Below are 144,179 nucleotides of genomic sequence, written 5' to 3'. Positions count from 1 at the left end.
TTTTCATCAAATGGATAAATGGTACTGGTTAACCCTTTACATTTTGTTTTATGATATTCATATCAAAATAACAACTGCATTAGTCTATTATTTGCTACCTATTCCTCTGCTTAAACACTGATAAACCCAGAACACTATATGAATTCAAGGTGCTTCAGAATGAGGGAAAAAAAAACATTTGTTCGCAGTTTCACCAGTCCATATGTCATTCAGAAAAAAAATCACATTTAAATAAACTGGGTTAGCCCTGTACTTGAAAACTGAAGTCTGGTTTTCTACACCATTCCCAAGACCTACCTGTCAAGATGCCCTGCCCCAATGAGTCTTTTCTCTAATGGTAGTACTGCCAGCACAGTGTTTTGAGTTAAAGGAGTAAGAAAGGATTTTATAGGATATTTATAAGAAAGAGTCTTTGATTATGAACATAGGAAAAGCTTTAAATTAAATACCATGGATCAACACTTAATGAATATGTATACTACATTTAAAAACAGATTCAGTGATAGCTTTTGGAGCCCCTCCTCTATAGACTACTGCTGTGGTTGTTACTCATCTTGTTTCTGACAGATGAGGCCTATCAGAAACCTCTTGTGTTGTTAGAAATCATTTTGATGATGGCAATGAAGATAAATAACTTAGTGGAGGTCACTCTGGTTGGCTGTTATGGTTCCAAATGAGAGGAAAAAAAAGGTGGAAGCTGAACCTTTGAGCAATGACACTTGCGATTTGAAAAAATACAGAACATGAGACAAAGTGCTGAAATCACTGTTAGAGAAAGAAGAAATTATCTAGAAATGTTCTTCCACAATCTCAAGTTTGTAGATCTCTTTGAAATAAAGAGAAATTTTACCAAAACATTTCAGAAGCATCTTCAATAAAAGACCAGGCTTCTAGCAGTTAAATATTTGCAGATCACCTGGGAGATTAATGAACTTCAGGAAAAATGCATACATCCTGCTGAGTTTTCCTGTTTGGCATATACAAGATGTGAGAAAATGCTGCATTTCAGGAATCTATACTTAAAATTCTATCTTGCAAAGAAATACATAGCTCACAATATAAAAAACTCTGACATGTCATGAATTACTATTTATTAACGAATGGATGGGATCTGATCAATGGATTATGAACATCTGGCTGAGTTAACCAGAGGGCTTAGACTTACCTTCACACAGCAATAGACAACGATTTAAGATGTTATCACTCCTCTCTGCCGCATGCTTTATTCCAGCAGAACAGTAGGCAGTAGAAAAGATATATGATAATTCCTTTAGCAAAGTCAAACACCTCAGAGGACAGCTTAGGCCACCAGACTTTGGACTGAAATAATTGGCAAGTGTTTGCATGGCCACAGACTGCACTGCAGGCACACTAAGTGCCATTAGATGGACAGGAACAAGCAGCTTCAGGGTGCAAGTGTCAGAAGGCACCTCTTTCCTTTGCTGTGTTGATGCTGTCATAAGCCCAAAGAGAATCATGAAAGCATGCACAGAAATAAAAGCAGGATACCTGAATTTGCATGAGGCTTGCTTATCCTCTTGTTGACCTGCTCATCACTAGTTTAAGGGTACAGAAAACAACATTCAAAAGACAGCGCATTTTTGAGAATAGTGTGGTTATATATACTTCTCCAGCTAATGGGATTCCTATTCAGTGTTATATACTGTATCATCACATCTACATGGTGGTAAATAAGTCTGTAGCTCTGAATAATGGTAAAGGAAGCAGTGGAAATTCTAGCATCTGAACCTATGCTGAGCATTTCACTGCTTCAAGCTGCACTTCAGTGTTGGACAACAAAACTGCTCCTGCCACCACAAAAGCATCTTTCTCTTCATGTTTCAAACAATCATTGACAGTAAGATTTGGAAAAAATTATTAGAATACATTTAATACCTCATTAGGTATCTATATTTCATTTCCAGTCAGCTTGATAAGACTGATGTCCCAGTGCAGCAGGACAAGAGATATTTTGCTCCAGTAAGATCTCTGCAGGAGCTGAAAATAAGACACCAAAAAGTGTGAAGAGCTCATCAATACAGATAGATTGACACCCATGATAGGATTAAACAGTCACATACAGTGGGCATGAGAAACTCTTTGCCAATATCTGCACGTCTTTACTGCCATAAACAGTCAGTGGCTGACTGTTTTGAACTGTTTCCCATGAATGTAATTGACTGTAATGATGGCTGATAAGGTTGGACATGTAACTGTCACTATCTAAAAGTCAAGCATGTGGTCTAAGGTATGCATTTCTGCTCTCTAAATTCAACAAAGTGACATCTGAAATGAGGTCATCCCATTTACCTTAGACTATCTTAGGGATGCCATAAATTGCTCACAGGAGCTGCATATCTCTCTCCACTCCTTCTAAGGAAAGTCCTGGTAAGTGTGCTAGACATTATATTTTCCCCTTTATTCTTCTAGTATTATTTAAGTGATAATTATAGATGTTTTACTTGCTCATTTTTGACTGTTCAAGCTTGGCAATTTTCTTTGGGGTTATCTGGTTTTGAAAGGAACATATTTATGAAGGCCTTTATTTTGGAAATTTACAGTTAAATTCTGGTGAAATTGAATATAATTGTGTCCTTCAATAATGGGAAACAAATTCTCTAACAGATAGCAATGAATTGTAACCTAAGAGGCTGCTGAAAATACAAGGACTGAAAAATGGCTGTAATTAGTTGAACTTCATTGCTGTGTGAACACTATTATTACCTATGTACTACTATTATTTTGATTTTAGAATAAGGCTAAATAATAAGATGAGGCAACAGGTGAAAGGAATGCTTGGCTATAACAGCTCAACAGTGAGATGAAAAGTAATACAAGAATTAGGGGTAGAAAGTTCAAAACAAAAATCACAAACTCTCTCATATTCTGTCATACAGAAGAACAGTTATGCAACACTCATGTTTCAAGAACCGTAACTCAGCCATGAGAAACCTGCCCAAGTCTGACAGAGGTTTAAAATCATAGAATCGTAGAATTATTAGGGTTGGAAAGGACCTTAAGATCATCTAGTTCCAACCCCCCTAACATTGGCAGGAACACCTCACTCTAAAACATGTCACTCAAGGCTCTGTCCAACCTGGCCTTGAACACTGTCAGGGATGGAGCATTCACAACCTCCCTGGGTAACCCATTCCAGTGCCTCACCACCCTAACAGGAAAGAATTTCCTCCTTATATCCAATCTAAACTTCCCCTGTTTAAGTTTTAGTCCATTATCCCTTGTCCTATCACTACAGTCCCCACCGAAGAGTCCCTCCCCAGCATCCCTATAGGCCCCCTTCAGATACTGGAAGGCTGCTATGAGGTCTCCGCTCAGCCTTCTCTTCCCCAGGCTGAACAGCCCCAACTTCTTCAGCCTGTCTTCATATGGGAGGTGCTCCAGTCCCCTGATCATCCTCGTGGCCCTCCTCTGGACTTGTTCCAACAGTTCCATGTCCTTTTTATGTTGAGGAGACCAGAACTGCACACAATACTCCAGGTGAGGTCTCACAAGAGCAGAGTAGAGGGGCAGGATCACCCCTTTTGTCCTGCTGGTCACGCTCCTTTTGATGCAGCCCAGGATACGGTTGGCTTTCTGGGCTGCAAGCGCACACTGAAGCCGGCCCATGTTCATTTTCTCATAGACCAACACCCCCAAGTCCTTCTCCGCAGGGCTGCTCTGAATCTCTTCTCTGCCCAACCTGTAGCTGTGCCTGGGATTGTTCCGACCCAGGTGTAGGACCTTGCACTTGGCATGGTTAAACTTCATGAGGTTGGCATCAGCCCACCTCACAAGCATGTCGAGGTCCCTCTGGATGGCATTCCTTCCCTCCAGCGTATCAACCGAACCACACAGCTTGGTGTCATCGGCAAATTTGCTGAGGGCACACTCAATCCCACTGTCCGTGTCAGCGACGAAGATGTTGAACAAGACCGGTCCCAACACTGATCCCTGAGGGACACCACTCGTTACTGGTCTCCAGCTGGACATTGAGCCATTGACCACAACTCTTTGTGCGCGGCCATCCAGCCAGTTCTTTATCCACCGAGTGGTCCATCCATCAAATTGATGTCTCTCCAATTTAGAGACAAGGATGTCATGTGGGACCGTGTCGAACGCTTTACACAAGTCCAGGTAGATGACATCAACTGCTCTACCCCTGTCCCTCAGTTCTGTAGCCCCATCATAGAAGGCCACCAAATTGGTCAGGCAGGATTTCCCCTTAGTGAAGCCATGCTGGCTGTCACCAAGCACCTTGTTGATTTTCATGTGCCTTAGCATGCCTTCCAGGAGAATCTGCTCCAAGATTTTGCCAGGCACAGAGGTGAGACTGACTGGTCTGTAGTTCCCCAGGTCATCCATTTTCCCCTTCTTGAAAATGGGGGTTATATTTCCCTTTTTCCAGTCATCGGGAACTTCACCTGACTGCCACAATTTCTCAAATATGATGGCCAGCGGCTTCGCAACTTCATTCACCAACTCCTTCAGGACCCGTGGATGGATTTCATCAGGACCCATGGGCTTGTGCACCTGCAGATTTTTAAGATGGTCTCAAACCAGATCCTCTCCTACAGTGGGCACAAGGTCTTCATTCTCATGGTCCCTGCATCTGCCTTCCAAGACTTGGGTGGTTTGGTCAGAGCCTTTGCCAGTGAAGAGTGAGGCAAAGAAGTCTTTAAGAACCCCAGCCTTCTCCAAATCCTGTGTAGCCAGCTCTCCCGAGAGCTTCCTGAGGGGGCCTACATTCTCCCTAGTCTGATTTTTATTTGCTATGTACCTGTAGAATCCCTTCCTGTTATCTTTAATACCTCTAGCTAAGTTTAATTCTAACTGGGCCTTAGCTTTCCTAACCTGGTCCCTAGCTTCCCGGACAACATCCCTCTATTCTTCCCAGGCCACCTGTCCTTGCTTCCACTTATTATAAGCCTCTTTTTTCAATTGAATTTTCTTCAGCAGTTCCTTATCCATCCAGGCAGATCTCCTGCCCCCCCTGCTGCACTTCCTTCTAGTTGGGATGCAACTCTCCTGAGCTTGTAGCAGGTGATCCTTGAATATCAACCAAGAGTCTTGGGCCCCCCTGCCCTCTAGGGCTGTATCACATGGAACCTTACTAAGCAGGTCCCTGAAGAGACCAAAGTCTGCTCTTTTGAAGTCCAGGGCAGTGAGCTTGCTGCACGCTCTTCTCACTGTCCTGAGAACCTCAAATTCAACCATCTCATGATCGCTGCAACCAACGCTGCCCTGGAGCATCACATTTCCAACGAGCCCTTCCCTGTTGGTGAGCACGAGGTCAAGCACAGCACCTCTCCTTGTCAGCTCCGCTATTACGTGCAGAAGAAAGTTGTCTTCTACACAATAGAGGGACCTCCTGGATTGCTTGTGCCGGGCCGCACCGTCCTTCCAACAGATGTCAGGGTGGTTGAAGTCACTTATGAGAACAAGGGCCTGCGAGTGTGAGGCTTTTCCTATCTGTCTATGGAGTGCTTCATCTGCAAAAATGCAGCAGCATCATTCACAGCATGATTTGAAATTTGGTAAACCGCAGCAGCAACCTGTCGTATTCCTTCTTGTGACAGATATTTTTGCTGGGAATTCATAAGCATGGTGAATGCTTGAAGAGTAACAAAGGGGAAGATTTACTTTGTACCCACACCAATGTAGACTCAGTACATTCTCAAAACCAGTGTACTTTCCCTGGTTTTCAAGTATAAATTATACAAGAAACACCCCCAACTCCTTTCTATGGTCTGAGACGTCTCCAACAGCACTTTCTATGTGTGCCAAGAAACCAGTAGTTTCTGCCAGCTACAAAATATAACTTGCTGAGTTTTTTAGAAGTTAAAAGTAATTCATTTTACAAAGTCTAGTTTTGTCTTTTTTGGTTTATAGTTATGATTCCATACTGAAAAATACACCTTTGAAAAGCTCAGCTAATTTGTTTTCAGCCAGATACCATAATTCTTCTTTTGAAACCTGCTGACTTGTTGGGAGTTTCCAATGAAATAAATAATGTGTGATACTCCTTCATAACATAAAATTTTAACTTGGACTGTTTATCATTACAGTCTGTCTTCTGCCTAATGGCACCCAGATGAGTGAGGGCTCCCCATCTAGACACGAAAAAAATGAGTTTTTCCCGTGACTTTACTTTGTTAAGTGGTCCCAATAGTCTTGCTGTGAAATTAGGAACTATAGATCTAGTAAGAAGCTCAATTTTATGCCCAAATTCTTCCACTTGTAAAAAAATTCTAATAACATCAGTTTATGGTTTCCTAAATCAAATGGCTACAGAAGTTATGCTATTATCTAAGGTGTCCCTATGCTGACAACTGGAAGATAGTGAAGCTGAGGACTCCTGGCAGTGCTCTCACAATGTAGCAGCTCACCAATGTTTTGCAGGTTTTTTGTAATTTTGCATTTGACCCAGCAATAACTATATGGTATTAGCTCATTTCAACCCCTCCCTCCCCCCCTTCCCCCAGAATTTTACATAAGTTTTTCTCATGACACCTTAAAGCAATTTACAAAGGAGACCAGAATCAATACCTCTATTTTTACATATATAGCAAATCAAGGCATAAGTTAGCTGGGCTTTGCAACTGAGCAGCCTAGGGTTGACCCAGCATTCCAAAGCATTCAAATCTGGTTAGCCAAACCCAAAAAACAGAGTTAGCAATGTTACAAATTACCTCCCCTTGGCTAGAAGGCTACACCTCTCACCTGAGACACCATATCTGCCTACAGCCCATTGTCATGCCTGATAAAACAGCTTAACTAGCTGGTACTGAGGATGGCTGGGGCTGGGAGAGTCATAACTTCCAGCTGAGGAGGCAGAAGCTTGATTAAAAGAAGTAACTCCATGACTTGGGGCATCTTGGTCTTCCTATGCCCCAGATGTCCGTGGTTTCAGCATGCACCCAGAGTACTGTCTGCCCCACACGCTCTGCCCTGGCATGGATAACACAGTGCACTTCCAGCTCCCTGGCTTTTAAGGGTTTTGTTGGGGTATTTTTTTGTATTAATACTGCAAGTCTGATGCATATTTTAGGTTATGGGCAGCCTCCTGGGTAAAGACAAATCCCTTCCCTTTCCTAGCCAGGTTTTTCTGGAAATATCCAGAAAAATATAGGCATATACATGCAGGTGTCTACATGTAAGTTGGGTGCCTTAGCTCCCAATACAACCGGTAAGAAAAGTCAGTGGAGCCCAGGCTGCCAACTACCTTTTCACAAGGATTTCTCTCTTTCAACTTAGCTTCCTGGTGCCATCTGAGATGCCCTTGGCTATCTTCCTTGCCTCCAGCAGACATTGCAGGCAACCTGAGGTCCTGTGACATATCTGACAGCCCCATGGAAAATAACATCTAAATTATGCCCTTTGTTTCCTTTGGAGAGAACTGAATCGTTCTCTAGGCTCCACTAACTGCTGACTCCCTCAATCAACTAGCACGGGAGTTCTTGCAGCCCGGTTATATGGAAATGTCACGTGAAGCCCAGCTTTATTCTGCCTTGTCTGACTCTCACTGCTGTTATCTTTACTGAGCTGCTTACTTGGACTTTGTTTAATTTATTCTGCTGCTCTGCCGCTTAATGGTCAACTATAGCTGCTTTATTTTGAAAGAAATTTCAAGCCCCTTAGAAATATTTCTTCCAAAGATTAGTAGGACTTTTAGAACCTATTAGAGGCTGTGCCAGTAGCTTGCTAAGACTTCACTTACAAAGTCCCTACGGTTTCTTCTCAGATAAAGGCTCTCTCTCCTGGTCTCTTGGTTCAAGAGGTCGACATCTTCTGCTGAGCTATAAACATCTGCTTTCCAAGCCTAATGCTTTTAACTCCCACCTTTCTTTTTCAAATGAAATGATAAAAATCTTCATAGTGTCTGTAGGAAGTTGGTTTTTTTTCTGTTTCATATTCAGAAAGTTAATGTGGCTCCCTTCCATCCCCTGCTTCTGGGTCTGAATGCTGTTGCCTACACCATTGCCTAGGTCTTTCTTAGAAACACTGAAGGAAATGCAGCACGGGACCCATATCACCACTTTTGCTCATCCTGACATGCAGGCTTAGCACCATGGCAGAGTACTGAACACAGGAGTTGGAACTGTTTAAGGGACTGTCTGGGTGATGGTGGAGTTCCCATTTCCCTTGAGTTTTGCTCCTCTCTGCTCTAAATTTAGGAAAGTAGAAAGGCACTGAACTCTGGGCAAGCAACCCAGTCATTTCTGAGAGTCCAAATTCACTAACATGGTCCAGGCAGGAGGCATGAAGGAAATGTACTGCCAGCATGAAGGCAGAAGGGATACTCAAGGCTAAACACAATTCCTTGGCTGGGGGAACCCAGGTACTCTTTCATCAGAAACGTCTGTGTGTGGAAAGAAAACAGCCAGAGTTTGGTTTCAGCACTAAAATGCCCCGCAAAGGTTCTCTTGTCTCTCTGTAGAGAGAAAGAACCTCTACTATACCTTCCATGGGGAAAACATACACCTTTACCTCTGGAAGAGGCAACACTGCTGCCCAGAGCCCCTAAGGCCACTTAAATTGCTCCTGAGCTGAAGTACAGGTTCTGGGAAGAAGCAAAGAGATTTTGTACTCAGGAGATTTTAAAGTTAGCTAAGAAGCTAGCAGCCCTTGCCCTCCAGCATAAGCAACTCTCCCTTTCCCTCTTAAGTACCAGATGTCCCCTGCTACAAATCCTGCTATTTCCAGGGGACAGAACATATCACATTAAAATTGCCTCTGTCATTCTGTAACAGGAAAGGAGTTGTATAGAGAGTTTTGGACAGAGGGAGATCTGAAGGGTCAGAAGGGATCAGGGCACATGCTGTTGTGACTACAACTCTGGTTTACCTCTCCCTGCCTTCTCATGGAGGAGGAAAGGATTTTCATAGAATCATGGAACCATAGAACGGTTAGAGCTGGAAAGGACCTTAAGATCATTAAGTTCCAACCCCCCTAACATGGGCAGGGATGCTTCACACTAAACCATGTCCCTCAAAGCTCCGTCCAACCTAACCTTGAACACCGCCAAGGATGGAGCATTCACAACCTCTCTGGGCAACCCATTCCAGTGCCTCACCACCCTAACAAGAAAGAATTTCCTCCTTATATCCAATCTAAACTTCCCCTGTTTAAGTTTCAGTCCATTATCCCTTGTCCTATCACTACAGTCCCTGATGAAGAGTCTCTCCTCAGCATCCTTATAAGCCCCCTTCAGATACTGGAAGGCTGCTATGAGGTCTCCACGCAGCCTTCTCTTCTCCAGGCTGAACAGCCCCAAATTTCTCAGCCTATCTTCATATGTGAGGTGCTCCAGTCCTCTGTTCATCCTCGTGGCCCTTCTCTGGACTTGTTCCAACAGTTCCATGTCCTTTTTATGTTGATGACACCAGCACTGCACACAATACTCCAGGTGAGGTCTCACAAGAGCAGAGTAGAGGGGCAGGGTCACCTCCTTCGACCTGCTGGTCACGCTCCTTTTGATGCAGCCCAGGATATGGTTGGCTTTCTGGGCTGAGTGCACACTGAAGCTGGCCCATTTATTTTCTCACTGACCAACACCCCCAAGTCCTTCTCCGCAGGGCTGCTCTGAATCTCTGCCCAACCTGTAGCTGTGCCTGGGATTGCTCCAACCCAGGTGCAGGACCTTGCACTTCACATTGTTGAACTTCATGAGGCTGACACTGGTCCACCTCTCAAGTGTGTCAGAAATCCCTCTGGTTACAACTTGCACTCTCATTCTTAAGCTCATAAATGAGTATTCAGAAAGCTTCCACTATTTCATGTATTTTTTATAGGATTAGTATGTTAGGTTTCTGGGAACAATGTCACTTCAGTTTAAGTCTTTCATTTCAGCATCAATAGATTTTCCTTTAAAGCTTTCGGACATATGCCCTGTGATTTTTGGACCTGTAGCCCGCAGCATATTTTTTATTCTTACCTCACCCAACATATGGGTAAGATCTGATTCTGCGGCTGAAGTTGGGAATGCAGAGTTTAACAGGAGGTTGAGTTTCCTGTGATATACCCTGTGTTATCCCTGTCATTGTTCATAATTATTGCTCAACACAATTTATGAGAGAAATGACAGTAATATACATTTTCTCTTAAACTATTATCATTCAGCTATGGCACTAAAATTCAGCTGCCCTCAAGAAATATCTCAATAGGAGCCTCCATATATAATACATGTGTTCTATTTATTATTAAAGCGCTTCAATCTGAATCGCAAATTCAACATGATGTCTGAATTTTTTCATATTCATTCTATTCTGTGTCAGCTTTTATAACATGTTCATCACCACAGCATCTGAGCAAAAGAACCATAGTGCATTAAGTAACAGACTTAAAGATCAGTCATACACTGTTTAGCTTCTCAGCTTTGCCCTAGGGGTGGACGTCTGGACCATGTGGAACATTCAGTTTTGGTAGGGATTTTAATTAGTTTGGTCTGATGCAGGTTTTCTTTTAACATATTTGCATTTGAGCCAGCCTAAGCAATGATTCTTACCATCATGTTAGTGATCATCTTCAGTTCCTGCACAACTAGGTTCATGGTCTCAGCTCAGTTATGAAGAAAGGCCCACAAGAGACAAGCCTTACCTCTGTGATAGAGAAAGCACCAGTGGTCACTTGGCAGTTATCATAAGCTTTGGCCTTGATGCCAGCATGTCAAGGTGTTTTGTAGATATGCTAAGCCTGGGTTCAAAATAAAGATTAAAGCCTAGCAATAAGCTATAAATCCTATGACCCAACCTCATCTGAATGCTGAGCTGCAGCCATGGTACCATGGTGCCTGGCTGTAGTGCAGAACTGATGGAGCAGCAAGTCAACCACGTGCTGCTCACATGTTAGCATTTAGCCTAAAGTTACCCAACGGCCATGAGATACCGGGGCAAACCCATCGGTGAGGGATTCTGCAGTGACGACACAGTGTCTCAAATCTAAACACTCTACAGACAACCCGAGGAGAGATGCAGGGTGTCATCAACATCTTGCCTGCATCCCTTATTCAGACAACAGAGCAGCATCTCATGGTGTTATGTTTTAAGCCCAGCCAGCAACAAGAACCACACAGCCACTCGCTCACTTCCCCCTTTTCCTCCCCCAGGTCCTGAAGGGATGGGGAGGAGAATAGAAAGAATATAACTCCCGTGGGTTGAGATAAGAGCAGTCCAGTAACTAAGGTATAACACAAACCACTACTGCTACCATTAATAACACTAATGATAAGGAAAATATCTCGGCTCACCACTCATTGACCGAGCAGTGATCTCCCCCTTCCAGGTAACTGTCCCCCAGTTTTTATAGTGGGCATGATGTGCTGTGGTATGGAATACCTCTTTGGCTAGTTTGGGTCAGGTGTCCTGTCTCTGCTTCCTCCTGGCTTCCCCTCCTCCCTGGCAGAGCATGAGACTCACAAAGTCCTTGGTCAGAATAAACATTACCGAGCAACAACTAAAAACATTGGTGTTATCAATGCTGTTCCCAGGCTGAAAGTCAAAAACACAGCACTGCACCAGCTACTAAGGAGAAAAATGACTGCTACTGCTGAACCCAGGACACATGGGAACACTACAACTGCTAGACTGCACCAGTTCCCAAATGTCTTTCATCTGAGGAGCTAGCATCATGTGGTTTTGGCTGCGAAGTTAAGCTTTCTCACCAGGAAAAACTGTTGCTAAAGCTCCTTTGGTCCCTTCCCAGCACTACCCATTTGCTTCCATGGAGAGGAGTTTTTGTAACACCATTACCACCTGGTGAGGGTAACAACTGCACCACTGGGCATGCAAAGCCAGTGGGAATGTTAAGCTCAGTTCCACATGCTGATCAATGGGATTTCAACAAGCCTCTTTGGGAAGCTGAGAAACAGAGGGAAATGAAACCAGAAGCAACTCAAGTGCCACACACTGTCATTTCCCTTTGCAGAAATCTAAGGAGATACAGGGAAGTGTAGATTTTAGAAGTGGTTAGCTCTTTCCAGGGGCACAGGGTATATTGCCGTTGATGTAAATATTCCATTTATGAATGTCATCCTGTTATCCAGTTCCTGTATATTGTTCAAAAGGCACCCCTCGGTATACTTCCTCAGGCACGCAGTGAAATACTAAAAATCCCACAAGTCATGATTTGCTACAAAAGCACAGACTGCTATACACCAGCTGGAAGAAGTCCATAAGTACATCAAAGCATTCCTTTTGAAGTTCTTTGAGAACATGAATGGCAAGCTAGTAATGCAATGATACTGCTGAACAACTTCGCAGCCAACCATGGCAAATGTGAGATTGCTTCACTTAAAGGGAACAATCTAGCCAAATTATCTTTCAAACCTCTGAAAAGAAAAAAAAACCTTTCATGTGAGTAAGCATTTCAGAAGAATACGACTGAGTCAAATAATCATCATTCTGACATTCATAAAACTCACTTTAAGAAATACCTCAGCGCATATTAGAATATTAATGCAGCTATAAGAACTGGGGCACAGGCTGAGCCTAACATCTCCCAGAAAATAAGACGCAAACCTGGGAAGATAATTCAAGTACTCTGACATGCAGTCTTCCTGCGCATCCGGCCACATCCCCCCTTCTAAGGATCTTTGTTGCCATCTACACAGTATACCCCTGGGTGTCGCAGAGCATCCTGCAAGCCTCAGAAACCAAAGACAGGAAAGAACAGTAGTTTGTATCTTAACAGCCTGATCCTGCAAACAAGGTGCATGTATCACTTTCTGCATAGGTGAGCCCACCAACGGGCAGGCAGGTTGTATCTGCCTGCAGGACAGACACCTCCCATGACCAAGTCCTGGTCTGTACTAACTATGCCAAGATCTCAGCTGAGGCAAGTCATCACAAACAGATAGGAAGTCAAACTGAGAAGAGAGAAAAGGAGAAAATAATATCAGGAAGATGATAATATATTTACCACAGTGGACTGATATACATTAAAGCAGGTCTTGGTCAACAGATACTTGACAAATGATGGAAAAGAAAATAAATTTTAAGGGACTGTATTCCACAAACAGGGTTTAATTCATAAGTGTGCTCTGTACAAGGTAGAGAAAGCACAGCAGCAGCTCTTAGCTGCCACAGAAATTAAGTTTATAAGAAAAGAAATGGATCAGTGATCACAGCAGCAAGCCTGAGAGCCTGTGAGTTTCCCTTATGCCTGTCTGCGCATTACACGCTTTCCATGCCTGTGAATCCCCTGTGCCAGCCAGCCAGTCAGTCCCCAAAATAGGCCAGACTGCTGATCACTTCTTTTCTCCAAGCTGAATTTCTGCTCATGAAAGCCACCTGTCACTCAGGTATTCCTATTAAACCTGTAGTTCAGGGTGATCTGAGTGTTCTAAAAAATTCACCAATGCTCCATTTGTGTGAAATGGCTCTACGATATTCTAAGGAATTATATTGTAGTTTATAAATATTTGATTAATGTGGTTGCTAAAATATTACCTGTTCAGCTTTTCTCTATGCTACTATATCAAAGGCTAAATATCGAAGTATATGGAGGTTGCAAGGCCCTGCTTTAGGGAGTGAAATGTGGGGAGGAGGAAGCTCTGGGAAAGCTGCAGGGAAGGGGGCTCAAGGATGTGAGTGACCTACTTCCACCTGCACAGAGACATCTTCTTGTCCTCAAGATCTTACAACTGTGCCTCCATCCCCAAGTCTGAGCACATGAAGCCATCATTGCATAACTGGGGAAGGGCTGCAACCTCCTGGCTGCTGATCCACCCAAGACAGGGAAAACAGCTGGCATGCCCAAGGCAACTGTGCAGGCAGCTGTGAGGATTTCTTGCTGGTGCTGGAGAATTAGACCCCTTTGGGGTTAGCACCACTAAGCAGTGTCTTGGAGGCTCTGGGTGTTGGATGTAAGCACTGATGGTGGAGAAAGAAAGTCAGGTGAGTACCCGAGTCCTTCCATACACTGAGCTAAAGATGAGACCAGAAAAAGGTGTATAATATAACATCCCAGAGCAGTACATTATATAATCCCTAGATAAAGGTATGAGATTTCTCAAGGAAAAATCTCAGACAAAACAGAACATACAATTACGTTAATGAATAACCCAAAGATGTGCAGTCTCCAGAGTCAGAGCCATTAAATATTTAATGTTATTTCCACGTTAATTTATGCGTGGCTTTTTTTTTTCCCTGCTGCCTAATTATTAGTGAGAAGAAACGAGAGTCGCCCTTGAAAGAGAGATTTGGTTTGAAGCTGCCAGAATTTTCCTGAACTGATTAGTTTCCAGCAGATTTTGTGAATGATCAGAAGGAGCTAAGTCACCTTATTGAAGTTCCATCTCCTGAACAGGCTAATCAAACCACGCCGACTGATTTTATTAGGTGGTGTGAGTGCCAGATAGACCCTTTAACTCCATGTATTTTGCAGATGTACTCTAAGATCTCCATAGAGAACTGGTCAACTTTCACAACACTGTGGATAAAACTGGAGATCAGCATCCTCCTGAGTACTTAAACATACAGATAATAAATGCCTTTGCTGATCAAATTAAAAATGCTGAGACACTTTCTAGGAGATCAGTATTACCAGGAAATGACCAAAGCATTGTTGCTTCCACAGGGTAGGACCAATTCCTGCATCCTCAGATGGGTATGAGTGGAAAGCCTGAGAGGGGTCAGTGGTCACAGATACCCATACTTCAAGTGCACCAAACAAGGACCAATACAAGACTGTACTGAGCCAGAGCTCAGACAAAAGGTGAGTGCAGCCAAGGACGAGTCCTGGAAGAAGGAAATAAAAGCAACTAGCATCCCCGTTAAATGCTACCTTGGGGTTGTTCTCATTCCCTTGCATCAGTGAAAGGCAGAAATCACAGTAGTGGAGTTTGGTTTGGTTTTCTTTTTAAGAAACTGAATGGTGCATCATTCCTACATGCTTACAGAAAAATGTATTTGTAAGGTCGTGTGTGGGTCATTCAGGGGTCGAAAAATTTCAGAGGGGAACCAGAGACATTTTAGGTTGACCTCAGATCAACTGTGGCATTATGAAAAGTCTAAAGGTTTGTCACATGTGCCAAAATACAAGACAAGTGAAATAGCCCATGTTCATGGTACAGAAAAGGGAAAAACTTGCTGCCTGGAGCAAAGTAAGGATTGGTTTCTTTAATCTGGCGAGAAAAAAAATACTTCTTTTTCAGATGTGTTTTTGAAAGCTAGCAGAATCTCCTTTCTAGATCTGAATGTATACTGCCAAATATTTTACATGAGTCACCGCTTAGTTTTTAATTAGATTCATACCCGTAAGAATTTTTTGGATTTGCTTTAAACAAGCATTTCTGCCAGTGACTCTTACTGGCACCTCAGTTTAATTTAAGTGAAATCCATCCTTTGTGCAGACTGTGATATGAATTGAATGCACAATTTCAATCATCACAACGAGAGCAAGCAAGTTTTAAGATAGCGAATATTTACTGCCCTGGCCTTTGAAGCAAAATGCAAAGTTGTGGATGGACATGACTGTAGAAAAATTAACTTTTAATTCACACATAGTAATGTTTCTTCCAGAAATGCTAGTCCCCTGAATGATGTGTTATGATCAATCACAGATAATCACAGACAGATGAGGCACGGATCACTCACAGACCCCATGAACTCCACACTCACAGTAAGCCACATTCAAGTCTGTTTTCTTGTGTTAGATAGTATTCACAAATGCCATCAATATGAACATTTTTATGAGCTGGAGCAACCTTACAAGAAGAGAAGGATAAGAATTTGGTCCCAAATGTATTCCTAAGATTTCATCCATAAACTTTAAATACATTAAAAGATTTAATTATTATTTAACTAATTAATTAAATTTATCATATTTCCATTCCAGGAAATAATTTCTCACACCTGTTTATATCTTCAAAAGCAGTAAGAAAGACTAAACTCTCAAACTGAAATTTTAGTCCTGAATTATTCCTTTCAGAGTTTTTCATTTTCAGAGGTGGACAAGTAATCCAGATTCCTTTCATAGTTACATTTCTAGGACATTAATCTTTTCAGGGGCAGACTTCAGATGAGTGGCTTACAGTAAAACTTTGAGACTCAGCATGTTATTTTTCTCTTGCATCTTTCTTGGGTATTTTTTCCTGCACTGCACAAAGATATTTTCATATTTCAAAGATGGCACACTGTATATTAGCCAACGGCTTGTGATGTCTGCACATGACAGCATTCACTAATGCTTTTTCTTGCAATTCTATTTTTCTTAATCTTTAGCTCCAATCTTCTGTCATAAGTAACAGATATTTACCTCATCTTGCATTAGTGCTCTTCATATCTTTGCAGTTTCAAAAGAAAATTTCACTGGGCCACTCTGGTTGGAAAATGGAAAAGTAGCTGCCATTTTGACGCCATTTTGAGGAAAAGGACAAAAATTAGTTGGAGGCCAACTTGCAGACTCATAAAGTTCAACAAGGCCAAGTTCGACAAGGTCCTGCACCTGTGCTAGGGCAATCCCAAGCACAAACACAGGCTGAACGCAGAATGGATTGAGAGCAGCCCAGAGAAGAAGGACTTGGGGTGCTGGTTGACAAGAAGCTCAACATGACTCAGTAATGTGCACTTGCAGACCAGAAAGCCAACTGTGTCCTAGGCTGCATCAAAAGGAGTGTGACCAGCAGGTCGATGGAGGGGATTCTCTCCCTCTTCTCTGCTCTCACAAGACCACACCTGCAGTACTACATTCAGCTCTGAGGTCCTCAACAGAAGAGGGACATGCATCTGTTGGAACAAAATTTAGATCAGATATTAGGAAAAAGTTCTTCACTATGGGGAGGCACTGGCACTGGCACTGGCACAGGTTGCCCAGAGAAGCTGTGGCTGCCCCATCCCTGGCAGTGGTCAAGGCCAGGCTGGACAGGGCTTGGAACAATCTGATCTAGTGTGAAGCGTCCCTGACCATGGCAGGGGGTTTGGAACCAGATGTCTTGAAGGTCCTTTCCAACCCAAACCATTGCATTATGGTGATTCATAATGTCCTGACTAGGGAGCAGCCCTGCATAAAGCTGATTTGGATTCTTTGTTCTGCTCTGCCAAGCACACCCCTCATCTTTCATCCCTCTTTGTCACTGTGTGGTGGGCAAACAGCTTGTGTTTTTGTAGTACTCATTCCACTTTCATTAGTTAATTTCTTTAGTTTGAAACTATGCTCCTAGTCCTACACGGCAGGAAGAAATGTGTTCCTGAAAAAAAGATTGGACATGATGTGAATAGAAGAACATATGAAACATTCAGTATTTATGTCAATTAGGAGCAGTGTTTATACTAGTTAGGGTTGTTTGAATATTTTAATGACTACTGGGGCCTTTTTATGCAAAAAAACCACTTCTGTGTGTCACACATTTACAGCGGAAGATCTCATTTCTCTATAGCAGTTACTTGCTGAGATTCAGCCTGTGCAGAGAGTGAGCACGACAAGCAGGAGCATGTTAACCTCTATGTGGTTAAAATGGAACCAATATATGGGGCACTGTGCTGTTCCTCTTCAGGGCAGTGCGTATGTCCCAACACATGAATCAAGGCTACCATGTCAAAAAGAGCTTGCCCAGAAGCTAAAGCAGATTCTGCACATGTTTAGTGATACTAATGACAGCTGGACACGGTCTTAATGGAAAAGTCTAATACATATGGCATCTGAAAATAACTTTGTCAAAATGGAAGTACAATTAAGACTTTTTATGCAATGTACTACTTTCAGCTTGTCATCATAGCTTGTTTAAAATAATTCATGTTAATACCAGCTTCTAATGGCTTTCACTAAGTGTTTGATGCATGAGGGAGGAAAGCAAAAAGGTTAAGAACCCTTAACTCTGGACACCACCCACACAACATGATTGCTGCCATAGCTTTCTTCATTATTGCCTGGTAATACATTATGTTATCATTTCTTTACATGCTAGCAGTTAAAAATTAGTGTTAGGAAAAATCTGTATCTCTCCAGTGTATCGAAGTCTCTGTACTAAACAAGAGAAAGACATATATTTTGATAGTATCAAATATTAAAAGAAAGCAAAACAGAATTCTTTTCATATTTAGATGGGAAAAAAATAATTCAGTCTGATGATTCCAAAAATACATTATCAGTCATTTGGGGTGATTATTGAAAAGATTTACTTTTGTTATTATGGTAGCTTGATTGTTTATAAACAGTAGAGAGGAATGTTTGTAATGAAAGACTCAGGAGACAAAAACCAAGGAAGTGCACTAATGGGCATCCATTAGATGACATTAATTTTGATTCCTTAAGGTTTTATTTCTGGGATTTTGGACAGCCATTATATTAAACAGTGTTCCAAAGCTACACAGTACTGCTTTGCAACTATGGCTTTCCTTCATCCTTGCTCCTATTTCTCAAAAAAAAAGAAAAAGAAAAAAAAAGAAGCTGGTAAATTCTAAATTCATTTGCAATGCAGGTCCACAGAAGAGGTCTTCCAAAGGCAGACTGTGTTTGTCCGAACTAAAGCTGCTTGTGGGTTGTGAAGTGCCCATACTCCCCAGTGTACTCTGTGGGGATGGTGCCCAAAAGCGAGTGCGTTCAGAGAGCATGTCCTGAACTGCAAATGCCTTTCCCCAGAGGGAGGGAATGTCTCCTGGCATAGCTCTGTTGGCATGGGGCACCGAGTAGTCTAATTCAGCAGTACCAGCTGCCAGGCAGCGTTGTGGCTTCCCTGTGCTTTCTGGGCAGCTGTGTAGGATGCAATTGAAACCCCTGCTACAACATGCTCGCCCGGAGAGCTCTAAAACTTCAGTGCTAATCTCTGAAATGTGCAGTCCATTTGCATACGTATTGCCCACTGCACTCACAATCACTAGCATTACTTGCTGCATTGTCTGATGAGAAAGATAAAAATCCCTTTCTGAGAGACACAGTTTCATTTCATTTCACTGCATGCTAGTGCAGTATGACAGATGATCTCCTGAGCCCTGGCAGTGTGTCAGTGCTCACAGCCCTGTTGCAGCCTTTTCGTCTGTAGCTTGGTGTCTGGCATCACCCAAGAGATGATCAATCACCCTCCTGAGTGACCTGTGACCAAAGAGACCAGCTTCTTCACAGCAGTTGTGTTTGATGTGCATACAAGGAAGGGCTTTTTCCAACTACAAGGCTGAGAGTACCCTTTACCTGAGTCCCAGCTTCCCCCTGCAGAGTACCTTATACACAAAGTACCTTCTGAAAGTGGATGAGTAATATTATTCCCATTATTGTCTTTTAAAGAAGGAAACCGAGGCCCAGTCACTCAGCACTTAAGCTAAGACATAGCAACAATTTACTGATGAAGGTTGGACTAACAGATGATTCCCATATCTGGAGCAGATCCATTCAATCTGCCAGATCCAGAAGCATTTAGGAACCTACACTCCATTGGTTTCAGTGAATCCCAGAGTACCAAATTTTAAGCTCTTGGTTTTTATCCATTGGTCTCTTCTCTTTCTTTTTCCTTGGCTAAGGAACAGAATAACCTGCTATTTTCACCCAAGTGAGCTTGTGCAGACCAGCAATGGGGCAGAAGCTTATAGGATCAGAGCACCCATGTTCAAAACCCCAGCACATCACCTTTCTCTGGGGAGCCAGGTTATCTGACACAGAAGAAAAGTTAAATCAAAAACTGGTAGGAGGTAGAGCTCCTGGGATCTTTCCTTGCACCTTTGACAGTAAGTCTGTTGTCCATAAAACCCATTACCAGAGACCCACGGTGCTATTGAAAAGACAGAATTTCTCCCTTGTTTATTTTTTGTTTGAACCGTTTGAAGGAGGAAGGTGGTCAATTATGTTATTTTAGCATTGTAACCCATTTGAAGTTATGTAAAATTAATTCAGAAACACTGGTGGCCTTGTGATCCTGATGAGGCTAAAGACCACATGCAGCTGTGAAACTGTGAGCCAGCACTTGCATTCAGCATCAGCTGCTGTGCTTTTGATGTCTCCTTGCGACTGCCTCAAGTTGGTCTTGAAAAAGAAAACAGAGTTTAAAAAAAAAGAAAGGGAAAAAAAAGGAATTTCCTATGCAGAAGCTAAATTGGATATTTAAGCCTGACTAATCAGAGGCAAAAACATCCAAGCAAACAAACAAGCCTTGTTATCACCTTAAACACAACAAACAGCAGGTTCTGGGAGAATATGTAAAAGTGGAAAAAAGCATGGTTTGAGATAAAGACAGTTTAACAAGTAAAATTAAAAAAAAAGAACAATCAGAAAGAAACCCAAAATCAAGAAAAACAAGTGGTGAAAAAAAAATTCTCACCACCAGCCAACTGGTGCCCAGCCAGTCCCCAAGCAACAGCAGCCCTGCTGAGCTCCCCCTGCCTCCTGCAAGCTTTTTGCTGCCAAATATGGTGGCATATCATGTCATATGGTGGTCTGGGACATTCCTTTTGCCCATTGGGGTCAGCTGTCCCAGCCGTGTCCCCTGCCAGGTTCTAGTGCACCCCCAGCCTGCTTGCTGGTAGCGTTGTGTAAGAGGAAGAAAAGACAAGCACCATTCAGCAATAGCAAAAACATGGGTGCATTATCAACACTGTTTTGTTCTCAGATCTAAAAAGTATCCCATCCAAGCTGCTATGAAGAAAATTAACTCTGTCACAGCCAAAACCAGTACAATCCCTTGTGCAAAATGTGTAATAACAACTGCATCTCTAGGTGTCTAAAATACATACTTAGCCCACAGAGACATTTAACAAACTTTGCCTTATGCCTCACTACCTTGTTTTGGGCTGGTTGCCATGACGAATGTACTTTGGTGTCACCTTCACAGTAACTGCACCACATACAGCATCAGGGAAGGAAGAAAGAACCTCATTAGGACCAGAGATGCACAGTGATTTCTCATTTTCCAGCTACTGGGGATGCACATGAGACAAGATAGGGTCAGAAAGAGCAGACCTCGTGGCTGCAGTGATGCCCAGGAGAGAAGGATCTGGCCACTGCGACTGATTTAGGATATCCTGTCTCTAGCCATCATAGCATGCTCCACATCCAACAGATCTCTTGGATATTCATGCAGGGAGGCCAGTGCATGGACACAGGGGCCAGCCTCACAGGAGAAAACATGTTCCTCGTTAAATCCTGAGGACAAGAGGATACAGATACATGCTACAGCAGCATCGAGGCTCTCACACAACACTGCTTCATGGGCAGACAACACTCCAGCGGACTCACCAAAACCTCTGTCAGGAACTGTACGGTGTACTGTGCAATGGTGTTACACTTACCCAACGTACAGCTGCTGGGTCCCAAACAAGACAGCTGGCTGCAGGGGTGAAACCAGATCCAGGACCCCAAAGTGTGTTGGCAACATGGTTGGCAATGCAGGTGTAACACCAGAGCAGTGCTCATGGGGGCCCATCCCTGTCCACACTGCTCAGTAGGCTGGGATGGGCTTTTTTACAAAGGCAGGGAATTAAATCATAGTGCCAGCCATAGACAAATGCTGGCACTTCTCAGCTCTGCATGGTGAAACCTTTATGGGGAGTCAGACAGCTGCACACCCTTCCTTTAGCTTAGACATGGTAACAACAGCCCCACTGAGGCAAAACCAGCTCTACAAATCACATCAAGGACCTGCTGTGAACTACAGACCATTAATCTGGAGCATCTCTCTTGCTAACAGTATGTCTGCCTGCCCTCTCAGTTGTTACAAAACACCTCGCCTGAAAGCAAATAACGGAGTCTGTCTAGTATTTTTAAATAGACACACACACCAGTTATTGCCTGAAAATGCAAATACAGGTAAGGGAAACAGGCTTCCCAGTAATAAGGGTAGTAGAAGTCTCGAAATTATACCCTATTTGAAGGGTACTGAGGACTATGAACAAAATTTACTGATGAACAGCATTTATCTAGGACTAGAATATATATTTTTTTCTTGAAGTAAACTCTTATAGTTACCTTCAAGAGATGTTTATTTTCTGACATGAATTTAGCTAATGCAGCTGTTTTCATTGTATTTATCTTCAGGTTTGAAGGAAATTTGGCATTACAGTAAGCCTTAGAAAAGCACAGAAAGAATCATGTCAGTATTTGTGATTCTTTTTGATAAATTATGATATATTCAGCACTCCAGTCATGCTGCTCAGTACTGTTATATTGATTGGTAAATCAATAGTTCAGTGAATACGTGGTTGGAAAATCTGATTTCTGAATTTAGTGTCTAAGCAATCATCTCTAGCTGTATTTTGGCATGACCCTCTTCACTGTTTGAGTGGTTCCAAAATTTAATGCTCCTTTCTGTGGTGGTCATATAGAAGGAACTGCACAGAATTGCAAATTCATTCCAAGCTGGGCTGGACCCAACTGCATAAGGCAACATCTCCAACAAGTTTTAGTCAGCTTCAGAAGGAGATTCAGCCCTGTGCTCTTCTACCCTTGTGATTAAGGTACAATTTCACTTACCTTTTTTTCCCCTTCCCAGCAGCTCTCATGCAGGCTACAGCTGCACTGTCATGAGGAACTGGACAAAGGAGTCACGTGGGTAAGTCCTGAATACAGGATGGGCAGAGTTGAGGCCAGGAAAGTTGCAGAAGGCAGAGAGCAGTGAAAATACATGCAAAGAAAACAAAGGAATAATCTACATAGTGGGTTCAGGAGACTTCAGAATGTGAAAAAAAAGCAAACAGGTAACATGAACTGTGCTTAAAGCTTCTCAGACAGCCAAACACTCTTCCAAGAAGTGTGTCTGAGGTGCACCTGGAGCTCACATGATAGGATGGCTCAGTCAGTGTACCTCTTGCAACTAAAAAAAGAGAGAAGCAAGCTTCTGACTCAGTGTGGGGACACGTCAGGCTCACGTACACCTAAGCATGAGCCATCTCCTGGGCAGAATCTGATTGCACACTTCCTTCTTCTTCTGAGAACACAAGCGCTGAAAAAGAAACTCTTTGTGGAGCAGCAGAGGGGAAATGTTCATGAAGAAGCCTTGGCCCTCAAAGCACTAGGAGAGGCAGGCACTGGAGCAGGGATACTTTGCCTCTGTGCTGAGTCCCGGCTCTGTGCCACGATGGAGGCACATCAGGCTAGTTTTTAAGACAATAGGCACTTTCAGAGATCAGTTTGACCCACACTGAAAGAGGTATCTAAGATATTGATAAAATCACTCTCTGGACATGGTTGATCCATCTTCTTTAGCTCTGGAGAAACACAAGCAGCTTACTTGAGGTAGGCACCAGGCATGCATGTGACAGAGGTCTTGGTGCACGCCCTGCTGGTGAGTTGGGTAGGAAGTGACAATTGCCTTCTCATCCCTGCAAGCAGAAGGAGGCTGGACCTTCCAGCTGCAGCATGAAGCCCTGGGGACTCACAAAGGCTGTTCTACATCCTCCACAGCTGGTGGAGGATGGAGAAAAAGGGCACAGATAAAAGCTGCAGCTGCATATCTTTATGGGTATTTGTACACAAACCAGAATTTGTGACCACTGCAATAAATGCATTATTATTATCATTATATTATTACTACTAGTATTATTATTATTTCAGCTGAAATACATTTGAAAACTAAGACCTTGGTGTTAAATGTCCTGGAAATGTTCATGACATAAACCAAATTTCCATGACATAAACCAAATTTCCATGACATAAACCAGTTGTTGCTTCCCAAGACTTGGGGACCTCAGAAAATCTTGTCCTTGCTTAAGTAAGCTAAGGACAGGTTTGCCATTCATTTCAGTGCGACCATTTCATACCAGGAACTTGTTCAGATAATGTCCTGTCCTGAGATATCTCTTCAATAATTACACCTGCACTTATTAAGTTTGTGCATAAATTCTTCTCTGAACTCTGTCCTAGAGCTGTTAGACTCTATAATTACTCCATTATTTATATATTTAAAGCAAATTAATCGAGTTAAACAGCAGTAAGTAAATAAATTTTGTTGCTGTGATTTACAACCAAAACTAAGGAGTTTCACAGCTGGAAAAGTTACAGTCAATGTCAAGATACTGACATAGGGAAATCTGCGTATTTTTATTTCTGGTCACAGTTATATACAGTAGATTCCATAAGAGCTGGAGAAAACCATGTCCTTCAGTAGCCTCCTTTCCAGTGTTTTAGTTCAGTAGAAACCTCATTTTTCATTCTGGCAAAATGCAGAAAGTATTTCTAGACAATAGCGTTGTTTTAAGACTTTCAGAGAGCCAAACAGTGCATTGTACCAACACTCACAGGCATGAAGAAAATAAGATATATAACCTTGGTGCTTTATTTAGTCACAAAGCAAGGACATCCATGTAAGGAACTGCAAATCTTCTATATTTAGCATCAGCCTAACAGGATAATGTGGCTATGGTTTCCTATTCTCAGATAGATGGAGTTTTGCATTGTTTCACTGCAAAGGCCAAGCTCCTTAAATAAGTTGAATCTTGCTGCTTTTGCAAATAAGCTGTCTTAAGGTCATGGGAAAAAACTTCCACTTTTTTCTTTTGGTAGTTCATTATTTTATGCAGGTCTAATACTGTTCTGAGGAAGCCAACACAAATCAGGCTGCTTTCCCTGTTTTAAAGAATGGGTGCTTGTACCATTCTGCAAGACAAAGATGGATTGCAGCCATCTATTACAGCCTCAGTATTTTCCAAGCAATATCCGTTTCATATTACAACTCGTGTTTACAGGAGGCACAACCATTCTATAGAGAAAACATTTAACTTAAAATAGTTCTCTCTGACTTGCCCTAGCAACTAATCTCCAGATCCCACCTGAGGAGAAAACTGAGAGCTTCATGTGATATTAAAATGCAGCAACACTCTAACCAGATGCAGAGTATAAAATGAACATATCCTGAAGTTTTGGTATAGCCTAGCTGTGACCCTGGTCTTAAACTGATCGCCAGTCTTCCACCTGCAAATAATATGGGAGATATTACACTGAATGCATTACATTTTGATGCCAAATTTTCAAAAAGAGTCCACCTCCAATTTCATCTTTTTAAATACGCTTGAATATTGCCATCTGTGAATGTGAAGCTGTGAAAGTCTGAATCTGAAATCTTCAGCTGCTCACCAACATACTCGTGAGAAAAAAATGCAATGCTGAGTTTTGGGGATGAGGTTGCAGAAGGTGGTGAAAGCCAGAAGGCAATGAGAAGCCACATGTAGACCAGGCTCAGGGTATTTCCACAGACGGCACCGCAGAGCAGTGCTACATCTGGCTGGAGCTCACCCCTGCATTCCTGCAGAGCCAGCATGTGACAGATCTCCATCTCTGGGGCTGGGAATCAGACACTTCTGCAATTTCAACATATCCCAGAGATATTCGGTTAAGCAGGAGGGAAGTGCTGATAATGGCACACCAGCTAGGTAACTAACACCGAACACTAACATCTCATCATTTGCTCATGAGTCAATTCTACTTTAAAACCACCATTAAATAACCCATCTCTTTAAAAATTAAATAAATAACAAGTATTTCCAAGGGGAAAATAATGTATTGTAAAAATATTAATATTACTGATAACTTTATCCTCATAGAAACATTTGGGGGTTTGTAATTTCTTCTTACTCAGTATTCAAAGGCTCTATTATGGAATCGTTCAAGCCACTGCTTGTAATACAGCATATTAATATATTCATTTTCTCTTTCTAGTAGCAGTTTTCCATCCCAATTTCCTTTATCTGACTTCTGCATGATTTATTCTGATGATAAAATGCCTTCCTCTTTCATATAGTTAATTCATTCATGACTTTTAAAATTCATATAATCACATTAAATATGCTGTCAAGTCAGATTGGTCCCTTCCCCCTCTAGTTGTCAGTAACCCATTTGAACAGAGGCTTCCTTAAATTTCCTTCCCTTTCAACAGTGTTAATTTAATCCAGACCTTTGGTAAGGGTACTTTTAGGAACAATAATCTTTTCACACATGAAAAAGTTCCTTGACACACAGTATTATGCTAATTATCATTAGCTGCATGCTTCTTAGCAATTCTGGTGCCAGTTTACAGTACATACCTATAACAGTGGTGGTACAGTGCCTCAAAATTTTCTGGAACAGCAAAGTTTTCTCAGTGCTGAATGAGGCTCCAGAAGGACAATAACTGTGCTCAAAGCCCAAAGGTTCTATAATCTGCTCTCTCCACAATACATCACAGCTTTTGGTCTCTGCACCAACCCTGCTGTTGCACTTAGTTTACCCTTCGGAAAGATGCTCATCTTTGACACTTTGACTTTATAACCTTAATGGGTGTACAAGCAACAGTCTTTTTGGTAAATTGTCTTAATGGATGCACTGCTTCTAAATCCACTGCTTATTTAGCTAGTTTTGACTTCTAACCTTCAAGTCTTATACAAGGATTATATAAGGTTTTGGACTCTTAAAGCAGCCCAGAAATGTCTACAACCACACTTTGGTGAGTATTTGGTTCTGAAAATACCTACACTCACACAGCACCTTCCTGCTTGACCCAGAACTCTTCCTCCAGACGTAGTTTTGCTTCTGCAGGACCGAAGTCCCGTGGGGGCTCAGACAGATCTCTGCATTGTGCATTGTGAGGATGTCCTTTACCTACTTATTTTTATGGCCAAAAGGGGAAACAAATGTAAATGTGCTGCCCAACCTTCAAATAGTGAAGTCTAGGTTCAAAGCCTTCCTCAGTCTGAGAAAGTTAAATCTTGGTGGCCTACCCGCCATGAAAATGCATTTTCACTCCAACTTGGGCCGAGGATGGGGAAGAACAGGAGAGGGCTAGTCTTTGACAGCTGGTAGTTAAACCACCTCTTCCTCTTAGAACAGTCAAGTTTGGGTTGTAGCTCCAAGACACACGAATAATTAACAGGCTCACCATCAGCTTGTCCTCCAGATGTGTTTTAAAAGAGAGCATTTACACATGGGCTTGGTTCTCTAGGGGAAAAATAAGTAGCTGAAATGAGGATATTCTGGACTCATGGTTAACACTCTGTGTTAGTGGAGGTCTACCCAGGCTCTAGCTCCTTACCATCCTGAGGCAGTAGAAAATGTCAGACACCATCTGGCTGCCCATGTTTTCTACAGTCTTGCCCAACAAAAAGTACCACCTTGTCTGCCTCCCATCTGGGGCTCCTCACCATCCCCATGTAGCACTGAGGAAAGCCAGACAACTCTCACCTGTGTGACTGGAGTTGGCCGTGTGCCTTCTCACTATACGTCTTCTTCATGTAGGTACTGCTCACAGGTCACAGTATAGACAACTTCTAACCTTTGGGCAAAATCAGCACATTGAGCTTTTGTGGCATGTTACTATAATACATTTTCAAAACTTGAACACCTCTTGACCCAGTTTTCTGGAATCTTTCTTACATTCCAACACCTCTTCCAAAACACTGTGGTAACAGCCTCTCAGATCATGTGTACAGCTGTACTTCCTTCCTTACCCCTCTCAGATACTCTGGTCAGTTATTAAGGGTTTTCACTAATTGCCCCAAATACAGTATTGGATTAGAAGTTGTAGGCAGCCATTTCTCACCTCCTTTTTAGGTTGACTTCACACCAGGATGCAGTAAAACTTTAATGAGTATGATAACAGCTAGCCAAATTACAACTTCCACACAAGGTGTGGGGTCATTAACAGGAAGGATGATTTTAAATTGTTTTAGTAGCCAGCTCATGCTAGTTTTTTTATTAGCTCCTTATGCGCCCCAGGTAACTGGCTTGAGAATTGGGATGGCCAGTGGCATGCAGGGGACCGATACAGCTAAAGAAAGAGCATGAGCCACTTCAGGAGATATGTTCCAAGTTCCTCCCCAGGTCTTTTGCCTTTTATTCTCCAATTCAGGTATTACATTTCCACTGGTTTCCACCAGGATTGTGCATGCACCTTGACATGTTCACAGAAGTTCCACGATACAGAGTTTCACAACTGGGACAGGTCCCTACAATCGGGACACCAGGGTGACAAAAACAGATTCTGGAGAATTTCGCACTGAATAGGGTGGAGAGAACATAATTACCACATCGTAGCACTACAATGCCTCATCATAAACATAGAATAGACTAGATCCATTTATCACAAAAATCACAGAAAATAACTGATCAAAGAATATCTCTTGTATGTAAAATATACATTTGTAAGATATCATTTTAATACACCTTTTATACTTATTGATGCTGGGTTTGCAACACTGAAGTTGAAAGGAAAAAAATAAAAAAAAACAAAATAGACTTGCTGCCAGACTTTTATTTCTCATAATACTTATAGTTTGAGGTAACAATGAAAGACTGTGTGCTGTGAACAAAGTCAGTGATGTTTGTCTGCAGTCACATTTCTGCTATCAAAGTGAAAAGTAAACTTAAGACTTGGCATGTACACTAGAAGTCATATAAATATAGGTCATGGCAAACTGAGGACTTATGCAAACCTATTCTGCTCATATTTGTGACCACTGCAAAATATACCATTATTATGACAGAAGTCAAGACAGATGTACTTTACATCACTATCATTATTAAGTGTGTGTCTTTGTATGATCCACAGCACAGCTTACTGCAGGAACCAGGAAGTGGGAACAGGGGTGTGGGTCTTTGCATGGAGCCTTAGCAATGATGACTTGAATTCAGCTTTCCTTGATATAGATAAAAACTGATATTCCATGCACACACGTTTTATTTACAGCTGACTCATCAACAGTGACTAGTCACCCCTTCCTCTGGCAGCAGTAATTACAAGCAGTCTTTAATCTTCTTCAACAAGCTCTACTTCTCATGTAAGTCTCAGTGATCTCCTCAAGGCGCGAGCTGTTTATCAGGGCCCATTCAGCAGCAGCAGTCTCTTTCCAGTACAGTCCTTGGTATGGCTAAATTCCATTGTCCCTTTTTCAGCAGTCAAAAATCCATGATAAATTCTGTACAACACTGTAGTTAATATAACAGCAGCACCAGATATTATATTAATTCTTTTGCTAAAAGCTGTTTGCAATTATCTCTCTATTGACAGTATTTTACCAAAACTATATCAATGTACATCTCTAAATATCAGAAATGTATATTCTGATAAATACATTATTGTACAATAATTCTGACATGCAGGTCATGCTATTGGGCTAGGCTATATACAGAACGTTATATGCTCAACAATAAGTTGTATTTCTTTCTCTGGCAAAGAATAAAACATGACAATCAGGTACTACTCAACAATCTCAAGGATCTCTCAAGATTGTGGTTGTTATGGTCTTTCCCATATAGTTCTAAAACTCTATAGTTTAGGGTATTTTTTCCTCATCAGCCCAGAACATCAAATCTGCCATTGCATTGGTCCTGTTGCATAAACAGAGGTTAATATTGAATGAAAAAGCCACTATAGGAGATACAGTTTCAAAACTGTAACGAATGCTGGTTGCTAGAAGGAAGATTGATGTAATAGGCAAACGGTCAGTACTGTAAAGCCACTACTAAATCCCACTGGAAAAATCTTCAGAGTGCTCACGTGAGTTAGTCTAGACAATACTAACTTGCACTTGAAAAATATATATATTTATTTGTGTCTATACACATAAGTATAGTCCATGGGGAAAAAAAAAATTAAAAAAAAAAACAAAAAGAGAAAAGGAGAAAAATGTCCTTAGTTAACCTTAAAAGATGGGAGCATTTTAACAGTATCTCTGTGCTTTATGGAGACAGATGGAAAATACAGTAGACAGGTTGTAAAACAGACAGACAAACAACATATAGGACAAAGCACCTCAAAAAAGACTGACTGAAGAAATTTTTGAAGCTCATGAGCCAGAGGTATAAGTCTGGTCAAAAATCTGACTCGAGAACTACTCCCCTCTTACAGTAGTACAAAAGAACCCCCAATAGTCTTCTCAATTTTACTTGGCACTCAGCCTCTGAAAAGGTTGAAGAACCCTGGAGCAGAGAAATTACTACAGTACCAAGCAGCACTTGCTAGCTTAAAATTGCAAGTCTGGATGGCGTTTACCTTTCTTGCATGTTTTGTGCCTTCCCCAAGCCATTAAGAAAGAGATCTGGCTTCTGCTTGCGTGTAACCAGTAATGACAACCTCTTTGCAGTTATCTGTGTGCAAACAACCGGAGACATTCAGAACTCTGATACAGCAATCCAGTACCGAAGTAAGTTAATCACAAAATAAAGCCATTTATAAACAGGTAGATTGTTAAAAAATAAAGGAAAAGGTTAAACAAAGAAAAACAATCCCACATGCAGACCAGTTTATCAGTGCTTTCATTTCAGCAGGATGGTACAATGTGAGAACATACATCCAGAGCCCTCTGTGGTCTCCACAGTCAGCAACACTGCTTGTCAGGTGATGGAGACAGGATGGTCCATGCAAATGAGCAGACCCTTCACAGCACACATCTTCAGAATGGATTAGAGTCACAAGAAATGGAAGTTCGATGGAGTGACTGATAATTAGTTGGAAGCACATTATTTTAAGTAATTATCCCTGAAAATATGCTTATTTATTGAATATACTGGCCAACAGCATCCACTAACTGTCCTTTTATTGCCACAGTAAAGCAGGACCATGTAGTAGATAAAAGAAGAATCACTACCTTGGGTAATCTTTAAAAGCCAAGATAAAAATCTTCAGCTACCCAAGTGGCATTTCTTACTACTGACAATTATTATCATACAGAAGCTATACCATATTTGTGGAGCCTATGGTTAACGCTACATTTATTTCCACTATGTGGTAAACAATATCTGAATTAATACTATGTAGCCGATTGATGCCATCTGCTTTACAAGATGGAAGGGATGGGAGACCGAGAGCGCCTTAGAGGACAAGGTGAGCTGTAGGGTGATGTTACTGGAGACAGTCGCAGAGCATTGCCTGTCAAGCCAGCTATGCTGTTTAAGCTTCGAGATTTTTCATAGCCTTGTATGAGAAAATGCACAGACATCAGTCGAATTCAGCCAAAAAAAATAGACAAAGACAAACAATACAATGTAATGTAGTCCAAGGAGCTATCTGTGACTCAGGGAATCTGCCTGCAAAAGAACTCAATGCTGAGATGCATTACTACCAAAAGATAATAATAAATGAAATTGTTTACAAATTGATGCAGCTATTCTTTCCTAGAAAATTAAACAGACTGCTACACAAGAGCTCTGACCTGCTCTCCCACACCCCATCTTGCACTCAGTGCTGCTCTGTTGGCTTCAGCAGGGTTGCATAGAATGCAGGGTAAAGGATCCCAGCAGCGTTATTGGATGAGCTATCTATCTGGCTAAGCATAATCAAAGCCCCATTAAGACAGACTACAAAAATGGTTAGAATTATATAATCTTTGATGAACTCAATTCCTCATAAAGTATATTTTTTCTTTAAAAATAAAGAAAACAAACCCCAGACAAATTGTATACAGTATGTGTAAATCACTTCTGCAGAGGATTGAATGATAATATGCAAAAGCAACTCCATCCTCCAAAATATTAACCCTAAGACTTTGTGTCTAATACTAATGCATAATAAGATAGCATATTAAAGTATAATAAGATAGCAGAGTCTGACATATTTGTAAATGACTCCTGATAGGCAAATTTAAACCACCACATTTGTGCTCCTTCTCCAACTGACTCAAATGAAATAAATATATTAGCCCACATAGGTAAGTAGTAAATAATTACGCATCAAATGAGGCAACCACATAATGCTTCACAATTTGGAGAGAACATTGCACTTGCAGAGATTTCTGTTCAAATACACCGTGAGTTCTAGCTATCTACTTTTTGCTGCATATAGGTTGTTTTTACCTCATAAAGGCTATTCTGTAAAATGACAGAAAAGCACTGCTATTCACTGCATCACTATCTTCATACTCAAGGATCTTCAACAGCACCTGAATCAATCCACTTATGAAGAAAAGGCTCAGTCCTGGAGGACGATGCCAGCATGGAAATACAACGAAGATGGAGCTGGACAGGACCTCACTACTCAAGTACATGGATACTGCTTCACTGCAAGCATAAGTCCCATTGATTTCAATGGCACTACCTATTTGCTTGAAGAGAAGTACGCATCTAAGTATTTGTCAGTTTAAGACATTCAGGAATAAAATGCTTTCAATGAAATACTAAGACTTTTCCCACATCTAAAATGCCAATGATGATACAGCTAAGCATCATACTGGACATTACCAGGCAGAGAGTTGTTAGCAGCTCCAAAACAAAAATCATATTTTATGTTCTCCTCTAATGGCAATTAACATATCTCTTATACAGTGAGAATTGCATACTGTAAAACTATACTTTAAGCAAATGTATAACCGCATGTCTGGTAAAGTGTTCTGCAGTGCTCTCTCCAAATTGCAAGGGCAGGCTAGACTGTGATGCTTCACAGCCTTCTGATACATTCCAAAAACAGCCTCCAGCTTCTGAGTTTCTATCAGCATTTACACAGATTAGAATTATGTCTGAAAGGAGAATCGAGGGGAAGCACAATGCTAGTGTATACAACAAAATAGTCAGGTAGACTTTCATTACACAGAAAGTAGGAAAGTATGCTTTAAAAATATTTTTCCTGCAACTTTTCTAACAATAAAAGCAAAGAACTGATACAGGAAGGTGGTAAAGATGACCAGGAACTCCTAAAAAATAAAACCCAGATACACAAGATGAATAGAGGCATGATTCCAAATGGTACTTTCCAGGTATTTTGGTGGGCTTTGAATCAGCTCCAAATCAGTGTCATCTTAGAGATGGATATAAGGTGAAAATGCAAAAAAGCTTAAAATAAATGATAACTGAACACAACCAAGAAGCAAAAAAGGAATCAAATGAAGGGTAGACTTGATGTGTGAATTAAATTCAAGTATTCAAAATCATTAGGATGTTGCTTGAAGATGGTTTCTTCTCACGAGCTAGCCTTTTTACTCTCTATAAAATAAACTTGAAAGCCAGTGGTTAAAATATTTCAGCCTAGACTAAGGTTATCATCGGAGCCACCAGAGACAGTCAAAAAGCATATTTCTCATTGAGAAACTGTCAGTTCTGAACTCAAGCCCTATGTTTCCAGTAAAAGCTATGAAACAATTTTCTCTTGAATCTAAAATTTGAAATTAAAATGTTCAGGTGATCCCAGTATAAAATATGTTTTATTGTTATATAATAAATGATTATTATTTATATGATTGTTACATGTTACATGGTTTTATTGTTATATATTATGTTCCATTTCTTTAGCAGCTGGTTGGTAACTTATTATTTCTGTCTGTTGTTGTAACTTACTATTTCTGATCTGTTATTTCTGATCAGAAACAGTAGATCTGTTTATGATCTACTGTCAAGTGAACAGCACTCAAAACATTTATACTAATATTCCTAAAAGAAGTCAAGAACCTTATCTTGCAAGATGCCATGGCAATCTGCACACTTCAGGAGTTCCTGACCTCCTCAAAGACTGGACTCTTACTATTAGAGATATTTTAAATAATCCTAGTTGTTTAGACTACAATGTAAGACCTACACACAGCGTAAAGCATCCTAAACCTGTGCAAAAACATGTTTACCACAAAGTCCCATTTAATCTAAGCATTAAATATGGGAATATGTAAACCACAGGAGCATAGAGGCAATCATACTCTTTAGAAATACCATACGCATTAAACTCTGGCTGCATACTGATTCACAGGTTTAACCTACTGAGCTCATGCTTTTGAAATATGAAAAGAGCATTTGCAGAATAATACAAGAGAAGTCCACTAGGGTCTATGGCTGGGTAGGACAGCTATGTTTGCTGAACATAAAGCATGGTTAAAAAAAAGAGGAGGGAACAGGATGGGGAGACAGCAGAAAAATCTCAGCGGTAAATATTTGTCCAGGGCCACATGGCTACTCTAGATGAACCCTGAGGTGAATGACTGCACATAAGCACTCAGGAATGTGAAACTTGTCAGAATGATATAATTTGCCAAGAGACCAAAGCAATTTTTACCTAAGGAAACTGCAACACTTTTACTGGCACTGCTGATTTTGAGGTTACGCTCTGAGGTTATTAGGTTTGTAGCCACACCATCAGTCACATGGGTGATGCATATAAGGACAGAAGGTTTTGCAAACTCTGCCTGGGGAACCCAATCCTACTGAACAGTGAGTAATGAGAATTGAAGAGGCTGAATAACCAGAAAGGCATTTTTAGCACCTTGCAAGATCAAGCATTGTTTACTGTAGTTGAATTCTGGCAGGGGTCGACAGTTACCTCTTAGCATCAGTGGCGTATTACAAAGATGAAACATTTTGTGGCACTATAAACTCAAAACTTGTCTTTGAACAAATCTAAACAGCATCTTATTATATGCTTGGTTGTGTTCAGAACAAAAACATTGCCTACTTCTGACATTTCAACCTTTCAAGTGTAATTTATTCAGCTGTATTTTTAATGAGTTATTAAGTGCAGACCCAAATTAATAAATAATTAATTTTTCTTTTATCATGACACATGGCATTGAGTGATGAGTGGCTGAATGAACAAGGTCTGAATTGCAGGCTTTTCCATTAAAGATAACAGACAAATGAAGACAAGTGAAATGAGGGTCCAACATCAAGCACATTTTATGAAGACTAAAGGAGATGAGTGTTTCTAAAAGGAAAGCAGGAAAAAATGACTAGGAATAAAGAAAAAAGATACACTGTGAGCACAATCTTTCCTTTTAGAGCATTGTGCACATCATTTTACTCTGATTGCTTTTCACAAGCACATTGCTGAGTAACCTTTTATGATCTAATGAAAGAAGTTCATACCTTTCCTGATCCCTCCATCAGTAGCACACGTGTAATCACCTGTTGTCAGTAGGAAACATGTTCCCCCTCTTCTGTTTTTGTCTCTTGTACTAGAGCGTCTGATGGGAGGGAGCCTTTCACCAGGTGAGAGTGGTTGCTCACTTCCTGCACTGTCTTCACCTGATAACACTGGTTAAAGCACCATGCCCATTTACAGACAATAATGAATGAGGAAATGAGACATCACAAAGAGCTTATGCTGAATGCTGGATATTCCCATCACTCAAAAAATAGTTATAAGGTAAATCATTAGAAGAAAACAAGATTGCAATTCACCATTAATCAGTACAAAATGGCAAAGAGTATATTTTCTATTCAAGAGCAATGATCTTTTGACTTCCCTGTTCTTTTAAAGCTCATATAAAGTTATATTAAACTAACATGAAATAAGAAATAATCAGATCAAGGCTCAGTTGGTTGCCTATTATGTACTGCAACTTTTCAGGATACAGTCAGACTTGGATATTTCAAACAAGTATTTACTATACTGGCTATCATTTTTTGCTAAACAAGAGGTCATGTTAGTAATTTCTCCTTAGATGTTGCTTATTGTAGTTTAAAAGACAACCGCTCCCCAGGAGGGTTAAATTTTCAACATTTAGCACTAAAACCTGTTGAATAACACAGTTAGTTTTCATTTCTATACTTCTCAGACTTGCACTGCTTGTCACCATAAGCACCCAACATTAAATGCTGTCTTTGGTCTCTAGTTTATTTTGTCAAACAGTAAACTCTTACCTCTCCTGATTTGGCACTCCCAAAGGACTGTCTTTAAAAATGATCTACTATTTCAGATTCAGGCCTCACTTCAATGAAAAATTCTCTGCTCAGAACAGCACGTAACAGATAATGGCAAGTTACTGACTTTAGCTTTAGCTTTGCATTTAAACCTGAGCAAGTGTTTTTCTGAACTGGTAATGCAAACTTCAAAAGCCTTGAAGTTTTGCACAGAATTCCTAGTGATGCTAATAGCTTTACCAGAAATAAAGCTACAGTGCATGATGTGAATGGTGGCACTACGGAAGAGAAAGTCAGCACTTTAAAATGGCTCCTTTTTGCATATCTGCTTCCTCACTAACGTCAAGGATTATAACACCTTGTAAATAAAGCTGCAGACACACAAAAGTGTCTCTTTGCTCTAATCACACTGAGCCTTCTCCATGCCAGAATACCTTTAGTGAGACCTGAAGGCATGAAAAAGCTGTTATTATTAACACTTTGAAGATATCTGAAAGTGTGTATCACTCAAAGCACTGTAAAACTAACTATATTCCACCCACAGTGTGAGTCCTTTCAGGAGTTTCCATCCTCTTAAATATATTTAGGATGCTCAAAAAGCTGTGTTAACTTTGTCTGCATACACTCACTTGGAGACTGAAACCCAGCTTCTTTGAACATAAATGCTATTCAGTAACAGAGCAACACACCAAAGATAGATATTGTTCAAAGACTGATTTTCCAGACTCTATACTTTTTAAAAATTAAATTTCAATTACTGAATGACACCAGACAGGGGTTTTGCTCTATTATTCTTTAGTAGCTTTCCAACATTAGTCTACTGACTGGTATGTGAGCTTTGTAATCAGACTGTTCTTGGTTTAAGAATAAATACATTCAAAACCAAACAAAAAATCCTTGCCGCTAAAAAATTTGTTTCAAATACACTGAGAGATAAAATTGACTCCAATTTGAAGAGATATAGAATATAGGGGAAGAAGCTATCATTTGATATGCATTTTTATAATTATGTGATTAGCACAAAATACTCCTTATCCATCATTTGGAACTCTAACAAATAAGATACTATAAATCATAAACATCAACACTAATAATGATGATGATGTTGCTAGGGGATGTCATTTTCATTTTTCTTGACAAACTTTACATCAGCTGTACTATTATCATTCAATTAATAGTAAATATCATGCAATGTCTCATCTAATACAGATGAAGGAGATTTATCTAGCCAGGGAAGCGGAATGCCAAATGGAAAGAAAGCTAGAAATATAATTTCTTCTTATTTCCTTTGAGTGCTGGGCTTTTGATGTAAAGCACCTGCTCCTTTTAAATGACTGCTTCTTTGTAGGATCTTGCTTAACAGGCCACGATGTGGCACGGGCAAAGCTGACACAAGAGACAGACACTGAGGCAAAACACCATGGAGTCCAACAGGGTGGGACACGGTGGCTGCTCAGATAGTCACAGTCATGCAGAAAAAACAAGAAACATCCATACAACGCAACAAACAACGGGCAAAAAAAAAGGTTGATATCATCAGCAGGAAAGCATTCTCAACAGAGCAAGCAAAACTGTATAGACCAGCTACATAGAGGTTTGGGAACATCACTATACCTATTTTATCCTCTATGAGACTGACACACGCAAACACTGGAGGGGAGAAGGGTGGGAGCTACGTCTTCTCCTGGCAGAAAGACTAGCTGCTTTCTGACCCCTACCAAACGTACTGGTCTATAAAGTGTTTTCAGAGGACATGCATTTCCAGTGGGGTCCTACCTGATGATCTGTTGTGCTCCATCAGCTGGTTGTCCTTGCCCAGGCAGATGTCACCCTGTGTGCTATTGCAGGCCATGTTCAAGTCTGTCTTGCAGAAGGTGGGCGAGCTGGCTTGAGGAGCAGGAGGGATGTGCTTCTTCCGCTTCCTTGGCAGTTTCTGCTTTGCCATGGCCAGGGAGTAGTACATCCCAAAATTGTTAACTATCACAGGCACCGGCATGGCTATGGTGAGCACCCCCGCCAGAGCACACAGGGCTCCCACCAGCATGCCTGACCAAGTCCGTGGATACATATCCCCATATCCCAGTGTGGTCATGGTGACCACAGCCCACCAGAAGCCAATAGGGATATTCTTGAACTGTGTGTGCTCACTCGCTGATGGGTCATTAGGCTGGGCTCCCACCCGCTCTGCGTAGTAGATCATGGTGGCAAATATCAAAACACCAAGCGCCAGGAATATTATCAGCAGCAAAAATTCATTGGTGCTGGCTCGCAGTGTGTGCCCCAGCACCCTGAGGCCCACAAAGTGCCGGGTGAGCTTGAAGATTCGAAGGATCCTCACGAACCTTACCACCCTGAGGAAACCAAGCACGTCCTTAGCAGCTTTGGAGGAGAGCCCGCTCAGACCTACTTCTAGGTAGAAGGGCAGGATGGCCACAAAGTCAATGATATTCAGGAGGTTTTTGATGAATTCAAGTTTGTTTGGGGAAAAAATAACACGTACTAAAAATTCAAATGTAAACCATACCACACAGACTCCTTCCACATACGTCAGGGCAGGATCTGTCTCGATTTCATACTGTAGCACAGTTTCTGTTCCATTGGTGACCAGCTCAGTTTTGTTTATAATAGTATTGAAAGCCTCATGTGTTTCCAGGCAAAAGGTTGTGATTGAAACTAAGATGAAGAATAAAGAGGCAAAGGCGATGAACTGAAACGAAAAGAGGGAAGAGACATAAGAACCACACAGCTCTTCTCATTAATACTAACAGTGTCAGCGATTATTATAAATCAGTGCATCTTTTACTTATTCATCCCCAAGTGATTCAATTCATATGAATAAAACTTTGCATCTAGGCCAGTGGAGTGCAGCAGACAGTTCTCACATCTAATCTTGGAGAACAAAAAGTCTTGGTGATTCATAAAGTGGAAACAAATTCTTTAATCTGTACTAATTACATTCAGTTGTCAAGGTGCCTTAAAACTAGCCCCCATAGACACCAACCACAGCAAGATTTAAGGCTGTCCAGCGCTTACATAGTGGAAAATGGGGTTGTACCTAATGGCCTTGAGATTATGGTTCAGAAATTCACACCTGGCCTGAAGGGTATCTCAGAGGGTCCTAGGGACTGATCCAAACACCATGCTGCCTTTGGATTTTCAATGAATCACAAGTGCAGGAAGTTTACTGACAGAAAATGACTTCTGTGTTACAGGCCGAGTTGGTTGCACAGCCTGTTATGTTCACAGTCATCCACTGTTTGTACTCTTAGGCAGGACTATGAGTAAACCTAGAAGAACCTCTCTTATTGCAGTGCCAGAGCTTTGCCAGGATGTTAGGATCCACAATCCTGCTATCAAAGTTACAAAGCCAGGACAATCTGAACAAACTGGGAAATACAAATTCAGTTCTATAGGGGCCCATGAATAGATAAAACACAGTTAAATAACCTGGAGACAGTCCTCACACAGGATTGTTAAGGACTTAAAATCATTTACAGTCTGATCTTCAACTCAGTCATTACAGTCATGCATTGAAGAAAAGAGAATGTCCAGGACAGGATCTCATAAAAATTAACACTGAGACAAACAGCTAGGGGTAATAAACATTCATACACCCAGTAAAACTTATCAAATTAAAAAGTGCTTTGAGGGCAGTTGATCCTTTGCTACAATGGTCAACTTCTTTTAAGTGACAATACATTATCACTGTATTAGCACTACCATAGCAATGGTGTGGTACATGAATAGATGATGTGTTTAAATCCCTCCCTGAGCAAGGATTTATAACATGTTACCAATGTGTTTATCATTCTGGATTTTCAGCTTAATAGACATCTTATAGCCAGTATTGTCATGGAAAAAACTCTGAAGACTTGCAAATTTTAGAAGGTGTTAGGGGTCCAAAGAGAAAAAAAAAAAAGATGACTAAATAGGTTTTTAAAAATATCTATTGTCTATGTACTTCCTCATATGTTGAATTTCATATAATGAAATTTTACCGTTGCATAAAGAAAAACCCACATTTCTTTCAAAACAGCAGCAAATTACTAACTGTTTTGGCTTTGGATTCTTGCAGTTTTAAATTTTTACTTGCTAGTAAAACAAAAACATAAGCTAGGAATAGCAGAGGTTGAGGCAGGCTCTTCATCCTTCTTAATATTGTTTATTATAGTCAATAAACTTAATGTGGTTTATGCTTCCCTTAATAATACTTAAATATCACTCAGGGTATCGCTCTCTTAATCCATTAATTCCCAGCTTTAAACTAAATACCTTAAAGAAGCCAAGCTAGTAGAAAAAAGTATATTCCCTACTACCACTCTACTGGAAAGAGAAGCTTATAGTATGGGTTCTGGTGTTACTGGCAAGAGAAAACATGGCAGCAGGATGCTGGCATGTTACCACACCAAAATCTTAGATCTCAATAAAATATTTTAGTTACAAGGCAGACAGAACAGCACCCATAAGCAAGAATGCCTCTATTAATGTTACTCTAATCCAGTCTGCAACACTGAGGCAAAACCTATTTGGTGTACATTGGGTATCAGTCACTGAATTCAGCTCTCAGATTTAGTGTTATCTGCCACAGGAGTTCATTTGGGCTGGTGCAATACTGAATGGTTGCATTTTTCTAACACAGACTATTAGTTCAACAACAAAATGTTGTCTCTACAACAGCAGAGAGAATTGCTTTTATTCCAAGAAACAAATTTAAATTTGCAATGCAGGCCTGGCAAATTTATTACATTTGGACTCATATATCTATCAAACCCCCATATATCTACCTATATCAGAGATTTGCAGTTTGTTTATGGCTTCCTTTCCACAATCAATGAAACAAAGTATTACACCAGGCCCCTCCATTACAAATGCTCTAAATCTGTTATCTTTCAGAAAGGACTGACTCAGGGACTGAACTGAACACTTATCATCCAGTCTGAACTTCTCCTGACAAGCCTAGCAAACAATCTGACATTGTCTGGCTGATTTTTACCAAACAGGCTTTTCTGCCTTTGCACTAACTACAAAACTGATGCACATTCACAGCTCATTTGCTCCTGGCACCTGACACCAACACTCATGAAAAACCCTCAGTCTTGTGTGAAACAACTAGAGTCAGCAAATACAACCAGATTTATATAACCCAAGTGAATTAATCTCAGCAGATCTCTGCAAAACCTCTCCACAACACAGAGAGAATTTACCAGACTCTAAGCAACCGGTGGGCTAAGAATGACCCTTGGGAGACTCCTTGAGCATCCTCCAGCATCTTTCTATGCAGTGAAGGAGGGAAAAAATAAATAAGTTTGGGGAGGTTAAAAATCACTAAAGCTAAATAGTTTGCAACCTGGGTGGGAACTTTTAAAAGATAAAATATTGGGCAACCTCTTTAACAGTAACACTTTGGCGATTTCAAACTGTGAATATTTTTAGCCTGAAAAGCACAGAGAATTACAGTAAACCTTGCCAAACTAAAATTTACCAACAACTCAGATATATCAAGGGCTAACTGTGCATTCAACTATGCACTGAATCTAATAGTATGTAAATAATTAGCACCTGCTTCCGGGCTGTATTTCAGAAAGAGAGTCCATTCTGGTTCAGATCCTTTCTAAAAAAAATGCCAAAGACCAAGGGATTAACTACAGATAGAACTGCCTGACAAGCTGTTTATCACTGTTTTGCTCAACATTGATCCTGTGAAAGGCCACAGTGCACTTGGCAAAGCAGATCAAAATTTTTACCTACATTCAACAGCGCTTTATTATCCCTAAAGAAAAAAGACATTCAATCATTTCCAAAATCTGCTGAGTATCCCACTTTGTTATCCTAAAGGCAATCATCTTTCAGAGGTTAGAACAAAGGCAAGAAAAAACTGTTAATCTGGTGATAGATTTCTTGATAGTTCTGCAATTTCCATTCATAGCAATGTAAAACAATGAGATGAATACATTTGACCATGCACAGAATAGCACATGCTTCACTGGCTTTCAGCAAAGAGATGCACACGGAAAAAAATTATCTTTTGCTGCATTTTGCTTTAAGCTGTAAACTCCTTGGATCAGAACATTCTGGACAGAATTCGCACAGGACCTAACACGATGAAACCTCATACACAAGACCTACAATGTTATCACAGTAGTCAGAGGGTTCAGAGAACATGCAGGAAGAAAATGCAGTGGTCAATGCAAGAAGGAATATTTTATCAAAGAAAATTGCTTAGAGACTTACGTTAACAAAGATACTTCCTTAGTATTATATTACATAATACCAGGCAATGTGTTAAAAAGACTCTACCATATTTTTTGTTAAGACTTGTAATGACAGAAATTAAATGAAGTCATGTGCTAGCCTCACTTTATGCTTTCCTTCTGCTTCATCCTAATTCCACCTTCTCTGAGGGTAATGAGCCTTTAAAAACACATCCATTTTTGTTCATGTGGGCAAGCACCACATTTTAGATGAAGTCAATTCAGATTCAAACTCACAGATTGTCAGTTGGATGTGACCAACCAACTTCTGTTCCTCAGTCTTGTTAATGTCCACAATATGTGGGGTACCACACACAACTTTCTGGGGATTTTGGTTTGGTTTTATGAAGCACCCTAATCTAAAAGGACTTAGCCTGACCATCATTTTGGAAAAGTCACGGCAAGGAGACCATTTGCTGTTTGAAGCAGCATTTCACTATGAGAAGTTCTGGAAACTTAGGTTTTAACTTCCTACAACACAAATTCAGCCTTGGTATACAGCCAAACAGTTTCATTGACACCCTTTTTTAAACTAAAGACTGTGGCCCAAGCACATGTCTTGAAACTATCTGGAAAAAAAGTTGAAGAAAAATTTCCGAATAAGATCCAAATAATCACAGTCCTTCTCTCATTTCTTAAAAGTTTGGTTTTTTTTTTAAATACCTGTTTCATGTTTTTTCCAATGGATGAGAAAAATTATCTTTCTTCATTTAGGTTCTTCTTTTTTTTCCCCCTGAGGGACAACACTTTTCTAAATGAGAAAATGGTTGTACAGACACTCCAGGGCCACCAAATCAGCCTTTTTCAAAATTGAAATTAATACAAATGACATTAATAAAAAGTTGTGCCTGGTTTTGCCAGAAGTGGGCAGTTAAAAGTTTCAGAAATGTTCAGTATGTAATACACAGCATGCAGAACATTTCTCTTTAAGTAGTTAAAACTCTCAGTAGGTTACTGATTCTCTTTTTTCACATTTTGACAGCAGCATACACCCAGTTTTGTCCATGTGTATCGGCATCACATTTCAGAAAACACTGGTACAGATTCCAGCTGCCAGCTTCTCTAGTTGATGGGATCATCAGCCAAGCTCTGTTGCTGTGTCTTACTAATGTTCACAACCAGTGGATTAATCATCTACAACTTGATTTTTAATGAAGCACATAAATCTAAAGTGAGCATCAAATGTCTCCATATAATTTGTTGGAAGTAAAAACCTTTATGATTACTATTTGAACTCAGTGTCCCACTGGGAACAGAGCTGCTCAGAGTTGAAGGTAATTTCAAAACTGAGAACCAATTCTTGGATTGCAAATTGAGCAGTCTGTGGATTATAACAATTTCTGTGCATCCAGTGTCCTGCTTTAACTTGCACATACCTCCTGAAGTGCCTTGAAGAAATTAAGGTCACTTAAGAATCGTGGCTGCAAATGACCTGACAACAGTCTTGTAGGTCATGTCTGTGTTTCACAGTAGGAAAAGGCACCTGGTCAGAGTACGCTGTGGCTCACGTCTAATCCGCATCCAAGTTTCCTTTCCAATGCAAACCCAAATAAAACAGCAGCAGAGCTAGAAACTGGTCCTCACACTCAGGTGTGTTATTCATAAAATCAGACTACTATTACTCCATATTCAAGCTATGCTTTGTATGTCCATCCTGCACCCTTAAAAGAGGTTATAGCTACATATTCTTTAGTATTCAAAGATGAACAGGTTATAGTCAATGAAGCAGTTAATGCACAGGTAATTATTGGTAGTCAGTCACCCTTATTTCTTGTTTCATAGTTAACTTTTGAATAAAGTTTCTCACAATATTTAAGTATTTTCCCAGAAAGACTCTGTATCCCATCTGGATACAACTGGTTCTGAGGTTGCATCTCAGCACCTCCTCCTTAAACTCTCCACACTGTGTAAAGTATATTTTTTAATGTGAGTATTCAATAGCAGCTTTTATGGTTGTGTCAGTTCATTTGTGTTTCATTCCAGGACTTAGAAGGCTTGCCCTTGATATGCTTGACTATAGAAAAAGAAAAGTACTGAATATTTAATAAGCCCTTGGAAATACAACATTTAATATTCTCTAATGCAGGTACAGAATTGCCTTTGAAGAAAACAGGTGACAATGCTGCTTTAAATAAGTATCTTCACAGGCACATTACTAGATTTGATAAATGCATCTTGCTGGAATTTAAAACAATTTAAAAAAAAAACAATAATCCTCCCCATCATACTTAGTAGACTAAAAAGACTGTCACAGAAAAGAAACTGCATTTTATTTCTTAAACAAACCAGCTTTGATGGGCTTCCTCATGACTGAAACCAAACTCCTGCTTTTGTTACTAAAGATAAGAGTTTATGGAACGCCTTAGCTTTTCCTGACCAAAACAAGAATGGGGGAGTTTCCATAGCTGAGTTCTTTGCTTTCCCACCAGACCATTCATGCTAATGGCAACACTCAAAATGGAGTAACTTTTCTGCTGGATAACAAAATAAAAGGAAGGCAGCTTTTTTTTTAAAACATCATGCTAATTTTGTAAAATAAAGAAAAAAAAGATGTCTATACTGTGGAGATTTAAAAATTATTTCCAGTGATGTCTGTTCATATCTGTCAGTTTAAGCCTCTTTGTTTCATAGCTCAGAGTATGATATAAACCATTTGAAAAAATTAACTGATTCAGTTTCTTCCTTCTACTAACCCTCTGACCACAAGAAAGAAGCTAATCTATGCATCAAGCTCATCTAATTGCATTGACTACAAAAATTTAGTCATATATATTCATTATAAAACTGTATTTTGCAAATTTTTCTCCATATGTACCCTAAGAATACACTGTTTCTTAGTATAGACAGCTATAAGTGGCTATACTGAAATTAAATATTCCCATCATGAACTTTATGATCTGATATTGACATTTTAATATTTTTTCTCTCGAGGCTCAGGAAAGAAAAGGCTTTGTCCCTGTAAATCTTTCATGTATTTGCCCCTTAATATTCTCCACAAGCCTTTTTTGTTCTTCCAGGAATTCAAACCCCAGTTACTTTGTGAAATCCTCCTAGTTCTGTAAGTGTAAGACACAGTCAAACAGGGAACAAAGCCAACGTCACATACTGTTTCCAATCAGTCACGACTAACTTGTGATGCAAATTTTTTAATCTAGTTTTATAGCTGCTTAGTCATATAAAATCAAAGTCTTAAAAAGAGAAATCCCATAAAAATTCCAATAAATTTGAAGGATTTGGGTGTTCAATGAAAATACGACTCATCTATGGATGTTACTTAAGCAGAAAAAGAAACTGCATTTGTAAAGTAAATGGCATGCTTCACTCTAATGAGTAGCAACTGACATTGGAATGAAATCACAGAATTATATACCACTTCCAGCTTTAAAAAGAGTTGTCTCTGGGTTTAGATTTGACAGATTGTTCTCATTCCTGATTTTAACACGATAGATTTTTTTCCCCTCTCCTTATCTTTCATCTGGATAACAGGAAACTGCTAAAATCATAATGTGATTTTAGAATGAGCTCTTGTCATGACCTTAACTGCATAATTTAATTTTCTGTGGGATGAAATTTAAATATTAATGCTCATTTTACCCAAACCCAACATCTCACCAAAGAGATCATTAGTCTCTTCACAACAATATTTCTCTCAAAGTTGCTGTTCTTCCTTAGCTATAAGCTCTCCTTGGAAAATTAACATTTTACACACACATACACAACAAAAAAAGGAAAAGCTGCATATGTTTTTATGGTGTGATGCATTTTCAGATCATTGCATCTGGGTATACTGAGTAAGATACCAAATACCATGAGCATCTACTAACCAAACTACTGGCATTTAAAATATAAACTCAAGGCAAATATATTCTCAGTTTGCTTCATCAGTCATAAATCATAATCTCTCACATTATCACTCTCCAGAGATTAAGGAATGGATACAGACACAGCATTTTAAATAAATCTTCAAGGGAAAACCAAAAACATGATACATGAAGTATCAGGCACTAAATCCCATTTAATGTCTCTCAGAATTTATAACTCATCCTCCTTCTGGGGGCTAAGGTGGAATGTCAGCATTAAACTGGCTTTTAAATGTCTGCATAAAGATTCAACAGCCCAACTTTAGCATCCTAATTGGGAAACTCTGGCTATTACGATATCTCAACCAACATCAAGCCACAGTTGGTAGAGTTCTTGCCAATATTTTCTTTTTCGTCCTGTCAAAGGTAAGTCTACTTTTTTCAAATCCCCAGCACAGTTCTTCCTCATTTGTACTCTCTCCTGCTAAGATCATCTGGCTTTCAATTTAACACTTAACATTCTGCTACTATAATTCTACACATAGTCATATTTGAATGAAAAAATCCATATATCAATATACTTTTATTTAAGAACAGCTTATAAGTAAAAACTATTCATAGATTTATAGTGCAGGAGTATTTACAGATCAGACTGGCTACCATCTGCATGCAGTAGTGGGAACACAAATGTACTCACGCTTGCTCATTCTTTTCTCATTTATTACAATATTACAAAGCAGTTGTCTTTCATTATGAGCTGGAGCACAAACGATAAGGCTACAAATGCCTCTTTTCATACCCAGAAATTCAGGTCCACAATTAAGACACTCTAACTCAGCTGTCAGGTAAATCAGCAGTCTGACACCAGTTTGACCCAGATACATACCTGCATCTGACTCAACAAATCTTACATCATTTTAAAGCAGTTCATAAAGAAAACCAGTTACAAATTATGCTGTATTTTAATTGCATTTGTGATGTACATTTCCCAAAGGATTCAAAACTGATTTACCAACTTCCCCTGATATAGACATGTTCTGCTGCTCAGCATGGAAAACTTTTCCTCTGCTGAGCAGCTGGAAAGAAGTTTCAGTGGGAAGGGGTGTGCATACTTCATGCAGTAGGAGTCCACAGGACAGGCCTGACCTGCTGTCCAGGACATTCTCTTGTACACCACCCCTGGCTGCCTCACACCCAAGAGAATTACTAATTTCCTAAATGACCAGTGCTGTTTCCCATCAGCAAATCAAAACTATCTCACTTTATTGTCCCATTGAGCAGCCAAGTCAAACATGTCATGGGGACACAGAACATATATAACAGTCTGGTTTACCCTCCTGAAGACTCAGCAGAACTGCTTGAAAAGCAATTATGCTGCCTCCAGAAGCTTCTATTTCCCATCCACTTGAATTCATCAAGCTTGTTTCCCTTGCGATCTTTCCGAGCTGTAACTATTGCAGCAGTGTTTTAGGTTTTACAGCCAGCTGTGCTGATTTTTTTTTAACTAGACTTGGCATTTATATTCTAACAATCCTTTTTTTTTTTTTTTTAAGGCATCAGCAAAGCTGTCTTCGACCTTGCCTTATTGAAAAGGTCGGCATGGTTACGTGACCTGATAAGCAAAGCACTGCCACTCATTCATTAAACATTGCTATCAATCAGACAGGCAAAACACTTCTAGCAGCTGCAAAAATGCAATGGATGTTCTTCCTGGAGTGAAGGCAAAGGTGAGAAAAAGAGAACTTCTCAGTCCATATTCTGGGTCTGGCATCAGACATTCAGAGGATTCTTATTACTAAAGCAGCATCTTCTGAAATAAACTAAAATTCTCCAAAAGGGCTGGAGATGGCAGATTTTGAAGGTCCCAAATTTACATGCTGAGTTGAATTAGCCACTCAGTATGCCTTGTTTCCCTTCCCTAGACTAGCTGCTGTTCACATGATTTCAGCAGAGATTAGGCTCTGGGACCTGGCAATTTAAAGTACTGTATAGGCAGCATCTTTCTTTCTGTACTTGATTTATCATGATAAGGTTTCATTTGGCTCAATGGGTCAAAATTGGAAAGAAAATATTCAGTATAATACTATTTATTATTAATAGACTTTCACACACATGCAGAAAAATGGAGAAAAGAGAGAAATTCTTAAGAAGACAAATTCATGAAAATTCTATTATAATGTAGTTTGCCTAGTACATAAATCTCATGTCCATTAAAATTACAGAAACATTTTCAGCCCTATCATCTCTGTCTCACTTAAGCACTCAGGCTCATTTATGTCTACTTTTTCTCTCACTCAAAACAAGCCTGATGGCCTAATTCAAAATTATGCTTCAGTGAATTTAGAAAACTTTAAGATTTTGAAGCTCAACAGCCATTAAGATTTGTAATAGGGCTCATCTTCGCTATCACCAGAGAAGCTTCATAACCAAACCATATAACATTTGTCATCCCAAATCTAATCAAAACATACTAGAATTATTTACAAGTTTTCCAGACTTGTGCCTTTCCTGTACAACATAATAAGACTTCTATTGAAACTGCTGGAATACAAATTGCTGAACTACTCCTAAAAAATTGAAGGGATGAAGTCATTTCCAAGACACTCAAAAGTGTATGTTGGGCCTTTAAACAGCTTATTACCAGGCCTCATTTGACTTAAAGCTCTTTCTTACTTATACTTAAACTAATTAAGGAGTATTGGTTGAATTTTTCATACTTACACCACAGATGATGGTGGTGGTGTAGGTGTTTACTACCTGTAGCCTAATGAATAGGCTACCGAGACTATGACATTACCTAATTCTTAGCTGGTTGGTGTGCTAGCCTTAATAATGAACTTCCAAGGCAGCAGGTTTTGTGGAGTAATCTAAGTTGAATAAAAGCAAATTATGAATCCAGAAACTGCATCCTATGGCTTCTAATGAGAATTGTCACAGTTGCAATCCAGTAGATAAAACTCCTCTGCCATTTGCAATAGCAAAGTCTCAAGCTCCCTGGTTCTGACATGAAAAACATCTAGGGAGTACAATTCATTTCCCCATGTGTCCATAGTTTGGTCTTCTCTGCATTTTAGACTCTACAGTGCCACTGCACTGTTATTGTCTCTTCCCTGTCCCTCACTCCCTCTTTCAAAGCAGCTCTACTCTCAGGTTTACCACTGGATCACAGACTTTCCTTCTCTCTTCTCAGCAACTCCTTGCCTTATTTCTATATCCATGTCCTGTATTTCAAATCACTCCTTATTTTCATATGCAGCTTGCTCTGAGAACTGATGCACCTCCCCTCCGAGTCTTCCTCCAGCCTCAGCCTGCACTTCACATGCTACCCTGGCTCTGTCGCAGGCTGTTTGCTCAGCCAACCCTCTTCTCCTCCTGGTCTCAATCTCTGTATCTTTCTACCTCTATTCATGTTTCTGGAGGATCTTCAAGCCCTTCTTCTCTGACATAAATCACAACCACCTTCTTGTTTCCCATCTCCCAAAGCAACTTCATCTTCCTTCTGCTCCAGCACTGATACCACATCATGGGCTCCTGGCTCAGCCACTCTCATATACCTTTTCTGCTTCCATTCACAACCTCATCAGGATTTTTATGCCAGTGTACTCTCCCTGTGTCATTTATGTGACTTTCATATTTGAATTTGAAGAGCACGTGTTTCCGTAAACTCATCTGCTTTTTCCAAATGATCTGATGAAAGATATTATTTCTTCCTCCAAACCTGGCCTTACTTTCAGGCTGAAGACTTCCTCCCACACGAGCTAGATTCCAGGAAAGTAGAAGGGAACACAGAATAAATGCTGAACTTAATTAAACAAATCTACTATCTAATAAAATTAAAACAGTTCCTCTTCAGAGGAAGATTTATGCCTTTCTATAGTTAAATCACTGGATGGTCTATAAAATAAAAGCAGTATCTCAGCTTTAAATTTCTCCTAGGCCAGACAAGAGTGTGTCCTTGGAATCCCTCCATGATCTCACAGGAGCCTCTTTAAAGTCTTCTAAGATTTAAAAAAATCATAATGTTTGAGATATCTAAACTGATGAACTGCGTACCCAAACACTGATACAGCTGAAAGAGTGATGCACCTGGAGAAGAGCTCGAGGTCAGAAGGGTGTTTTTACGAGAGGGGGAAGGGTAAGGCTGTTAAAGCTCCTGTGTGTGATGTATGTGAATATGTTCCAAGCTCACAACACAATCACATAGATCAAAGCTAAATTTAGAGACAGTGAATTATTCATTGAAACAGTAGTCAGCTAGGCTTAGCTGGAGTCTCGGGAACTGAGCACATCACCCCAGACAACACTGTTTCAGATCTATCTTTTGGCTCCATGGTGCAAAAGAATTGCATTGCTCTACCAGTTGCCCAGAATCTCATGGAAGGTTTTCCTAAAGATAGGTAAAAAAACTATACGTAGCTTACTTCCAGTTTTTAATTCATTGAAACTCCATTTACCCCTGTCTCCAAGGATGAAGAAATGACGGTTCAGCTGAACTGAGAAAGGCAATGTAAGAAAGAGAAAAGCCACCAGTACGAGTTATTAGGCTACTCAGACAACTGTGACATTCAGATTTCATTCCTGTCCTGTTCAAAGCAGACACTTGAACTGAGATGAAAGATAGTTCAAGTCCCTCCTCTAGATTCTGGGAGATGCATATTTAAGTATATGAAAAAGATTACACAAGTTTCTAAGAGGGATTATATGACACTGGGCCTGAGATAACATAGAATTGGACTCAGAGACCCAAAAGGCTCCTCCAGCCCTCTGTCCCCATGAATATTTCCAAATCCAATTTATACAGTTATTTAATACATAGATTATGTTCTAAGCTATTGCCATTGCAAGCATTAGCATTGAAGACACATACAGCACCATTTCAAACGTATTTCTATTACTTTAATACCATCTTCATTGCCAGCATTATATACCTTCAACATTCTCTTAGAGATTTATCACCAGTTTGCCCTAGGGACTGACACTAATCCTTATACTTGGGGCTGGACTAATTAGCACAATGACAAATACCAGCGCTGTTGTGTACAGACCACCATCCTGCTGAAGATTTCATTATCCAAGAGCTTTTTATTGATGAGAGGGAACTTGCTAGCAGCAGAGGGGAAACATATGGGACTTGCCTTGTGAAAACTGAGGAATGAATTTCTGTGTCAAACCTGTCAATCGACCACAGCATATATTTCTTCAGAACCAGGTGATGAGATGGACAAAAGAATTCATCCCAATGTGTCAGGCTTCAGAAGCAGCCTTCCCAACCTGTCAGGGAAAGCTACTGTCTGTCTGCTGCACTTTTGCTTTTTATAACAACTCTTGTCTCTTTTAGAGGTATAACACTTATTCAGAAAATAAGTATCTCTATCTTTTTTCTTGTAAGCCTTAACCCTGGTTTTTTTTTCATTTACATTAATGGCTTACTTATGAAAAATCAGTAGTAGAATATACACAGTGGACCCATTCCAGGATCTTTTTGATTAAATTTCTCACACAAAGGTGCGTGGGAAGAAATACAAACTTAGTATAAACATTTAGATGTCCTAGAAGGCTAAAATTCACCTGCAGTAAAGCATCAAGGAATACCATTACTTATCATTTCTGCATTGGAGTCAATATGCCATTGAACTGGCTGGGGCAGTTCTTCATCCATACAAGTAGGATTTTGGGCCATCTGAAGGAAAATAACTATGTCTTGGTTATCATTTGGATGGTATCTTTACAACAATCCTCACAGCAATGAGAAGCGATCCAGATAGTATGCAGTGAAAACTCTACACTAAGGGAACACAATTCTATAGAGAGATTCTGTGGCAAAGACCAGAGTCAGGAAATCAGTAAAGCAGGTCTTTGACACGACTTGAGATCTTGCTGCTAATTACACCCAGAGTGGCACTCTAGGAGAATGAATTGCCACCGCTGACACTACCAGGCTGTCTATGCTCACTGGAGACTGTTTCTGCAAAGAAGTGGCATGCAATGCCGCATGGAGGCACATTCTGCAGTTCCCATTTCCAGTTTAAAGTCTACATGGGGTATTTACTGCTGGCACACTCCTTTCAAAACCAGTTACAGCTATTCACGTAATTCTCTTAAATAAGGAGCAGGTTACTTGTACATGGAATTACAAGTGTTGTCACTGTTGAAATATACATATGACGTACCAACAGAGGTCAGTTGCTGGTGGTTTTTATGAAGTAAACCAAAAATTAGCAGGATGCTAGTGGCAACTGTGTTCTTTACAGCCTCCTAATTCCTAACAAAACCACTGTTACACAAAAATGATTCTTAAGTGAACACTCTCTGTCCCTTAAGATGTTCAGAATTACAGTAACTGCAATAAAACATCACCCTTTATTCAAATAGGGGTTGTGTGCTCTGTTTGTTTGGTTTTTTTTTGGGGGGGGGCTGTTGACTGAAGCTATGAGGAGAGATGGTGCTCACTAAAACAGTCTAATAGTCTACAGTTATCACTTGCAGTGTGCGGGATTACTTGCCAAGCAACAGCAGAGATGCATAAAGAGAATGTATGCGACAAATCTGGAAGAGTGGGGGAAACATAAGCAAACTTAAGTGAAACAGAGGGCTCTTTCTGGTTTGCAGGACATGGAAGAGAGAGGTCTTCTTTCTGCTCTATTTTAGCAATAAAGTACTGCTTCTTCCTTTAGTAAAGGATATGCAACAATGCAAATATTATGGCGGCATTTCCCCTGCCCTCAAAAAAAAAAAAAAAATCATTCATGAGTAAGATTTACCATGTATGTTATATTCATAATTAAGTTTGTAATATATTCCATATCCAGGTCAAATATAAATCACTTCTACATCATGATGTTTGGCCTGCAGTTTTATAGCAGGCAGCTTTGGTGCATGTCTCTCAGTGCACTTACGAGTTTGGCTCCTAGGAAGAGATACAACTGATAGGTGTCAGATGAGAGTGATGCAGGACCTGCATGTGACAAAGGTTTCAGATAAGACTTGCAGGAGGCACCAAGGTTGAGAGCAGCATGCCCACTCAACAAATGGAAGATTATTGCTACAAACGGGATTTTTAGCATTGCAAGACATTTGCCTTGTCATAAATAAAGTCATCTTATTTTACAACAACAGCAGTGACTACTGTCTGCAAATACAGTCCCCCTCTACTGTAGAAGAAAACAATGAAATGTTACTTGATAAATTAAGATTAATAACAATCTTACCTGTATGGAATATTTTTCATTCACCCAGCTCAAGTACTCCAGAATGATCCGTGATACCATATGTACTGTGTGGGCTGAGATTTTTGATCCCAGGGGTTTCTAGGGCTTCCTGATCCTGAGATCAATTCCATCTCACAACAGCAAAGGCAGGCAGATACCAGGCCACAGCACTGCTCCTGATGTTCCACTGCCAAATCGCAGGCATTACCAACTCCAGCAAATTTGCACGTTACTGGGAGCATTTTGAAAGATAGCATAGTGCATGGCAGTGAGGGTCTTACACTGACAATTTCTTGTGTGGAGAAGAAGCTCCTGTCTCAGGCCATATGACAGATGCCTTTCAAACCTACACACTTGCATATGAGTAACACGTTTCTAATAATATCTTCCTTTATACTGAATGTGGATGTGGATATGTTGCCCTATTTATCCAAGATAGTCTTAATACATCAATATGGCACTTATGTCTCTTAAAACTTTCCAGAGCAATGGATTTTCCAACAACACCGAAAACTGTCAAACATCTTCCTCCCATAAGCCTCAATACATTCTTGGGTGGGAGGACATAAAGAGGTGTTATGCAACCTCTGGAAATAATCCAGTTTAAAAAAAAACATAATGTCTGGTGAACTCTCTTAGCTCTAGCACATCATTTGTATGCTGCTACTTTAACTTCTAAAATTATGCAATCCAGGAGTTTTGAAAAGCTGCATTTATTCACAGAAAAACTGTTCATGAAATCTTCATTGGGAATTCCAGTCTCTCCAAGACAGACGTTAATTTCTGCTCCTTCCTGCCTCCCTCCCACAAAAGAGGTTTCCCAACAAAACAGCCAGTAGGTGGGATTAGGACGCTCACAGCAGAAGTGAAAGACCATGTTAAAGTCTCTGCTGAGTTAATGCATGCCCCAGACTACAGCCCTGGACTGTGGAGTCCCCCTTTTCTTGCCTTCCAAAGGACTATGAAACAGACTTCAACATCCCCCAAAATTTCACGAAACAAAGCTTTTGTTTTCTATTTAGCTATAATCATGATTTTACCCTGTTTCTCAGTAGGTAAGATTTACTAATTGTAGCACCCCAACATTCTCTCTCCCTCTTTCTATTGCATCTATTCCATCTCTTCTTTCGATATCAAGCCCCATATGAAGTGACAGGCAGACAATGCATCAGGCTTTTCAAACCCTGCTGGGAAACGCACTTGAAAGAAAAGTATCAAAACCGTCCAGAACCACACACAAAATATAATGGCATGCAATTAATTAACCTGTCAAGAGAGAAGCAGACATTATTGTTCTGATGAGCTTTTTCGATTGTGGGTTGCTTCCTCTTGCCAGGTGCAGCTGCAGTGATAGCAGGGGGGAAGCTCGCAAAAATACTATACTGCCAACACAGAACAAAAACTGGCCTTCAGACAAACACCCTGGCCATGCACTCACTGAATACAGGATCTTCTCTCCACAAGAAATCAAGCACAGAGTAATACAAAGCAAGGATGCGGTTTTATTTTCTATTTTGCACAGCTGGCACCAATCATATTTCTATTAATAAAAAGAAAAAAAAAAGGAAAAAAAGAGTGACTGGAACTCAAGCAGAACCAAATATATGGAGTTGTTCAGGCTCAATCCTGTGAAATACTGAGCACCTCCTGCAGTGGGAACACTGGGCAGAGGGAGAGATAAGCAGAACCAGGAGTGGTCTGGTGAGCGCTATTTGTCTGGGCTCCCTGTAAGAAACATACGCCTGTGGGATCTGACAAAGCTCCTTAGCATTATGGAAAACAAAAACTGTAGAGATCTCAGTTCTTACACACTTCTCAGCGAACACTCTTGGGCTTTTATGGCTATTTCTGTATGGGATTTATAGCAAACTTTATGTTAGTGCTTCCAGAGCTCACGCCTTCCTGTCATAGCTTTCTGGAATTCTTTTCACTTGATTAATGCTTCATCTACTGTTTCTTTGATTATATAATGTCCTGGAGCAGCTCTTACCCACAGTTATTAAAGCAAAATATTAACAAAAAGCTTTCTTCTTTTGGCCCTATCTTTAAAATTTTTCTGGGATTCAGAAACTTCTCTGTATTACATGGGGTTATACCACTACCAGGATTAAGGGGGCTTGTTAAACAGTTGCCATCACACGTGTCCTTATTTTGGGACCTTTCTTGTTTGTAAGTTCATTATAGTTTATTCATGAGGTAAATGAATTTGAAACAGATAGGATAATCTGCCAGGTACAGACAATTGCAGTGCCAGGATGGTAGGTTTGCTGAGAGAAAAAAAAAAAAAAAAATTATTATTCTTTTTTTTTTTTCTTCTTCAGATTTCAGCCATGAAATTTCAGCTGATTCTCAACAGAGGAATAGATAATAGCCTAGGAACTCTAAAATCTAGGTTCAGAAATTATGGATAGCAAGAAGGTGGGAAGGAAGAAATACTGGTTCTCTTAGAAGGCTACCAACATGACAGGTTTCAAGAGTAATTTTGTGAAAAACAGGGTTGTGGACATTCATGCTCCCAACTGAAGTATGTTTCAGGCCAGCTGAAATGGAGTTCTGCTCACTGAGTATAGGTGTAAATTTAAAAGATAAAGTAAGTTTTATTCTCCACATCACTTGGAGAGATTTCATTCAGCATTTCAACTACTAGCATGCTTTCAAGTGATATGAAGTAATGAACAACAGTGTGAAAAATCCAAGTTTTCGGCTTCGTATTCATTGAGAGTTAATATCAAATGTATGAAAAATTATGCTGGATATAACCAGAAAAAATACTCAAATGTCAATTATTAAGTCCTTTTTTATCTACCATTGGATAATGATCCAAATATCCTTATGCTAGAAACAGAGGAGGAAGAAAGCTGGGAGGGTTTTTGTGCACTCGTATACCCATGCCTATCCCAGAAGGGCTGACTGCTGGCATAATACATTAATAATTGTCACAAATCCATGCCCACATCCAATAACCAGAGGACAAAAATAGAAGGTCACTACCTGTACTGCTTGAGTTAAAGTATTTTTCTTATTTTATTTTACTAATCTGATAATAGACATATGTGAAAACATGACTATATTTGTGTCCTGGGTTCAGCAGTAGCAGTCATTTTTCTCCTTCTTGGTAGCTGGCGCAGTGCTGTGTTTTGACTTTCGGCCTGGGAATAGAACTGATAACACCAATGTTTTAGTCTGACCAAGGACTTTGTGAGCCTCATGCTCTGCCAGGGAGGAGGGGAAGCCGGGAGGAAGCAGAGACAGGACACCTGACCCAAGCTAGCCAAAGAGGTATTCCATACCACAGCATGTCATGCCCAGGTTGTAACTGGGAGTTACCTGGAAGGGCGAGGGACTGCAGGGTTGGACAAGGTATCGGTCGGTGCTCGGTTGGTGGGGGGGGGGAAGGGGGGGGCAAGTTATCAGTCGGCTGGTGGTGAGGTGTTGTATTCCCTTCCTTTGTTATTTCCTTTATCATTGTTATTATTGGTGGTAGCAGTAGTGATCTGTGTTATACCTTAGTTACTAAACTGCTCTTATCTCAAGCCGTGGGAGTTGCATTCTTTTTGATTCTCCTCTCCATCCCTCCGGGACTAGGGGGAGGGAAAGAAAGGAGGGGGGTGAGTGAACGAGCTGCATGGCTGAGTTTAAACCACTACAGTTTGTTCTCTGAAGTTCTCTGTTATTGACATATGCAAACTGCAAGAGGCTAAAAAGACCACAGTGTGACATTGCCATAACTTGTTCGGCACAAGGTTCTTGCACTTGTCAAAGGAAGATAACCCTAACAATTCTGTGATCCTGTGAGATAGGGTAGGTGGAAAACTCCCTTTATAAAAGCAAAATGAGACAAAATTCTGTGTAAATAAAGCCAGATATTAAAACATTTAGGGGTTTTGGTTTTGGCTGCAGAAATGATAATGCATAAATTTGGCTCATGCAAGATATGGTCATATAAGATTTACGCATATCAACAGATGCACACAGATTTCAGAAGCAGCCCATTTGAAAATTTAAGAGCATAAAAGATATTACAGAAGCAATAAGGCAAGCCACATGCAAGAGTAGAAGAACATTTATCAGTCAAGTGTGCATTTACAAGCCACAGTAAGGAGGCAGTAGGCCATTAGATAAAGACTTACTGCTACACATGCACCCATTTGTGTGATAGAGCAGAAACAGCCCGCACAAGCAAATGCATCTTTCCCTCATTTCATTCAGATCCAGGCTGCCTGCAACACTGGCTGGTATCAGTGACACTCTTCCAAAAATATATGCTGATTCAGGCTTCTACTCCTTTAGTAGCTGACCACCACCATAGAAGACTTGATTATGAATGCAGCTGCGCTGGTGTAATAACAGTGTGACTTAGTATGACGCAATGGAGTTTCATGCTGTTAGAATTTAGACCAGAAATAAATCTAATGGCATAGAACAGGGGAAATGAGTAGGCCAAAAAAAGTAACCCCGCCTGGCAATGTCAGACTATCTAAGATGGTGACTGTGCAATTCTTTTGAAGTCAGAGTGATGACACAGGGGTTTCGATGGGGCACGTGCTTAAGAATCTTGCTGACCCACAAATAAACATATCAACACATCAGTTTTGGTAATGTGATGCTGACTCTGTCCCCACTCTGTGTGTGTCTGTGCAATTCTTTTGAAGTCAGAGTGATGACACAGGGGTTTTGATGGGGCATGTGCTTAAGAATCTTGCTGACCCACAAATAAACATATCAACACATAAGTTTTGGTAACGTGATGCTGACTCTGTCCCCACTCTGTGTGTGTAAGCTCACTCAATGGGCACAGATTGCTGCTGTATTGTTCTGAAGCTACTAGGTATAGTAAATTTATAGAAAAGCAGTAAAATCAACTCTGAAATCCATTGTTACATGATCCAAGATACAGCTTGTGACAGGGAGCTTAAGATCTTCCTTTTATTCAAAGTAAATCTGGAAAGGTTCATGTAATTCAGAAGCACCTAACAAGTATATTCAGTGCAGACTTATAAGCTATGCAGACATGCAGTGAGATTCTATGAATCATTAATTAATATTCTCTTACACCCTTACCTCAGAAGTAAGATTAAAATGAACTTGAAAATGGTGACAGGGCATGTGATAAAGCTCCATTTCTCCCCAGTCCCTACTAAATTTCTCCGCAAAGCTATTAGCATGACAAAACTGTTTAATAAACTAAATCTGGATGATATATATGTATCAGGTAATCGAAAGCTAGTCACATACCAAACCAGCCAAAATGAAAGTATTCAGTTGTCACTGTAAACCAGGCACATGTGGACAGGCTGGTGTAACAGGGAAGGTTGGTAAAATAAAACTTAACCAGCTCTCCCCAAGGCACTTCTAAGACTATGGCACTGCCCTTTTTAAGTTTACCATCAGCTGGATGACTTATAGGAGACAATAACAACAGTTGTTGCTATTTCTGATCTTTCATAAAAGGGACTCTTAATTTCTAAAAGCAATACTAATAATTAGTATAGTACAAATAATGCAGCTGAGTACAAGAAAAAAAATAAACATAGCCTCATTCAACCTCTGGTCATATTCTTATCTTAGATGCAACCCAAGTCGACGAAATGCCAGCAGAAATGTTTTGAATTACTGGCGTATATCTGATTAGAAGCTTCATTTTGATCTTCAGCATGAATTTACACTAAACCTCAGGCAAGATTTGAAAGCTGCTTATCGTATGTGTGCTAACTAGCTCACGGAGGAGACAGGAGAAATTCTCAGGGTAAGAGGGACAGGACGGCTCACATACTTAATACAGAAAAATAAAACAGGTGTTTTAAATTTGGTGCCTGTTTAACTTTTTTCTTTTTTCCTAGGTCATAAACTTGCTTCCACCGTGCAGTACTGAAGGAGCGCTTCTTCAGAACTTCCGGTTTCTCCAATACATATGAATTGGACAATTGGTCTACGGCACCATGAAGCACAGGAATAAAATTTCTGAAGCTCTTTCAGGCCTGGCATGTAAGTGTTCTTGTGTGTGTTTGTACATCCTGTGCAGTTCTTTCATTGTTTACATTTTCAGCCCACACTGTTAAGGAGAAAACTCGGAGAAGATGTAACAACCCATTCCATGTTTTGACTACTGTAACAGATTTATCCCCAATCACTGAAAAAGGAAATAAATCCTGCGCTTCAAAAGTTTATATATTTTCTCAACTTGGTATACTGAGAAAGAAGTAAAGAAGGAGGAAGCACCCATAACGACTTTCAAAAGCAACATTAGATATTGGAATGAAACATTAAAATGGGATTCAAGTCTACCTGAGAAAACATATCTACAAGTGGGAGCTGCAATGCAGCTTTAAATGAGCTATTCTTAGCACAGCAGTGTAGAAATGCACCACAAGTAAGCATAATTAATTTTCTCACAGCTGACCTTCAATCAGGTGGTTATTTACGTTGTTTCCTCTGTGTGAAGCATCCTGATTTCTCAAGCAGACAGCCTATTTGGGATAAAATGGGGCATGGGCAGAACATTTACTCTGATCATCAGTACCTACTTGACTTAGTAGACATTCATACACGTTTTGGCAGTCACCCGTGCCACAGTCAAAAGTAAGTTTTCTGCAAACATCTACAACTTCCCACAGAAAGACTAGTATGGGAAGTGTAGTTTAAACTCAGACCACTAATGGCACATACATCAGATCAGAGGCTTGTATTACTGCATAGACATGTCCACACGTGGCGAGTTAATACTGAAAATTTGTGAGGAAGGAGCTTATCACAATTACCATAGTGGAAAATATTAAATGAAACAAGTGTTTCCTTCTGCCAGTGCAATAGCTTTGGGAATTGTTCTCGTACACTTAGCAACAAAGGACAGAAAGAAAGAGCTGCTGTTTAGAAGACAGAATCCCTTCTTGGCAAATATACAGAGCTGAAAAAAGTGCCATTGCTACTGCCTCCTCTGCAACTTCCACAGCATGCTAGTTCCTCTATTAAGGATACATTAAGAGTACATCTAAAGAGAGATCATATTTTCATACTAGGAACAATTAAAAAATACATCATCTTATCTTAACCTGACCACGCCATAGGCAATTTGTTTGCTTTCCTAACGAAAAGGTAAACAAACATGACAAATATTTAATCTTGCCAATATGTGGTTGGTTTCTCATAGCAACAACAGCCGTGCCACTGTCAACAACAGGACACTTACTTGAGTTACTGTGAGCCTGGGCTAATTCCACTGAATGTAACAGTCCTACATCTGTCCTCCACTGTAGCTGTTTCCCTGGTGCCAGCTGGAAAGGCTTGCTTATGGTGGGTCTGTAAGCCAACAGTCAACAAACAGCAATCCCTCCCACCTCCCCTGGCTCATCTCCCTTGATGCTTCTTCCACAGGGATGCAGGAACAAGTGGTGATTGATAAACACAGATATGTGACCTCCAGAAACAGCTCTGCAACAGGGGGGAACAGAAATCCAAGCTGGCTCAGCAAATTCAGAAGTTAGTCCAGACTCAAAGTGGTGTGTCAGGCACAGCATCCCAGCCAGCATCATCTCACTTGTGATATTAAATCTTTTATCTTGTAGACTATACTGCATTCTCCCTTCTGGCAATCAGTCATGCAAAGTCCCTGATTTCATTCTGCAGATGCTCATGCAATCTATCAGTGAACCAACTTTCTGAGCATGACCTTCTCCCTAATATCTAGTTGGCTTTGGTCAAACTCCCAATTAAAGATTCTTCCTTCATCAGTAAACTGCTTATATACCACCTTTTCAGCATAATCCCATATCAGTCAAGATGCCAGCAGTCACTAAAAGCAGGTTTCAGGCTCCATACTAGGTAGCTATTTGTTTCTCAAGCTGCCTCTAAATTTCACAGCTCAACTAATAACGCATGAAAGCAGCTAAATGTGAGGAAAATTATAACAAACTGAACTACAATAGCTTTTTATTGCAGCTTATGTTGCCAGTGTCTGGAATTCTGGAAATATTACCAATCAAATCATTATTATGGCAAATAACTGCACATAACACAGTGAATTATTTCCTCTTAATATTTGACTGCAAAAGAAATTGTCTACGTAAATTATCTGGAGCATTCCAGAAGACAAGGGTTTAATCACAAATCAATCAGCATATATACATTTTGGATTTAATAATAAGGAACTGTCAGCACAGGTAGGAAATTTCCTAAATTAGATTTTATAATAGTTACCAGCCTGTTAGAAGAAAATGAAATATGATCCTAAAAATCCCTGTAACCAATTGACTACATGTGTCAACTTGCCTTGAAAGATTAACTTAATTATGTAGAAAGGGAAAAACAGAGCTGGTAGGATTGGCAGGATTTAAAACTCTTTGATGTATGTTTCTTAAATGCTGAGATAGGGCAATTGAAACTATATATAATAGTATGAAAATGTGCTTTGAAATGCTCTGAAAAATATACAGTGCTACATAGCTGCTATTACAATTACTGTGCCTAAAATGTGCATGCACACATCATCTTTGAGAAGTGTTATGAAATCCTTGACTAGGCTGGAAGTTATCTCAAAGGGGTCTTATTAAAGGATGTTTTCTTACATCTTGTAAGTTACTGTTATTGTAGGACTAACAAAACTCAAGGTTAGTGGGAAATAAGCTTGTGCTGAAAATCAAGCATTCATTTTTCTGAATTCGCACTTACGCATTTTCTACTTCTTCTTGGCTAATAACATTCACTTTTGGGTTCCCAGGTTCATAAGGCCAAATTCAGAGGTTTTAGACAGCACATATGACTTACAGTTCCCAAAGCCACCAAAACTATGAGCTGAAGGAGCCTCCTCATGTGCCACCAGAGCTTGGAGGTGCCCAAAATTACCAACTGACTCCTTATTGTATCTTTACAGTTTTCTGGACACCAAGAGACGCACATACCATCTTTACCCAGAACAGCCCCATTTGGGAAATTTTAAGGGCTCTGTTCTGTTTAAGCTGACTGAGAACCAAGAAAATAGACATTCTACCATATTTATAGTGTGTCCTCATAGGATTCCTACCTTCTAGCCCATTTTTGTAGTCAACAGGAAGAGTCAAGCAATTTGAAGCTACCACTCATCTGACCAATAAATATGTCTCCTTTAGAACTGAATCACAGGACAGGAAAGTGGGCATTTGCTTCTGCTGATTATGAAAGGAGACCCGCATGGCTGAACATCTGGGTGGGCACCATCATTTCAGCACATGCCTCACATTATCGTATCTAATGCACTCAGGATACTAGTATCATTGAAATAACTTGTAAACACTTAATACACAGAGTAGCTTTCTTAAAACAGCATATTTGATAGTGACAGCAGTCCTGGTTAGATCTGTTAGGCTTCAGTTACCCTGATTTTGAGGAGAGGGGAAGCACAGATGTAAAATTCACATCACGTGAGGAAAAGCTGAAACACTGAATATGAGGTTTTACCTTGGAGAGAAAATTCAGAAGTTTTGAATGTTTACAGCATTCTAAACTTTTACTCAAAAAAAAAAAAAAAGACTTAAATTGAGGAGATTATTTTCACCCCTCAAATATTTCATTATGACTAGACTGCACCACATCCTTTAGATGCCCTTGAATGTCCATCAAAACCTTTTTACTTTCAAATCAGAATATTTGTCTCAGACCCTGAAGCACAACAGAATACTTTCTGCTTGTTGCATCTCAGGCCATTTGTAGCTGTAAAATTATGTCAAAAGAAAGAATTCTGATAAATCAGACATTAAAGAGAATTGTCTTAAAAGGGCAGGTCTTAATTTTTTTTTCCCAATGCATTGTCAAAGCCAGATCAGAAGACTTTTTTATCAAAAGACTAACAATGCAGTTTTATCAGGTCATGAAACAAATGTGCCATCTTAATTTGACCTTCAGATACATTCTATTTGGTTGAATGACTGGCTGCTCACTCGTTTCTGTTTAAACCACACATATACAACCTGGGGTAGAAAAACCATCAGTGAATAGAAAGAATAAAAATGAACTTCTATACTGCAGCGACAAAGAATTGTAATGAACAAAACCTCTTATTGTAAATACAAATTAAGAAATCTTTTCCTCCAGAGAAATAGTACAAAGAAAAGCTTAAGACAAAAACATCTCTGATATAATCTGATTTAAAGAGTTTTTATAACCCCAGGGACCAGTGACATTTCCTGTTACACCAGCACAATTTTATTTAATGGAGGCAATCTTGAATTTGCTTGCTAGTGTTCAAGCCAGACATTGTGTTTCCAAGAATATGAGTTTTGAAGTCTCCCCAGAGACTCACCAACAAGACTGGCTTCCCAGGGAACAACCCCTTCATTGGAAACTCAGAAGGTACCCTAATGTGCACACTCACATATGAAGCCTTTCAGAAAACCTCAGGGCTGAGTGAGATCTTCAGAGGAACAGCAGACTGCTAAGAGCAAGAGTGACTGCAACATAACCTTTCTTGTTGGGCCACATGGTATTTTTACAAGCATTAGCAAATCATCACAGCACAACTCTTCATATTTGCATTTTAAAAGATTAAGAAGATGACACTCCGTGTGGGCAAATGAGTTTACCCACAGGAGGTAAGAGTGATGGTTTTCCCCCTTTCCCACGCTGTGGCTCCACAGCTAGATGTAGTATCCTCGCATATTTGAGAAGAACATTTACTAACACTGCCATCACGATTTCTCATTTACCCAAACCCAGTTTAATCTGCTTACTTCCCACATCAAGTACTGACTACTAAACTACTAACAAAGGGTAATCCTCCCCTGTGTTCACCACGTATGGTGCTACTGAATTCAAAGATAAGGAACTACACACCATAAAATTACTTTTATGAAGGAAAAAAAAAGCTAAACCCACTCTCTTTTCAAAGAGCTTCTTCATGTTTTCCTCTATCATAGCAATGCTTTGAAAATATACAGTGCTATCTAGCTGCTATTACAATTGCTGTATATAATATCAAGCTATTTGTGTCGTCACAGTAAAACTCATTTAGTGAAAAACATAAATCACAATATTTTAGTCCTATGAAAACCACATTATTAAATGTTTTTATGAACTAATTTCACAAAATGCATACACATACTGTGATTCACAGAAGCCAAATAAGGCAGCACATTAATATTCTCCTTCATAATATTTTATAAATAAGTCAATAATAATATTCATAATCAACCTCTTATTTCCTAAATGTGCTACCACTGCTACATTTTCCTAATCTAGATATACTGTACTGTGACGTATCTTGCATCACTTGTTTCAGTTAAGTAGGACTCCATATGGGTCTAACAATGGCAAAAATAGATGAATGGAAAAGTGTTATCTCTTTAAAACACCCACAACAGATGGACAATTATTGTGTCACTTGGTGAATTCTTTGTATGTAAGAAATAGCAGAATGGGATAAACTAACATTGAGTGGATTTACAACCATGGGGTGTAGGCATTATGTGAAATATTTTCCCTATGGAGTGAAAAAAAAACTTTTTCAAATTGCTGACCTTCAGAATTGCTGGTAACCACATCTATTTATACCTCTAGCTTTACAGCATATGAAAGAGAACTTTGACTTGTTGCCTGGCACATGCATCTTTAGACTCCAAATTCTCTTTTTTGTTCTGGAACAAATGAAAGAAAATAACAATAATGTAAGTTCAAAAGAAGCAAACATTGCATTGTAGATAGATCTTTAAATCTTCAAAGCTAAGAAATTATCAGGGATTACAAACTAGAGGAATTTAAAAATGAAATTCAAGTTAAAATTGTTTATTTGTGCCAGCTTTAAAAGCATTAGTTAACTTCATTCTCTAATATTTAAATATGTTTTTCACATAATTAAAAAGGATCTGTTCTACTTTCTCTTTTTACATCCTCAGTCTCCACATACAGACTGCATCTTTCTATGGAGCTACCAATGCAAGAAAAAGCAAAGCAAAGCCAAACAGAAATACAATAAATACCAATTGCCTTGAAAGAGGAAAATCAATGCAAAATTCAGTACCTGATTAATTCCTTTCCCTGTTGTTTCAGAAGTTAAGGGTACACCATGGAAGAAGGCACTCTATTTTCTTTAATTCAGTCAGTGAGCCTCCCAAGGAGAAATTCAGTTGCTTTACTCCCCTTGTCCTTCATTCCTGAACGTTATGTATTAAGGTTAAAAAACAGCCTTGACAGCAAGTGTACATGTGGGTTAAACTGCTCTGGCTTTTATTTCTTGCTTTTCACAGGGCAAATGGAGATTAATTATCCATATCTTTAATGATGCTAAATTGTGCTTAGAAATACTACCTGAAAAATCAGGCAGAAGATAGTAGCAAGAATGCTTCTGTTCAGTTTTTTTTTGATTTTGCAATGTAAAAATGCTTCTTGTAGAGAACTAGAAGTGACTTCATTTGGGGGGCATATTTTTGTAGTGCAGTGGTGCAACACTGCTTGGTTTGACTTCTAAATATGCTTTTAGATATTAAAAAGTTCTTAAGTTCGGTGGCAGGAATTTTCATTTTAATTTAAAGTAAAAATTCCCATACATTTATTATAATTTCATGAAATTTATTTCTCTTTCTAGGGAGACTATGTATATGAAACAATTGTTTAGGAAACAATTTTCTTTGCCTCCCTTGTACAGATTGTCCCCATCTGCTTACACGTATTTAATAGCAACCAATAGACATTAGAAGGCCGGGTACCTTCCTTTCTGCAGAACAGAAAATATGCAAAACATGTTCTTGCCCTTTGAGACGCTGCACACCAAAAAGGCTTTTTGAGGATGCTAAATGAACTAGGAAGATAAGAAACATTCAGGTCAAATTTGTCATGAAGAGTTACATTTGCTACACCCTTTGTTATCTTAGCCTCACTTTCCTCACAGTTTGTGGGGTTGAGGGTGGAATTTCTGACTGACTACTAACCAGCAAGGAGCCAATGGAAAGAAAGGAATCCATTAAGCCTCTTATAATTGTAAAACCCTTGTATCATCTGCCATCATTCAATAAGAGGGCTGAGGAGTCTCTGTACTTCACAGATACAAGATGAACAAGAGAAAGCCCTCTCTGAACCTTCTCAGTTCTTTTCACTTCTACAAGTCAAAATGGCAGACCTACTTGTTTTCAGACAGGCTAATTCTCCTTACCTTCAGGACTCTCCTTCTTAAAATACAGGGGCAGGAAGGGAAAAGCTTTTCCTCACATTCAGCAAATCCCTGGTTTTTTTTACACAGTCCTCTCGTGAAATGTTCTCCTTGCAGGTCTTCTCAATGAAACAGGGACGGTTGGTAGATTGGGGAACCACAAAGAGTAAAATAAGTTCAAATAAGCCAGGATGAAGGAAAAATGCAGCAAAAGTGGCACTGTCATGGAGCAGGAGCATGTAACTAGCAGCACAAGATGTCCATGAATAACTGTCATTTGGGCGCTTCATGGGATGAGTAGTCTGCAGGCATGGGCACTGAAAAGCATGTCCCATGAAATGAGTACATGCTTCAGCCCATAAAAACACCTACATGAATGCCCATGACATGCTGGCCCTCAGAGTACATTCCTACAGTTGAGTGAGATGATTCATCAGTAAGGTTTATACTCCACAGTGAGTGCTTCAGAGCACAGACATGACATGGGCACGGTACCTTGGCATTAACCGAAAGCCCTTACGTAAGAGACCACAGGGGTAGGGAGGATACCATTCTGTGAACATTCACGTCAGTAAAGGAACTGAAGACGTTAGATGGCTAACATAAATGAAAGAAAAAATTAAAAAGGAGACAGGGAAACATTTCTGCCATTGACTATGAAGGTTACACACAAGAGAGCATTTAGAGAGCTTCAAATGACAACAGATGGTGTTTACACGATTTCAAACCTACTTGACTCTTTTATGGATACATCACATACATATTGCTCCATTTGCCATATAAACAAAGAATAAAGGAAGAAGTTTAAATACTTGCTTTGTGGTTTTTTTTGTTATTGAAATGGTTGCTTTTCATAATTTCATACTTCAGTTGACTCACTATGATACCCATGAAATAATAAAAACATGAAGTAATGAGTTATACAAAACATACATTTTTGCAATGGTCCCTTAAGACACATGCCTGGAGCTAGACATGAACTAAAATCACCTTTCTGTTTAGAAGGCTTTGGCAGAATTATATTTAAAGCTGAGTAATTGTTTGTTAGTGCATTGACACACACAAAACCACAAGGGTTAAAATGGTATGTCTCTGTTCTTTCCCCATACACTGTCTGCAGAAAATTCTGTAACATGTATTTGAAGTCACAAGTATATATGACACCCTATACTAAATAATTTCAAATTACCATGTGTATATAGACATATGTACATGCATATTTCACATTTCCAAGAAAACTTGTTATATATGTTCTAGTATAATAATATGTTCTAGTATAATAATAAAAAAGTGTTTCCTTTTGTATATGAAACAATTTTCTTTCTTTGCCTCCACTGTATTAGGATAGATCCCACAGGTAAAAAGAAGAGAAAGCAAAGACAGAAGAAAAAAATGCTGCTGGCTGATTTGAAGTTACCAAAGAATATCAAGCAGGATGGATCCATAATTTCACCCACTAGGGAGTTCCTATGTACCCTCTGCAACACATACAGTCAAACGCAGTCTTCCTTCCTAGCAACCATCATCATAACATATTGAAAGGTCTGATAACTGAAATTGATTATGGGGAAGAAAAGAGACAGGAAACTGCAGAGTTTTCTTCACCTCCTTCTGACATGTGGGAAGAGCTGAATCTGTGGGCTCTATGCTGTGCTTCCAGCAGGGAAGGGCGTATTCACCATACCCTCACCTTGGACAGCAGCTCAAAGCCACGGTTTATTTTTAAACACATCAATAATAGAAGGCTGAAATAACCTTCTGAGGACTGAATGGGTCGGATTCAGCGTGCACATCTGACAGCATGATAACTAACACGGCCTGCACAGCTAGTAACAGTCAGAGATACTTTGAAGTAAACTTTATTGAAGTACACCAGCCAAGCGCGAGGTGCCTTTTGAACGCAACCCCTCAGGCTGCAGCTTCTCACTCCTGCTCTGCCCAAAGCACCGGCTCAGTGAGCAGGCTCTGAAGCAGCTGAAGCCAAAGCACCATGACTATTAACTGTGGATAGAAAAAGCCATTACAAGTGTCAGGGGAAGAGGAAAATCTCTGAAGTCTCAGGCTAAAGAAGAAAGAAAGAACAGCTTTAACTCACATTATTTCCTCTCATAAAGCACAGAGAACAGGCACCACTGAATGTAAAATGAGTAACTGCAAGAAACAAGATCCAGTTTACACTCATGCCATTGATAAAAACTTGGTTTGCCCAAAATACATGTACCTACATATTCTGTGAGCATAGGAAGTCTTGCTAAAACAAAATCCATATTTAAATCTGCAAGGAAGGCCAATTCAGACTTAGGGCTCCTCTGAACATGTCATTATATAAGCCACTTTAACACCAGTCAACTTCCAGCCAGTTTCCCCTTTAGAGAAAGGAGCGCTATTAAGGAATCACTCTCTCCACTTACTACATACAGTTCCTCAGAAGACTATCCTCTGCATTTGGCTGTGGTTTCATGAGGAGCACTGTCATCCTGACTTAAATTTTCCCAGCTCCCGTGCTCTTAAGTCATCTATTTCCAAGTCCAACACATAGCACAGCTACACAAAGCTTTGTGGCAAAGCAGCAAAGGAACAATGTGGGAAGGGAGATGATGGGTTGGTGACAAAGCACGACTTAATACAGTCCAGCATCACATATATGACTTTGTCTGATAAAACCTTGCTGTGTCTAGCTAATTAAACGGCTTTATTTAGGTAATGAAATCTCTCTTCTCCCACCCCACACCTTAGTGATTTGCAGTTGCAAATAACACAGCAACCTGAGGGCAAACAGAAGTTGCTGCATTGGGAACCTGCCCCTCTCTCACTGCAGTTAATCCCCCAATGGCTTTTCACAGCAATGCACATCCTGAAACACTAAGTGGACAACAGAAAACTGAACAGCTATATTCCAGTAATACTCACTAGAACAATCATATCTACCACAGAATGGTTAGTACTCCTTTTGCAAAATATCAAGCATGTTATATTCCCTATAGTGACAGGGATGCTAAACACTGCCTTTGCCCTTATAACAAGCACCTACAGTCAGTGAGAAATAATAATTGTCAAAGGAATATGATAGAAGAGGGCTCATGAGCAAACAAACATAACCAGACTCTCCTTTTCTCCATGACAAACCAGATATGATTGTGATCAGGAGTCACAGAGGTCTTAGTACTGATTTAATACAGTGAAAGCATCATCTTGCCAGGCTCTAAGCAGAAGAGATCAAAGCCACAAACAAAATCTCTCTGAAAACTGCACAGGACATCACATGACTATTTACAAAAGACAATTATCTTTCCCAGTGCTTCATGCAACACATCCTTCCTTAGGTCTAGATGTGGGGAGATAATGAATACTCACACAGCTCCTTTGGGATTCAGTGCTAGCTGCCAACACTCATCACATTCAAACTGAAGGCCTTCAAATTGGAAATGGACAGCTAAAGCTGCAGCTTTATCATTTTACTTCGCACCACTTCCAGCATCTAAGGATCACCTTTAGAAGTTGTTGATTCCCCTTAGCTGTATAACTGGAGATGGGACAGAAGAAAGAAAGATTCTGTTTTTCCTTGCTAATTAAACACAGTAAGGGCTTAATTTGCATCAAAACAACTTTTCATTGACGAATAAAGAGGGAATATTTAAACACAAAACCAATCCAACTCAAACAGCTTATTCCAGCAATGGAAAGTGACAGCATATGCACACATATAATCACATGGGAAATAATAATAGTACGTCCCAGTGCATTGCATAGCATAAGAAAGCCAACTGCCCAAGGGATATGTCAAGAATGATTTATTTGTGTACAGGGCTCTCTTTCCATGTGTCACTGCCTGATTTCTGCAATGGGTTCACTGAAACCTTACCTTATCTCTTGTCATTTGAAAAGAACTTAAATAGTCCTTTAAAAGAAATACAGGATCTTTCTCAGAGTTTGAAAAATTAGAGGAAGCTGTTTAAAAATACTTTTTCTTCTAACTTAGATTCACAGACACATAAGCAGATAAAATGTTTCCATTCTACTGAAAATATCACTATTTTGATTTGAAAAACACATCAGTAACTCAGAAACTGTTCAATGGCTTTCCTTGTGTCTTCCTGTAGATGTTATCTCATATAACCTTCTGCCTCAACATTGTCCAACTATTGCAATGTGATTGTTTTGTTTCTGTATATCCATTATATTGTTTCAAACCAGTCAGATGTATAGGTAATGTCTGCATAGATGGTAGTCACAAAGTTACTATCTTCTTCTCCTCGTAAGGCTACTTCTTGTTATCTTCTCTTACCACTTTGCTTCTCATATCCTCCACTACAACTTCCCCGGACAGTTTAAAGGAATCAATATCTACCGGATAAGGAACTGAAAAGCAGACAATACAAATGACTAGAGGTATCACCTGTCTTTCCCTGTAAGAATTGCCTCCGGAAGAGGGTGACTAGTCAGAACCTTGCCACAGATTTAGCACTATCTGCAGTATGAGCTTTATCCAATACACAGGAGCAAGCTGAGTATGAAACAGAGCTGCCTTATCCCATGGTCTGATAGGTGAGTGGATATTGTTCTTCCAAATCTTCAGTAGTATTAACACTTAAGAAACCAGAATTCCTCCAAAGGTAAAGAGAGTACTCCTGAAAAGGATCCTAACTGTTCCCATTACTGCTGGACTTTCAACAGTTAGTCCATCCTCCCTTTTATCTTCCTGTGTTTTATCCACCACCAAAGCTGTTAATGAAACAGTCCTGTTTTTCATGCTATTTCAAGGCAGACATTTTTACAACATACAAGTTCTTACAAGATTTCCAGGTGACTTTTGGAGATCAGTGAGCTTTAACTTCGGCATGATAAGGCTTTGGGAAAATTAACAAAAACACTTTGAGACAAGACTACTTATTGTATAAAAGTGATGAGATGGTACACCATTATAAGACCAAGCAATGACAGGACAAAGGGAAATGGCTTTAAACAGAGAGAGTAGATTTAGATTAGACATTAGGAAGAAGTTCTTTGCTGGGAGAGTGGTGAGACACCAGAACAGGCTGCCCAGAGGAGCTGTGGCCTCCCCATTCCTCGCAGTGTTTAAGGCCAGGTTGGATGGGGCTTTGAGCAACCTGGTCTAGTGGAAGGTGCCTGTGTCCATGGCAGGGAGGTTGGAACTGGATGATCTTTAAGGTCCCCTCTAACTCAACCCATTCTGTAATTCTATGACTATGGTGAAACAGAACATTTTGCAAGAAGATGAGGTCAATCTTAACACATTCAAAGTGGGTTGTTATGAAACACATCTAACAGTAGCAGTGAATGGCATAGATGAGAAATGCATTATACAGCTTTGTTTTCACTGGTTTTCTTGTTACTGTCAAGGGAAATGAGGACAGAAATTATACACAAACCCATAAAATGACATAACATTGACTACATTTTGACCCAGCCAAATAATCTAGATGAATAGAAACATTCAATGCTCGATACAATACAGCTTTTTTAAACAGGATGCGTTTGGTATTCCTGTGGATGATCTGCTTTCATTGTGCCAGAAATACAAGAAAGTATTGCTATTTTTTCACTGACGGCACAGAAATTGTCATCAAAGGAGTCCTTTGTCAACAGACAACAGCAAATTTTGTGACAGAAGCTGTATTTTTAAGCATGTGTCTGAGTCAAAGGGAAGAAGCAATAGTGCTCCTCTATGAAATGGGACAGGTAAACATTTGAGAAGCTGCAGTCCAAGTGCCATATAATCAGTGCCGCAGCACATAGCATAGATTAGCCACATGGGACCTCGAGACTTTCCTGATCCCCAGCACAGAATTTAAAGGCTTGTCCAATAAGGGAGAAGGTGAGATGTACCAGAAAGTCTAAAGGCAGAAGAAACCCAGCAAAGCCAGAGGAAGACACTGTCATGGCATTATTCAGGGAGGTAGTGCAAAGACAGAGCTCCTTGAATGTGAAAAATACTGAAAGGTAGAGATGGGAATTCCTACATAAGCACCCACATCCAAAGTACTTCTAACATTACTTTAACAGTATATTTGACACAATACGATTAAGTAATGACAGATTTATTCAGCAGTAATAATTACTGCCATTCTCTACAACCTGCAGGAAAGAAATCACTGAGAAACCCTCAGGTTTACTGAGGAACTGGAGTTATGCAGGGTAGAGGATTTCATATCTTATATGTTTTCAGTTTGCCTACAGAAAAAAATATTGCATTCATTTATCATCAGCCAATTTGCATAAAGGAGAACAAAAGCATAAACGATCATCAAGCATTTTTATTTTCAAAATGTTGTGGCCAGAAGCCTCTCTTGCAAATTTCATAACCTGAGTTATTTTCCACCCATATTAGATGAGCAAGACTGGGATGATTATGCATTATACAAATTACATTAGACAAACCTCTAGAACAAACTATATGTTCTGAGCTAATGCCTTTTAATCAGAGGCCTGCATCAGCAACTAGGAAAAGTCACCCAGCTGGAGATAATGACTGAGGTATGTGTCAGGAGACTCAGCCTCCAAGAGTCACCTTGCATGGTGGACCGCAGAGTCTGAGCTAAAGAGGGTGGAAAAACCTCTCCTGAGCCCCTTAAGAACTGGTAAGGCCAGCAACAATTCATTTCTGCATGGTTCCTGATGCTATGCAACCCCAGAGCAATCAGTCTGGTGATAGTTTTGCCTCCCCTTTCCATATCCTCAACCTGAAAAGGTTATCTGGAAGCCTGAAAGTAACAGAGATGTATGCAGCTCTGTGAAATGTGCATATGCCACAGAGATTTTGCCACTATAAATGTGTCACAGTCAGGAAGCAATCAGGCACAGGTATGCTTTATTCATAACATGAAATATATCACCTCACCATGCAAATGTGAATCTATGCTGAAAAGAGAGGTAGTTTGTGCAACATTATGTATGCTTAAGTCATTTCCCCTTTTTCTTGAGCTCTTTTTTGCAAGCTTGGGAGAGATACCTGCTCATTTTTTTGGCTGCAGCTAAGAATACAATAAAGTCTTGTAAACACTCATAAATACTGCAGTTATCAGTTCCTCTAAATACTGTTATGAATTCCCACCAACTCAGTATGGAAGACTTCAGAACCTATAATTCAACTATCTAAACATCAAGTTCTTTCTCTCCATAACTACCAGGACTCATTCAAATGCAAAGAAATGTAAACCTAGATCATTACCTAACTGATTTCTAGGCTTAAATTCATTGGTGTTAGGTTTTTAATATATACTGTCCTTGCATTTAAAAGAGCTTTTTATTTTCCTGATAAATATGAAATATATCACATAAAGAAGAAAAATAAGCCTGTACAAAAGTGACATTTCTTCAGAAACAAGCAAATGTATAAAGCTCACAGCTTTACAACCCCTTCTATTATACAGTAAGATGGAAATTAACATGTCGTGTTAGTGATGTACATGTGGAAGTAAAAGAGGAAATGGCCAATTTCTAAGAAAGCACTTCTAACATTTTTCATATTCAGAAGAAATGAAGTAGAACTCTCCATAAAGTATTTAATGCACATCCTAAATATATAAAATTAAAAGATTCCTATCTTCTGCTATTAACTCAATTATGGTAGTCCCAAAACCTTTAATTGCAGTGACAGCAGACTTTCGCAAACACTGAAGCAACAAGTCCCTGCCCTGGAGAGTTTCTAACATAATTTGAATCCATGAAATCAGTAATGGCTTAATTGCTCCAAAATTTTGGGTGAAGAATATCACTATCTATTTGATGAAAGCAAGGAAGAAATTTCTGAATAGGCTTAGTGAAAATGCTTTTTAATTAATTCATTCTAACAACGTAGCTTTGTGTATAGCTATTTCTAGTTGCATCAACTTGGATACCCAACAAGCCTTAATTAGCTGCAATTTTGACAGAGCATGATCTTCAGGGACATTGGAGTCATTTTACATTACAGAAATTAATCTGCTAAGGCCCGTAGCTGTATACTTAAAAGGTACATATTTATTATTCATGCAGAAGGAAGTAGACTGCATGGATTATGTGAAAATAAAACAGTTACACAGTAGTTAATTCTTTTTCTCTCCCTAAATAGATATATACATTAAAATTATATATGTAAGTATACATTATATTGCACGTTCTAGATATAAATATATGCATTAAATAGAAATTATACACACATACATGCAACCATTCAGTTACAGATAGGGACAACATTCCTTGCACTTTCAATCAGCAAACACACATAAAACTGAGAATTTGGGTTCTCTGTGCTTGTTCTGAAAAAAAATCCTAGAACTTGTCATTGTTTAAGACCAGCTGGTAACAGCACCACACAGCCATTTGCTAACACCCTCCTCTCACACACCCCCAGGCAGGATGGGGAGGAGAATCAAAAGAATGTAAACCCTATGGGTTGAGATAAGAACAGTTTAATAACTAAAGAACAATTTAATACTCATACTAATAATTGATTGATTGATGGCTTGGCTTCTCGAACGAAGATTTGGGAAGGGCTTTATCCACTCTTACTACAAGCGTGATGATGACTAAAAGGGCAATGTGGGATAGGCAAATCCGGTTGGAAAAAAGGCTGCTTGGTCATACAGGATGTTTCTGTACAAGACTCTCATCTCCTGGGTCAATCTTGAGCGAGCAATGTCCTCAACCACCTGCATGCAGGATTGGGTCTGCGGCTTCCAGTGCACCTTATCACCTGCCATTGCTACAGGGCTTTGCAAGTGTGGGTAAACCCTTCAGGCCTGTGCAGTGGACTTTTTAGGAGACGCACAATGTGTGCGGAACTGTCCCCACCCTTTATACCTGAGGTTTATCTGCCAGGACCTAGCTAGCTAGGATGGTGACAGCAAAGTCCTCAAGGTCGTAGGCCTGGCTAGAGTGTCCTTCTCTTAGATGGAAGGCCTTACAAGGCTAGACGAGCTCCATCTGCCAGGTTTGAAGTTAGAGTTTTCCCTCTCCTAAGATGGTTGCTCGAAGGCTAGTGGCTTGCTCGTTCAGGATGCTTCCGAACAAGACTGTCACCTCCTGGGTCAATCTCGAGTGACCAATGACTTGAACCGCCTGCATGTAGGGTTGGGTCTGCGGCTTCTGATTTAGAGGCACTCAATCATAAGCCCACAGATAGTAGCCTCGCACCAGTAGCTCCTCAGCCAAGCTCACGCACCAGGGGTCTGAACCTGCGGTTCCTCTCTACCGAGAAGGATTACTAATAATAATGATAAGGGAAATAACAAGGGGACAAAATATAAAAGAGCAGAGGAAAAAAAAAAACAACCAACAAAACAATAAAGACAAGTGATGCACAATGCAATTGCTCACCACCCAGCTGATGTGCTGATACCAGACAAATACCCAGCCCGACCCGAGCAGTGATCTGGGCTTTTTGAGTAACTCCCCACAGTTTCTATACTAGGCATGACATGCTGTCATGCTAGTATATAAACATTGGCTAGTTTGGGTCAGGTGTCCTGTCTCTGCTTCCTCTTGGCTTCCTGTGCCCCTCCTCACTGGCAGAGCATGAGACTCAGAAAGTCTTTGATCGGAGTAAATATTACTTAGCAACTACTAAAAACATTGGTGTGTTATCAGCACTGTTCTCAGACTAAAATCAAAACACAGCACTGCACCAGCTACTAGGAAGAAGAAGAAAAATAACTGTTACAGCTGAAACCAGGACGCTTGTTTACACACACACTGATACCATGGACACCCACCTTCTTCCCAGCTACATAAAAGTCAGCTTTCTCTACAGACAGGACAAGCCAAAAAGACTTGCATCAAAAGGAGTGTGACCAGCAGGTTGAAGGAGGTGATCCTGCCCCTCTGCTCTTCTGAGACCTCACCTGGAGTATTGTGTGCAGTTCTGGTGTCCTCAACATAAAAAGGACATGGAACTGTTGGAACAAGTCCAGAGAAGGCCCACGAGTGTGACCAGGGAACTGAAGCACCTCCTGTATGAAGATAGGCTGAGAAAGTTGGGGCTGTTCAGCCTGGAGAAGAGAAGGTTGTGTGGATACCTCATAGCAGCCTTCCAGTATCTGAAGGGGGCCTATAGGGATGCTGGGGAGGGACTCTTCATTAGGGACTGTAGCGATAGGACAAGGGGTAACGAGTTCAAACTTAGACAGGGGAAGTTTAGATTAAATATAAGGAAAAAGTCTTTGACTGTAAGGGTGGTGAGGCACTGGAATGGGTTGCCCAGGGAAGCTGTGAATGCTCCATCCCTGGCAGTGTTCAAGGCCAGGTTGGATGAAGCCTTGGGTGGCATGGTTTAGTGTGAGGTGTCCCTGCCCATTTCAGGGGGGTTGGAACTTGATGATCTTAAGGTCCTTTCCAGCCCTAACTATTCTACGATTCTAAGTCAAGACTTCACGTATTTCTCTAGCACAGGATTTAACTAACAGGTCCTGCTAACCAGCTCCTTCCTTAGACCTTACCAATGGTCCTGGAACATGTAAACTGTTTGACACACTAAGCTGTACAGGGAAAAACCAGGAGAAATAGGAAGCTTTGCTGGAGATGTCCCTTACGTGTGTGAAAGGTACATAAAGACAAATGTAAAAAGAAGCAAACATGAAGGAAGAAACTGAAGCGCCTCCAGGGGAAAAACTCATAGATAAATTCATACCCACAGAAACACTGGAAAGGACAAAGCACGATCTAGGTCCAGGGCAGTTTAATTTCATCAGCTGCAGAGGTTCTCTGTCTCCTCAAAGGAAAACGCAATAAAGAAACCATCAACCACGAGGCCACGTACCTACCATAAGGAACTGAGGATTATATGTACGATAAGGAACCTGACGCATGAGCATTTCCTTTCTTTTTCTAGTAGATGGACCTTCTGGGGCTTGCTGTGTTCCAGAGAGGACCAGACAAACACAACAAGAAGGGTAATTCCACAACTCTCCTCTCACCAAGTAATAAAGACAGGAACTATTTTGCCTTTTAATTTGCCCTCGGGACTTACTCTATACAGTCATGACATCTGAGTGATAGGCACTTTGGGTACTGGCACTAACATTAGCTTCCTTATTTTCATGGACTGCGTTGCTAAGAGACACTTTTACTCAAAGGTTACAACTTCTTTTCTTTCATTTTGGGGGAATTTTCTGGGAATTCTCACTTGCCATTGGAACCATGCCACAAACTTCAGTGCTGACCCTGAACTTCTCCAAAGCCCATAGGGTAACCAGCTTTCTTCTGGAAGCTTCTCTGCTTCATGTGACTTTAAAGAAAAAAAAAAAAATCAGTAGACATTTTAATAAAGCACTAGTTTTAAGAATTAATTTACTGAAACTTTTCACTTTATTCATTTAGCATGACCAATGCAGACAGGAACATATGAGGGCATTGTGAATTACGATTCAGAGTGAAATCCTCAAAATCAATAGGTAAGCATGGAGTGGTTTCCACTTCCATTTATTAGTCTGCAAATAAACGATTGAAGATCAGTTAATCTTTTCTTATGCAATACTGTAGAGGGGAAGTACACATAGGAACTCAGAGACTCAATTTAGCATTGGATACACTGCATGGCTCTTTCAAAAAGAAACGGAAAATTCTTGTTGGTAGCAAATGGAAGTGCTCATGGTCCTGTCTTTTTCCACAGCACATGTTTTAGACTGGGATGAGGGGAGGAAATTATCTGCTAATTCCTGACAGATTTTGCTTAGGGAATAGAAACATTGTCACTAAACTTAACTAATACTACTCAGATGGTGTGTATTTTCTTAGTGATTTTTCTCCCTGCCCAAAGCATAGTTGGACCCATGGAAACCTTATGTTTCTAATGACTCCTATCAGGAACATCAACACAGCCAAGGCAGATGTTTTCATGAGCTGTGAGTGAAATCATCATTGAACTATTTTCCTAAATTGATTTTATACATTTCTGTTGCATCAATTCCTGCATCTTTTCAGGCTTTCTGACTGGTACTTGGTTTTGCATTAGCACTCCACTCTGAAATGCTGATTATTTTTCAAAAGGCCTGAGACTAGAGAAGCCTGCAGAGAGAAGGACATAGATGCTAATGAATCCTTAATTAAATATTTCCTAGAAATTCATTTTTAAGTGTTTTCTTAGGAAAAAAATTAATTTGAAATGCAAATTCTAAAGCCTGCATTCATACTTTTTTAACAGGTCTTCTCAATTCAGTATCAATGTTTAGATATTTAGGTGCAATAAATCTGTGTTGCGGAAATACACACAGTCTATGGGTTTATCTGAGGGTGAACTAAACATTTGGCATGGCAGTCAGCCTCAGAAAGATTAAAATGGTTATTCACACATAACATTTACAGCTCAGTAAAATAAAATCTACAGGAGAGAGTGAAAGTCACAGCTTTCATGTATAGCCTAAGCCCAAGCCCAAGCCTTGAAGCAGAATCCCTGCTAAAAGTAGCACTATCCTGCCAACCCTTGTTTTCTTACTGGAAAGATTTTATAGCTAGCAGAAATCCCCAACCATTGTGTGTTTGTGCTTTAAGCACAGATTTTCATAGGCAACATCTCACTTTGAGTCTAACTTTAGCTAAAGGTTACCTTCCTTGTCTTCTAGTCAATCTTAGGTTTGTTACCACAAGGGTTGCAGGCAGCACTGTCTCCTCCAGCACTTACTGTCCTTACCAAGTGCAGGCAATTAGTATTTGCTTAAGGAACTTCACAAGAGCATTCAGTTGTCTCACTTCTCAGCAGACTGCAGTTCAGCTAAATATCAGACCTCAGAAAAGTTTCATAAAAGTAAATCGTAATTAATACCTTTTTTTTTCAGAAAAAAAAACATAATCAAGATGTTTTATAGGCTTAATAGTGTATTAAAGACAATTCTTCTCCACCTGATTAAAAGGCTCCTGCATATTAAAGCTTTTGCTGAACTTGGATGTGGGATTTTTTTTCTGAGCTCATGGGTCCAGAAATTTGTGTTGACTTGTCCTGAAACTGTGCTGTGGTCAAGACCCAGATATGCAAGAGTTCCCCCTCCTCCCTCCTCCAGAAGGTTTCCCTTAGAAGAAAAGCCAGGCACACAAAGCTGTGAGTCCAGGGAGGATGTGGCTGATGCAGGATCTCTTCAGGCAGAAATTGTTCAGCCTCAACATAGCCTGAGGCACCCACCCAACTCACCAGGATGAATTATTTAAATCTTGCCCACAGCTGTAATTTTCATACTCCCAGCCTGCAAAATCCCCTTTTTCCTCTGCAGCAGTAATTTCAGATTCTCCACAATCCTACTGTTTATATATTCCAAGGTAACTTCTTGTTCTCATCAAGGAAAACTAAAAATAAACCTGCTGAAAGACTCCTGATACAAAAAAAAGGCGCTAAAAAGGATTTTGGTAGGTTTGCGCGGTACCTAGAACTGCGGTTACCTTAGGAGCACTCATGATGTAAATTGTTTGTAATGTTGTACATTGTTCACATTTTTACGTGAACAGTGCAGTTACAAGAGGAGAAGAGACAGCAAATAAATTGTGTTAAAGATGAAGGGAAGTGCCTGAAGAGAGGGTTAGCAGAAGAGGGGGTTAGTAAAGGAGGGAATGACTAGCAGTTAACTAAGGATCTAGCAGATAACTAGTATGGAGAAAATCCAGCTGAGAAGCATCTGGAAAAAGCCCATTTGTGCAGGTAGAGTTCATTTTTAAAGATCAAGGTCTACACCTCAGATGGAAAACAAGTCAAGTTCTTCCAGCAGAGGAGTCATGCACATACCTTCTAGCCTGGATAGGTCTGCAGGTATGCTGGGGGACAGGATGGATTTGGGTCAAATATCCTGAAATACCACAACTGAGCTCAAATCAGGGTAAAAGTAAGAAAGCAGATACACTAGGATTATATTTTTCACAGTATAAATCCAGGTAGGGTTAAAATATCCCCTTTGCTCTTTGAATATAGATCTGGTTGAGCATAATGCAGGAAAAAAAAATCAAGAAGTTGGAACAAACAATACAGGAAAAAAATCAAGAAGTTGGGACAAACACTAATAGTTTTGCCAAACATCATTCTTAACCAGTGATGCCTTCAGGAAAGCAATATGCTGGATGAGGAACCAAGAGTAGAATTACTCTTCTATAGTCTAGGGAGAGAGAAGGGTATCTCAGGAGAGTGATCTATCTTATTCTATGGTAAGTGTTTTCACTGATCACAGTGAGATTGCAGACACTAGTCAAACGCAGACAAACAGTGTTCAGACGAATTAAGATATGCAGAAAGAATGGTATACCCATTGACCATTTCCACCACCTGTTATTCTAAATCTGTACTACCCTGTCACTCACATATTGCTGGCTGGGATCAACATTTCAACAGCCTAAGGACAGAGTAACATGTCTCAGTGACCTGCATGCAGAATGTTAGATAATTTATACCACTCTAGGAAGCAATTCTGCATGGTCCCAAGCCAAAAGCCATGTAAAATAAGAAATTAGGAATTAAAAAATCTGCATGAGAAATTTCAGCTTTTCATAATTACATTTCTAACCCTTGCAAATGTGCGCCATCATTATCATAACACACTACCACTACCATGAAGAAATTTAAAAGAGGTTGACGCATGTGATATTCCAATGAACATACCTGCCTCTGCACAATAAACAAGTGTAGAGCTTCAACAATACCTCCTGGAAGTTGCAATGTGATTAGAACATGAACTATCAGAAGGTCTTAAGGACAAAGCTTATTTTCTGGGAATATATTATCATGTTCTGGGAATCATGATTAAAATGAGTAAGGTTATTTCATCTACCTGATTATATGTTGTTTTCCACTCAAGTACAGACTCTAATTTCAGGTTCAGCCTATGGGTTAAGCACAACTAAACCAGGTTCTGTATGAGACTCCACTGGCACCCTACTCAACGTGAGCAGAGGATATTCTCAGGCAAGTTCTTTCTGAAAGGTCTCATGGCTTTCAGAGGTACCATAAAAAAATGCAGAATGCATTTCAATTTATTTCCTAAGATGAATCTTCTCCTTGGAGAATCCAGGAGACCTGGTAACTCCCACTAGAAGCCAGGCTGCTGGAACTTTCAAAAGCTGGACAAATCCTGTTTCACCATGAAGTTAACAAAAACACAGTAAAATCACTGGTTCTCCAGCACCGGCAATTACCCTGTTTATTGAGCTAGGGTTATAGTGTTATTCAATCCATTAAGAACAAAAAGGGGGAAAGATAATTGAAAGTCCAGTTGTATTTCAAGCTCAGTGTGAATCTGTTATTATAGTTCCGGATGAGTAGGCAAAAGATGTTTTACAACCCTAACATAAATCACTAAGAATAATCCCATTCCTATTCGTAAAAATTTTTTGCATTCTATTTCCAAGAGCTGCCTCTTAAGTTTTGCATTTAAACAGTAAGAGAAAAAGAAAGAAAAAAAAAAAAACCAAAACAAAAAACTTTATAAGGAGGCTGAAAATCTTCCCCTGATGGATTTCTTCCAAATTTCTCCAGATAAGCAGTCAAAAATGCAGCTGTAGTCAACTGGCCTATGAGTTTAGATTATCATTTAGCTAATTTTCCATGTATATTCACACTATGTGGTGCACACGGTGTTTCAAATCTTTCTGTCTGGATAGTCTTCTACAGTTTTATGCAGCACAATATAAAATCTACGTGATTTTACCTACCATCATTTTTAAGGACAGGGTCTCTACAAAGCATTTTAATTTACATGACTTTCCCCTTAAATCTTTGTTTTCAAAAGCAATTTGGTATAACCATATATTACTAGCTAATAGAAACTGTTCTAGTCAGACAAAACCCTTTATGCACAAATAATACTTGTTTTTCTTTCAAAAAAGACAGCTTTTCAAGTTCCCAGTTGGAAAAGCCAACTTAGAGCTCACTTGTTTTGATTTTTTCTCTAAATCAAATATCCATAATTTTCAAGTCACTACTAAACAGGACAGAAATAAACATTTTAAAGCTAGGGTTTAGTTAAATAAAATTATTCCAGTACAAATTTGTAAGACATTTCCCTCTTTTTCACTGTTAGCTTTAAAGACCAAAGAAGAAAGCAAATTATCTACTCCAACTTTTCTTTACATAAATGAAACAAACATCCACAGTTCTAAGAGATGAATGAACAGAGACAATGAAATATTGCTCATTTATTAAGCCTGAACACTACAGAAACCACCATCTTTAGCCTGTTACTTACACTGTGAATTTTTGTTCGATTTTGCCTTAGTTGCATTGAGCAACTTAGCTCTGATAAAACAGCTTTTTGCATCCATTAAACAATTGCTTTATCTGGCCATTACACTGAATTAGCTTCCCTTCCTGTTATCCTTAACGTCCCTAGCCAAGTTTAATTCTAACTGGGCCTTAGCTTTCCTAACCTGGTCCCTAGCTTCCTGGACAGCATTCCTCTATTCTTCCCAGGCCGTCTGTCCTTGCTTCTACCTTTTATAAGACTCTTTTTTCATTTGAATTTTCCTCAGGAGCTCCTTATCCATCCAGGCAGATCTCCTGGCCCTCCTGCTGCACTTCCTTCTGGTTGGGATGCAACACTGCTGAGCTTGTAGTAGGTGATCCTTGAATACCAACCAACAGTCTTGGGCTCCCCTGCCCTCTAGGGCTATATCCCATAGAACCTTACTAAGCAGGTCCCTGAAGAGGCCAAAGTCTGCTCTCTTGAAGTCCAGGGCACTGAGCTTGCTGCACCCTCTTCTCACTGCCCTGAGGATCTCAAATTTGACCATCTCATGATCACTGCAACCAAGGCTGCACTGGAGCATCACATTTCCAATGAGCCCTTCCCTGTTGGTGAGCACGAGGTCAAGCATGGCACCTCCCCTGTTGGCTCCTCTATTGCTTGCAGAAGGAAGTTCTCTTCCACACAATAGAGGGACCTCCTGGATTGCTTGTGCCCAGCTGCACCATCCCTCCAACAGATATCAGGGTGATTGAAGGCCCCCATGAGGACAAGGGCCTGTGAGTGTGAGGCTGTTCCTATCTGTCTATAAAGCGCTTCATTCACAGGGAAATCTTGATCAGGAGGTCTATGATTCTATGATTCTGTAATAAAGTTAGGGATAAGATTTTCACATATGCGGTATTTGTCTAACTCAATAAAAGCTCATTTAATTAGAAGGTTAATCATGATACTGTCAGGTATTTTTCTTAGATGAAGGAACTGATTTGGCTTCAGATATTTCTCACTGTGCTTGTTTCCTTGGAGGTTACTCATGGCAAAGACAGTCTCTTCCTACTGGCTGATTTTCGACCAGGAAAATATACACAGCTTTTTATTTTCTTTTCACTAAGGCAATAAAACTTCAGAGACACTTTAGTAAGTAACATGCATCTCATTAATTCATTATTCCATTACTTTTAGCTGTTTGTTTCATTTGAGCAGACTGTCTCTTAAATATTTCACCATAGGACAATAAATGTTCTAATACAGAGTAAATAAAACCTAGCAGAATGCTCAGTCTTAATGGGATGGGTATTTTAAAACATGAAGTTGTTTTTTAATAGAAAAATCGTTTTATTGAAGACAGTTCTGTTTGAAGAATAGTTACTTTCCACCTCGCAGAATAATGTGAAATCAAATCAATTAAACCAAATGTGAAATTTCAAACCCAAACACTTTGTTACATCTATCTCAACCAAACTACCTCCAAAGAACTTCAGTTCTTTCTTCCCCCAAACAAGAGGGCCTCTGTAGAACTCCAAAAGCATTTCCTAAATCAGATAGGTAGAATGGCCAGGAATGGACAGACTATGCATCATAAACCTGTGCAAGTTAGTTGAAATCAAGGGTTTCCCAGTAAGCTTTTTGAGGCCAATTAATCAGGTTTTCCAGAATTTGCTTTATTTGGAAACGTATGCTCATTTCTTTTTCTTTAGATAATGTCTGGGAATTATTGTCGTTGCATATGCCTTGTAAAAATGCAAAATTATTTCAGAGCTGGAATAAACTATCAATGGCCTCTGTTGTATGACTTGAAAATTAGATTCATTTCTAGCTCTTCCACCATTTTTTTACAAGTTATCACTCTGATACACAAGACACTCAAGAGTATGCTTTCCGGTTTAGGTAAAAAAATTAATTAGTATGGTAATCAAGTTATTTTAAATAAGTTAAATTATCATATTGAAATACATTGCAGTTGTTTCCACCTGACGCATCCATAGCACTCTAAACATTTTGCAGCCTTGAATTAGCTTAGCTTTCCTGTACATCTTTATCATGCTGTTTTACAGACATGGAAACAAAGACATGTAAAATGGTTAAATGATTTCCTATAGCTTCTGCCAGAGCTGGAAATAAAGACCATGCCTGACCCTTAATTCTTTGCTTTAATTATGAACCATTTCCGTTTTCCTCTAAAATAGTTTTTCATAAATTCCAGCATTTTCAAAATGTTCTGCCTTATCTCTTATTCACTGTTACATTCCGGTTCACCACTAGCTTCAGCATTTCTCTGTTTTGGGAGACAGGAAAAAAACAACACAGTTACTTGATGAAAAAAAAAAAAAGAAAAGGACCTGAAAGTGCTGTAGTCTCATCAAAACGTGACAATTCAGTGATAAGGGCATTGGAAGTAAATTATCTCAGTCTGTAGGGGAAAAGAATAGTTCATGAACATAAATTCAAGTATTTTAATATAGCTTGTATTCAAAGAGTTGACATTACTGAATGTCTTTACTAACTGGTTAGCCAGCAATAGCTAGTGCTGGAGGTAATTACTACGTGGCAAATATATCAAATTTTACCTGCCACTTAAGCCTAAAATCTGTTCGGTCACTATGCATTTTTTTTGACTATTTCACCTTATCATAAAACCCTTTACAATATTGATAATTAATTTATTGCTCTTCAGTATACATCAAGCGCTGTGCAAGACACGTAAATGCCCAAAAGCACCTATTTGAAGCCATCACATTGAAACTACCTGACTCTATATGGATAAAGGCAGTGCAGTACGTTCCCTTTTTCTGAGGTCACATTTAATAATGTATTAATTTTTAAATTTTATTTTCCTAGAGAAAAGAGACCTCAGTCTTCAAATCCAGCACATGTCTACCTGTGGTTTGACAGCGCTGAAACAAAAGTGAAACAAAGGTTGGTCTGTGTATTAAATGAGGCTGTGTGTTTTCACTAAACCCACAGAAAACTGACACTATTATTTAATAACAACAATAATAAAAAGGCTTAATTGAAGCTTTGCTAAAGCCTTAGATAAGATAAAGGGCATATTACATCAGCCATTGCAGGACATTGCTGCTGTAACCACAATGTGTATCTCAGCCTCCATAACACAAAGAAAAAGCTGATTCTCATGAACCTAAACCTATAATAATCCTGGTTATTGCGTCTTCACCTCACCTCATACACTCCAGAGAGGGCTTAAACTATGCCAGCTTTAAACCCATATGTGATTCCATCCCTGCTTAACTCTGTGTTTGTAAGAAAAATGTGTTTCTTCTCTGTCTGGAAATAAAATCTTTTTAATAGATTACATTTAAATATTGGCAGACAGGGTACTGTTTACATGTAATTTTTTTTTCAGCTACAGCAGCATGTAAAAATGCTACCCATAGATCAATACACTGGTAAATTACGTACATTTCAGAACAGAGGCTTGCTTTGATAGACTAGAGAAATCTTTAATAGACAAGGTCATGGTCAAAAAAAAAAGGCATGGATTGTAAAGGCAAAGCAGCAGCAATAAACCAAAAAGCTTCCATTTCTATTTGGCTAAAAAGCTCAATACCAATAAATGTTATTTAAGAACTTCAGTTATACTTACATCATCACATCTCTTAACTGCTAAAGGAAACGCCCTGGAGAAACTAAACTGATTGAGTAATTATATGCACTGTAATGAACAAGCAGAAGAGCGGAGGTGAATTTGGGTGGGCTGCTTGAACTTTTCAATGCCCTGACTTTTAAAGTGCGTAAGCCTCACGACTTTCTTCTACAATCACACTCAGCAGTAAGTCTGAGCATCCTACAAGGCTTTGTGCATCCCTTTGAAGCATTGCAGACCTTTATGCATGGTGCTATTAATAGTTATCTCCAAATGATCTTAGAAATATCAGTGCATCCCCAACATTTAAAAGTGAAGTTATCTGCTGCTATGCATAGACTTTTTTACAAAAAACCTGTTGAGCTACTACTAAGTCTGTTTTACAGATCAAGATGATGACAAGAGCTCACCTTTTATCTGAGCTTGTTAAGAACTGCCAGTCAGGTGTGTGGTCAGCCTTCCACCTCTGCACCCATACTGGGGAAGGTCTCCTTGAAAAGCATCTTTGAAAGCATTCTTGAAAGAAGGGATTAAGGCTGAAGCAGAGAGTAGATTTGTTAGGAAAGTGTTCCTCACTTTATATGTTTAGCTATGAAGTATCTAGTGGTAGTTTTGCCATTTTAGCTTTGCTAACAAAACAAAAAAAAAAAATAAATAAAAGTTTGCCACAGGGAAAAAAAAAAAAAGTTATTTCCCTATTTTACCTGGACTACTTTACAATCTACCAGGAATTTGCACAGTCAGAAGCTCATAGTCAAACTCTTTATGGATTCAGGAGACAACAGAAAGCCACACTTCTCACCTGAAAGGGTTTTAGCTCAGCCTACATGGCTCGTATCAAACATTTTGAAACTCAGTAAAAGATAGCACTTACTGGCTTAGACAGCTTTTACAAGCCACTTTGAAGAGGGTTTCATACCTTTAGTTATTTGCTTTCCGTAGTTGGGAACCCTGACTCTACACCAACAAAGGACACTGAAAATAGCATTAGTTACTCTTCCTGTCTAAAAATAACCACCTGTTATTACTACTACAAAATTCACACCTCCTAAAGAAAAGCTAGATTCTTTAAAGAGTTATATTTGTATCTTTGCAACTGTTGTGTCTTTTCTGTGTGTATGCAGGAAATTTGTTATATTTCATGCACATAACTTGCTGAGTCTCATTTAAGCATAAACTTTTAAAATACAATTCCTCTTTGCTAGGGAAAGAGAGCTGCTTGATAAACATCCCCTTCTGTGCACTGTAAATTAGTTTGGCGCACACACTGGTATGGAGTGATTTTGACAAAATTATAAGTCACTGAAAAAAGGGATTTGTAATGAAAAATAACAAGTGATATAACTGCAGGTTACTGATTCTCACTGTGTTCAGGGAAACTGAACTGATTCTCTGTGTTCAGGTAAACTATCATCTTTGCTGGTAAATGAAAAGAAGGCATTAAAAAAGACTGCAGTAAGAACAGACTGATAAAAATTGAGTCATTGTTGACCATAGAAAAGGGAAGAACTAATTATGGAACATGTCCGGATCAATTTTCAAATCTTCTACTCTGTATTTCAGCTTTTTTTTTTTCTTTTTTCTAATTGAAAAATATATATTGCTGGGTTTAAGAGAAGCATGGAGAAGCTGTGAGAATCAGAACTGACTTACTAGAATGGAATCACAAAGGAAAGTAAGATGACAGCAACTCTCCTTTTCAAGTATTCCCATGCTGGCAAACTGAACAAAAATGTCTGATCTCATGACTTTTCCAGCTCAGTAGTACATATCATGGCTGAGATGTGAGGAAATGAGAGTGCAAATGCTCATATTAAGTATTTTGGGGTGGGTTTTTTCTTTCTTTTCTTTTTTTCCTCCCTCCAAATTTCCAAATCTGGAAGATCTCCAGATTATAGAATCACAGATGTGAAGCAAGAAATTGAAAACTAGTCAGTTGTATCTGTTTTTTTTTTTCTTTCTATTTGTTCTCCTTCCACTTTTACTCCTGCAAAAATAAATCATTAATCATTACAGAACATCATATATTAATGTCAAAATCCAAACTCCAATTTTCTGGCTCTTGGGAGGAAAAGACAGAATGCCACCATATACAAACATCCATTCAAACAGCATACATGGAGTTTGATGCAAAATAGCAGTTTAAAGTCAGTTTCCAAGTAACTTTGCGCAATAGTTCACAGAAGTCAGAATACATGGAGCAGAAACAGTCTATTTTCTGTCTCAGATTTAAGTACAAATTCTCTTCACAAACCGTCCATTAAAGATTTTAAATATGATGAATTATCTCAACGCTATTTTCAATATGCCATGCACAGCTGAAGAGAAGGGATTTGAATAAAATGTCTGTCTCAGCTTTAATTGCAGTGTCATTTCCTCAAAGCTGTAATAAGGTTCATTTCCGCAAAGCAGTTTTCCATTTTCCCCTTGCTTATTTTATCTCAGCAGTAAATGCACAATTAAAAATTTCTTAGAATCAGACCAAATGTGCCATGTTACAGAAAGATCTGACAAACCCTATGCATCAGTTCACAGGTGAAAATTAAGAGGGAAAAGAAGAAAACAACACAAAAGAAGAAGCTGCTCCACTGTAAGTATTGGAACAGAATAAACAATATTGGTTCATTTGAAATACTGGAAAAGTATTGGAAATATAATTTTTACTAACTGTAAATGTGACAATCACTCGGAATGAAGGTACTTGCATATTTGGCATATGTGGACAGCTGACTGCATTAGCAGACCACAAATTGTTTGCACATCTATTTCCACTGTTTCTTCCATCTTTTCATCCTAAATCACTTGTGAACAGAAAGTGAAAAAGGCTTTGAACAGGCTAGAAAAACTCTGGACACTTTATGAAGATCTTACAAAGTCTGAATCATTATGCACATGTTTTGGCTGAAGGTTCTCCACAAAAAAGGAGTGTTTTATAATGTGTGCCAAGCAGGAAGAACCACTAGAAGTTTGGCTCTTTTGTAGTTTGGCTCTTTTGTCATGGCAAGGTAAGAGGATGACACCCCTTGAAACAAAATGAATTTGAGACTGAGCATGAACTTAAGCCCCAAGCTAGCACAGCTAATGAGACTGAAAAGCATAGGCATTACAGTATAGCCATAACAGCCATAGACTACTTAAAAATGCATCACCCCCAATATGATGGTGTAAATCAGCTAGTGTCAGTCAAGGCACCAACAGACAAAAAAACAAGTGGCTTTTATGCCTGAAGCCAATTTCTTGAGTTTGGAAATGAGTAAAAGGGGTTTGCAGAAAGCATAGCGAAAGAAAATACAGCTATAGCTGACTTCTAGCCTTCTGCCTGCTACTGAAGCAAAAGTTGGAAAAAAGTAGATTTTCTAGGTGGGTTAAAAGAACCAGAAGAAAGGCTTGGCAGCAAAGCAAATAATGCAGGAGTGAACAGGAAAGATGCCTTGTTATAAACAGAGAGAAGGTTAAGGAGAAGTCCAGACTTCAGGAACTATCTGTAGCTGTTTGCGGCTGCGTGGAACAGAACTGACTAGAGCGTACAGGCTGGAAGTGCTGTGTGCTGATACTGAGAACTCCCTGAATGCATCAGTTATGTTCCAGAGGGCCAACTCTACAGACCCTGCACTACTGAACTTGTACTTCAAAACTCCTTAATGCAAAACCTGCAATCCTAGGAATAAACTGCAATGAAAATCATTTTTAATTCTCATATGTTGAGTATTTAATGAATTTAGTTTAAAAACACATTAAAAAAAAAGGTTTCCTGCACTCCATCATCATGAGCTGTTTAAGTAAATGTTACTCTACTTCATAAAATTGAAAAGAGTTAATTTTTTTCTAAAGTACACAGCAGTACAATAAGTAAGAAACATCAGAAAGCTGCATGAAACCTTACTGCCTAATTTATTACTCCAGGGAAAAAACTTTCACCCAACAAATATTTTTAAATGGCTGGTTATTTTCTACTTATATTTGAGTTTTGACAAAATGCACTAATCACGTTTTAAATGGTCTGTGATCAAGGGAAGGATGTATTATATTGCATCATTGTCAATGAGGAGAGGTAAACCTCTAGAGTACACAAAATTTAGCCCTTGCTTGTCTCCTGTGCTGTTCATACACTGCGCTGCAGCACCACTGAGGCAGTATCATTGTTCTGTGATGACTCTGATTTACAGGGTGTGTGGAAATCTATTGGTTTTTAAACAGAAGTTTCACGAATTCTTTTGTTATTAAGACTCACAATCTATCGATAATTCTAACTGAAAATTTTGAACATTACAGCAACATAAAGCCTGTGAACAAAACAAATCCCTTTTGCTGTAGGAGCTGTGTCAGTTGGAAATAACTACAGTATTAGTGGAATATTACCCTGCTGGGTTTAGACTAGCGCTAACTTGGCTGTAACATAAAAATAAGGAAATAAGCTTGCAAAAAAAAAAGCACCTGAACGGCAAAGAAGTTAGAATCATAAAATCATTTAGGTTGGAAAATACCTTTAATCTCAAGTCCAAACATTAACCTAGCACTGCCAAGTCTACCACTAAAACATGTCCCTCAGTGCCACACCTACACACACTTACATCTTTTAAATACTTCCAGCGATGGTGACTCAACCACTTCCCTGGGCAGCCTGTTCCAGTGCTTGGCAACACTTTTGGTGAAGAAAGCTTTCCCAGTATCCAATCCCACCCTCCCCTCAACTATGGCGCAACTCTGAGAAGATTTCCTCTTGTCCTATTGCTTGTTCCTTGGGAAGAGACTGGCAGCCATGTCACTACAACCTCCTTTCAGACAGCTGTAGAGAGTGATAAGGTCCCCCCTGAGCCTCCTTTTCTCCAGACTAAACACCCCCAGTTCCCTCAGCTGTTCCTCATCACACTTGTGCTCCAGACCCTTCACCAGCTTCGCTGCCCTTCTCTAGACCCGCTCCAGCACCTCAATGTCTTTCCTGCAGTCAGAGGCCCAAAACTGAACACAGTATTTGAGGCACAGCCTCACCGATGCTGAGTACAGGAGAACAATCACTTCCCTAGTCCTGCTGGACATGCTATTTCTAATACAGGCCAGGATACTGTTGGCCTTCTTGGCCACCTGGGCACAATGTTCAGCTGACTGTTGACCAACACTCCCAGGTCCTTTTCCAATGAGCAGCTTTCCAGCCACTCCTCCCCAAGCCTGTGGCATTGCATGGGTCTGTTGTGGCCCAAGTGCAGTACCCAGCACTGAGCCCTGTAGAACCTCATACAACTGGACTCAGCCCATTGATCAAGCTTGTCCAGATCCCTCTGCAAGTGGGGGGATTTGGTGTCACCTAATTGGTGTCACCTGCAAAACTTACTGAGGGTACACTCGATCCCCTCATCCAGATCATTGATAAAGATATTAAACTGATCAGAACCGGCCTTGATACTGAGCCCTGAGGAACACCATTTGTGACTAGCTGTCAATTGTATTTAAGTCAATCACCACCACTCTTTGGGTCAAGCCATGCAGCCAGTTTTTACTAGAATTTTCTCAAACGTAATCTCTTACTAACTGAACAAAAATACAGTATCTTCAGAGAAATGTTTCTAAACTATGCTATACTGCAAAGCAGAGAACGGTTCTCTTGTCCTGATTCAGATTAATCGCTATTTTTTTCCTTCTATTTTGGCCACAGAAGTCTTTCATTACTCATTTCCAACTCTGTCGGTTGCAGAATTTTAGAGCTGCATTGCTGGAAAAGAACAACCAGGTAGTTCAACTTTCCTTCCAAATATAGCACTGCTGTTCACAGTGAACATCCTATAAAAGCCACCATGGTCAGTGGCAATGTTTGAAGCAATTTACATCATTAGCTTAGTCCCTCGCTGCTGAATATTTATTTGGGAGCATGGTTCCAGAAACAAGGCACGCACATCAACCAGGAACACAGATTGTTTTTGAAAGCCAGTCACTGCAACAAATATAGAAGAAAGAAGTTGAGTCTATAACCAGGCAATGTTTCCAGCCCCACTGCAACTCAGTCCAGCCTAATGGTTGAAATTCAGCAGAGGTCTTCTGCTTTTTATTCGGATGGTGCCCATTTCTGACAGATGGCAGTTTACATAATGGTGACAAATGTGAGTAAGCAGCTGTCATCAGTACTCATCATTTATGCATCATGCAGTATCGGCAGTCAAACACTCCCCTTTCAAAGGGAAAAAAATTAAATTATTCAAACCACCAAAATCAACCCCTAAAATCACTGTCCCTGGCAAGAAAGAAAAAACAGCATGAGGAAACAGTAATCACTACAAAGTAGCGAGTGGAGAGTTAAAGAAGAGATATCCTTGACCATCCTGGAAGCCACCAGAGTGGCTCAGTATTATCACTCTGCCCAAGGTACTTGCTACTTGTCCTCTCCTACAGCTTACCAGTTCCATAGGAAGAAGAAAAAAAAATAATGCATAAGTGTTCTTATTTCATTACAGAGCAAAGGTTTTCATCTTAACTCTAAATACCTTCCTAAAGCATACTGAAATATCTGAATGACAAATGGATAAGTAATTCTTCCTTGTGGCTAGTACCCTTTAGTCATAATAACCTCCATTCTGGTGATAACACACAGGTAGCTGCAACATTGCCTTTGATGTCTGCAGGAAAAGGAAAAGGGACCTGCCTTTGACCTTAGCAGAGGAGGAAACTGTCACTCAGATTTCCATTTAACAGGCGTATTTCAACATTTCTTACAGCTCTACAATTCCCCTGAGGTCAGTACACTGACACTCGTGTACATAAAGGCATATTTTAGGCTCATCTTTTTAGTATTTTGACCCTCTCACACCAAGAAGAGGAGCTATAAAATTATTTAACTGATAAGCATAAATCTGCTAATAGGTACTATTCCTATTTCTCTTTACATATTGTGTTTTTTTAGTAAGTCACTTACATGGCGGCAAACTCTTCATGCTTACGATAAAACTCAAAGTAATTTAAAAGATTATTTCTCCCACCTTAATTACTGCCTTTTTCTACACTACTACTAGATATCCTGTAATACACTTTCTTGCACTTTTGGGCTAGTATTATGAAACAGGATTAGAGCGGTATCTTTCAAAACCAAAATGGAAGTTGATTTTTTAAAGAATCTTCTATCAAAGATTGCCTAGCTATAAAAAAAGTAAGATGATGAGCCCATCTCTGGTCTTTGAATAATGTGAATAAAGTTAGGCAATGGCTAAATAATACACCTGTCATCTGCTGATTCCTATCTTTTACAGTTCATTCCCTTTAAAACAAAAGGGAGTCACTGGAGCTTTAGATTCTGTCTCTCATAAAATAAAAAATGGAATTTCAACAAACAGCCATTTCAAACCAAATCAGGTTTTGATTAAATGCTATCTGCAAAATTTAAAATGGTTCCAATACACTTCATGTATTTCCCTCACTTTCAGCTTTCATCATCCATTAGCATGCAATATGAAACTCTAATTATCCCTGTATTTCTCTGCAAATAGTTGTTTCTATTATCAAATTCCATGAAAAAGTGCACTCTTTTAGCTAAGAAAAAAAAAGCGTTTTGACCTAAATTGATAGCCATTCTTTTTTTGTTGTTCAAAACCTGATCTGATTCCAGATGGCAGATTTTCCAGCTGAAAACCACAATGGAGAACAGGTGTACTTGAAAGCACAGTTAGTGAATTGAAGCAATTGTAGTCCATCTACACAGCTACACACTGTGTAGTATCCAGCCCACCCACATAGCCATTAGCTCATTTGCCCATTAAAATGCAGGAACTTAATAAACTATAATTTTGCATAATTCATAAGCAAATAAATTCCATCTGTTTTACCTTCAGAGTCAGTGTTGATTAGGGGGCATGAATATAATGAAGTAATACTCAGTGGTATTCTACTGATACTAACATATGCTGAGAGAAAAGCCTACAGGCTTCAAAGATTTGCGATAGCTTCAAGCTTACACGCAAAAAGAAAAGTGATAGGGATTTCAAAAACTGAAGGAGGGCTCAGGGAATTCCAGCACATCTGCAGTGCTGCGCCACAACTTTTCATTCTCACGACCACCCTTGCAAGGAGGGTATGCGCACAAAACCAAAAACAAGAAAATGAAGAGTGCAAATGCGAATATGCGGTAACTTCGTATCTTTGTAAGTGCAATGCTCATCTTAATTGATAGATCTGCAGAGCAGAAGTTCCTTCAAGAGATCTAAACCCAGACCCATTTGTACAGTCTTCTTTTTTGGCCATGTGCATTGGAAGAAGGGCAGCAGGCTCAATGTGCTTCCTTCTCACCATACATTTCAACAATGTATTATCTCAACAGCCTGTGACAAAATCTTCTCTTCTTTCCTCCAGCTGCTGTATGTGTAAACATACACATTTTATTACACACGATTCACAAACTATCCTGAAATTTTCTTAAGGATACAGTAAATAGTGTTTCTAATCCTCAAATGAGGAACAACTGATGGATATTGTACATTTTCTGTGTTTTGGCTTATCCCTTTTTCTGATTTATAAGGATAACACACTTGGAATACTATTGTACATTCCAGGATTTACAGAAATAAAACATAGAGTTATAACAGATCTTCATCTGGTGTGAAATATCTCTTCCACCGGTTTTTGCCCCCTTCCACCAGAATTGCTCAGGTGCTCTTGGCTGTCCTACTGCATCGTATACTACTCCAAGAGACTATTTTGGAATCTGATTACCAGTTACTAGCATTTCAGTTTTTTAAGAATGACAGTTATTCAGTTTCTGGCCCTTTACAATCTCCTTGCCACTTCAGAACTACAGCTGCAGAATGGTTGCCTGGTTTCAGCATCTATACTAAATAAATGTTGGCAGCTGCTGAAGGCTTTCCTTTCTGCTGCCTCCAACTACAATGCATACGTATTATTTCTTCTGTTCTAGATACCATGCATGTAATATGACATCTGGGGAACTTGTACTGGCATGTTCAGTTAACTTTCCTGACATCTTGCCACAGAAAAGAGAACTCTCTGATTAACATAGCAAAATGAGAGCTAGATGTAAGCTAAGCAGATTTCTGATGGAAGGGGAAGGAATGGAAAGAGAGAGGAAAAGGGGAAAGGGAAGAAGAGGGAAGGAGGAAGGGGGAAGGAGAAGAAAGGAAAAAACAATTTTTTTTTAACTGTATTGTAATAATTTGAACAGCTGCCTGTCAAAAAGCAGCAAAAGAAATTCCAGCATGATGACAAAATAATTGCCCAGACAAAAATGATCATGCATTCCAACACAGCTGTAGACTTGAATGAAAATCTGCACATCAGCAATTTTTACCAGCCTAAGGCTTGCTTCCTCCAGATCAAACAATGTGATCCATCACAACAGTGCGCTCTGTACCACAGGTAGAAAGAATCTGCATAATTAAATTCACAGTGACTGTCTTCAACCTGTACAATCTCTGTTTCTCATATAAGGGCTTACATAGCCAAAGTCTTGCGTATATCTTCCGTCTATGCCTTTATCTAAGAAAAGGTATTATTTCTACCTGTAAATCACACTTCTCCTCAACTGCTACTCTAGCAGAACTACAACACCCTGACTACCAGAACTAGGACAAACACGTCATATAGGATGGCTGTTTTGTCTTCAGCTAGTTGCTCCGTCAAAAAGCCCATTTGCCAATATTCCAGGTTTCTGCTTCTATCCTCAGTTCAGAAAGTTATAGAATATTACAGCTTCCAGCAGCAGAAACAGTCCAAACTGTATTTTCATTCTGACATTCAGCATTACAATTTCAGAGCCCACTTTCTTTCCTCCCTACATAAACTGCTCCAAGACTAAAGAAACAGTTATGATCTGCTGCTTAGCTCAGTTCTTCACAAAGGGAAATTCCAGCTGATGAGGTCTGCCCTCAGCAAAGAGTACTACTAAGTTGATGGGAATAATTTTAGAAGGTTTGTGGGAGATGAAAGGCTGATTCACCCATATGAAAACAAAATCCAAAAAAAGGAATAGGCAAAATAAAAAATGTAGGTCTTGTATGTTTGCTACACAGTTACTTTTCATCTCACAAAATAAAATATTCATGAACTTTCCAACAGTAGCTGCCTGCTGCTCATGAAAAACTGTTAAATATGTAGTAGGATGATATGCTGTGTGAGCTTTATACATTTAGACATTCAATTTTTTATATGATGCTTTTAGGATTTTCATGTATTTCAGTTTCCTGCACCTCAGTTCCTTGCCAATGCCTCTCACAAAAGGCATTATATCACATGGAAAACAAGCAAAGAAAGTTGGAGAATTCTCTCTTTTTCCAATTCAGGCAGAAACACTGCTAAATTAAAAAAAAAAAAAAAAAAAGAAGGACAGAATTCATGTTAGACAGCAGAGCAAAATGCAACTAAAGAAAGCATCTCTTCAAAAGAGAACAGACACTGAAAAGCAAAAAATAAAGACCATGGGAGGAATTTCAAGGTGAGAGGAAAAGTCTGGCAACACTGGCTTGCAAAACTTACAGAATGAAATACCTTCATCTTACTGCTGATGAGACTTTCAATTGTATATGGAATACAGCAGAAAACCGTCCTCCTCACTTTAGTATCTATAGCTATCCACACACAAAAGCCCACAGTCAATTCTTTCAGTAAAAGGGTTATCCTATCAAGGTCCAGACTCATCTCTGCCCCAAGGAAGGGCCAGTCTTAAGACCATTCCCAAGACATTTGCATGTACAAGACAAGCAAAATCAGGTCAGATCACAGTGCACTTCTTTTTCAGCCCAAGAGCTACTCTGATGCTGCCTCCTATACCTCTGATAATGCGAAAGATGTCAGGTTCCAGGAGTTTTACACTTCGAAGTTAGACTGCATGATAAGTAATAGACAATATTCCAAACATTCTGAAGGTGGTATCTTTATTTCCAAACACAGCCTGGACCAGTGCTCCATGCAGAAGAGTTTGAAGCAGTTTTTCATGTCTTATGAAAGAGAAAACCTGTTTCTATGATAGACACTCCCAGAGCTCACAGACAATTGATAAATACCATTTGGGTAAACAATTCCTTTGCTGATGTACATGAAAGAGCAATCTCTAATCAACTCTTCGTAAGAGCTGCAGCCTATGTAGTGGCAACAGAACTTCAAAATTTCTTATTAAACATAGAAATCTGTTAAAATGTTTGAACAAAAGACCTTTTGAGTGAGAATGTGCAATATTTGTGCACTACCTCAGCACAAAGTAAATCTGCAAATGTTTAAAAAGAGATAAATATTAAATCAATTTCATTTATAGAGATTTACCTTTTAGTCCTGAGATCTCTCAATAGAACATTTTATTGAGAGATACATTTAATGTGTGACCGGAATGTAGCTAATGAAACAACTTCTGAAGCAAATGCATGTTGGGTTTATATATATATTTGTTTTCTTTAAATGTAAGACTTAAGGTAAAGGCTTCATCTTTCAAAGTTATTACTGCCTGCTAAATACACTGATATAAAAAGGTAAAATACAAAAGGAAAGATGCAAATATTCCATACTGATCAAAAAAGTACCATTTGTATAATCTTTGTAGACATTGCCTACATGTGAAATTTGCTTTTTTAATAACTGAAAAGAATGAGATCTTTTTCTATTCAGTAATTTTCCAAAAACCATTTGCATAAAGCAATATTCTGTATTACATACTCCACTCACAAGGAAGTACATTAAAAATGTTAATTAGGTCATAAAAATCCAACCCTCAGAAGCATAAAATGCCAGGCTCGCTTGCTCAGCCCCTATTCACAAAAACAGAACATGTTACCAGCATCATCAAGCCTAATCTCTCATAGGCCAAGTAGGCAAGTATGACTATTGCAGGCATTCTCCCCTCAGCACATATACACATGCATATACAGTCCTGACCAGGCACAAGGCAGTATATCTTGAAACGTAAGAGAAGCTTTCTATTTGCTTCTGGTACCCTTAGGAGCCATTTGCCATAATCCCAAATCCTGGCAAAGAGGCATAATCAATCAGCAGGCAGTTTAAAGGACAAGGTTTTCAGGATCAGCAGTCAGACTGTTTATAATCCAATGCAATGCTCCATGATACCTAACCGTACATTCTGCAGCTGCTGAAGAGAGGGGATTTTTACTTCCCAAAAGAACTGTAATTATCCTCCACAGGCAAAGCCTGCATATTCCTTGCAGGACAACAACTGCAGACCTATGTCCTATTGCCTTAACTCTTAGTCCAAGTGCATGTGCTCTCCTCAAGGAATAATCACCTGAAGGCACATTATGTCCCACTAGGGCAGCAAAAAATTCTTTATACAAAGGCTTATGCCCCTACGCAAATCTGCAGGCTTAAACTGAGCAGATAAATTCCATAATACTGGAAACTAATCTTCTACCTAATTCTCCTTTTTCCTCTTTAAGTAATAATCAAGCCATGATTTCTACTTACCTGAAACAGAACTACATTAATTTAATTCAAATGCAATTGGAGGCATTTCATGAATAAATATTTTTCTTTCAGCAGAGGACATGGACTGGCCAAATCAGCAAACCTGGTGCTTAAAAGTCTTCATGACAGAACTGTTTATTTTCCACAGAACTGGACTCAAATTTGACATTTAGTACAGCTGAAACTAAGGCTGCTGCTCTTAACCTAAGTACTCAGAGGAAAAAGCCCTTACCGCAGCCTTTTATCCTTTCACCTACTGCAAAGCCTTCCAGAAGAGAGATGATGCTGGGAAGGCTGGGGCCATTGGCTGGAGTGAGGTAACACCGCAATCTGTTACCCTCAAGAGCTTTCTGTTAATTAAAATCAAATCTTGTTGTTAACATACCTTGTCAATCATATTTCAGAGCAGAAAGAATGTGTTCAGTGTAGTTACATCTCGAAAACCGTGACTTATACTGGCAGCGCTGACACATCCTGAAGTGTTTGAAGCCACAAGTAGCACTGTGATAGCTAGATGAACTTTCAAACACTGTTTTGGTAGCTTGGGAACAATAGTGGAGAGTAATGGTAGAGTTAACAATGCCACACAAAAGAAGCTGTCTAGACAATATATGGTTTTCTGAAGGTCACAGAGGACACCAAACCCAAGACATAAAGAGACATGAGCTTTGGCAACAGCCACTTGCAGTCTCCAAGTCCAGCCTGCTTCAAATGATCACAGTTTTCTACATAAAGGAGAAATGTGGTAGCACTGAATAAACTATAAACACAAACACTTATTAACCCAAGCGGGACTTCTATTGCTACTGTGCTGTACTCATAGTTCACAGAGATTTATTGAAACATTTTCCACTGCAAAACTGAAGATGCCACATGCATTGCTCACAGAGTAGGAAATTATGAACCCATGAAGGCTACATAAGTTTTAAGAGAGAAAAATGGTCTCACCCTTTGGCATGGCAGGCAAGGTTAACAAGACTCTTCCCCATGGGTGTGTGAAGTAAATATCTGGACTTTTTCTATTCTGTGTTGTATTTCTTTTTTGCTGAAAAGTAAAATACCCCACTCTCCCACTGGCTGAAAACTAAAACCAGCTGCTTGTCTTGTACATTTTTAACAGTAAATTCACCTGTAAACAACAATCCGATCATTTAGATCCTCAGTAACAAGGTCACATCCTGTGCTATCCATTTTGTCTGCAAACAGATGTGACACTGGAGAAGTAAATGGTTTTATAAATGCATATTAATTTTATTCACTAAGCTTAAGACTTTTTCTAACAGACAGCAGAAGACAATTGCGCAGCAAGAAAGTGCTGTTTCCTCTGAAATGTAATTTTACCTTTCTTCCAGTATAGCCAGTTTGTTTCTTTCTTTTTAATCAAATGAGCAATAATTTATTTTAAATACCAAAAACTCATCAAAATGCAACACTAATAAACCACACGAAATGGAATACTAATAATACTGTTTCCCCATACGGTCTTAGAAAAATCTAGGGGATCCATACCTTAACACTTTAAGCCTCTCCATACGAATAATTGGACGTAAGTATGTCATGATAATTCAAGCGTCAACCATTCTATGATTCTACTGGAATTTCTTGGGTCCACCGATGACCTACTATTTTTTTATCTTTGTATGTGTCAGCACCACAGCAATTCTTCTAGCCTACATAATGAATCCGATAAACTAGCCTTTTGACTTGACTCTTACTTAGAAGCAACTTCATGCTCTTGACTAGACCAGAATTATAAATAGGGCTCTGTTACATGAGGGAAAATAAATGTGGCTCAGACTCCTAAATATAAGTTAGGAGGACAAAAATAATGGTATGGGAAAAGACTTACTGTATCATCAAATTATATAAGAAACTCTCAAGATAAGAAAAAGCATGAAATGAAAATCCCAATCAGGTCTAGGAAATACTTTCGACAGTTGCGATAGTGACATTTTGACATTTAACAGAAACTTGATACTAAACCTAGAATTGTTCACAGTCCTATAAACAAGACTACATTTTGGTTTCCATCCCACATCAAAGTAATTTATAAAGCTTCCCAGATATGCCCAGCACAATCTCATGCCAAATTCTTTAAGTAAATGCCTCATGCACTTTATTTTGGTGTAATGTAAAATAATAATTTCCCTTTCCCTCACAAAATTAAAATATTCTCCCAAGCCAATTTTCCACTGAATAGTCAAAAGAAGAAAATAATTTTCAATGTCTGATCCTCAAGCAGAAATCTAAGGATGTGAGTATTTATTAAAAGTAAAGCAATGGAATTCCTGCACACAAAACTGAGTCGTGATATTGGGAAAAAAAAATATCTTGAAATAAAACAAGAAGTAATAATAGCTTTCTGATGCATCCAATAAAGAAAAAAGTGAACTTCTATTGTGGTATAAACGAGAGTTGCTCTACTGAACTACACCAGTACTCATTAAACACGGTTTACAGCACATTACAAGATGGGTGATATATTTCACTACTGACATCTGTCAAGTAGGAATCACAAAGCAGTTTAATTAGTTGAAACATTATTGGCATGCAATACAATTTGGCACGCAATACAATTTGGCACGCAATACAATTTGGCACATAGTTTTTCTCCTTTGAAAACCGCAGCTCTGAACCATGGAGAACTTCATCAACAAGAAGCCAGAGTACCATTTAATTCTTCTTTTGCAATAAAGGAAGTCTCATGTGACAGCAATTTTATTAATTGCATGTAGGATAAAGACAATCAGTAGATAGTTCTCTTAACTCCCAAACGGGATGCAACTGGATCCACATTCTCACTCCTCAAATGTTTCCTTTTCAAACCTTTCAGTGTTTCAAAAAGCAAATTTGTTCACAGTATACACATCTGATCCAGGGTTAAAAAATACAACTACCACAAGTCATAAAGTCATGCTGCATTCAGAACACAAGCAAGTAAAAAGACGTGAATCATAATGTGACCCCTCCTGCAATCTCACTGGGGATGGTCTTCTTTTGGCATGATTCACAGGCCTAAGTCTAATTTTAAAAGGCTATCAGGAAGAACAAACCATTCACCTCTCCATCACCGGGAGGCATTCAGTACTCCTCTGTTTGCGCCTAATCACACTACTTGACTGTTAATGGAAATTTAACAAGCTCTAGGCTTGAAGACAGCAATTACCATCACAAATCCACAAAAAGGGTTTCTTCTACTCTCACCCATTCCAATACTCCCATTGGCTTCAACCCATCAGATGTTCTTAATTTACCTCAACCTCTGTGTCATTCCATCTGATCAGTGACACATTTAAAAAGTCAGAGTTTTAATTTTCAACTGTGTCCTGAGACACTTGGCACCCCATGCTTAACATTTCCACATGGAAAAAGGCTGTGTGTCATTGAACAAATACATAATTTCACAGCAACTTGTGTTTCTACATCTCTCTGTTCCAGTGGCACTTCATCTGCTACTTAAGAAAAAAAAAAAATCACTTGGAAAACCTTAAATGCCTGATCTGTTATGGTCGAGATTTAATTAGACCTAAAACTAATTTGGAAGTGCCAGCAATATCTTTTCTGAAGAGCATTTAGGTATACTCCATTTAATAATAACATGACATGAAGTAAGTAATGAAATTATGACTGTAGGAGTAAAAATTGTTTTAAAAGAAAGACTATTATTCATACTGAATACCACATGATTAAGTGATTGGCACCACATTAATAATTATAGTAGTTATCACTCTCCATTGAAGAGAAAATATATTCACGTTACTAGCTCTATTATAGAAAAAAAAAAAAGACAGATTTAACAAACGTTATTGCTGAGCTGCTGCAGTCATTTGCCAAATTTTATTCCTATTACTAGTAGAAAATTTGTTTTGAAGTCACTGAAAATCTGGGTAGGAAAACTGCTATTCATACAAACATATTTTATTGATAGAAAGCCAAACACATATAAACACAGAGTGAATTAAAAAAATATGCATTTTTGCAATTCTCTTTGGGGTTTTTTCACCTTATTCTATCTGCCCCAAATATAAAAGATGTTAAAAAACAATTAAAAGCTTATTCTAGTTTCCATTGTTTTATGACAAGTTGAGTTTCTAAGTAGGAATTTGGACATTAAAAATGGAAAAATGATGTTTCAAGTTCTGTTTTCTATCACAAATAGTTAGATAAGCTAGAAGTGCCTTTACCTTGGCAGACTTCTTCAGATAACCATTTCCCATGATGACCACCTGTTTTCCCTCTGATTGGCTGATCTCTCTGGTCATTCTCCCACTTGCCCATTACACTGGTATTCTTTAAATAGTTGCAGTGCCAGTAGGCCACAATCAAAACAATGGCTATGTTGGATACATGCTGAAATTACATATAGAGCATAACACCACCTCTACTATCAAAACCAAATATATATATATTTATATAAATACATATATATTGTCTAAAAGCTATTGGTTGCACACATAGCAATTATTCATAACATTAACATAGCAGTTATTCACTAATCAAAACCAGAGTCTTCCAAAAAGAAAGTTAGTTCATCATCATCATAGTAGAAATGCAATGAAGCAGATTCAGTCTATCACATCTAACAAATCTGTCTGAACTACTTGATATTCCTGGGATGGACAGAAGGGAGAGCACAGGTGCTCCATTTTGCCCCTTCAACCACACATGCACATTTTCTAACTAACCTTTGTGTCTCTTTCCTCACCGCAGGTGCTTCCTCCATCGAAGAAATGTGCCTTAACATAGAACAGAAGTATAGGGCTCATTTTGCCCTATGGATATCCATTATGGATATTCTGGAGAGCCAGCTCAAAAGGTCCTTGTGTGGGTCACTCCTTACATCCCTCACTACTGTACACTCAAACCGATTCAGTGGCCAGATTTATTTATTTGTAAGGCAGAGGAATCAGCAACGAAAAGAGGACAAAAGCCATGTTTCAAAGCCCTAGGCAGAAGACCACAAGCTGAAAGATCACATTGAAGCCAAGGTATCCATTTCTGCATAGCTGCCAGAATAATCCCATCACTGCTAAAACTCTGGGCTGATTTGAGAAATCAGCATCTCCAGTCATATTTGGTATTTTCAAATCCAGGCTTGGTATTTTCAGGAAGGGTTTGCCCCCTTTTTGATTCATATGCTGTTTTGATCATTCAAAGAGCTTTTTAACCTCATATATTTAAGATACATGCTTTCATTACTTTAGCATTTATTTCTCCTTTTAGTAGCATCACTGAAAGGAACTTGTTCCGTGACATTGTGAGTGCCAGAGAAACACTGCTGTATCTCTCAGATGAAAAACTTCCAGCAGCATCAGGAACTTAGCACCCACGGTAAAACATCTGCTGTAGACAGTTAACCTTGACAGTCCTGTGCGCAAAAATATTAATAACAAAACTAGTCTACACTGTGGGCATATGTGCCTGCTTACATTCCTGTACAAAAGGCCTTCACCTCAAACTCTGTCCATCTTCATTATCATGTCAAAAAGATTGCTCAACTGAGTTAACTCTTATTTCAACTCATAGTACAATGACAGGGAAACAGCACTAAGCATAGTGTACAGGAGGACTACAAAAAAAATATCAATGCCAGAACAAAATTTTGATCATAGAATCATAAAATGGCTTAGGTTGGACCTTGACGATCATCCAGTTCTAACCCCGTGACATGGGCAGGGACACCTTCCACTAGACCACATTGCTCAAAGCCTCATCCAGCCCAGCCTTGAACACTAACAGGGATGGGGCAGCCCCAGCTTCTCTAGGCAACCTGAGCCAGTGCCTCACCACCCACACTGTAAAGAATTTTTTCCTAGTGTCTAATCTAAATCTGCTTAAAGCCATTCTCCGAGAGCCTTCTCTTTTCCAGGCTGAACCAGCCCAACTTTCTCAACCTGTCTTCATATGGGAGGTGCTCCAGCCTCTGATCATCTTCGTGGCCCTCCTCTGGACTCGTTCCAACAATTTCGTATCCCTCTTGTTTTGGGGTCCCCAAAGCTGAATGCAGTACTCTACATGGGGTCTCAAGGAGGGAAAAAAACCCTCCCTTGACCTGCTGGTCACACTTTGATGCAGCCCAGCATACAGCTGGCTTTCTGGGCTGCAAGCGCATGCCGCTGAATCACGTTGAGCTTCTCATCAACCAACACTCCCAAGTCAGGGGTGCAGATAATTAAGGAGGGGTTTTTTGGTGGCTATTTCTTCACACAACTCACCTGTTTTTTCATAATTATGCAAAAGAGCCCCTCGGACACCTATAGGGAACGTGCACAGCAACAGTATGCTCTTGTACAAGGCTGACAGCAAGTTGTACAAAGTCTTTCTCCTCAAAAACTTATTTTCCTGCACCAGGAAGTATTCTTGCAAAGAACAGTTCTGGTCTAAATTTCTGACTAGTTTATAACCTTTTCATCTTGGTGAGCAATTGTCATTTAATTGAAATAGGATTTCTCCTGCTTTGAGTTTTCAAAATGAAAGTCATCTAAACCTTGTAAATGAGATTGGGACCGTTTACCTTCATCAACAGAGCCAAGTCAAAACTGAGCATTGTGCCAAAGACTTCATTTTCCATGCAGAGAGAGAGCATGTAGGACATAGCTCCCAATTCTTCTATGAATGGGAAAGTCCCTCTCTACACATAAGTAGGTCTACAATATTCTCTAGAAGAAAAGACTCATGCAGGTCTTCTCACCTGCCAAGTGGGACTCAACAGCAGAACCTCACATTACTGATACTAGGTAACTCATCCCCATGGGACAGCTGACATTCACAGGGCCAGGGACAAGCCTACACACTTGTACAACAGCTCAGCTGTTACAATACCCAGACAACATTTACACAAGCAGCTTACTCGCAGTGTAAAGAAGACGCTTCACAGCGGAAATTACAGTATACAAGAAGAAATTCTGAGTAGGCATTCCAAATAACAGAGCAAAAGCAACTGATTTCCTCTGCAGAGACACCATTTGAAGTGCTTTTGGTTTTCTTCCAGAGGTGCGTCTAAGGATGATACTTCTTTCTCCCTTTAACAGAAAAGTCCTTCCCTCGTTGGCATGCAGTCATACTCCATTAATTCAGAAGAGCTGCTGTTATGGAAAGTCAACCTTTGTATTTCTCATGTTGAAACTTCGATCATTCTTCTCTACTTGCTTTTTTGTTTCAATAAAATTTGAAAGTAATCTAAATTGATAATATTTATTTATACCTTGTCTACAAAGAAATTCTGTACCATTTCAGCTGGTAATTGGGCTATTTCTGTTGTAATTCACTTATTAATTCAGCAGAACAAAGCTCACCTTAATAAGTTATGCACATTAATAACAGTCTATTACCCATGTCGCCTTCTTATGAATCAATTAAGTTTAATGTCCAAACTTTAAAATGAGCAGAAGAGACATATTTCTGCATAATGAACTCTGTTAAAAAGCCAACAAATGCTCATAAAGACTCACTACCTCTATCTACACAGGCTTTTAATGGAAGATATTCATGTTTAAATAAGAAATCTCATCTTCCACATTTTTCTGAAATTTGCCTCTATTTGAACCTAAGATTTAATGAACTCATCAAGACCACAGAGCATACCAGGGTTTGGTTTCTTCTTTTGCCTCCTTGCACATCTCTTGCTGAAATGCTGAGCCATGACTTCCATTCCTTCTTTCACAGCACAACTGCTATTCTGAAATTAATGAACCTCCTTCACACAACTATTATCAGAGCTCACATGGCTTGGATGTACCAGCACATGTTTCAGGCAGCCCGAGTGCACGACACCATCTTCTCCAACCTGAGCAGTCTGCCGGTTTTGCTTTGGGTGTTTCATCCTTTAATGCTGCTATTGTAAGACTCCTCCGGAGAGCTCTAAATACCACCTGTTTTCTTATTGCTTCCCCAGAAAACCTTAAATGTCTAACCAGGGATAGGCACTTCAACAAAAATAATGGACTTCTCTGTTTGTGGAAAACACTGAAATACTAAATGTTAATATGTATCAGCCCATAATGGACACCTTCCTATTTTTTTCAGGCAATACTTTTTGTCAACAGGGAAATATTTAAACATATTTTACCCTTTTTTTCTAGTTTTTAATGAGTTTCCTACTGAAAATAAAGTTTTTAACTAACAGCTGATAAAAAAAAAAATATCAGCACCTTAAAAATATTGCCCCTTCTCATTATTTCTCCTTCCCTATATCTAAGTTATACAACAACAACAACAAAATTTATTAATAGTTTCTTTCTCCTCTAAGCTGCAATCTGCACAAGTTTATTACTGGACAAGTAATAAATACTACCCAGCATTTCATCAGCTCTTCATGCATTTGAATGGACTCCTACATATGAAACACACTACAGGAAAATATTACAGCCCTGGCTCAGAAAAGCATGTAAGTGGATTAAACAGGCACTTACCTACATAAGCACAAATACAAAAAGGTACAGCATCAGAAGGGGTGACAAATTCAGAAGAAAAAACAGTTAAATGAGTATAAAATATGTGAAAGATAAAATCTGGTTGAGTTCAAGGTTTTCAAGGGTATTACAGAACTTCTTTATTATTTTCAAGTTTTTCAAAGCCTATTTTCTAATTTTGTTTCAAGTAAAACTCTTGCTACTATTTTCAATGAGAAAAAGATAGGTCACTCAATAAAGATGAAATATTTTTGACACAAGCACACACTATAAATATTTCTATTTTCCCTGTGCTTATTTAGGTACCACACCGGCTTATTTGTAAATTAGCATGTCTTTTACATGGAGTGTAGCTACAAAGGTACAAATCTCTTCCGTAGAAGATGCTTATAAATCTTGATTTGTGTGACAGAAATCAAGATTTGCTGTAGCCAAAAGAATAGGATCTGGCACCTCCTTAACCACTTTTCAGAGTTTACTTGTAAAAATTACCCTAAAGCTTGCTTCATGACTAGAAAGTGTGGAGCGAAGTCACGACTGCAAATAAGAGACTGTAGAGAAAAAAAATGTTCCAGGTTCCCACCCCATTCTTCCTGGTGGATTACAGCTCTCTATCATCGCTATTGTTATACAGCGCTTTAAAGACAAACACAAAATTGCTTCAGTCTACATTGCCTGACTACACAATTATCTTAGCTCCCAAGACTTCTCTCATAGGGAACTACTTTTGTCAGTTGGTGTTTTTAGCAGCTACACACAGTAACAACATGGAGTAAGAATGCCTGCAAAAAAAATTTATCAGGACAGCACAGAACCTTAAACTATAATCTGAGGCCACTCTCTTGTCCTGTAAGTACACATTCATGATCCACTGCCAAATATGTATTTCCCAGATTTCTGTGACCAGAAATATATTTTCTCCCACATACATTTCTAGCACTTCTAAAAGCTCTTACAAAGTAGTATTACAATTAAGAACAAAACAGAAAACAAGCATGGGTGGGAATAAAGCATGGATCATCTCTCCAAGGTAATTACTTCTTAATCTATAACTCTCCAGCCATGGAAGTGCAATTCAATCTTTAAGTCCTAAAGACAACTCAACAACATTTGGAAAGATGCAAGGAGATGGGAGCAAAATAAGGCTTGATGTTTTAATCTTATCACTTCAGCTGTCTCATCATAATCTGTTCTGGCCAATCTAAAGCACTGAATTGAACTCAATTAAATTTATACAAAATATTTCCACCTCTCATATAGCCCTATTACATTTTGGTATCTTTGGTATGGACACTGAAAAAGCTTACACTTTTATTTGTAGTAGATTATTTCAAGTCCTCTATGTATTTCTGAATTACCCTGTTCCTTAACACAATCAACATTAGGTCCTTCATTCTTTGCCATGCACCATCATTTCTAAACTTCGACTACTTTGGTGATCTGTACTCTCTCTATTAGTCAACATCTTTCCAACTCTGTTCCATAATAAAAACAAATTCATGCTTACAAGAACAGAGATTATTAGGAAAAAGCTACACCCACATACCTCGAAGACTTGATCAAAGTAAATCACTACCTTTCACTCAGGGACTATAGCGACAGGACAAGGGGTAACGGGTTAAAACTTAGACAGGGGAAGTTTAAATATAAGGAAGAAGTTCTTTACTGTAAGGGTGGTGAGGCACTGGAATGGGTTGCCCAGGGAAGCTGTGAATGCTCCATCCCTGGCGGTGGTCAAGGCCAGGTTGGACAGAGCCTTGGGTGACATGGTTTAGTGTGAGGTGTCCCTGCCCATGGCAGGTGGGTTGGAATTTGATGATCTTAAGGTCCTTTCTAACCCTAACTATTCTATGACTCTCTGATTCCATCCTTCCCCAAACATGTTGTTATCAGTCATCCATTCAGAGTAGTTTAGGGATGCTTGAGAATTTGACTATGACTGCCAATGTAAAGATAATACTCAACAGGAATTCATGCAACAAATAGAAGAGGCATCCCTTTCAGGTATCACTGAAAAGGAGTCATTTGGAAATATTCATACAGCTGCTCAAGTGCAGCTGAACATACAAGTTCTGTGCCTAAGAATGTATTTTACAGAACAGCAAAACCTTAGGAACCACAACTCAGAAGTCATACAAGGTCTGTAGATTGTCTTCATAATGTTAGAATTTCACAATTTAAATTAATTAAAATTATCTTTTATGATATCAGTCTATCTGAATATTTAGTTTTCATTTTTACAGGTTTATTAACTTATAATCATAGAATCATAGAATAGTTAGGGTTGTGAAGGACCTTAAGATCATCAAGTTCCAACCCCCCCTACCATGGGCAGGGACACCTCACTCTAAAACATGTCACTCAAGGCTCTGTCCAAACTGGCCTTGAATATCAGAGGGATGGAGCATTCACAACTTCCCTGGGCAACCCATTCCAGTGCCTCACCACCCTAACAGTCGAGAACTTCTTCCTTATATCCAATCTAAACTTCCCCTGTTGAAGTTTTAACCTGTTACCCCTTGTCCTATCACTACAGTCCCTAATGAAGAGTCCCTCCCCAGCATCCCTATAGGCCCCCTTCAGATACTGGAAGGCTGCTATGAGGTCTCCACGCAGCCTTCTCTTCTCCAGGCTGAACAGCCCCAACTTCCTCAGCCTGTCTTCACACGGGAGGTGCTCCAGTCCCCTGATCATCCTCGTGGCCCTTCTCTGGACTTGTTCCAACAGTTCCATGTCCTTTTTATGTTGAGGACACCAGAACTGCACACAATACTCCAGGTGAGGTCACACAAGAGCAGAGTAGAGGGGCAGGATCACCTCCTTTGACCTGCTGGTCATGCTCCTTTTGATGCAGCCCAGGATACGGTTGGCTTTCTGGGCTGCGAGCACACACTGAAGCCGGCTCATGTTCATTTTCTCATTGACCAACACCCTCAAGTCCTTCTCTGCAGGGCTGCTCTGAATCTCTTCTCTGCCCAACCTGTAGCTGTGCCTGGGATTGCTCCGACCCAGGTGTAGGACCTTGCACTTGGCATGGTTAAACTTCATGAGGTTGGCATCAGCCCACCTCACTTCATCACCCAATAAAGCAGCAAAATTTCTAGTTCTCACAACTTTTCTTATTTCCTGGAAACTATAATACAAGTAGGAAACAAAATACATTGAAGTGAGACCATGCAGCCACACACTGCATGACCAGGCTAGAGTTCCATTGGCAAGATGTGTTGCTTTGAAATTTAAAGCAAGGTTTTTTCATATTATGACATTTCCAATGACATTTAGTCAAACAATCAATCTCTTTCTAGTTCACTATAAGACAGTTTCTTCTAAAATGGGTGAAGCTATTAACTACAGTTGAGCAAATGGAATTGACTTTCAGCTCATGTAAAAAACAAAATAGCAATGGGCAGCTATTCTTCAGAAGCAGTTTCTCCACATTGCTTTGTGTATTCTGGCAACATGTGGAGGGCAGTTCCTGGCCTTCAACAGAAAGTCTGTATTTGTTCTCTAGCCTCTTTGCCATTTCTGAACACTACATTGCAATAAACTGTCCATTCAGGCCACTGCATACATTAGTCATCCTGATCAAAAAGTCAGCTTGGATGAATGCAAATCACAGTGATGCCCACAGCAGTGTTGAGAAGGTAGTTTTGTGTGCAATGAAGAAGCCAAGGTGGTCTTTACAGCATCACCATGTTACCCTTCATTTAATCTCTGAATGTTTTTCTCAAACACACCCTATTAAAATAACATCCCTCTCAATGACATTCAAAGTTACAAGAATATTTTCACTTCCCACAGAGGGAGAATAAATATAATGCAAAGAAAGAGAAGCCCTCTAAGCACAAAAGAAAAACACAGCAGTCCCAAATGAAAGCAATTCAGAGCCCACACTGGCATCCTTGCTTTTGATTACACCAGATTGCCTGATCTATAGATACTGAATTCATCACAAAGTTTTCAAAGAAATAAGGACATGACAAATAACTACCTACCAGCATCTCTATATCATGCGAAGGTGTTTGGTCAACAAACTGAAGGTAGCAACAGCCCTCACTGACTAGGTGATCAGTATCACCCAGCACTACAATCACTACAATCTTGCACCTTAAATATACACATAAGGATGATGCTACTGCTAAACGCTGAATTTTAGTATTGCCTAATTCAGGTTGCTAACTATACAGTTTTAATAGATGCCTTTTCATGTAATTTCTGCATTTAAAGACTTTATCATGTATGAAAGTATTCCTCATACAAGAAAGCATGGGTCTATTATATACAACAGCAAAAAGATCTTGAGAAGGTTTGAGGTTCTGTTCCCCAGGCAGACAGACTGAGTAAATTACATAGAAGCTGCAATTGTACCTACCTCACCCAACACAGAGGGCTGCATTCGTTTCCTCTAAATGAATAGGGGTGTATAGCAATAGAAATTGAGATGTTTAATGAAGAGGACAGCAGGCAAAATTCAGTCCCAATACTTAGTTCTCTTAACAAAATTAAAAGAGCAAAACTAGAATTTACAATTATGAAATTTTTCCAGCTTCAAAAATAAAAAACTAAGCAGAGCTACTATGATATTGGACAGGCACATAATGCTTTCTATCTGAACATCACCAGGTGTGTGCATACTGCAGTCCAGTCAGAGGCTTCCTGCTGAGCTCCTGCTTTACCTTCCCTTTGCACAGAGACTATTTACATACCTTTTAAAACGAAAATGCGCTGGCCCTCATTTTTATTGTAATTGCTGTCTATTGTTTCACACAGAAAAACAGCTTTTAAGGTTGCTGACAGTCTGGAGTGTCTCTTATTCTATCACCAAAAAAGGCCTGAAAGATAAAAATAAGGCTGCACCTGCACAAACCTCCACAGGTCCATCCAGGCAGCTGTCCATGCCGACTTCAGCAGTGCTCTCACTGTCTCACATGGCTGAGGACAAACAGACTTCACCCACTGATCCTTCTACATGCAGCCCACTGCAAAGAACACAAGCCCACTCTCTACTACAAGAGTTTCTCTGCTGATGTATTTTTACATTCTGTTCTAATGGATTTGATAATAATCATAATAATCAGGAAAAAATTCTTCACTGCAAGGGGTGGTGAAGCACTGGCACAGGTTGCCCAGAGAAGCTGTGGCTGCCCCATCCCTGAAGTGTTCAAGGCCAAGTTGGATGAGGCTTTGAGGAACCTGGTCTAGTGGAAAGTGTCCCTGACAATGTCAGGGGGGTGTGAACTAGATGATCTTTGAGGTCCCTTCCAACCCAAACCATTCTGTGATTCTCAACATATCCCCACCTCACGTCAATCCTCTCATGTGTCACGGCCATCCCAGTCTCTGCTCCCCTGCTTGGAAGAGTACAAGCTGGGGTGAGCTGGGGAAATAGAAATCACTAATGTTGAAGTCTGCCTCACCAGGGTTCATGCAGTCACAGCATCACAGCATGTCCCAAGAGCATACAATAGCTCTGTTGTGCGTTTGAGGGGCATGGCAAAAGAAGAGAAAATTCAGCACACGTGTAAAGAATGAAGAAAACATCACTTGGTGGTTACGTGATATTATAAATTGCAGTAAGCTATGCTGGCAGCTGTCACAGTTCTCCTCCATTAATATTAATAAGACATGCTAGAATGGAATTAAGATGATTTTACTGACTTCCTAAAAAATACATTCAAGCTCTCTAAAACTACGCTTGACTTTGATGAGGTCACAAACCTGACAGCAAATTGCACTGGAACCAATTACTCTCGCTACCACAGCAACAGCTAGGGAAGCCCCTAACCGATGCCAGGGCTCCTGCCACACAAGCCAAAATGTGCAAAAGTCAAATATGTGTACACATATGGAAATGACAGTCTGTGCTTATATGGAATTTACATCTGAAAGAGACCAAGGCAAGGAGTAGGAGCAGTAAAGTACTAAACATAGGCAGTGAGTGGCTCAGAAGCAAGTAGCTGAGTAGGTGAGTCTTGGTTCAATCTGATTTCACTCAAAATATTTTAATTCAAAGAAAAGCCTTGCATTCTGAAAGCAAGCATACATCAGATATATCAAGCATTCAGAAGCAAAACTGATAGCTCTAGGCATACAACAGGGGTTTCCTAGAGTATCTCAGGGGAGTCTGAACACCTTAATACCACAAGTGGACCGTACAGGAATCACACAGAAATTGCACCTATTTAGCTAAACTGGTTTTGCAAATTGACCTATTTACATAAGAGCTTGCCTCTGGTGCATTCCATGGAAATATGGGAAAATTGGTTTGGAAGCCAAACTAAGCTAAATGAGTACTGGGCACTCTTAACTTGATACAAGCTTCCTATGCTGATTTAGGTAAATAATCTTTAGCAAACAATTTAGTTAAATTGGTGTTAACTCTGCGTTTAGCCCACAAATATGAGTCACTCTTTTCAAACTGCTTATTTCTCAGTAGTCCAGCTTATGTGAAAACAAATGAAGCACAATGAATTAGAGAGCACAAATGCCTCTTTCAGTCACACATACAGAACATTTATATTTAAAATACTCAAAAGGGCACTTGTTCTGTCCAAACATATGCATCTCAGCTATTTTAAGTCAACTAGTCCTATAAGTATTAAGAAGATGGGGAACTTAGATTCCTAATTTCAGGTGCTCTGAATTGCACCTCCTGGCTAGCTTTCTGAAAAATTATATATCACAACACTGGAGAACTTTTCAAACAGAAACTGTATAGAGGATTCTGTAATAGGAATATAATGGCTCTGCAGATAGGATAAAAAAGCAGAGGCAGTTCTCCCCGCAGTTTTAAGTTTGCAAGTCTAATTGTGTTCGAAAAAACAATAATATTGTTCTTTGTATTTATCACTGCTGAACTACCCACTAAAAGAGACAAAAGAAAAGGGGGCATGGGCTCTGGCCACATAGTCTATGTTGCAGGATCAACTATCTAAGCTCATGAGATGTACCGCTAGCTCTACAGACATAAAGAACCAAACTTGTGGAATGGAGCCTTCTTGATGAAGCTACCTACAGAGGAGCAGTGGGCTACTTAAATTCAAAAAGTCAAGTGGTAAGAAAAAATAAATAGGAAAAAAATACAGAATTAAAAGAGGTGAACTAGGAAAACAAAAAATAAATAGCCAAAATAAGTCATTCCAAAAAATTTAAAAATTATGAAATAAAAATGATCATGATTCACATACTTGATTTAAAAAGAAAAATCTTAGTGCAGAACTAGAACTGTCTCTGACTGTGCATATATAGGCATAGTTTTCCTTTCTATACTATTATCTATAAAGCATTCCAAAGTGAACCTCTAATGAAAGGTGTCATAAAATCATCATTCACACATGCCAATTTTCATATATTTGGTTGTTCTGTTTCTTCCTGTTTGTACCAAAATAATTTAAATTTTCATAAAGTGGTCTGATTATGAACACAGACAAAGCACTTGATCAAGACTGACACTTTAATTTCCATCATTTATAATTCAGGAAAAGGGGAACCACAAATCTCCAAGCTTCATTTTCAATTTTTACTGTTCTTCCTCTCCCTTTCTGAGTCTTCATCTTAATTGAATGGATCCATAATAAGTCCCATAAACACAGTAATAAAAATGTGTCCTAGAGATAGCATTCTATGTTATATCAAGTCACTTGTTCTTCTGCACATTTTTGTCTCTTATTCTTCATATCAAACACCAGCTAATAGCACTAACAGTGCTATCTTTGAAGACAGAAAACTGATGGCACAGGCAACAGCGAGAAAGTATCCTAAGAATTCAAGGAACTTTTACTAGCTCTTGGAGGCTAGTAAAAATAGGTGAGCTGTAGTCCATTGTGGGGTATTGCTCTGTAAAAGTTACATTTAGGTGATAGCAGCTACCACTGGGTTTTATTCTTTAGCGGAGAACCACAAATACAGCATCAAGGATAGCTGATGTCTTGCTCTGCAGAAAGATAACTATAAATGATGCGCTAGAACTTCTAAAAGGCGATGTCAATTTTTTCCTGCATTTCCCAGTACAGATTCTCCTCTTTTAATGGATGAACAAATGAATGAATTAGAAATTTAATAAAGATGCTTCCTAAGCCCAGGCAATGTCAAGAAGAAACTGTTCAGCTCCTCAGCCTCCCTGCACCTTTTTTTTTTTTTTTTGCCTAAATTTTCTCCTTGCTGTTGTCTGGAATACAGGAATACAAAGGCCTTTGGTGTCCCAAGCTTGAGCTAATACGAATTCCTGTCTTTATCTGAAGCTTTGTAGTAGAGTCCTTTTTTATAGTTTTCTTTTGGTAAATTTATATTATGGCAATAAAAACGCTTTTGTGATATGCAGTGTTTATGATTTAGAATGTATTTTTATGCTGACAGCAATGAAGAGGTGGTTCATTCACTCGTTCACTTAATATACCTCCCTAATTCTGATACTGGTTAAAGAACCTCTGCTTGTAAGTATTCTAGAACTGGAAATCCTGTGTTTGCCTATAGAAGTCTTACATTATTTTCAAGGGGAATTTCAGAGTGAACTGTTTATGCTATGGATAAATATTATTTAAAAAAGTTGAATTATTGGCCTTTAATACCAGTGTTCTTCCAACAACAGCCCGAAACAAAAGGTACTGAGATGTAGAAAAAGCCTTGATTTGAGTATGTTAGTTCAGAATGCATAGGATAAACCTCTTAGGATAATGTGAGGTTGTTTTGTAAAAACTAATGAGGTAGAAATAAAAGAAAAAATACAGCTTGGCTGTATGTTACAGTGTTATTCCTGAATTTTAAATATTAAGTATTTATCTTATTAGCCTTCTTTCTTTAACATGACCTATTTTTTGCTTTCTTATGAAATGAAAGAAAAAAACAAACCCAGTGTTCAGTTTTCTTGAAAAATCACTGTATTATAATATTTATAATATTGGCACATATAGGTACATACTTAACTCAAAGTGCTTTGTGTAACACAGTTACACCTCAATGCCATATATGTTACCTATTTCCAGGCATTTAACTTCAAATTTTCCTATCTAAAAAGCTAAAAATACTGCAGAACAAGTACCACACTTGATAGAGAGGCTATGCGTGAGTACAGTCTCAAGACTGTGAGCTACTGACTCTAGAAAAAATGAAAAGCAAATGCATATAGAGGACCATATACTGAAGTTCACAGAGGTTGCCATTTGGATACAGCTGCAGAGAGATTCATGGTAAATTGATTTTATACATTGCTTTTCAAAGCTAAAGAAACAAATGTATACTTATGCCTAAGATGACTATGTAGCTCTGTACACACTGAGGCTTCACCCTGCCCTCCTCCTTTTTCTTGTCCTCACCGATACTTTAGTCTAACCAGCTGAAGAATTCCCAAGGACTGTGATAAATGCAAATATTTCACCTTATAAAACTGGTAACATGTATTTTTTCTTCCCTAGGCAGAAGAATAAAATCAACCCAGAAGCAAGTATAACCAACACAATTTACATTTTAGAGCAAGGCCAGTGCTTAATTTCCTGAGCCTTATACTCCTGGTTCAGAACCAGCTTTGCCAAATTCATAACCATGCACAACATCAGCATGGCGCTTGCACAGAAGAGAAAGCATATGTGGCAGACTTATAAATCTATAATTCAATACATTTTCTCTTGCTAAATATGGCTTATTGCTTGGAAATATGAATCAATGCTTAAATAAAATTGTGTATATTGTTTCAAGATCAGATATTACTCTGTAAGGAATCACACTGAAATCCAGCCCTGTCTTGCGTCGCTATTAACAGCAAACAAGAAAAGAATTTTTCAAACATCAAAAGCTTCTCAGAAGAAATCCCCAAAATGCAGCCTTCTCTGATCAAGACTACTGGCAATGATCACTTCAGGTAGAAAAGGAAACTGAGCTCACTTGTTTAGCCTGCATCTTATGCCAAAGCAATTAACCGAATGAAGAAATTGCTCGCCTGTTCGTGATCACAGCAGACTTAATACTTTTCAACTGCTGTCTTCCAGAGTTAATTCAGCCAATATCATCACATGCTTTGAGCACATCCTCAAATCTTGGCCAGATATCACTAGATATCCCCAGCAGAGAAACACAGCAGTTAAGATATCAAAGAATTTCCTGTAATAATTCGGTATAGCTTCTCTGATATGTAAAAGTAATATAATGTTGAATGGGGAAGGGAGGTTTGGGGAGGGGGAGAAGGAAAAAAAACAGTCAAACTAAGATCATTGTTGCCTCCAGGGATCTGCAAAGGCAGATCTTCAAAGCACTTCAGTGATTTTGACGGCAATACTCTTGCTCTCCATGGCTTTCACCACACAGAACAATTCAGATTTCTGATTAAGTTAGCAAAATGTTTGACGTTGTTCTGCAACAAACTGTAAAACACCTTATTCATGAAAATGCACTCACCTATATAGAGGAAGAATTCAGTCATTTCTACAGGGAAAGGAACTCTCTTCTTGTACATGAGAAGCAGGACGCAAAGATGGGTGGTTTTTCAGAATTAAGGAACAGGTATTATCTATTCCTTTGGAAAAATCTCTCACCAAAATTTACAGTAACTCAGTTACAGCACTGCTGTGTGTTTGGCCAATACTAATTACCTATGTAGCTGAGCACAACTAATTAGCACATTAAAACGCAGCAGAGAATAGCAGCTAGCTTTCACTAACCAAATGCAAATGGTCCTGAAATACACATTTAAGTGCTACTTGAAGTATTGTTCACACTGGGCATTTCTTTGGGATCTTGCCCTTTTTTCCCTTTAATTAAAATGTATCCCCTAGAAGTACAGCCAGCAAGCTCAACCAGTCCCCCACATCTGGTGGCTAAGGCTCACCATCAATCAACACTTCAAAAGCAGCTACAGAACTCAACCAAGAATCCATGTGAGATCACTGAAAATATTAAGTCTTTCTAATATACTGCAGACCAAATTGGTACGAGAGCCAACTGTAAAGACAGACCAATATTTCTCATTTTAAGACTCTCTGCTCTGTTGTGGCAGAATTTAACTTCACAGGCGCAAAGCCAAATGTCTTTGCAAACATTCAGCAACCTATGAGAAAGATGGAGAATTACACTGTTCACAGGCATATTAAATTCTGGAAACTTTTTATTTCAGAAATGCTAACAGTAGGTTTTGGAGGAAAAACTTTGGAAAACTACATCTGTGCCTAACCCCACCTTAATTACACCTCCTTGCAAAGCAATTTCCACTAACATGGCTGAAGAGTCTTTTCCTGTGTAGACCCTGCCTCAGTCACTTCACAAAATAGACAACGTTTTCTTACTGAATTCAAAGTTTTCTTCTTTCCATACTGTTCAGGTGTGGGATTTATGCCTCCTTCTCTGAATACACTCTTCCAACTCTGCTCTGCAAACAAAATTATCAATATATTGTGAGGACTTCCTCTCATACTCATTACTGTATATATGCAAATTACTACAGAGTCCCAGCTTCCTCCCACAATAGAGCCACTGAATTAAAAGTAAAAAAGGAAAAGAAGAAAAAAATAAAAAAGGGAATAAAGAAGGAAAATAAATAAATAGAAAGGACCATAAAATTATTACATATACTTAGATCTTCAGGCACAGAAACCACCAAACAATAGCCAATCTCCTTTAAAAAGTACCAAAGCTCTCCTTTGCACCATGTTTGACAGTCACCAAATAAAATATATTTCCCCTTTTTTTATTTTGGTGCATTATTTAAGCACTGTGTATTTTTTTAAGTTACATTTTAATTTTCTAAGGGAAAAGAATATCCATCCCTTCCCAGATTGCAGACAGGGTGAACCACAGTGGTGTGGTGAACTACAGATGATGCTACAGCCTAACAACAACATAAACCTGGATCTCCAGAATTCCCAGCTAGCACTTTAGTCACTGAGCCCTCTTCACCTTCCATGTCTCTCCTAGCCTGACCAAATGAGCTCATCATAACATAATCCCTACACCATTCACAGCTTTCACTGTACTATGATTTTTTTCCATCTTCTACTTAAATATGGATTTCATCGTTTTATGCTTCTCTTTACTCTGTATTCCTCCCAAAAACAGACATATGAACTTGGCTTGAACTGATCCTCTCTTCCTTTTACAAAAATGACTAAAAATACATATATAAACAAATAATAAATCAGGTGCAACGCTTCAAAGATCGACACAACCAGATGAAAATGATATCCTCTTACAGACAGCTGAAGAAGGGAAAGCTGCATCCCTGGGAGACGATTTTCTTAAAATGTCTTATAAAATAATACGAAGAATATATAGGTTTTTACAATATACAGTCAGTAGGGTTCTAGAACAATTTTAGGTAATTTAGCAGCAGAATCTGACCATTTTATAAGTTTTTCAGTCATTCTGTGTAATGCTATAAAAGCAAAATAGTTATAAATTTGTATTTTTAAAATGTAATATAAAAATCAATATAATTAGTTGTATCAGGATGCTTGAAATAAAGCCATAGAAAGAACAGTACCCTTGTTCACATTTTATATGTGCTTTCAATAAAATGGACACCACAGAATATTGGTTTGCTTTGAATTAAGTATTTTATAAATGCCAATGCATGCCATAATACAGAGCTCTCAAGTGTGAAAGCATTTCCTTACAGCAGCCAAACCCCCTCCCAGTCATAACAGTCCTTCAACTTCTGCTTGTTCTTTTATGCTGTTCCTGAGCTCCAATTACTTCAGCAGTTATGCTTTCTGATGTAAGAACTGCAAGTGCAAGTGCTTTCTTGGGAAAAGATGTCCCGAGGTGTCAGGACTTTCAAGTGAAAAGCAACTTTACCTTGTTTAGTTTCAGTAAGCTGGGCTTGCTTCCTGTTTGTTTTTTAAAGGAAAGACTTCCTGATCCCCCACCTAAGAGCTCTGAACCAGCTGGCCATTTGTAACAAGGTTAGACCAAAGGATAGAGATTTTTGAAAACAATTAAATCTCTACAGGTCTATGAAAATAAGCGGCCTATTTAGACAGGGAGAAATCTAAAACCTTCATTGAGGAAAAAAAAATGTAGTGTGTTCAGAACCTTCTGACAGCAACAAATCTGCACTCAAATGAGACTTTATAATATGTCAAGTGCAGGAAAAAGTTTAATTGGCCATGATAGTCACCCATCAGATATACATTCACAAAAAGCAAGATTTGTTTAGTTACATAACAGCTTTGGGTTTTTCCCATCTCTAGTGAAATAAAACTTATAAAGAATGGAGCACTACTTCTGTCATCAAACATAATTAACAAAATCATAGAATGGTTTAAATTGCAAGGGAACTTAGATAATCCAATTCCAATCCCCCGGCCATGGCAGGGATACCTTCCACTACATCAGGTTGCTCAAAGGCCCATTCAACCTGGCCTTGAAAACTGTCAGGGATATGGCAGCCACAGCTTCTCGGGGCAACGTGTGCCAGTCCCTCACCACCCTCACAGTGAAGTTCTTCCTAAAATCTAATCTAAATCTACCCTCTTTCAGTTTAAAGCTATTGCACCTTGTCCAGTCTCTACATGCCCTCGTAAAAAGTCCCTCTCCAGATTACAAAATACTGTAAACCAACATAGTAACACATATATATATCCAGTAAAAGATTATAGCCTAATAAAGCAAGATATTCAGTCCACAAAACTCTACTTGAACTTACAGCTGGAAGCTGAATTAGACAAGAAAACGTAAGCACACTGAATTAAGACATTAGATCTGGGGCGCACCTTCTTCATTAAAACCTTGAAGGACAAATGGGAAATAAAAAAACAACAAAAATCTTCTTGACTTATCATAATTGCAGGATAATCCATGAATTTGTTCAGAAATGTGTGTGTGTGCACATACATACATATATATATATACACACAAAAAAACATTTTTTTCATCCATAATTATACATATGGACAAAAACTCCACCTGAAGTTTGGGAACACTAGGACCACAAATGTTCTCCTCCCTTGTTTCAGACTCCCATTTCTTCCCTGTTTCTGCAGTGCCCACAGTTGTTACGCTGTACTTGTCTGAACAGTAGAACTGCAATGAAAAATTTAGGTCATGCATCTTCCTTTAGCCTTCACTACTACAAGACTCTCCCACCCAGAGACAAGGCTGAGGTTTCTGGAGGCAGCATTTTACTGACAATATGATTAGGAAATTACCTTGTTATTTTAAAATTGCATTGCCAGTAAACAAACAAAATAAGATTTGAAAAGTTTGTTCATTATAATTACTAATACGCACCTCTTGATCTGTATTTTCAAGGAGTACACAAACAGCAGCAGCACAAGACAGGAGTTTGATAATTTTCCTCACACTATTTTAGAAAATTAGCTATTTGTATTTGAACAAAAGCAGGCATTATTTCAAACAGGATTGCCTTCATCTCATGAATATGTCAGGATTGCAGTGCAAGGTAGGTTGCTCTAATGAAATACAAACTCCATGTGACCAAATCTGCACTTCCCCAGAGACTAATGGGTACATTTCTGCTACCAAATACTGAATTTAAATGTCTTTAAATTGTTGAGAATACAATATCTCTGAAATTTTTATAGGGTTTCATGTCAGTAAGTGATGCATGCCATGATGCCTTCAAAGAGCTGCTAACACGGCTACTTACAGTAGTATTAACAGTAGAGAAGTATCTATAGTTGGCATTGTACTTCAAAGAAGCATAGAATGGTTTATTTTATTCACTTCAAGTCATTGATTCAGAAGCTCTGCAATAGCCAGCCACTGGCTCAGTAAGAGTGCAAGATTCTGACTGCAATGTGGTGGGGCTAATTAGATAAAATAGGTATCTAATGAGGAAACAGATAACAACCAACTCTGAGAGCCTCCAGAGATAGTTCTGAGACACCCTTGTGCCTGTCACCGCTCCTGGACTGAGGTGGAGACTGACTGCAAGATGGTACCTACCTACAGCAGCCATTTACAAAATGTGTGTGATAAACCTAGATATTAGGGGAGTCACTTTGAAAAGATCAAAATGCTTTTCTCACTTTAAGGACGTGGCAATTGCAACACGAAGTAGATAAACCTGCAGTTCAACGAAAACCAAGGTCTTATATCCTTAAGGCAATGAACATCACTCAAAAAAAACCCAAACAAAACAAACCTTACATGCAATACAAAACGCCTCTGCCAGTTTTAAGGTTTGGCTGGCTACATTGTGATAAACCAAAATAATAAAAATACATTCTTTGCTTCAGTCCATAATGGCTCATTTTTCACCAAGACGTAATTTTCCTTTTTATCAAATAATTTCTCCTCTTTCATTCCCCCAGCTCATTTGTTCTGCTATTGAGGCTGCTGTTGAGGCACCAACTTAAAACATGCAATGTCCAACTAAGGAGGCCCTGTAGCTGCAATGCATCAAATTCCATTGAGCATTCACAGGTCACTGCAACATCAGCTTTGCGTGTGTGTTTCAGAGACAAATGACAAACACAACCGTTTCTTCCTCCAAGCCGCACAGGTATATCACCTAGGCAATTAGGAAAACAATTCTGGCCTGCTGTCAGAGGCTTTAATCCTCAAATACAAAACTATATTCAGATAGCTTCGAATATAGGCGGTAATAAAATTTACTGGTCAAGGAATGAAGATGCCTAGTGTGTTTAAATCAATTTGTTTAGTGTAAATTATCACAAGATGACGAACAGATAGTGAGTTATACAGTAGAGCTGATGTTCAATACTGCACTAAAATCCGACCCCGCTTGATTTCTACCAAAAACAACTGTTGATGTCATTTATTATACGCAATTTACTATATATACTGTATTTTTTAAACCATGAAAATATGAAACATCATAATTAAGTGAAGGACTTCATTTTCCATTGTTAGGAAAAAAAAGGTTGGAACACCAGAATACATTTATTTAGAATAGATTATTGCAGTTGGAAGGGACCTACAACAATCATCTAGTCCAACTGCCTGACCACCTAGGCTGCACAACAGTTAAAGCATGCTATTAAGGACATTGTCCAAATGCCTCTTAAACACTGACAGGCTTAGGGCATCAACCACCTCTCCTGGAAGCCTGTTCCAGTGTTTCATTACCTGTTCTGGTAAAGAAATGAAGACTTGGGATGATATAAAAAAAAAATTATAAAATAAAAATCTAAGTTGGCTTTTTTAGCACCTAACAATCATTCTCACGTGAAAATTAAGATACTCCTGAAACCACTCATTATAAATAATTGCCATTCATATGGGTAAAGGACTACCAAGTGCCAGTGTAGAATATAATACAGCTCGCTCAAAAAGTACAAAGAATTTTTGAATACCTATGTAAAATCAAGGATTAACTAGGACTTCTCCTTTGGTATTGTCTAAGAACAAAGCACGTTTATGCCCATTCATATACTTTAAAAACATCCTTTACGTTGTTCTATAATAATTTTTACTACCTCTTCAAAGAAAAAAAAAATCTGTAAAATTCCATTATTGCACAGGCTTTAATATAAAATACAAATTAACATATATTTGACTACCCTTAATCTTACAGTAGACAGTATATAAAAGCCTAACATATTTTGCGAACATTTCTGATCTGAGAAATGAAGTAGGCTGAACGAAATATGATTAGAAGACATTATTCTTTCCTCTACTGAAGGAAGAGCACCCACCAGCAGGATGCCACTGGGCATGGTTAAACACATTCACTCCATGCTGCTGCAGGCACCAACACAGACCCCTTGCAGGATAGCCAGGAACTCAGCCTGTGCTGCTCATCATTGCACACATCCTCAACCTGCACACATCATTTTGCAGCACTGCTCTGCAGTCCTCTTTTTCACTCTACTGAACTTTATCTTCTCTGATGCAATTGACTGAAAAAGAATTTTCTCAGCTGTTAACTGAGTTTCAGAATTTGATTTCTGAAATCCCACCTACTACCTATCAGATCCCTAATATTAGAATAGCCTTGTGCTTTCATGCAAGCAAGCATTTCAGTGTGGTGGAAGCCACTCCTAAGGAAGAATTATTTCTCTCAGGATAAGGATTAAACAGTTAAAAAGAAGATTACTGCTACACAGCCACTACCCCACAAATTATCAAAACCAAACCCACAAACTTCAAAGGATACTTACCCTTTTTCAGACACAGTAAAAAAAAAATGTCATTTTGTATGCTAGATAAAAAAGAAAACACTTAAGAAACTATACTTATTTCAGAAATAAGACTAGATGATACTGTGTTGTATATTTAATGTATATTAATGAACTTTACCACAATATTCAGCACTGAGGTAAGAGGCCATTCTCTGTTTACAGCATTTTGCATGAGCATATCAAAGACCTAATATGTAAGGTTCACCTAGAAACACTAAGAAACGACAGCTGTCTGTAGTAAGAAAGGACTATCAGATCACCGTAGTAGTTAACCTACTGGTAAAAAAGACCAAAACCACAGCAATATCTCAGAATTTTCCACTTTAAGGCAGAGGGTTGAAAAAACAACACTTGGTTAAAATATGTAATTGTATAATACGGTTTTTAAGCTTCAAGTCACCACTTCAGTCAAAAATTCTGTAAAGCAAATCACAAATCACAAGAAATTGTATTTCATGTGATTAGATGGCATCCTATTTTTAACACTACTGATTAACAGATGGAAGTGGAGTTTTTCCTTCAAAAGTGCTTTAGTCATCATAAAGTACCAACAAAGATGTTAATTAAACACATCTGTAGAACTAAAAAGAATAATAAAATGTGACTTCATGTTCATTTTCTACAGCTACTTCTACAGCATTCCTAACAATACTACCATTTAGTTAAACCATATACATGCTTTATGCCAGGATAGGGAAGAAAATGTACAAGGTCATCACAACTTGAATTCTTTTTATCATGTTGGTAAGTATCACCAGTGCTAAGATTATATTAGTATATCCACACACATTTCCACAGCTGTATATTGTGCTCACCACTTTATTTCAGTGTGAAATATCCTCAAGTTTCAGCCCTTGCACCAAGAGAAAGGCTCTTTGGAAATAACAAAATATGTATGTAGGAGTGAACATAGTTCCCCTATTTGCTCTCCACCTAAAATTCTTGCACAGCCTTGTTTAGCATTGCTTTAAAATCAAATTTTTATTTCCTACGCAATTAGTAATTCATACTGTGAAGGATGTGTGCTTGTTAAAGATGAGCATGTGTGAAGGAACTGTATCATTGTAAGAAACATAGTAATCAGAATGATAACTGATAGTTTGATATTCCAAATATTATCATATCTAGATTTTATTCTCCTAACTACTTTAGTCACAGTAAATAAATAAATGAAAATGCAGAACTCCTTACAAGTTTCTGCAATGAATCAATAAGCTTATATAAATCACATTGCCAGAAGTGAGATCTTAAGAGTTTAGTAAAGAAAATTAAAAAGGAACACACTATCCCCATTGGTGCTAAATATAACAGCATAAACCCTTTCTTTCCAGTTGTGGCTGAAGGAAACTGTTTCCCCAAGATGAGCCAAGAGTCTGAAGCACAGGATGAGCAGGAGTCGTCTCTGAAGAAGTGAAGAGCACTGGAACAGCCCTTGGAAATGAGAAGACCTTGCCTTTGCCATCTTAAAAGAACTGGACAGCACTTCTGAAGAGATTATTAAAATATTAAAAACTTTCATAGGGATGCCCTTTCTCTGATCCTTTTACCCCAATTGCAAGGTAACTTCATACGGAAAGAAAGGTCACTTTCTGCCACTGAGGAAGAAAAGAACAAGTGAGTTTCACACCAACTTCCCTTAAATTATCTTAAAGTTACTACAACAAAAGAAACTAATAAAGGATTTGGGATTAGTCTGTGTTCTGAACTTCTTTGATTATGATTCAACACAAACTCATCAAAACAAGCAACAATGCTGGGTCCTTCACAGGGTATTGATTGATACATTTACCTTGAACTAAGTCCCAAGAACTTTAACAATATAGAGACCTCAATATACCAGTTTTCTTACATCACTTTTTCTGTATCCTGGCTGCATCATGTGACAATGGCATGATAATGATGCCTCATCTGACGGTAGCACTGAAACCTGTACAATATTCACCAGAAGTTGAGAGCTATTCCTCCCCCTACCATCGTAATCAGTTTGACAAGTTCCCACCCCAGAGTAAACCATTTAAGAATTTTACCACTGTAAACAAACATGACAGACATCACATTGTGCATTAACTACATACAGGAAGGGCATGTGGTCTGCCAGATTCCTCAACGGAAAAATACTTCTCACGCTATTATTATCCTGGGCTGTGTGTGTTAATCTGATTTCCATTCCCAGTGATACCAAAGAAAATTCAGCCAAAGTCCATGTAACCAGATCATTTTAGAGCTGGTGGAAGATGAGGCCGGCCATATGCACGTGCACATATGTAACAGCAACTCTTTCTGAAATGATAGTACAGATCATCTCTGTGGCATTTATGTCAGAACCATGACAAAATGCTTTTCCCAGATGACTAAGTGACAGCGAGAAGGCTGTTTTCCATGGGAAGAGGAAGCCAAGAGCTGGCTAGTTTCCATGGAAACACTAGCAGCATCAGGCAGAACAGCTGTAGAGGAAAAGGCAGAAGTTCGGAAGGCAGAGATCTTGCTGATTTTACCTCACCAATATGCCAGTACCATCAGAGAGCATTTACATTTAAGGTAGATCAAGCTAGTTTATGCTCAGTATGTCATGTCAAGATACTATTTCCAATTCAGACTCCTAAAAGCCAGCAAACAGTACACTAATAAAAATTACAGTGCAAATTAGTCAGCCCATGTACACATGAAGCTACAGATTTTATGAATATCTGTAACAGTGATGCATTACGATTTTTGTCATTAGGAATAAATCTTGCTATTTAGTCAAAAATGACAGCTCCCATAAGCTAAATGTTTCAAGCAAAATGACTGGTTTTCACCAGTTAAATGTAATGGACTCTTTTCCCTCTTAAACATAAAGTCAGCATTTTGATTCCCAACATGGCAAACGGAATACCCTCTTGGCAGCTTTTTTACCAACCTTTACTATTTTCTTCATATGATTTTCAGACAGAAGATGTCTGCATAACTCAATTATTACGTGGTAAAATCTAAAGTATACTTCCTTTCCTTATTGAATAAAAGACAGAGAGTAAAGATTTCCACTTATAAATTAAAGGGCCTTTCTAATGCTAATGGCAAACAAACTTTGCTATTCACTACTAATCTACAAACATGTATTCTGAGATGAACATATCTTCACCACTCTATTCACGATATTTCAGACCAACCCAGCAGCACTGCTTCCACCAAAAATAAAAACTGTTGCACCACAAAAAGCCAAAGCCCTAAAAATATAACCCACTGTGGTCGTTCACCATTGTACATGACAGGTAACTAGGTACCTAGAGAAAACATAAGCTAACCATGAAATAAAGGCGTATCTTTGGTAAAAATGCTCTCCAATATAATTTCTGTAGCTTTAGCCTTTCAAGGGGATCTATAAAATCATTATTTTCTCCCTCTCTCTCATGACACTTGTTTCAGATTATTCTGCTTACAACCAACCCCACCAAATGTTCAAAGCTGATGTAGATGTTATAGGAAACTGGAAGGAGTCTCTGACAATATAACTTTGCATAAAACAGTGTATGGGAACTTTGTATCTCTGTCCATCTAAATACAACACACCGCTCAGGTCCAGCTGCTCCTGAAGTAGCATAAGATCAGAGTTTTAATGAACACTTGCAAGGTGTATCTTGATGCCTGGACTGCAAGACTTTTGTGGGTTTATTTGCATTTCATCCAATATATTCTCATAGCAAACTTTACAAATAGTTGCCTATTAGTTTTTATCCTTCCCTTATAAACAAAGTAATTAGATCTTCCCTATAGAAAAAGACTGTGCTGCAGCAGGGTTGTGTAACTTGCCTCTAGCTGCTGAAAGCAGCAACGGTGTCGCAGGCAGCACCACTCCAGTGTCCTGGGCCACATTGACTCCTACACTGCTAAGCTATCTGACTTCACAGGTGCTGTCCCCTTATGCATGGGCAGATTTCAAGCCTTCTCAGGAAGTGAAGGATATATAGCTACAAACTTTGTGAATCACAGGCCCATTTTTGAGTTGCTGCACTAAGTACATGAGTAATCCATAATCCTTAGGAAAAAAAATCAATGACAAATACTAATTACTTCTTTGAACAGCATCATGTTTCAACTGTTATTCAAAAGTAAAAGCCTTAGAAGCTTAATTAATTTGAGATACGATATCCGAGACTAGCACTGACATTCTAGGTCCTGCTGGGCATCTGCACACACTGTTAAACTCAGTGCTAAATTATGTCTCTTGTACTTTCATACAAACTATTTAGATGTATTTTTGCAATTACTAAAGCATAAGTACTTTGCTCTTATAAGCCATCATGTATCTTTTACAGGTATTAACTAGCAAAATTCACAATACATGTTTGATTCCGATAAGAACCAGGTAAATGTCTGTTCTGGAGATGTTTAAGCCAACACACAGAAAGATTTGTTTGCCCCGTCCTTCTCCTCCTATGACAGTATCTCATGCCAGTAGCTTTCCACAGCTACCTAATAGCATTCTGTCACATAGCGGTTTGTGAATGATTGCTCTATTAAGCCTGGAGTGAGAGGAGTACCGCTGTACTCCTTAATTTCATTTCACAGGCTATGAAATCCAAAAATGATAAAATGAAAACAGAAATAATATTCAGATGTAACTCCTGAACTTGAGGAACAAAGGAAAGTGTTGCAGGTTTCAAAGCAATTGTATGCCTGTGAATTACATTTTATATTTACAAACCCCACATTTAGCAGATGTCACCATCTAAATATCAAACTGCATACACTTAAAAACTGAATCATTATTTTTCTTAGAATTTTAAATAAAGTAAACAAACTACTTCCACTATTTATATAACATCACTGGATGGTCTTGCTAGAATAATCTTGTGCATGCACTATCCCCGAACACGTTACCATGGCAACTTATATTTGAATTTCTATAAATTTCTATTTTTAGAGATCACAGTTTAGGATAAAGAAAAATCACAAATATTAAGTACCATTTCATTAACAGAAAATAACCCAATTTTATCATCACCGTACTTCCCAGAAAAGACATTACTGAAGTTAAATCGGGCAGTAATGCTAAAAAATTAATAACCACAGTTATTAAGAAAGTTTACCAATACGCAGCCTCACGGCAACCTAAGTGGAGTATGAGTCAGTAGCTAACACTACGAGGCAAAGACTGATGCTCACAGAGTTCTGTCTGGATTTCAGTACAGCCAGGATTTCACTCAGATGTTTTTAGAGTTAGTCATCATTTCAGCTGACACAAAACAAAAGTGTATTTGCCAGAATACTCAGAAAATAACATCTCTGTTTCAAGTGTGGGAAACGTTGAACTGGCAGTAACGTCTCAGTTTCAAGTAATGTTACTATCACCTTACAGTGCTCAAGAGTGATTACTAAGTGCATGCTAGTCCTTAAACACAAATTTACTTTAATGCTTTAAGACTTGTCAGCAATTCTCAAAGCTGTCTCCCTACCTGAAACATCAAGTACAAGGTAGCAGGCCTTGAAGAAAATGAGAACACTGATTTAGACACTGTTGTTACTGCTCTGACACTGCCTTACTCTGGCTGCCTGGGGTTGAAATCAGAATAGATGTTTAAAACCAGGTTTTAAGTTCTAAAAAGGTGAATACCTTACCTTCTAAGGGATTAATATTACTGTTGTGCTGCAATTTTCTATTATAGTGTTAATTACGGCATTCATTTTGCAAACTCAAACTAACTTTACCTGAGCCACTGACAGTCCAGGATGGTCTAACACAGATGGAGAATTTGGAAAGCAAAGCAGTTCTGTCAAAGAGTGGACTGAAGTGGACTGAAAACCCAAGTGACATCTACAACTCCAGGGTGCAACTGCAGTCAGCACGCCTGCCTTCCTCTTTCTCCTAGTAACTCCCACTTAACATAATCCTCAGTTCTCCAAAGTTAAGTGGAAAGAGTTCCTATCATAAAAGCTGCACATCTGACACTGTCACAAAACAGGAGGTGAAAGACAACCTGCAGGGCAATCACCGCACACAAGTACTGTTTTGTCAGGTAACTGACAGCCACATTTTCCTTAGGATTCAGGCAGTGAAGATGCAAGCAATGTGGGTATGTCATTGATGAGCAAAGTTAGAGACTCATGGTAGTCTTTTTCCTTTATCAAAAATATATTTCAAGTATCAGCTGGAGACATCTGTCAAGGGAAAACACACTGGGGGCAACCTTCAAAAACATAACACTGGCATTCAGCAAGTGACAGTGGTAACTACAAGGACTTTTACTTTCTGTTTAACTTCACTAAGCGCATAGGAGGTACTAACTTTCACATAAACTGCAGCAGGGTGTAGGGCACAACCCAGGAAGTCACTTAAAACCACACGCATACAGCTACATCTGCGAGACTGCCAGTGAAATCAGCAGCACTGACCAGGAGACAACATCCACCACAACTGCACTTTCTGCAGGATGAGGCTCACCTCTGAACGCTTCATGGGAATCCTGACAAATATGCTACAAAACACTTCTTACCACTTTATAATCAACATTTTCAGTAACAAGTTCTTTTCCTTGTATTGCAGGAAGGACTTGCTGGTGATTGCTTCTCTAGTTGTTAAATCTGAGGCACCACTGTTTCTCTCAAAGGAATTACAACTGTTTGCTCCAAAGCCTGGGCTTAGAAAGCAAACTCCCATCGCCACTGACAACAGCAACTAAGAAACAGAACTAAAATCCAAATCATCAAATGAGAAAGTAGTCAGCACCAAGATCTAAAATCCCTATCTGCATACTGGAAACTTGGTACACTCATTCACTGCTGTGTACCCATGTCCTCAGTCACAGAGGCAGGCAGGGTCACCCTGAGAAATCAATGGAGGAAGAGCCAGGGTGACCCCCTGTCACACTTACTTTGTTGAACTCCGATCACCTCCCAGCGCAGACAGTGCGAAGCTGGGCAAGGGCTGAGGTTGCTCTTGCTCTCCCGCATCACTGTAACCACTTCACCCCAAACCTGAGACCTCTGACAGCTGGGAGAGGGATGACGGCCTCCCCTGTCCCCAAATGCGCCTCCATGCAGGTGCTCAGCAAGGACAAGGGCACCTTGTGTGCTCATACCCACACACGAACAGGTCCCCCAGCGCACACACCTCCAGACCCCCACTCAAGCCAAGGGGGCAAGTACAGCTCCACCACAAGCTCCCTGGGGCATAGCTCCAGGGGGGACACTGGCCCAGCAGGATCACCCCCTCCCTGTCTGAAATTGCCTGCAGATGCAGAGGGGACAAGTACCACTCCCCCCTGGGGGCTGACACCATCCCCGTGCAGCAGCCCACCAAAGCATCACCTCTGCCCCATGGGGGCATACCTCCCCACGACGCACCTACATGGCTGCCTCCTATATGGGGCCCCCGGCACCCCTCGGCCTCCCCAGCCACCCCGACAGGAGCGCCGTCCAGCAGCGCTTACCCTGGCAGCCCGTGAGGAGTAGGGGTCCTCGAAGAGTGCCCAGACGCGGGGCTGCAGCCGCCGCCAGCGCCCTCCCTTCCCCTCTCCGGCGGCCCCCACGTCCTCGATGCCCAGCCTCTTGGCGGCCAGGTCGTCGTCGTCGCCGTCCGCGGGCGGCTCTCCCGTTAGGAGGTCAGGCGCCTCGAAGATGTCGAGAGCCTCCTCGGCGTCTCGGTGCTGGCGGTAGGTCATCCAGCAGCAGGGCTCCACGTCGGTCTCGTCGATGCCCCAGAAGGCCAGCTCCTCCTCGAAAAGCGGCCCGCAGACGTCGGCGGGGCAGTGCAGCTTGCCGGTGCGGTAGTAGTTGAGCACATAGGCGAAGACCCCCGGGTGCCGGTCAAAGAAGAACTCGCTGGCGCCGCCGCCGCCCCGGGGGCTGCAGCCGGTGCCGGGCTCCGGGCAGCCTCCGGCCGGCGCCGGCGGGTTGGGGTTGGAGGGCGGCGGTGGCTCTTCGCCGCCCGGGGACTCGCTCTGGGACTCGCAGGCGAGCAGGGCCAGGCGGGTCCCCGGCAGGGTCTTCAGGGTGCTGCGGTAGGTCTCGTGCCGCGTGCCCCCCACGTTGAGGATCACCCTCTCGTTGTCCTCGAGCTTCCCCATCGCTCCGGGTCGGACATGACTGGGGAGGGCGCGGGAGGCGGCGGCGGGGATGGGGTCGCCGGCAGGTCCGCGGCGGACGAGCTGCTGCCTTAAACGCAAACAGAAGAAATCGAGGAGAAGCCCCCCCCCTCCCCCCCCCCCAAGCATCACCAGGAGGAGGTGGGGGGGTGGGGAAAGCTATTCCCCGCCGTCACCGCCTACCCCAGCCCGCTCCATTCCCCTGATCCCCCGCCACTCCGCACCTCCGGGAGAGCCCGGCCCGCCGCCGGGCAGCTCAGCACGCTCCTCCCGCGGAGGGCTCTCTGCCGCCTGCCTGCCCCGGGCAAGGCTCCGGGACTCTGCCCTCGCCTCCCCTGAAAGCGGCTGCCGGAATGGCAATGCCGCTTCTCCCCACCCCCTCCTCCCTCGCGGGGCTGCGAGAACCGAGCTGATGGAATAGAAAGTGTGCGGTTAATTATTTAAGGGGCATCTATCTTTTATTATCATAACAGCCTAACCAGGGAAAAAAAAAAAAAAAAAGACGGATGAGAGGCTCGCCTTCCCTCCCACCCCCCATTTTTGGAGAGAGGGATTGCTTTTTGGGAGGAAATACCAAAACACACACCCCCCTCCCCAGTAAGCCCGGCAGCCGGCACACCCTTGGAAAGGCTGCCTGTACGGAGCTCGGCTCCCACTTTCTCAGACAAATCACGAAGACGAGAGTGGATGGCGGGGAACAGCCGGCGGAGCAAGCGCCGCGCCGCCGGGGGCTTCTCCACGCTTCCCCACTTCCCCCCGCCAGCCCCACAGTTACCTTGGCCGGAGCAGAAAACGCGGATCCCCTTCTCGGTCGGGCTCCGGTGGTGGCTGGCGGCGGACGGCGCTTCCCGGCCGCTCTCCCTGCCTCCCCGCCAGGCGAGAGCTACTTGTTGTTGGGCTTTGTTAGGTTTGTTTGGGTTTTTTCCTCGTTCAGGTGGCTGCTTCACCTTCCTCCATGCTCAACTCCGAAAGGCGTAACAGCGGCTCCCGCCGCCCGCTCGGAGATGCCGCTCGCTTCGTTTTAGGAGAGGGACGCAGCCTTTCCCCATCGGGGCTACGAGCGAGCACCGCCGGCCGAAAGCAGAGCCATGGGCGGCGGGCAGAGGGCACCTCGAGGACCGGCGCTGTCGTAACTTCAGTGCTCCTTTGGGAAGAGAAGCCCAAACGTGCAAAGGCACCTTATTTGGGGCTGAAGCTCCTCCCCGGGGCGGGGGCAGCCCTCCCTCCATATCCCTCCAGCCCCCTGATTCCAGTCCCGAGGGGTGGAGGGAGGCGACAGCAAAAACAGGAGCCGCATCTCTCCGGGAAAAGGAGCACCACCTCTGCTGTGCTACGTGGAGGTTCGGTTCACTTCAGGAAAACCCTCGCGAAGGGTTCTGGGCTTAGAGTAGCAGGTAAAAAAACAGCGCCCAGCTACAGGTGACTGCGGAGAGGAGCTGCTCAGCCTCTCGGAGAAGGTCTTTCTCACGGCTGGTCGGTGCGTGCAGTACCTGCGGTGGCCAAGAGCATCCCGGCTCCCAGGAGGAGCCCCCGGAGCAAACCGGGGATCGGGAGAGCTCAAGGAGGAGGGATCCAACTTTTGTGTCGGGTGGGAAAAACAGTACAGCACAGTGGGTGCGCTTCGTGCTCGGTGCACTTCGTAGCTTGATGGTGGAGAGCAACGGGGGAGATGGAAGTTGGAGAGTCCCCAGTAAGAGTCCCCAAGAAGGGAGCCCAATGCCTGTGCCAAAGCCTCTGCCTCCAAGCCAACTGACTTACTTTCTACAGCCTATCTTACTGATGCCTGGTTTCAGCTGGGTTGGTCCAAGGGAAAGAAGCTTCCAACTCCAGCAAGAAGATACACAAAAATGAGGTCTCTCTTGCCTCTTCTTAAAAAGCAAACTCTTCCTCCACACCAAGGGTATTCCCTGGCATGAATGTGTGGAGTAACAATACCTGAAATGTCCCCCTTCCATGTCAGAACCTTCAACTGAGTACCTGCTGAGGCACTGGAGGGCAAAGCTCTGCTGGAAGCAACACTCAGAGGACACCGCTCAGACCAGCTTGCTTTAACCCAGATCTGTCTGTATGTGGCATCCATGATGTAAACAAAAACTCCCAAAGCAGCAGCAACTGTAAGAAATGGGTTTCAAAAGCTTTCTCCAGATATGTGTTTTGAAGTTCCTGGAAAAAAAAATAAATAAATAAATGAAGAATGCAAAATACTTCCTGCCAATGCAGATATAATCAGTGAAAACTCCCGGGAGCCAAAATTAATATTCAATTACACAGTTGTAAATCCAGTGGAAGGGACTCATCCGTGCTAAACCAAAGCAATGCTGCTCATGCCATACTTGCTTTTATTTGCAGAGGGGCTTTTACTGAAAAGGGGACATAGGGAAGAAGGGGGTAAGACAAAAATGAGTGTTTGTTGTCTTCTCTCTGACCTGTGAGAGGTTTCTGGAGAAACGCAACATTTAAAAGCTCTGCAGCATTCGTCCCTTGTGGGAAACCATGGGGTGGCAGTAGCTGCCAAAACTCTAGACAAACTGCATCATCACAGAATAGCAGGACTTCCTTCTGAACTGTCACTGTCTGCTCAAGTCCCACATCTGCGCTCGTTAGAAAACAAGCACCCCCCTTCACAAAAAAGAGTTACCACAAACAGACATACAAAACCACCAAACCAAAACGATAACAAAACCAACCACAAAACGCTAGAGAACCCATCACCCCCAAAAAATACTCCACAAGCCACCCAACAACCTAAGAAACCCAAGACTAACAAGGATGACATCTCATAAACAAAAACCTTACAGTCACCCCCCACATAATGCTGATGCCATGAAAAAAGCATGTATTATGAGTAATATTTACACTTTAGACCTCTTAAACACACAGGGGTTTTTAACTGCATGGGAAAGAAATAATGTTCCCAATTGGTAAGAAAAGCAATGGTCTCTACCAGAATATAATAACCCTTCAGTCACGTCAAACTGTCCATATTCTACAGTATGTCTGTTACTAAATATAATGCTATTAATTTCTGTGTGTCACTCTTCCTTGTATTTTCAGCATGTGGCAGACTTCTCAATAAAGGTTGAAATTACATTAGACATTAACTTTCCAGACTGACATTTTCTTGAATGACAATATTCTATATAGGCAACTGTAGTAACATTTATGAATTAATTCCTCCCCCCAAGAGACTGACCTGAATTTTTGCACTGCTCAGTACTTCCAATAAAAGTGGAAGTATGAAACATATGTAAGAGGGAGAAATGTGCCTCCTGAGTGAGTCTTACCGTGAAATGCATCTGCAACTGGAAAACAAACAAACAGATCTGTTTCCACATACTCTCAAACATACTCATGTAAAAGGTAAGTAAAAACATTTCTGTTGCTCAGGATTTGGAACTTTCTTACAGGAACTGGGTGACACTGAGCAATGCACAATCAGTTTTCCCTGCTGAAAAGGAAAAGTCCTATGTTACTGTTTTAGCCGACAAAGCAATAAAATTAGATGTGAAGACCGCTATCAGAAACCCAAGCCAAATGAACGTTTTTCTAGCAGCCATCATTCTTCCTCCAAGCTTGAGTACTGCAACGCAAAGCCATTGGGTTACCAGCTGCCTAACAATAAAAGAGCAAATGGAAGAAAGGACTTGTGGAAAAGAAAAGTCTGAGCGCAAATGCAGCATGCCTCAGTTACAGTCATGCTCTGAATCACCTTCTGGAGGAGCTCTGTCCCTGTTGACTAGGGGTTTCCTTACCCAGCTACCAACTGCCTTCCTGGAGAGGATGTGAAAGGCAGAAGCCACCTTCTGCCTCTCACTGTTGTAGTGCAGCTTTTCTAGTGCAACTGTAGTGAAGCTTTTTTAGCGCACCTCACCATGTCATAGTTTTCATACAATATTTTAATTGGAAAACAGACAAAAAAACCCAAACAATTTTATAATTTAAAATTATAATAGAAGACAATGCAACAGCTAAAGCCATCAATTTATATCAATTTAGTTGATGATTAAGTAAATGAACTATATATTTTAAATACCCACTGGCATTAACATTTTATTAATCTTCTACTTATTTCTTTGATATATTTTTCTGTTCTCCCATATTATTTATAACCATCTCCACTATTTACAATTACATGTAGCAATTCATTACAGATCTTGCAGAACATGACAGCCACATTATACTGAAGTGTACTGATGATAAGTCAGAATCCTACTCTGAAACTGAAAAAAAAAAAGGAATTAATAGGTTAAGTAAATGCCTGTGAAATGCAATTGTAAGGAGCCATGGTGTAGTTAAATTGGATGAGGCTGGAAATAAAGCCAGCAGAAAGTTGTCCTTATTTCTAAATTCCAAAGCTTGATTGCATCTTTAGGCTGGAGTACCTTATATGAGGCACTGCCTACACACAAGGGTGCTTCACCTGCCTTCCCCCACCCCAGATCTTCAATTCTTTGTGAAATTCCAGGGAACATGGTATTTGTCATTGAAAAATGAAAACTGGCAAAGTTCCTTGTGTGTTATATTTATCAAAGGAAAAAAACAGCCTAGGGAAGCCAAGACTGGGGGCTCCTGAGACATGACACAGTAGAAAAAAAACAAGTGAGTGCTAATTGTATTGTCTAATTAGTAATCCACAGCATAACCCATGCTACATGGTTAAGTCATCGCTTTCCCTGGTGGTGGGCAGGGGATGTTAAAGGGAACAGTGCATACATATATCCGTGATAATAGGCTTCAGGTTTTTCTTTTCAAAAGAAAGGGGTGTTGGGGAGTGTGAAGAGACATTGCCACAGGGCCGGGGCTGGCATGTTTTAACTTGTGTTACCTCCAGCCGCAGCCCCGTGTTGCACACAGATCCTGTTTCAGCTCTGAACCAAACAGTTGCACTTTCCCTCAAAGTCCTAAGTTGAGACCCTGGAGCACACCAATCTCTTGTGTTCTCATCATCTTTTCAGTTCTCTACTCCTCCCACAGGTGCTCAAAAGACTTCAAAGCAACATCGCTCTGCACAAGCTTCTGATACCACAAGCTGCTCCACTTCTTGTATCTTTTTGGGTCCAGACAGTTCCAGCAAAGAATCTGCCAATACACATTTAGGGCTGAGGTTGATCTGGGGCTCCTTCCCCAGGGTGTCCCTCAGACCCTCCATCCCACAGAGAAACTCAAGCCTGTCCTCTTCCATATCCTAGCTCACTCCACAGATGTCTTCCCCATCTCTTTTCTGCTCCTCTTCCAAACTCCTTCCACCTTTCCACGTTTTCCAAAGCTCACCTTAGCATTGGCACGTGGATGTTCAGCAACCTGCTTAGCATTGCCTCTGTGGCAAAACACATTCATAGAATCATAGAATAGTTAGGGTTAGAAAGGACCTTAAGATCATCAAGTTCCAACCCCCCTACCATGGGCAGGGACACCTCACACTAAACCATGTCACCCAAGGCTTTGTCCAACCTGGTCTTGAACACTGCCAGGGATGGAGCATTCACAACCTCCCTGGGCAGCCCATTCCAGTGCCTCACCACCCTCACAGTAAAGAACTTCTTTCTTATATCCAATCCAAACTTCCCCTGTTTAAGTTTTAACCCGTTACCCCTTGTCCTGTCACTACAGTCCCTAATGAAGAGTCCCTCCCCAGCGTCCCTATAGGCCCCCTTCAGATACTGGAAGGCTGCTATGAGGTCTCCGCTCAGCCTTCTCTTCTCCAGGCTGAACAGCCCCAACTTTCTCAGCCTGTCTTCATACGGGAGGTGCTCCAGTCCCCTGATCATCCTCGTGGCCCTCCTCTGGACTTGTTCCAACAGTTCCATGTCCTTTTTATGTTGAGGACACCAGAACTGCACACAATACTCCAGGTGAGGTCTCACAAGAGCAGAGTAAAGGGGCAGGATCGCCCCCTTCGACCTGCTGGTCACGCTCCTTTTGATGCAGCCCAGGATACGGTTGGCTTTCTGGGCTGAGTGCACACTGAAGCCGGCTCATGTTCATTTTCTCATCAACCAACAACCCCAAGTCCTTCTCCGCAGGGCTGCTCTGAATCTCTTCTCTGCCCAACCTGTAGCTGTGCCTGGGATTGCTCCGATTCCTTCAAATGCAGTCATACTGACTAAGCACATTGGGTGCAAATGGCAATGTTTGGGCAGTGGGCCTGCCAGAAGGTGGCTGTGAGCTGTCCAGCGCCAGTCCCATCCATTTCCAGCCAACTGTCCTCCAGAACTCCAGTCAGGCTGTTTTGCCCGCAGTGCTACAAGGACACACATATAATGCAAGTGGAACTGTTCTGACCAATCATCTCCTTCAACCAGCCTCAAACTCCCAGACCCAAAGTACCCACTTTCACAGGAGGCAATCCCTTAGGAATTGTCACCTTCAGCTTTTGATCCACTGTTCCTCTAAATCAGGAGTGGATCCCATAGGCCTTTTCCCTTCCAGAACCTTCTCCTAGACACTGCCTTTTTTATTCATGACCCAGGGGTGCTCTTTGGCTCCCTGCAATTACTAACACCAGAGGTATTAGCAATGCAAGATGGTGGAAAGGATTACTCACCTGTTTCTGTTGTAATTCAAGTAGCTTTGTCAGTGCTGATTCATATCACCTTTTCTCAAGAGGTACAGGATATTACATGCTGTTTATAAAAGAAGGTATTGCCTCAGGCTCTGTCCATACTTACATTTTTTAGTGCCCAATGTTGAAATAGTTGGAATGAATTTTTTATCTATCCTGAATATTTGCTTCAATTCCAGTCAAAGTTCAGTAGAGGGTCTTTCCCATTCATAACTTGCAGCCGGCACATGATGCCACTTCTGAGGGACTGCCACACACCAGCAAGGTAGTGGCTTTGTAAAGAAGACTAAACAGTGAGAACAGTGCTCAGCTCCCCAACAGGTGTTCAAACTTTAGTTCAAGAAGAATGCAGATACTGAGCTGCTTTCAGGTGCTCTACATACTGACAGAGACTGTGAAAAAAAAAAGGTCTTGGAATGACCTAGTCAATCATACTGAGTCCCAAGGGACAGGGAAATGAATGCAGTACCTCTAAACTAGTTACAGTTCTTGGGTACAAGCTCCCATCATTCAAAAAGGGTAAATCTTTCCATTTGTAATCAGAAAGCGCCTAGAGATGGAAAAATAGGGAAATGCCCAAGTCGCGTATCTTCTCTTACAGCATGGTTATCTAAGCCAGCAGAGATGACCTAGTCTCCACTGACCTTGCTTCTCCTTCCTGGCACAGGAACACAAGCCTCATGAAAATTTTGGGAAATGCTATCCCAAACATTTCCTTCTATTCTTTATCTATAACATTTGTTTAGGCTGAAATGTTCAGGTAACATATCAGTAACAAAAACTTGTGTCAGCATAAAGAGGGCTTCATCTTGCTGCAAGTCTTAAACACTCCCATAAAATAAATAATCAACATCACCTGGAAGATGCAGGACAAATAGCTATCTCCAGTATAGAAAAGCATGCCCTGAAAAAAAGAAATCTGTCTAAACAGAAGTGCCTGATTATCTCTTTTAGCAGTCTCTTCAGAAAAGAAAGAAAAAAAACACAGACAAAAAAAAAACAAAAACCACAAAACACAACAAAACCAAAACTTTCCAGATCTATGATGCAGTTTTCTCTGAAACATCTGTCATTTTAATCTAACTGGCAAAGATTGCATTAAGAAACAGCCAGTTTGCAGGGGCACTGCACAAGTACCACTAAACAACTTCACAAAGAAACTTGAAGCTTTCACTTCTAAGTCTCTGAAGCAATCAAACTGAGTTGGACACAGTTTGATTCTAGGGGCAGGAGAGACCTTTACATTTTTATTTTGGTAAATTGCAGTATCTATCATCTAGCACACCCTCTATACTACCTCAATAGATATTCAAACTGTTATTGAACAGCTAGCCTGTGTTTTGAAAAGAACAGGTCCACCTACTAAAATGTTCTGGAAGCAGTTTTATGTTTCTCTTAATGCTAGCTTTTACTGATCTTCCCCTAAAATCAGTTCAAATACGATACGTAGCCCACATATGGTAGTGATTTATTTAAGAAAGTCAGCAAACCCTCTCTCACATGGCATCAAAATCAATGAAAACACTCTAAAAGGACTGCAAGGGTTTCCAGATGACTGGCATTGTTCCACCTAGTTTCTGCATTCCACCAGAGTTTAACTGGAAACCTACCTCATCTATCATTTTCTTCCTTTCTGTGACTAAAACTCCATTGTTTTAATTACTTTTTTTTGTAAGAGGCCATAATACACATACCCCAAGAAGACAAGAGATTGCTTTAACAGGTTATCTTCTGCAGATATTTGCACTGATGTTCTTCAAGGCATCCCTGAAGCAACAGCCATATAATTGATTACTCTCTCAGTGTATAGAAGAGATTTTGTAACAACAGCTCATTCTCTACTATTGATTCAAAGTTTAATAATTCTGCTTTGCAATAGTTTTGTCTTACCACTGTGAGTAGTTATAGTTTACCTATCCGAAGGAAAACTCCTCAAATGCAAGGGGCAAAAGTCCCCCACAGAGTCTCACTGACAGAGGCAGACAGACCTTAAATCAGATCTTAGCTACACAAGAAGCAAAGAGGTTTCTCCATAGTGTCTGCAGTGTCATATAGTAGACCCAACGTATGCAAGCTTTTTTAATTTTGACTGCCTCCATTCAGCTGCAGTCAAGTTTTTTCTCTCCTAATTTTTTTCATGCTACTTTGCAGACAAGATTGCCCAAATCTGGACTGAGCTGTCTACTGCCATGGAAACAGAAGAGTACTCTCAAGAGATAAACACTGCATCTCCTCTGCTTGTGCTCCAGTCTCACTTGCAAAAGTTAGAGGTGCTGGCACAGATTTCTGCTATAACCTGTAAACTGGACCATTACCCTACCTGACAGGATATAGACAGACGGGAAACGCCAGATCCATCACGGATTGCATCATCAGCACTTCCTCCTCAGAGGCGAGGTGCCAGTGAGCCTTGAAGAGCTGTGCAAGGTCATGCTGAGATACAGAAGTCTTGACAAAAGCAGCCCTAAGTAACTCTCAGTTAGTAGCCCATCTCAGTATAAGGAAAATAATGTGAGGTTGTAAAACTGAAGGTTGGAGTCTCTGCATATTTTCGAACAAGTCAGCTTATATATCTTAAGCACAGAGTAAAACCACAGCGGACTGTTACACTTTGTAGTCAAAGAACATACTGTGTCCACACTAATCTTGTAAACATTTCTGCAGCATTTGGTACCCTTGAGAGCTTTTCCCCATTTGTTTCTGACTGCAGTGCTCTAGTTGCTGCATGCCTGCCTTAAAGGGGGAAAAAAAGGGCTGGTTTGGAGCAATGGTGGGAAGGTAGTGACTGTTGCTGCAGGTGCTAAGGGGCACTCTTGCCAAGCACACCATCCAGGCCGGGGAATGCAGGTACAACACAGCCAACAAGACACCCACCCTGGCCACATGCCTGTCCTGCGCAAGTGGGGTGTAAATAGAGCTGGAGAAGAGAAGTGCCTAGGCTGGAGGAAACAGGGATGTTGGGACACCAACAGTCTTATCTAAGGCTTTGTCTACCTCTTGCAGTAGGAACTTGGAACAGAGAATTGTTAGGTCCTGGACTATCTGATCTGCCAAACTACTGAAACTACAGTAGGGATCGATTTCTAACATCTGTGTCCCACAGGAAGAGTGAATACCCTCCTAACTTTTGCTAGTCCTTTCAGCTATGGTGATACCCCTAAGCCTTTACATATTCAGGAGAAAGACACATGCCTTTAAAGGTCTGGAAGACCCTGCTTTTCTGCAGAGCAAGCAGACAGACTAAAGCCTGTAGCAGTACAGCAGAAGTGCCTAAAGCAGCTGCCTAAAGCTAAGCAGCCCACTCCTGCCAGTGACTAATGGAGACCTTGCCACAGCTCCCCATGGCTGTTTCTTGCAACTGGGCTGCTGCAACACCTTCTTCGTCCCCCTACACCTTGAACGTATGCAGGCTAAATGACCTGAGTTTTATACCCCTCTGCAGAAGGTATTTTCACTTCACGATCACAGTGCACAAGCCGCAGCATGGGTACAAGCTTACTGCCAGCCTCCAGTGGGAGCTTAGGGGTGTCAGTTTTGTAACCTTCACCATTCCACTTAGCAATTTGGCAGCTAGTAGGACTGGGAGAGAGACAGAAGCCAATCTGCCACTGACATAGTGAGGAGTGCTATTTACATACGCAGAACAGCTACTGGCAAGGCATTCACACAAGGAACTCCCATACTGCCACTTTGTTCCACTTGGGTTCTCAGCTGCTCTTTCTCAAGATGGAGGTTAACAACAAGAAGACATGCTCAAAAACAATGACAACAAAGTCTCGCCCATTACATCTTTAGTAAATGTTGACTGTCAAAATGGAAGAAGCATTCCCATATCATGTACTAATTATTTTTTCATAAAGCCAAGAATGCCACATGGGAGAGTCAAATGACAAACTTTTTAAAAGAGAATGGATTCTAAATATCTTCTGTTTGGGAGTTGCCTAAACAAAGAAAATCCTCATAATATTTTAAAGCCCTCCCTACTTCAAGCTCTACCTCTGCTAACCTATGCAGAGATGAAGATTTGCTCTGACTTTTCAATGATCTTTTAATTCAACAAATCATTATCATTGATATTTAATAAGCAAGAGGCAACCCGAGATGGTTGTGGTTACGTTAAATATTAGCTGCTTGCATCATTAACATAATATTCCGTCTCCCATCCTCATCTCTGTCTTACACCTTTTCCAACTCAGACTTTACATTTTCTGAGGCAAGGATTATATCCCAGTGTAACAGCTTGTACAGGGCCCAGCTCAGCCCATGATTTAGTTTTTAGGCACTTCAAAGCTAGAAAGCACATTAATAAAACAGTAACTGACATATGTCCCAGCTCAAAAAGCTTCAGCATCAAAAGGAGAGGTAAATGGAAGACAAAATGCAAAAAGAGATGCTCTGAGAGCAGAGCTGCCATCTTAAGCCTACCTTTAAGTTTTCCCCCACTACTGTGACTGAAAGATTGCTACTCCTCCTCCAGAAAGGAAAGCTCTAGTTTAAAATCTAGCAGTATCGTAAGTAATGTGAAAATTACACTGATCTGGCGGGGGGGGGGGGGAAGGGGAGACCATTACTTACCAGGTTCATTTACATTTTTTAATAAATCTTTGGCTTACGCTTTTAATATTCACTTTGAAAATTGCTCAGGAGGTTCCATGCGTCAGCTCACATCCTACAGCCACCCAGCCCTTGCTCTAGGCAACACTTGTACAAGAACACAGATGGGCAAAAAGGCCTGTGGTTGATTACCTCTCCTAAGGGAAGAGTGTTGCTGTGTCCTGTTGTGGGAATAGGACATTCAGCTTCACAATACAGAATTGTCTCAAGGCACTTCCAGTACTGCAAAGATATGACACCAGCCTCCCCCTATGTTTTATTAGATCACTAAATTGACATCTACCATGCCAAGTTTGTTTGATGCTCCTGAATGTTTTCCATTAGAATACATATTAGGAACTGGCAATTAAAATGCCAGTTAACAACATAGCAAAGCTCAGAGCTTTGCTATGTTGTTATTCTCAGTTGTTTTCTTAAGTGTTAGAGCTATCTTTTTCCACCTTTAAACTGCTCATAGATATGAGTTATGAATGCACAGTCTACATTAATTGCTGCCATCAAATACTCTCTACAGCCCAAGTCAGTCTAACAACTTCTCTAAAAGACGGTCTTTGAAGTAAAAGGGCAACGGAACAGTTTGAAGTCCATTATTATTTGGAACTAATATGACTACTGTTTTTACAGGTCCTTTCATTTTAGAGAGAGAAAAATCCAAGTAAGCCAAAAAGAATACTAACAAGTAATCTTGATGTATTCCTGCCTAATGTCTAAAGCAACCTTGTGGACTGCTCCTTCAGGGTGAAAGGCAGTTCATAATTTTATGTATTATTCATGGTAGTTAATTCACTGGGGAGGAGGGGGAAGGCACTGCAGAAATTAATACAGTAGGAAGTTAACAAGGGGCTAAAGAAAAATCTCACATGGTAACAGCGCTGTTTCAGTACCGATACTGAACAAAACCTTTCAGTTCATCAGGTTAGAGACAGCCTAATTTAAGTAAAAGAAGGGAAAACAGAGCAGCAGGAAGTAATAGGAGTCCTGTATCTTGAACACTGTCGAAGGAAAGTAATGTTTGGCTTGGGAATCACCTTAAAGTAACTGTAGAATGCAGGTGGTCTACCTGCACTTCTACACATCAGAAGACACAAGGATTAGTACACATGTAAAAATCTAATAAAGATATTAATAATAAAAATATTTTCCCTATGACATCAAAAATAAGGAATGATAAAACCTAATAAATTTCTGTGTACATTACATTACATTTACATTTATTAATTGCATAAGAGACCATTTCCAAAGACTGAAAAGAGCTGCTGTTAAACATCTTATATTTTGGCTCAGCTTCCATTTACTGTCCCCCCCACTCTTAAAAAGAAATATGAAAAACCATGTCATTGTTTGAGTTTTCAATGTTTTTTATTATATGATTCCTTGCTGATGCTGTGGATTTCACTGATATATATCTTACAAAGCACACCTGGGAAAGAGTAATAATACTTCTAGTCTCAGGTAAGGCTGATGAAAGCATATCGGCAATCTGAAAAG

General features: G+C 39.9%; 1 protein-coding gene and 1 long non-coding RNA gene across 9 annotated transcripts; both read right to left on the bottom strand.

Moving 5' to 3' along the window:
* Window positions 1-27,683: 27,683 nt before the first annotated feature.
* Window positions 27,684-132,615, bottom strand: KCNC2 (potassium voltage-gated channel subfamily C member 2). Of its 8 annotated transcripts, XM_057429407.1 has the most exons (7): window positions 132,291-132,615; window positions 130,862-131,585; window positions 37,213-38,143; window positions 36,754-36,885; window positions 34,660-34,827; window positions 29,876-30,796; window positions 28,756-28,809 (listed from the first exon to the last, which is right to left on the bottom strand). In XM_057429407.1, the coding sequence occupies exons 2-6, from the start codon at window positions 131,495-131,497 to the stop codon at window positions 30,660-30,662; spliced, it is 2,004 nt and encodes a 667-aa protein (XP_057285390.1). In that variant the 5' UTR covers window positions 131,498-131,585; window positions 132,291-132,615; the 3' UTR covers window positions 28,756-28,809; window positions 29,876-30,659. The 8 variants fall into 8 exon arrangements, with proteins under 8 accessions (XP_057285387.1, XP_057285386.1, XP_057285389.1 ...); XM_057429404.1 differs by lacking the exon at window positions 36,754-36,885 and having other exon boundaries at window positions 27,684-28,809; window positions 29,876-29,970; XM_057429400.1 differs by lacking the exon at window positions 36,754-36,885.
* Window positions 132,616-133,760: 1,145 nt separating this feature from the next.
* Window positions 133,761-137,935, bottom strand: LOC130609994 (uncharacterized). Its single transcript, XR_008974935.1, has 3 exons — window positions 137,843-137,935; window positions 134,709-134,811; window positions 133,761-134,106 (listed from the first exon to the last, which is right to left on the bottom strand). It is a non-coding gene; the product is annotated as an uncharacterized LOC130609994 (long non-coding RNA).
* Between the last annotated feature and the right edge of the window lie 6,244 nt (window positions 137,936-144,179).

The sequence above is a fragment of the Pezoporus wallicus genome, unplaced genomic scaffold, assembly GCF_028554395.1.
Source record: "Pezoporus wallicus isolate ANWC-B61680 ecotype Strahan unplaced genomic scaffold, APGP_CSIRO_Pwel_v1 contig_5069, whole genome shotgun sequence".
NCBI classification, from domain to species: domain Eukaryota; kingdom Metazoa; phylum Chordata; class Aves; order Psittaciformes; family Psittacidae; genus Pezoporus; species Pezoporus wallicus.
This window is presented reverse-complemented; position numbering and strand designations above follow the sequence as displayed.

Coding starts and splice junctions, on each gene's coding strand:
- KCNC2 (XM_057429407.1), bottom strand. CDS start 131,497: ATGGGGAAGCTCGAGGACAACGAGAGGGTGATCCTCAACGTGGGGGGC. Junction 38,144..130,861: donor ACTCCTCACGGGCTGCCAGG/GTAAGCGCTGCT, acceptor TTTTCGTTTCAG/TTCATCGCCTTTGCCTCTTT. Junction 36,886..37,212: donor GGAGCACAACAGATCATCAG/GTAGGACCCCAC, acceptor CTATCTGAGCAG/CCACCGTGTCCCACCCTGTT.